General features: G+C 35.4%; 6 protein-coding genes across 8 annotated transcripts; all 6 read left to right on the top strand.

Moving 5' to 3' along the window:
- The first annotated feature begins 1,086 nt into the window (after nucleotides 1–1,086).
- On the top strand, nucleotides 1,087–64,444 carry LOC139973219 (uncharacterized). 3 transcript variants are annotated; one of them, XM_071979747.1, is made up of 8 exons: nucleotides 1,087–1,253; nucleotides 59,251–59,281; nucleotides 59,845–60,017; nucleotides 60,461–60,725; nucleotides 61,253–61,464; nucleotides 62,001–62,312; nucleotides 62,448–62,709; nucleotides 63,826–64,444. In XM_071979747.1, exons 1-8 carry the CDS (start codon nucleotides 1,173–1,175, stop codon nucleotides 64,173–64,175), a joined length of 1,686 nt encoding a protein of 561 aa, XP_071835848.1. In that variant the 5' UTR covers nucleotides 1,087–1,172; the 3' UTR covers nucleotides 64,176–64,444. The 3 variants fall into 3 exon arrangements, with proteins under 3 accessions (XP_071835848.1, XP_071835846.1, XP_071835847.1); XM_071979745.1 differs by lacking the exons at nucleotides 59,251–59,281; nucleotides 59,845–60,017; nucleotides 60,461–60,725; ... (2 more) ...; nucleotides 62,448–62,709; nucleotides 63,826–64,444 and adding exons at nucleotides 5,928–5,958; nucleotides 6,532–6,704; nucleotides 7,148–7,412; ... (2 more) ...; nucleotides 9,133–9,394; nucleotides 10,909–11,515 and having other exon boundaries at nucleotides 1,088–1,253; XM_071979746.1 differs by lacking the exon at nucleotides 1,087–1,253 and adding an exon at nucleotides 54,349–54,509 and having other exon boundaries at nucleotides 63,826–64,443.
- LOC139973220 (uncharacterized) lies at nucleotides 44,442–49,760 on the top strand. Its single transcript, XM_071979749.1, has 2 exons — nucleotides 44,442–45,304; nucleotides 46,364–49,760. Exons 1-2 carry the CDS (start codon nucleotides 44,674–44,676, stop codon nucleotides 46,657–46,659), a joined length of 927 nt encoding a protein of 308 aa, XP_071835850.1. The 5' UTR covers nucleotides 44,442–44,673; the 3' UTR covers nucleotides 46,660–49,760.
- Nucleotides 64,445–68,028: 3,584 nt separating the features above from the next.
- Nucleotides 68,029–78,923, top strand: LOC139973217 (uncharacterized). The gene is made up of 8 exons (XM_071979743.1): nucleotides 68,029–68,180; nucleotides 73,277–73,307; nucleotides 73,893–74,065; nucleotides 74,508–74,772; nucleotides 75,293–75,504; nucleotides 76,043–76,354; nucleotides 76,488–76,749; nucleotides 78,242–78,923. Exons 1-8 carry the CDS (start codon nucleotides 68,100–68,102, stop codon nucleotides 78,589–78,591), a joined length of 1,686 nt encoding a protein of 561 aa, XP_071835844.1. The 5' UTR covers nucleotides 68,029–68,099; the 3' UTR covers nucleotides 78,592–78,923.
- An 11,836-nt stretch (nucleotides 78,924–90,759) lies between these two features.
- Nucleotides 90,760–101,336, top strand: LOC139973218 (uncharacterized). The gene is made up of 8 exons (XM_071979744.1): nucleotides 90,760–90,917; nucleotides 95,645–95,675; nucleotides 96,290–96,462; nucleotides 96,906–97,170; nucleotides 97,699–97,910; nucleotides 98,449–98,760; nucleotides 98,895–99,156; nucleotides 100,651–101,336. Exons 1-8 carry the CDS (start codon nucleotides 90,837–90,839, stop codon nucleotides 100,992–100,994), a joined length of 1,680 nt encoding a protein of 559 aa, XP_071835845.1. The 5' UTR covers nucleotides 90,760–90,836; the 3' UTR covers nucleotides 100,995–101,336.
- A 5,678-nt stretch (nucleotides 101,337–107,014) lies between these two features.
- Nucleotides 107,015–112,642, top strand: LOC139973470 (uncharacterized). Its single transcript, XM_071980166.1, has 2 exons — nucleotides 107,015–107,742; nucleotides 108,803–112,642. The coding sequence occupies exons 1-2, from the start codon at nucleotides 107,109–107,111 to the stop codon at nucleotides 109,096–109,098; spliced, it is 930 nt and encodes a 309-aa protein (XP_071836267.1). The 5' UTR covers nucleotides 107,015–107,108; the 3' UTR covers nucleotides 109,099–112,642.
- Nucleotides 112,643–116,724: 4,082 nt separating this feature from the next.
- Nucleotides 116,725–120,720, top strand: LOC139973513 (uncharacterized). Its single transcript, XM_071980246.1, has 2 exons — nucleotides 116,725–117,472; nucleotides 119,176–120,720. Exons 1-2 carry the CDS (start codon nucleotides 116,737–116,739, stop codon nucleotides 119,454–119,456), a joined length of 1,017 nt encoding a protein of 338 aa, XP_071836347.1. The 5' UTR covers nucleotides 116,725–116,736; the 3' UTR covers nucleotides 119,457–120,720.
- Nucleotides 120,721–121,896: the final 1,176 nt, after the last annotated feature.

The following is a 121,896-nucleotide window of genomic DNA, read 5'->3' as shown; positions in this document are numbered from 1 at the left end:
TACCTTTCACTTTACCATTGAACTAAATCAGGAATCCTGCTTTAACTTAATTTGCCAATATCACATTTGGTTCCAAATACCACTTTATGAAATAAAACAACGTACTATGGCAAAAGGGAAACAGACAAAGGGAAAAGACAAAGGGAAAAAGACAAAGGGAAAAGACAAAGGGAAAAGACACGACTTGACTCGAAGACTCCGAACGGGTGAGAATAAAATCAGAGGACATCGCTAACGTTAACTTTGTCACCAAATATTTTACTTAAATCTGTTCTTATAAGACCAGGAATACAATGTAAACTGAGCAAACTACCCTATTAGATAACGCAACTCCCTGAAGTAACTATTGAAAGCTGAGAATCAACTTTAGAATCCTTGAAGGGACAGACTTCCCCCATCATAATTAAAAAAAAGCACTATCACAATTATACATCATCGAGCCCAACAGCAAAGACGTTTAAGGCAAAAACGGTTGATGCTTTTCCATGAGATGTTATTGCTACTTACCTCTCTTCTGGTACATGCTGATAAGTGTACATAAACAGCAACACCCTAAGTATGTTCAATTGTACGAAGGTAAGGTAATATTTCTCAAGTTGACCCTTATTTTGTTTCTCTTTAGATAATGATTAACACGAAAACAACTTTTCCACACCTATTGGTAAGTGGGCGTTAAACCTGCAGGCATTGACCTGATTTAGATAGATTAGAGTAAAGTAAACGTAAAATAAAGGAAACTGGAAGAAGAAGGCATGACATTTAGTCTATTGGCTGTACTGCTAAAGTGTTAAATATATTTTGCAAACAATTCAGCAATGAGAAAGATACCACCCGATTCTATAATTGGATTGAACCAACACACTTAACGCCCTTTACAGGAATTTCCCATCACTTGTTCAACAGCAACTTGAACGTTATACTTCTTTTCAATTGACTTTTGACACGCCTCGTTAACGGACGCCTTCAATGGTCTTAACGATTTGTTCCGATTAGATCATGCGCAGTAACAAAGTTGCTATTTGTCCTTTAATCGTATGGATGAGCATCCGTACCATGTCTGTCATTTCAGTCGTTAGATGGTCACACTCAAGTGTATGTGTCATAACCATATCACGCTTCAGAGACGAACATTCTCCTAAACTTTTCTTCTTTAGAATTTATTCGTTGCAATCATGGCAGAATTTCGAGGGAGACAAGTTTGCCAAAGTTTCTTGACATTGTTGACGTTATGGAATTCACTTGGATCAGAAATAGTAAGTCTAGAAAACTTTACTTTTCATATCGTTCATTGCATTTATTTGTATTTGTTTCCAAATTTCGACGTGTACAGCTATCAATATGTTTTCGTCTTAGCGTCTTAAACTTAAAAAATTTATATTCAAAAGTAATTTTGAAAGCATTTTACTTTCCTGCTGTTAAAATCTATCATTCTTTTTTAAGAGTCTCTCGTAACACTAAAATTTCATATGGATTCTAAGCTCCTCGGCAAGAAATAATGTATATTAACAGTTTCTTATCAAAATGTGCACGTCTTACAGAAATATTCACCATTCACTTTTTTTCTCACAAATGAAAATAATTTCAGAAATAAACGTGAATTCTTTGAAAGCGTAATGCTCTCTAATACCAAATATTAAAAATAATCTAAAAAAATTAAGTCGATACTATTAAACCAAAACAATTTAGAAAAAGTCCTCGGTCTTTATTCATTCACCATGTTTTTGAAAACTTAATAAGCATGAAGGTGGAATATTGAGTTTGTTCTTATATTTGAAAAGAGTGAACAAATTTGAAACAAGTCTAAGAACGTCACTGATTGGAAAAGTGTATGGTCTTGAATAGCTTTCTTTTATCAATGATTATCTAACCTACATCATATTTCGTAAAATGCAATGACTTCACAGCTTACATCCTAGTTAATATAACAGTTTATTCTCGTTGTAATAACAAATTCAATAAACTTATTCATTTGAATCACTGCTCTTTTGATACTTTAAATAATTGAATCACTTTATTACACAAACGGGTCCTTTAAGAAAGTTTTGATATGCATAAATGCACATATACTGATATATTCAAGCTTTCAATCACTATACATACCTCAGTTACTATTAATTTTTTATCACAAATATGTACTAAATAAGATTTTATTTAACAAAGTACGTCTCTTCATTTTACATTAATATATTTTGAATACAACATCTTACAACTCACATTTTTAAAACTCGTAAGACAAATATTTGACTTGTCTATGACAATTCCTAGCCATTTTAAAGTTTAATTTTAGCAAGTTAATTGTGTATAGCTACAACTTGTAGAGAACTTGACATCTGTCCATTGTAACTGGTTGAACTTATTATTCAGGAGGAACACACCTGTATATTTAGTTTCTGTGACTAGAATAGACTTAACATTTATTTTACTTCGTGATTACACATTACACTTTTAACTGCCTTGTGCTTAATTGATTAACACAGTCTTTCCATAACTACTCCCTGGTCTTTCTAAGATGAATTAAATGTCATTATGGACAGTACTATATTTTTATTGCATTTCTGTATCATTATAATAGTTGTTGTTACAACGTAATATGACTCTTATCTGTAAAAAAGTAATTTCCCTCTCTGGTGTTTCTTGCAACACAATTTCCAACCTCTAACACAAATATAAAAGACTTGCCAAGTTATCAATATACAGAACGCACAGTATGTGTCAGATTTTGAATGAATATTGCCTTTCGGTGAAAACCTCTGTAATTGACATAAATCTGCTAGAACTCTAGAGTTTATTAATTACAAAATATCCAAACAAATTACCAAGGTGCTTAAGGAAGTAGTATTTACTCGATATGATATTAAGACGTTTAGAAAGGCTTTGTCGTTTACATGTAGCTACTTTTTTTTGGAAGAAGTCTGGGAAAATCACTTATGTAAGAGAAAAGTCTTGCAAAAGTCACCTGTCGAAAATATTTCAAAGTTTTTTTTTACAGTTTTCATATTTGGCCTTATTTTTTTTCGTCTCACTCATATATAGAATATTGCTTATGAAATTGACACAAGGGGAATCTATTGTATATAATGTTTAGTATTTTGAATAAGAGTAATTTTTCATATTTTGTAGACTTTTTCTATATCTCAGCCTAGTAAAATGGTATTCCGCTTACACCGTTAGGTTAGATCGATTCAATCCAACAGAAAAGCGATCGTACTATGAGATACTCAATTTCCAATTCAAACTCAAATCGTATATATATGATAGATAGATGGGATGTAAAGGCTTCAGCGAAATTGACATCATTTGAAGGACATGCTTAAAATATAACTTAGCCGAGCGTAAATTATATATTATTCTAGATTACAAACGTTTCATTTGATCGATCATGATTTGGGTGAATATAAACTGAAATGTTCACTTTCCAAATTTTCAAATTCACTCTATACAATCTATAACGATGACAAGAATTCACTGTTTCTCTCTGACTTCTGTGATACACTTTGCTCACTGTATTGAGTTAGTATACGAAATGACGTGTTCCTTTTTCAGACCCTTAACATTTATTTTTTAATAGTACACCTAAGAAAGCCAATTTTAAAACGTATTTCTATATCAATTCTTAAAGTGTTGCGAACCCATGCAAACGTCATTTTACCATTTCCTTCTCTGCAGGCTTTCCCGATTACATACAAATATATATAAATATTTTGGCCAAGTTTTTGTGTATACAATTTCATATAGCACAGGTTACAAATAACAAAAATAATATGATATGTTAAGAAACGTTGTCTTTTTTGTTTGTTTTTTAGCCGTCATATTATTGTTCATCTTTTGCAACAAAGGAAACGATTGTCGGTGTTTCATTTCCCATTGGATGAGAAGGGAAAACCAAACCTGTTATTCCTTACTAGATATGCTGTTCACTCGTAAAGTCTATTTTACCTGTTTTCATAACCTCATCTCTTTATATATTTTTTATGTATATACCTTATAACAAATACGTATAAGATTCAAATACATAAACTGAAACATACTTATATGTTAAATTATCCAGTCAGTTTTTTTCTATAAATCATTTAATATCATTTTGATATCTACTTGTTTAAATACTCTTCTAGTAAAAGTTACCTTATGCAAAAGCATTGTTAAAGTATACCAAACATAAGCATTCTGCTATGATACTAAGCTAAAGAGTAAATAATATACCATATTTCAATTTATAAAACTGACACGCCATACTATGCCATTAGAAATAAATTTGAAATCCACTCCCATCCCATTTGAAATATTTTGCAAAATATTTTATTTTCAAAACAACATTAATATGCCACAACATTAAGATCACGCCTGTCCAATTTGAGAAAAAAGTAATCAAACAGATATTTCTTTCATCTTCTTAAATAAAGTTACATTATTACATCTTTTAATAATACAACGTTATTTCCTTAGTCTGGTCATCATACAATGACTGCCAAAAAACATTTTTTTTTTAAATCTGTCTCAAGTTACCAGCAAATTTACACCATATAGACCAAGATTTTTAGAAAAAAATGAGCTTTCGAATTCTCCGTAATAGCATTTTAATTTCTTCCATCGCAAATAATAGCACATTTTTAAGATACAATGTTTTGCTAAGGAATTAGTTTTGTTCATTAAACCATCCTGTCCAATCGCACCTTAGGAGCAGAGTCTCCAGTTATATTTTTTTCCAAAAACAATATTAAATACACAGTGTGGAATATGTTTCCTACCATGTGCACGGTATCTCCGTATTAATGTAATATTCGGTACTTGTTTAACTCATATAGATATTGTACGTTGAAATGTATTTAATGTTTTAAGAGATTTTTAAAGAATTGCTTCAGATGGCAGCTTCGTAGATTCGCTGTTATATATATTGTCTAGGAGGTTGACCCGCTCTCAGTATAATATTAACTCAATTAAATAACTCGGTTCTTTGTTGGGACCATAATTCATTGCCGTCTGCGTTAGATTATTCTTAGGGTAAGAGCAGTTTTAGTTATCAAAATAATTACCAAGCAACTTTTCTAATCATAATCTTTTAGACAATCCGTTTAAATCACAAACATGAGCACAAAGTACAATTCCAGTATTCGAAAACTTTGCTTATTGAAAAAAACAAACATTGTACACCAGAGAAAATATGGTCTTTGCTGCAAGCTATAGTCGGAGTTCCGTATGTTATTGATCTTTCTTAAATTTTAGTAAACACTTTGAATGTAATATCTTACCTTAAGTGTAAAATGGTAACAGCTGAGGGTTTCCTTCCATGTTCTTTGAAAAATGTGATGTACTGCACTATAAGTCCAAAGAAAATCATTTATAGCTGTATATACATCTGTAATATTTCAAAGTTCCTCCCTATAGCCAAAGTAAAATACACATCGTATACTGTGAGGAGAGATATCCAACATGTATGACACGAACAAAGAAAAGAAAGTTGTTTACGTTTTGTCTGGTCTTTGTTCTGGTAGTTAGTTGCCAATCATTCATCAAAGTGATTCAGTCTTCCTGTAAAGGTTTGCAGGTCAAAGTTTGTTTCCTGAAATCTCAACATGGAATCAAATTATTGTTTCTGATTGCATGATAAACTATGATATTAGCTGATTGGAAGTAACCCCTGTTTCATGTATATTAATACATGTAAAATGAAACGAAAGAGCTGAACTGCAGTAAAGGTTAAGTATATGTTATTAGACGGTATTTCGTGACTTGTGGAAGTAAGCTTAAATTTAACTTCTAATATAAACAAAGGAAAGGAACGGAAAGAATGTTGTCCTATCAAACCAAGTTTCTATCATTTTGTAACTCAGTTTGTATAAAAACCAATATAATTCATGTTTAATGTCAATCGATGTAGGTAAATAATTGTCATATTAATTCGAGTAACATTCATTTCATTTCAAATACAGGTGGTCGCAAACGTTGGGGAACAATCATCAAGTAAGTCGTTATACTTTATAATACTTAAGTCTTAACATTTTAAAAACGGTTACCCTAAACTAATAGTACTGACAAATGACTAAAAATGGTTCCAAAAATGAAGACTTTATTTCCAGTCTTTGTTAGTATTCATGAACCATGTTATAATATCCTAAACCACTGGTTCTCACTGCAATCAAGTATGTCTAAACGTTTTATGTAGTTATGTCGCTTACTTTAGTCAATACATTTTGTGTGATGTCAAGTGTTCATTGTGGTCGCTTGGAAGTTAACTTTGTTCTTTACTTTTGCTTTCCTTTAAACTTTATTCTTTTTTACTTTTCGCATCATACATGATTGCCTAAGTTTCTTTCATTGATCGACTGCTTTATTATCATAATTGAGACGTATTAAAAAACACAGCAGGATAAACAAATTTATCTTATTCGACATCGATATTGCAGACTGAAATATTCACATTCTTCGAACAACGTGGAATGCAATTTATTACAATTTAAAGAAAAATCATTCGAAGCATTTTTGTGTGTAATTGTATAACATCAAAAATGACCTCTGCTATTAATTTTTATACAGGTTCCTCATACTTTGTCTTTCAACAACCTGAATATCCAAGAGATTGCAAGGAAGTATTGAATGCCTGCACCTCTACCCATAATACATCTGGCGTGTACCTCATCAAACCAGACGGATACCCAGAACCGTTTGAAGTTTACTGTGATAATGAATTCAATAATGGTGGATGGACGGTAAGCCTTGCTGTTTTTAATGTTGCACTTTACATGGAATGTCATCGAATCATCTGTTTTGTAGTTTATTATCAATAACTTTTGTTCTAAACACGTTAAATAATGTTTACTTCAGGTTAGCCTGACAGAAACATGTATTAAACAGCAATGGTTTATTTGGCATTTATCAAGACATTCATGTATTACACGGATCAGAAACTTACTCGTGCACATTTGTTGGATTCTTAGTTACAAAAATAAAGTGTATGACGCTACAATCAATTTAAAGAGATGAAAACTGAACACTGAATTTGTCAACAAAATAAAATAAAGTAATAACTTCAAAAACATTGCAATTTGTCTTAAAAAGCGGTCATTTTCATGAGACATTTTTGTGGTTGATTATAACCGACGAGACAATTTTGAAATATTAACTTTCCATTCCTGTACGATATCTACTGCAGGTGTTACAGCGGCGACGACTGGATTCTGTTAATTTTAATAGGAATTGGCAAGACTTCAAAAACGGCTTTGGTTTTCTTGGCAGTGAGTTTTGGATTGGAAATGAGAAATTAGCTTTTCTTACAAACCAAAAAAATTACCAACTGAGATTTGAGTTTGAGAATGCTGCAGGACAGTCTTATTACGTTACATATGACCAATTTCGTATCTCAGATGAATGGGGGCAATATCAACTCTCAAGTGTAGGAACTTATGGAGGAACAGCAGGTAAGTCAATTTAAACTTAGCAATGGTGTGACTTAAGATAGGAGATTGGTAACATTAATAGTAACAATCAACTTACACATATGCAAATATAATTCCCTATAATGAAATATTAGTTACTCACCGTTTTTCCATTCTGTTTATTTTGGTGGGGTGGTGGGGGTGCTAACTTACGCTTTGTGTATCGGGAGTCATTATGATTGACGACATCAGAAATTGGTTGTTTTTTATACAAAGGCGACTAAGTCCACCCGGACTTTCCTCTTCACATTTTGTGGTTGTAAAAATGATCCCAAACTACATTTGTACTCTATGGCATCCATATTGTTAAAAAATGAATTAGTCTACCAAGTCATCTCAGAACATTACAAATCAGTGTTTTTTGAATTCTTTACGATGTTCCTCTCTGTAGTATCCGGTGAGGGCAATAGCTTCAAGATTGACTTTAATTTAACACATTAGTTTAGTAGAATGCATCACTTCACTAGTGGATCTTCTACTTACATGATTTACAATCTTCCTTCCTAGAATCTCAATTGGAATGGTGTCCAACGAATAAGACATTCTCCAACGAGACATGTGAGAGGAGGTGCGATGACCCTGACGCATGCATCTCTTCAACCTCTCGCACAGAACTAGAGAAATGTGTTTGTGTTGGTGATTACATGATTCAGGATGAGAATTGCATTCCTCAGAACCAATGCAGCTGTTTCGTTGCTGACAAAGGGACTGTATTAATAGTCAGTATTTTCAGTAGTTTTTTCCACTTTCTTTCTTTATTCATATCTGTATTGAATAAAGTCATTGAGTTAAAAAAAATGGAAGTTTTGTGATTAATTTTCGACAATACAGAATTGATACCCACTTTCATAATGAATAGCAGAAATTACAACTGCCGAATTTTTTGATTGACATTTTTAATAAAAAAAAATGTATGTTAACATTAAATTTCATTGCAAGTTCCTTTATTTTCAAATCATTTTACGATAGCCAATTTAACGTAATGCACAAGTGAAAGTTACTTAATCACATTACTGGCACAAGATATCTGAATGAATTAGCATAATTTATGTCATTTGTGTTTTTAACGTTTCTTCAAACAATTTCTTTTACCGGAAACAGAATTAAAATTCACGTGTCCCTTTTATTCATACTTTAATCATAAATATTTTTATGGTGAATATGTCCGGTAGTCTGGTGAGTCTCAATGGTGAATTAAGAATAACTTAATACATTTTGCATGACATTTAAAAAAATATATTTCCCATTAAATTTAGAACGGCGAGTCTTACGTCAATTCAGCCTGTACAAGAAGATCAAATTGTAGCAATAACCAACTCATGGTAGAAGATAGTTACCAATGTAGTGATCACGCGACTTGTGATGTCAGAGATGGTGTTCGTAGATGTTACTGCATAGATGGCTACGAAGGAGACGGTGTTACGTGTACCCGCGAGGTTGTCCCAAGGGATTGCCAAGAGCTTTACGTTGATGGTAGTACAGATGGAGTTTACACCATTTACCCTGATGGTTCGCCTAACGGCATTCAGGTTTTCTGTCGGATGGAAAGTAACGGAGGAGGATGGACGGTGAGTTGTAGAAGTATATTGAATACAGTTCAGTGTCTTGTATCTGAATTCATTTGTTCTGCAAAAGTGTGGAAGACACATTACATATTTCTCATTTACTATTGTTACATGTAAATTTCTCTTTATACTTATAGGTCATTCAGCGACGATCAAGCGCCGCTGTTGATTTCTATCGTACCTGGGCTGAATACAAGAACGGATTTGAAAATCCTATCGGTGATCATTGGCTTGGTAATGATTACATACACGCAATTACCAACCAAAAAGAATACAGTCTCAGGATAGACCTCACTGATTCAAGAAGTTCATCATATTACGCCCTCTATTCCTCCTTTAGCATAAGTGATGATGCGGACAAATATCGACTCTCAATTGGATCATATAGTGGTGATACAGGTTAGTATTTCAGTAGTTATTATAAGATTAATGCAAATCACTCACGAAACATGGTAATTGAAAGTAATAGCTAGGAAGCTAAATACACCCATGTGTGCAAAAATCCTTCACTTGTCTCCTTAGCATCTATAGTCACTTTCAATGGAATTTAATATTGAACCTGAAATATATTTAATATCCTTATATTCATATTTACACATTTTATCCTCTTTCCGTTTGTTTTGCGATAACTACAAATCATGAAAGGCTATTGAATACGCTAAACTGGGCATTTATTTCTTACCTTCTTCACAAAGTATATATATATATATATATATATATATATATATATATATATATATATATATATATATATATATATATATATATATGTATATATGTATATATATATATATATATATATATATATATATATATATATATATATATATGTTAAGAATTTCTTAGAAAACATTTTTTGTATACATTTTTGACAAAGAAAGTGCCTTAATGTAGCCACGTAGTGGCATATTTAAATCATTAAACAGTCTTTTGTATTCAGTCAACTAACAATGCCAACAAATTGAAGGCTGTTGACTCTCTAATTTTCAACTGCATGGTTTGTGTGGAAAAAAAGACACAATTTGATGATGACGTACTGATGACACCATTACCAAACATGCATAATACAAGTATGTTATTTGTTAACACATTAGTAAGCATAATATAAACCAAACATAAACATAAATAGCCGATAACGTAACAAGAAGGTTATAAACTACAACTCAGACTGCCGTGTTTGGCAAAATGATCAACAGGAAAACAGCGACGTAGACAAGAATAAGTTTCATAGCTTGCTGCACACATATTGATGGAATGAAGCTTTGAAACGTTCTAGGTAGATTCATCGCTTCTGTATGAATAACTTGTTTTAAAAATTGACACCGAATTTATATAATCATTTTTCCGTTAGATAGTTAAGGAAAAATATAAATAACTATTATTGTAAAAAATTCATCTGGCAGTAAACGCTGAAAGATGAAAAAACTACAAAAATAATGAACAGATGAAAACAACAAGCAAAACAGCTAAATTCCCAATATGCCGTTTCCATTTCTGAATAAAGTTTTGGAAATTTAGAACAATACAGTGATTGCTAATGAGTGTCAAATACAATGATATTTGTTTCTAGTTATCGGTAATATTTGTAATAAAAAAATGTTTGCGGGGGACAAAATTGAGGAATTTACTAAATACACATAGACAAACCTGTATGCTGAAGGTCTTACAAGACTTTGACAACACACATTAAAGGTGTTTTTTTTTCTTCTCTGTTACATCGTATTATAATAAACTGATGTGGTATCACCCTTCAGAAAAAATAGGCTGAAATGACAACATTTTGTATCGTTTTAAGAAATAACAGGTTACCAGGAAAGCACTAATATTAACAATTAGTGATATAAATTACGCACAAGATGGCGTGACTTAACCTTAGAAGTTTCTTTTCTAACTTTTCTTACTCGAATCCGTAGGTCATAATTCTATGTGGTTTAGCAACAAAAAACAATTCAGCACACGTGGCGAAGACAATGACGCATGGAGTGATTTTGACTGCGCTGAGAAACATCGAGGAGCCTGGTGGTTCGGTTATTATTATCACTGTCTTTCGACTTATTCTTATTGCCGGTCTAATTGCCCAAGTAGTGAATATTATTGTGATTATTTCCCTGTCGGAAGCGGCTGTGCATATTGCGCTCATTCTCACCTCAACGGAGACTACGACGGCTCAACTCGAGGAACGAACATATTCTGGACTAACCTTAGTGGATACGACTGCGGCCTACAATATACGGAGATGAAAATACGACCAGTGCAGACATAAACAATTCTCGTTGCGGAGTGATCTATGTAACGGAGTGTATTAAACAGACATTGAGGCCCTACAAAACAACTGAACTCCTCTCTACCGAATGTTACACGGGTCCTAATGTAATACATTTCTTTAATCGAGTAAAAGATAACTCATTTCTGTCCAAAATCGACAGAGCGAAGAGAAATGAATCGACTTAGATAAACGGCAACATTAAGATATCTCTATATGACAACGACATTTAAATATGTCATGTCCTGAACAATAATGATGGAATTGCAATAATGTGAAACTAATTTCCGAATAAAATTAACAAAGTTTACAATAAAGTGTCGGTAACGTTGACTTCTTCTTTTCATTTGTCATTTCGTCCATTGCTTAAGAATTAAAATAACCCCATAATTATGTCTCCCCACTTTAAAACTCTTTTGCTCTAACAATTCTGTTATGAACTAACTTCACTTTTGATACGTATTTGCCAATATTTGACTTACACTCCTGACCGTATAGGCAATTTGTAGTCCCATAACATTGGCGTTTGCAATGGGGCATCCCCTCTCAACTGTATCGCTCAGTCGGGGGAGGAGGAGGGGGGGGGGGGATATGTGGCTCAGTTGGATGTTTTCTTTTAAATGGATTATGGATACATTCATTGGTGAATGAATAAGATTAGTAGACTCATCTAGGTGTGCACGTACCTTTTCAACGGCACACAAAAGAGTATTAATTAGCAAGACCACCAGAAGCCCCGACGTGGTATAGTCGCCTTTAACCAAACAAGGGTCTTATACTGCCTCGTTTACAATACGCTACATTCACCTCCATGACCATAAAGTTCCATACCCTTATCTAACTCAGTCTAAGAAATGTAAATTTCCCGTAACCCGCAGCTTTGAAATCTGTGCAGGCCACTGATCCATTACTTGATTTACATTTACGTCTTATATATCCAACTTTAGGGAACCTAAAGGAAATTGTCATTAATCTGTTTCGAAAACAAAGAAAAACTGTTCATTGCAAGTTAAATATTTATTTTCCGTCTGATTGTAAGTGGTCCTTTTATCAGTAAGTCTTTCCTCCTCCAAACTTGCATCCACCCCTTGCACCGCTCCCCCCCCCCCCCCCCATCCACACCATTTAAACGATTACCTTCCAATCAAATGATTATATAACATATCAGCAGTAAGTATCAGGTTTATCCTGACTGAGCAAATCAGACCCTATTTCAAAAAAGGGTTTGCTTATTTTTTAGCAATATATGTTTTTGGATTACCATTGAATAAATAAATGCTTATATTGTCGTAAACGACACTCGAATACTGATAAAGCCAAATATCCACACAGTAACATGTTAATGAAATTTAACGAACAAGAAAATCCTTGAACATTAGAACTCACGTGTGGTTGAAGCGAATGTAAACTTTTTTTGTTTTTGAAACATAGACTACCATGGGCGGATTCACGGTGGGGGGGGGGGCTTCACTCCGAAAACACCTTATTCTGCCCCTATGCTTTCAACGATTATTTGACCGTGGCCAACCAATTGGCCGGCAATGGGACTGTTTTGGTAACCGAAAGTTTACAGTTCACCAACGTGCAGCGTCTATGGCAAGCCATACAGTGGCGTCACCAGACTTTTCAGTCGGGGGGGGGGGCACTGGGGGAACCAGCATTTGATGGGGGGCACTTAGGTGGATACGAATCGCCGTCCTGGGGGAGGGGTCTACGGAGGATGGGCTAGATGCAAAATGGTGCCACATTTGATGCTAAATTCGATCTGAAGATACCTCCAGAAATTGCTATTTTTGAGGTAATGATTTTAACAACGCGCAGAAGTTAGGGTTCAGAGCAACGACATTACTCATCGGTCCAGAAAAAATAAATCGCGTTCTTTCATATTCTGATGTCAAAATCATGAGAAAGGTCCAGAAATAGTGTTCTCTGGAGAGTAGGGGTGGCCTACTTTTCAGGAATTTGATTGGACAGCACCTAGTGATTTTCTGAATATTCGTCCTACTTCATAGGAAATAAAAACACGGCTGCAGCACAGCCAGAACAGGGAAATTCATTGTTTTGAACGATGAGTCATATAGCTCGCGAAGCGGACGTGTATAGCCGCTGGTATGGCGTGAGCACTGACACATTCAATGTAAATATCGACACCTGTTGTGATGGCGCGGGTTACGACTTCGATACCCGACGGTCAAGGATAAACTTTTTCATTTTTTCGCAGCTCATTTGAAGAAAATATGAATTACTGTGCTTCTTTGTCCTTATGAAAAACCAACTCAGATGATGGGAGTGAATATAACAAAATATATATATATTTTTTTACCAACCCAAATCTCAGATGGGGGGGGGCACTCGGGGGGCACTAGGTTTTCCAGGGGGGCACGTGCCCCCTGTCCCCCCCTTGGCGACGCCATTGAAGCCATATAAGCAATAATTCGATAAACAGAGTTTATCGCCATTAAACTCTGTTTTTCGATCGATATACTCAGTTAGCGAATGGATAACCGTGTTTTTCGCGATAAACTCAGTTTATCGAGCGAAAAGCATGGGTACCTCGATAAACTAAGAATATCGGCGATAAACGGAGTTTATCAAAAAGGAAATACGTTTTTGCTCGATTAACTAAGTTTATCGAATGGATAACCGTGTTTTTTGCGATAAACTGCGTTTATCGAGCGAAAAGCATGGTTACCTCGATAAACTAAGATCATCGGCGATAAACGGATCAACTGAGTTTATCACGAAAACACGGTTATCTAGTCGATAAACTCATTTTATCGATCGAAAACAGAGTTTATCGGCGATGAACTCGGTTAATCGAATTATTGCACATATGGCTTGCCATAGGCTTCTCGATGAACTATGCCTTTCAATCGAAAAGCATAGTTCCTCAAGAAAATCTGTAAACTGAGTTTATCGAATCGAAAAACTTAGACCAATGGTGCTACTTTACGTAGTTGCCACTAAGAAATGAATCGTACAGATGTGATAGAAGTGCTGGCAATCGTTAGGTGACATATCATGTTAATAAGATGTTCTCTCAACGTGAAGTACACGGGCTCCATTCGGCGTCCACATCCTTACGAATATGTGCTTAACATTTGAAAATAATTGTCAAGGAGATATATACAATGGTAAAAAATATGATACAAGGAAGTACTTTATAATACATTTACATTACATAATACATTATAATACACATACAAATTTACAATTAGTTATTAACTTGGCGTGAAGAACACGACCTCCATTTAACTTTCCCATCGCTTAAAGACGTGCTTAGCACTTGGAAAGAAATGTCGTGGAGATATATGCAATGGTTAAAATTGGAACAAGGGAGAACTACATAGCACCTTCAATATTTCGTCCACGATCTATAACATTGAAAGAGCCTCAAATAAGCTACTGTAAGGCTTCCTGGTCCTTGGGTCTCTAATCTATATAATTAAATAATATGAGGGATATAGCCGGGCAGGGTGCTCGTCTTTCGGTATTAAAACTATACGGATATATCCACACCATGTCCTTTGTTAGCTATCGTTTGTGTTATGTAAATGAGGAAACCACTATACTTATACACCCAACTTATCAGTATAATCTTAATTGAAAACTTTAAAGAAGCAATATTCTAGCATGGTCTTATTACTGTAGTAATGATATAGATTTAGAGACCTCACTTTTTAAACAAACCTGCTTATCGATCCAAAAAACAGAGTTTAACGGCGATAAACTCGGTTTATCAAATTATTGCATATATTATTGCATATAATTTTATTTATTTCGTTCAGTCATTTCACTTTTTTGCAGCTGTAATAAAATGACCAAACGAGGAATATCCAGGCCTATTCGTTTAAATGACCTCATTAACCCAGCGATCCCTCTTGAATTTAGATAGTTTACAATAATCTGTCGGTGATTTATAATGAAGAAAATCCCTAAACAAGTATTTCAACTCAAATAGTTATACATCAAGTATTCCACACACATATTCGATAATGTATAAAGTCACTGCAGTAGCCTACTACAAGATGCAAACAGATTAAAAATATAGGCACCCTCAATTAGGCTGCACTAGAAGAGGATATCAAATTGTTCAAACGACCGGATTATAGTTATATATTTATGTATTCAGAATATTACAGGAAACATCAAATGATGCTCCACCGCATGCAGTTAGTTGGTATGATGGTATAAATGCCATTAGTAGTGTTTCCAGAATCGTACCAATCCTTACAGTCGGTCATGTGTTTTGTACAATTCACTCCATTACCATGGTAACCACTCATACAGTAACATCTGCGCACATCTTTACGGACTTCACAAACAGCATTAGCGCTACACTGGTATAGATCATTGCTGGCGTTCTCAGCATTGGCAAAACTTGTAATCCATTGTGCAGTCTTCATTCACGAGAAATGAATTGACTGATCACTGATTAGCAAACACTGAAATACAAAACAAATCATTGGTTACGGCTTTACTTATCATCCCTACATGCAAGAAAATGGCGTCGGGTTAGCACCCGTGCAGAAATACCCTTGGAACGCCAGTAAGGACGGGATGCAGTATCTGTCAACTCGCAGGGGTGGTCAGTATCTGATAACGCAGGGGTCAATAGTTGAAGTAGGGCACATCAAGTTGTTAGCATTAACGCAATGTAGTGACATGCATGTGGAGATATAATTATACACGATGTATATCACGCCATTCCAACATAAGCTGCAAACCCACCCAATACACACAGAGAAACTGTAATCCCAATACTGCATGAACGAAAGCAAAAATGTAAGTAACGACTAGGCGCATTAGTTTGATATATTGATACAATACAGAAACATATAATAATGAGAGGGCGGACTGCCTAAAATCGCTGTGCCAGTGTGACAGGGAATAGTGTCCGGGCGTCTCACGGACACTATTCCCCGAGAATTGTGTCCGTAGGACATCTTTCTCGGGGGGAATTGTGTCCGGCGGGCAGTATTATCTGTCCGGACGGACAGTATCAACTAGGAAAAAACGTCCGTGTGTGGTGATTTTGTGTCCGCGCGGACAGGATGAAAGAAAAGCACGGAACAAATAGGAAAATAGTGTCCTACTAGCTCTTCTGCATGAAAACGTAGTGCAAAAACATCAGGACAGCAAGGCTTGTTTGGAGTATGCCTTTTTATCTTGCATTTCTTAATAGCAGGATTTATGGAGGAATTTCAGACCAGTTTCACTACATGATAAACTGCTGAATTATATGGTCATTTATGGTTTCTTGCATGATACTATTTGGACGGACAAACAAGACAAATGAAGAGAAATATACATTGAATTTTAAAAAAATATTGCAATTTTAATGCTCCTTCATGATCTCTGCTGCATAAGATAAATACATTACTATAAAATAATAAAATTACAAAAGTTGTGCAAAACTCATGCAACATCCCACATCTATTGTGACATAGAACAACTGTATCTGTTTCTTCACTTTTATTACAAGCTGTTTCAAGTACCTTTTGTTTTATACAAATAATCAAATTTCCTTTCTACTTTAATGCAAATGCTTGAACACCGTTGACAATAACAGATAGCCTCACATCTAGTAACTTTTGAAATCTCGGGGATCTCAAGACAAAATGACATTCACATGGAAAAAGGTTACATAAATCAAAGTAAACCATGCTTTGGCGTCCACATTTTTAGCAGTATTTTTTGGTTAGGCAATCATATATAAGGTAGACTACTGTTTATTCAATTTTCGACAGGCTGTGGATGTGAACTATGGTGAAATACTTGGGAATTCCTTTTCGAGGATATCTTTTAAGATTGGTCAATGCCTAGCTGGTTTGAAAGGGTACTTGGGAAGCAATATAAAAACATATGGTATAGGAGCAGAGGGTTAGTGTAAGGTGTTTTCGTGTGTTCATAACGTGTCAACGAACGAATCACATTAGAAGGTATTTCCCAACGAATCTCTCACCATGCACAACTTGTGTTGATCAACTTCACAAACGTATGTTGCTACAGTGTATTTTTAATGGGCATAAAGGCCTCTAAGCTATATCATTCATTTTCAACAAAAATCAGCCTAATGGCATGTTGAATTTGCTCCAAATATGCCAGATATTCAAATATGGTAACCTTTGGTGAAAATTCTTAAACTGTTTTTGTACCACCCTGTAGGAAATTTACCACACTGGGACATTCTGTCCTTTTTTATGTTCTTTTACAATGTCTGAGAAAAATTTGGAGATTATAAATACCTCAAGAAAAGCCTTTTTGAAAACTTTCAGAAATCATATCACAATACAACTTTGGGGCCTACACAGACTACCTTTAAAATGACATGCTGCTGGTCACACTTAGTATAAGGTTTAACCTAAATACCGCAAAAGCAGGCTGTGTGAGATCCAGTTCTACCACAATTACATTGTCTAGTGTTAGTCAAAGTATCTTAATGACTATTGTGCAAATGTTGGACAAGAAAAAAAATGAATTAGGGCTAATTGGGAAATGCAAGCTGAAACCAGTAAAATCATACTTAGAACACAATTCAGACAACATGGTCTCAGTTAACATTTCTCTTGCTTTTGTCTACATTTTTGGCCCACCTTTTCCTTTGACATTAAATAAATACTCTTTGCACTAACAGTTTGGTCTTGACACAGTCAACAGTATAACACCTGTATGCTTCACTGGGGAGTATCCAAGGCCAAGAAAATAAAACTATTATGATCTAATATTTGCTGATCACAATGACCAAGCTGGATTGATAATTAACTTGAATCCAATGGTTTCAAGTTGACCTCTAAAGACTTTGAAGCAGAGCAGACCTGTTTTTTTTTCCATTCAACCCCTCGATAAATGCTAACCTCACCAAGTTTGACAAGAAATCTTCAGAGGCCGTACAGTTCAACCAGGGCTGATGGACAGTCAAATGCTTTCCATGACAATTAGAACTCAATCAACTAGTCGAGCTACAAAAATTTTATTCAGTTGCAACAACTGCATAATGCATCACAGATAAAGAAACTATATCCCAGTCGTTACTTCTCTTGATATACTTGTATGGCATATGAGGACAGCTGTCAAGTAGCATGCATGCATACACCAGACTGTGGTTCTATGATCCAACATGAGTATCATTTCATATGAATGGGACATACTGACACACTTGATCTTAGTAATACAGCAAGAAGTGACAAACAGTCTATTCACAATGACAGGTGCTGACACAAATAACCACTGATAGCCTGCTTGTACTCAATGTGATACAAGGACAAACTACAGTAAATAAGCTGTCTCTTCCAGAGATATCAAGTATTAGAGGTTTACAAAATTTGACGGTGTTGGTCTCCACAATAACAAATGCCTCTTGTAGTCATGTGGTACACTTACAGATTAAATATGATATCTGTTCAGCTTCCTTTCTTGAACTTGTAATTTTTACAAGGTTTTCACAACTTGAACACTGTTTACCCAAAATGACCTTTGACATCCACCAAAAAATATAGGATATAATCAATATGATTCACATACATACCAAATCTAACATTTTCCAAGCTTCCCTTCTTGAGATGTGTTTGAAGCCAGGTGTCATACCACACACAAGTATTAACGCATAGGTTTTTTAAATTAGAAAATCAAATTAAGCACTGATATTGAGATGATGCAATATGTCAAATCATTTCTTTCTAACCCATACCGTCACGACTCTAAGTTTATGCTTAGAACTAACAATGAATGTATGCTATATTAATGAGCTGGCTTCCCTCATCTTGGAAAGTTAATTGTTTTGCTTGTTTTAGCCATTTTTCTATTATTTAGTACCTATTCGTGTGACAAAAGCATAGCATAGCAAAACAAAATTTAAAACAATTATTAGAGAGAGTTGGTGAATGTAAAAATTCCATTAACCTGAAGAAAGACATACAAACTGCCATTTAATGTCCTGGACGTGACACATAAGTTTATTGATTACAACTACCAATAGAACAACTTAATTCTACGTGTGGTAAAATATATGATTGTTATGTGAGACTTTTGTTAGAATTTTGTCACCATGCAGAGAGTACTTTGAAATTCACAATCGACAAACACAATCCCAGGATTTACTTATAAATCATCATTCTGACTTGAATTCTCTGGGAGCATTGCTCTTGATTCAACCTTACAATGACATTACTAATGCATTATAAGATAATAGAAACGCTATTTCTATTCAGTATACTAATTGTTTGCACCTTTCTCCTTGCCAGGGGAGAAAAACAGACCCTTTGATATATATGGAGGGGAGGAAGTGTGTGTGAGAGGGAGGGGGGCATGAATTGAATTGAAACCAATCCAGTGTGGTTTGATAAGAGGGTATGTGTGAAATAAATATTGCTTAATATAAAGGACACTAATTATAATTGCCGGTTCCAAAAATTGCAATGGGATGGCATTTATGATTTGTTTTTTTAATCTATCGTGCACATATAATCGTACATACAAATTAAGCACGACTTTTTTTCTGAAATTGTCTATCAGTGGGGGTGGGGAACAAACAATAACGATATTCATGAAATGAAATCTTTTTTTCAAAAATTATCAAGTTCTTGTCTTAACCAATGGATGTTATAATCATCTCTAACCTCATCATATTCAGCTTGGATAGCCTCCCTTCTTTATACTGGAAAAATGCTCTGACCCTTTGCCCCAACCTATACCTAAAAGGTTTACAATTATTGAATAGAGAAGTTAATATGACACCACATTCAGCCGGTGCTGTGGCAGAGTGGATGAAGGATTTGAAGCAATGATTCTTAGCAATCGGGAGGTTCAGGGTTCAATTCCCAGCCTGGTCATAGTAAGGTGTGTTTTTCATCCAAGATAAATCTACGGTTTTCCCATCTGAAATGACTTTCTAAATTGAAAAGATTCCAAATTTGAGTTAAAATGTTGAACTGGAAGCCAACTGATGTGTAAGTTGTAATCCATAAGCCCTTGCAGGTTTCTCCCACAGTTGTGGTTGCTTAAACGTCGTAAAAATAACTGCTGATTATTATTATTATTATTATTATTAAGGTAAAAAATGTATGTTTACAACACATATCTTTTTGGACAGATAATTGTCATTACTTTTGTAAGCTATTGCGCAGTTGACTACAGGCTGCTGCAGCTTCAGTTTCCGTGCAACCTGTGGCAAGGTGGTAGAGATGTTCCACAGCATGAGGGACCAGAACGTCATTGAGGTAACTTAGCCTGCAGAAAAGGACACATGAATAGTGAGCATTGCTTCAAAGTTACAGAAATTAAATATTACTGTGAAAACATGATTCCAGCAATCATTACGAATGGGTACTTAATTAATGTATCTTACAGCCATAGGCGTACGAGGCGGGGGGGGGGGCAGACTGCCCCCCAAATTTCCAGAGGACAAGAAATTCGGGCAAAAGTCCTGAAAAATTCGGGCAGCCTTAGAGGAGAAAAAAAATATATATATATATATATATTTTTGTCTCCTCTTAGGCTGCCCGAATTTTTTAGGACTTTTGCCCGAATTTCTTGTCCTCTGGAAATATATATATATATATATGTATAAATATGCAGTAGCTTGCCCGAATCTTTTTCAAATTTTTGCCCGACAATTCCATGATTTTCTTTATTTAGCATCATGATGCCCGAATATTTCCGTGTAACACCACCGTAAGCGCAGTTCATCTGGGCTACCACGCTTTTTGACGATCAATTTTTTTCTAACTAGTCAATTGTATACCTGGACCAAGGGCAGCGGAACCGGGGGGGCACAGGGGGCACGTGCCCCCCACTTTTCCTCAGGTTAAAAATGTGCCTTTTTTCTACATGAGGTGCCTCAAGTTAGCAAGAGGCCAGGGAACCAAAATGAACACTCGGGAAGGGCCGTTTCCGGCCTTCTGAGGGGTTTGTAAAACCAAAAATTTTCTAGTACGCTCCGCGCCAACCGATGGTGGCGCTCCGCTCAGATAGTCGTGCATACAATTTGCAAATCCTGGCTAAGCCTGTGACTTTTAATGAATTTCTGTGGATCAAACTCAAAGCTATTTCGTTGTGTTTTTGTTTTAGATATTAACAAGAAAAAAACTCTAATTCGGTAGATTCCTACATTAGCAACTAGCATGATTTCACCTCATTTTGTCCAAAAGAAAACTTGTTCCTTGTTTCCCAATTTGCGCATTGGATATTGCAGTGCTAGTATGCATATTTTCCTTTGGGGGGGGGGGGGGGGCGTTGATGGAGTGATGTGTATACAAAAATAAGATAATACAATAAAGGTTATAAAGGGTACTAAATATCAGGCTGCGTCAGTCCAATCAAATTTCTGCAAAGTGCCCTTTGATGTCGGTGCCCCTAAGATTAAAAGTGCTTCCACCGCCCGCGGCCTGGACATCTCCGACATGAGTGTATATAAGAAACATTTTCTATTTCATGGATGGTGGGGGGGGGGGAGTGCCTACAAGTCTAGAGGTACAGGTTTATCATATTCTTTGTTATATTTTATACTTTTTGTGAGACAAATTGCAGTCTCACCCGACACAGCGACATTATCCCGCCTACGTGTCGTTGAACAATGTATGTTTTTTTTTTCTGCAGGTAGCTGAGTACTGTGCTCAAATAATAAATAAGGTAACTAAATAGGAGCTTAAAAAATATACTGTCCCATTTTTCCCCTTCAAAGTGATGTTACCATTTTTTCTTCTTCTAATTTACCAAATTTTTGGGGAAGTGTAAATTTCTAAAACGTGAGATTATAAAATAAAGAATGTTTAGATGCAACTTGCAAGGCCTCAGAAGTGCCGTTTCCGGCAATCTGAGAGGCATTGTGTGCCAAAAATTTTCTTGTACGCTACGCGCCAACCGATGGTGGCGCTCCGCTTAGATAGTGTCATGGGAACTTTCGGGCACAAAAAGTTCTGCCCCCCCAAACTGAAATGGTCCCGTACGCCTATGCTTACAGCACTCGGTAATAAACAAGGTGAAGGATACCCACATAAAGATACAAGAAAAGTGAAGGAGGGCTAAAGAAATTACTTAATATACTTTAATCAATAATCATGGGCATGTCAGCATTCAGACTAACAAGTTGAACCCCTTGGGGTCTGATCCTCATTGAGATGATATTAAAAATAGCAAGTTGGTCACCTCATATGTGAGGTCTGATAATCTTTGAGCATGTGAAATTTAGACGAGCAAGTTGATAGAAATAATTGTGCTGTAAGTCAGTGGATGGGCCAACAGTTCAAGCACTCTATCACAGAAACTAAAATTCGTGACAAAGCAAGGCTTAGGGGGATAAAATTATAAACAATGATATGACCAGGACTGGATCCCATTTTGCACTAAAAAGTTCCTTTAAAAGCAGTGCTTAACCATTGAAAGTATACATACTATTACTATATAGCAAAGTTTGCAACAGGAAGTGAAACATCTAAAAAGCTTTTGGCCGGGCGATGATCATAGGTAATAGGTAGTCCACCTTTATCATTAATATTAATCAATATTTGTTTCTGCTTGAATTTTGAGAGTTGCTTAAGCAATACAAAATTGTGCTTGTATCTGACATTGTATACCACTGAGATTGGTATCAGTTACTGCATGATTATGGAGTACACATAACCCAACTTTAATGAAATATGTAACACTTACTGTACTTCAAATTTTCTGAGTTTCTTCAATCGGTCATGCAGCTGCTCCGGGAACTTAAAGAAAAACTGTTGCCTTAGAGTAAACAGATCTCTGTTGAATTAAAGCAAAGAACACAATCATAGCAAACTGGAAATTACTTAACCATGAATTGTAAATAATAGGCTTTACGAAAATATTTTGGAAACTTGCCACTTGGCCAGTGTAAGGGATTCCCTTTCTCCTTCAGTAGTCATAGCACAGCCTTCTTTGGGGAACATTATTATAATATTACTCATATTACTAGCAATATTTTTAGCAATGCCATGTACTTCTTTCATATATCATTAATTCAACCAGAATGCCAACATGCATTGTGGTGTTGGACGATCGATGTACATGAGCAGTTTTGTTCATGAATCTGACATAATTTATAGTGAGGGTGTACAACATACTAGATCTTAGTAAAACAGTGTGATGTGACAAACAATAAATTCGCAGTATCAGGCTGTCCTGAAATGACCATGACCTCAAAGGTTTCTTTTACTAAATGTGATAAAACAACATACTAAATATGACATCTGTCCTGTTGAAATATTGTGTAGAACATGTTTTTCACAATTTGACCCCTGGTGAACTAAAACGACCATTGACCTCCGCCCACTACATTAGGCTTCTTGTACTCAATGTGGTACAATAACATACCAAATATGGCGATAGGTCCAAGCTTCTGAGATATTATGTTTAGTATGTTGCGTTAGTGTAGGGACAGGTAAGAGGGGAGTGAAATACCTGTTTGGCATGGGGTATTGACAAATGTGCAGTTTGAGGAAAACCACATTAAGTTCTATATTATTTGGAGAACATCATTCTGAGAGACCCATGCAATCATGGTCCAATATAAACAACAAACGGAGTCTACCCTCTGCAATAACGCAATTCTCCACTACATCATTTAGCATGTGTAAACAGCATGTAGTTAACACAAAAATGGAACAACTTGCCCTAACTGGCATTGTTCACCCCCTCAAAAAAACTGTTTGTTTCCATTTTCACTAGCTAAAAGTTAATTTCATACATACTTTATTTATCGTCAACATCAACTTTTCTAACAATGTACATGGTTGTAGCTGGTACACATCTGAATACACTAAAAGATATGGTTTGATTGTTTCTTTTTATGTGTCAACAATTTGTCCTCAAGAAATATAAGTAAGATTATTCTGTGATTTCGAGACTAAGTAAGAGAAATATATCAAGTCAGGCTAGCAATGAACTATGCATGCTGGTGCACAAGCCCATAAAGCATACATGGACCTGTAAACCAGTAAGTTAATTGGGGAGCATTTTTGGCTGAGACATGGCAATGCAAGTTCAAGAATCACCCAACCCCCCCCCCCTCCCAAAAAAAAAATATTTATATATGCTATCTGTGAGGAGCTCGACTTGATAGTGATTTACATGATTACGTATTATGTATATAGCACGTAGTCACCAACACATGATCTTACTTTGGCAATATGGGTCCTCTTGTCTTATCTGGTGTTGTGTTGTAGTGGGATCTAAGTTCTGTGGTTAGTGCTTCTCTAAGCTGTAAAACAAAAGAAGAAAAATCAACTCTTCAGACCAGTTGCACAGATTTACATGATCATGTTTTGTCAAGAATGCATATTATTTAATAAGGTATAAGCCATTAATATGATATTTAAGTGACAAGATGAACATGTATTATGAATAATTTCAATTTGCCAAAAAATTTCTGCTATGTGAAAACTATGTTGATGCATGTTCTCAGAGACAGCTTTTTTAAGCTTGTTGGAATTTAATGAATCCATCTGCAGGGCAACATCATCACAGCAATGAATTAAGAATGTCCTTCTTTTCCTTTGATGTACAAACCTGCAGTGCTCACATGGTAAATGACATTCTTACAAAAACATCACAATTCAAGAAAAAACTATGAAAGGCTCGTAAAAGCATTTGAAGAACATATTAAACAAGATGACACCACAGATCATCCACTGTGGTATCTTTCCTGGAGTAGCTATATGTTGGACCCACATCAAATTTCCTGCAGGCACCAAAGAAAGTTTTGTTATGGGGGTTTCAGCTGGTAATATTGAACCAATTCTTCTTTTCTATTAGACTCGCATAGTCTTCTACCTGAATTTACTTTCAAACATTCAGCAAGCTCACTTACAGAATATATTTCTATGGAATGTTCTCAACCAAGGATGTTGCTTCACGTCAAGCTCACCCTTAGAGGTATAGTCTGTATAGCTCCCAAATTTTTGCATGATATAATTGCTAGAAGTGTTCAAAAGTACTTTCCTGGAGGTCTATGCACTCCAAATTGTTCTCAGACATTCTAAATAAACAGACACAATCACAAAATAATATCCCAGTGAGGTAAATTCCCTCTGAAGTGGTAAAAAAAAAGTTTAAGAATTTTGACCTAGTTGACCATATTGAAAAATGTGGCATATTTGGAACCAATACAGCATAGCTTTAAGAGCAAATATACATGCACTCAACATGCCCAACACAGTATAGTCCCAAATTGGCCAAATACTACATATGTAGGTTTTCACAGTTTGCATGCAGTACGTTTACCAAACAACTGAGAACTATAATATAAGTTTATCAAGATTTAAAACGTCAACGTTTACAACAAACCTTTGCAGACACTGCCCCTGCACCAATAAGGTAGGTATGCTTCAGCTTATTTCCAGTCAGAAACACATCATGCCGCTGTGACCTGTCAAAGTCAAAACATAATATCTTATTAGAAAAATTTGACTTGGCACATATATATACTTCATGACAACAATCTCTTGTTCACTCGATCATATAACTAAATGTAGGATGTTCTTACATGAGAGAATTGAAAGAATTAGGTCACTTATAATAAGTTTGATGGAGAAAGCATAGAATATACAGCAAAGTTGGAACTTGGAATATAGTCCACTTACCCTAGTTTGCCAGACATTATCTCATTCAGGTGTTGTACAATATCAGCCATCTAAGTTAAGAAAAGATGAAGCTGATTACGCCACGGCAAAAAAAGTAACAACGTTTTGACACCCATACTTATCTGTTAGAAAGGATGGTGGATGATTTCTTTGAGGATCAATGTAATACATCAATAACAGACATATGTGTCTCCAGTGTACTTTATATGACAAGAAGGTTCCCATCATAAGGTTGTGTGAAGTGTTATACTTACATAGTGAACCAGCTTAACATTTCTAGTATGGAGTTGTACACCCTCCTCTTCATCTTCCATGCACTCATTATCTGGTACTTTGGAGGCAACACATAAACAATAAGAAAGTTAATTAATTCTGTGTCATTATGAGCAACTCTTTAATACAAGATATTTCACCATTATTGCTATGGCTAGACGTGTAAGGGTCTTAGCATTGATTTATATGTACATAACACATATAAGGCTAAAGATGATATGTTTACAAAGTTTTCAGATTTTAACCTCAATAGTAAATGTAGCAATCATCAACTCACAAAGGGCTATCTAATAAGTTTGAAGATCAGGCGAAGGTACATCTTGAGATTTTGTGTTTTTGAAGTTTTCAGACTTTTGCCCTTTGTTGAACTCAAATGACCTTTGTCCTCTATAAAAACAAGTCACAGGGATCATCTTCTCACAAAAGTCTACCTACGTTGAGGTTAAAGTTCAAGCACCTTTAACTTATTGTCTGCAAGCCAAAGTCACTCACACACATACAGTCAAATGCACACACAAACATACATACCCACATGCACATGTCAAGGTCATATCTGATTGGACACAACTACCGGTCCATTGCCAAATAGTGAAGGCATACATATATAGTCAATATTGTCAACACTTACAGGAGGAAATAACAAACTACAGTTATTTTTATGCTCATTTTACCCCAAATATTCCAGATTTGCAAAATATGGTCACCTATTTGGTAAAAATTCTTAACCCATTAGTACCACCCTAAAGGAACTTTAACTCGCTGTGGCATCCTGTCCTCTTGTGTGTTCATTTGGAATGTCTGAGAAAAAGTTGGAGAGTAAATATCTCCAGGAAAATATTATAGCATGCTTTAATTTAGGGCTACATATACAGACTGCATTTTATTTTTTAGCATTTTAATTAGTCTAAGCTCATTTTTACCAATGGTTGCAATTTGCCACAATTTCCAAGGGTGGAATAATAGTACAAATCAAAAGAGGTTCAGAATAAAAGCAGCATTTGAAACACCTGATAAGGAACACACTGGATTCTCAGTACTTGTCACTTTGTTAACTTTTTAATGAATTTTGACTCTCTGTGTCCAATGTATTTGTATCATAATTTAACCATTTAAATTATTTTGTCGGGAGAAGAATAGCAACAGAACTTACCCTTTTTATAAAACGCACCACATACATTGCTACTGTCTATTGCTGATTTGGCAATTACTGTGTATGTGCCATCATTCATGTGGAGCCAGCTGTTGTCTTTCACTCTTTTAGCGCAAGAGTAGTGTCCACTGGTTGACGATGTCCCTTCGTGAATCTATACGAAAAAGAGTAATGCTTTTTAAATATATGTTTTTTCTGGTGCATCCTTCAATTGTCAAACAAATTCCTAAACAAGCGTGGTAAGCTTTTGTTTGGTGTTAGCCTAAATAGAAAACGTTGAGAATCTTCTCAGTGTTTACAAAAGCCTAGGCCATATAAGCTTGTTTAAGAAATCACCACTGTTGGGGGCCGGAGTATGATGGGGGGAGGGGTGGATTATACAAACAAAATTATGTAGACAAGTATGATTCATAAACAGGGGGAGTTCCATGGGTAGTCAGAGGTTCATCCCCCCCCCCCCCACACACACACACACAGACTTCACCATATCTCTCCCTTTGTGATGCATCAATTTAACATATTAACATATTTTCATGAGAACATATGTTTGCTCCATATTTAAGCTTTGTTGTGGTTGGAATTCTCCTCTATACATGTTAAGCATATTTGGAAAAACCTGTATCCACATCTGCCATACTATATAGTATGTGCATTATTTGATTAAGTGCATTGAATTTGCCTATATGTTAGTCATCTCAAGGGAAGAAGGGGGAATCCCAGTAACTATGGCTTGTGGTTCTCCAGGAAGATATATGGTGCTTACTAAAGTATACATTTCTTGATTATCATTAAATTTTCTATTTCTTTATTAGAAAAGTATTTAACTTTATACAATGCATTTTCAAAGTGGCAATTTCATTAGGTTTTCTAAGTTCGGAATCCCTGGTGAGGGGTGTGGTGTTTCTAAAGCAAACACTGCATCACACAGAGCTGGAAATTATATATGTCCTTCCTTATAACTTATTGCAGTGACTTTCATTATTAGTTTGGAGTGGAGCGCCACAGACTGGTGGGGGCATGGGGGACTGTTCCCAATATTCTTTTTTGAAATTAAATTGCAATTTTATTGCAATTCTCTATATACCCTTTTCAAAAGCAGAATCTTGCATTACCCAATTGTAAATTTTGATTGCCCTTTGGTGTTTATACTTTTACTGCTGTTAAAATTTTAGCTGAACAGTGGATCCTCAGCATAGGGGAACACATGGTTAATATAGCTTCACTTTGTGACAATTATACTTTAGTTACTAACCAAAACACCATAAAGCTCATACAAGACCCCAGACAGTCTAACCTCCGCTTCAATATCAATGGTTTGGAAGTTTTTCTTCAACTTATCCCCACCCCAGCGAGATATGCCAATGCTGATCACTTCCGGAGTAGATGTTATGGATGGAGACACAAGAAGGCCATCTGAACTGCCACTGGAAAGAATAAAATAAAATACTTGTTTTCAAATTTGGACTGGAGTAGAGTTAAGAGCACAACTTCTAAAACAAACAATGCATAAAAATTTTCAGCATGGAACTACACCTATTTTGCAACTTAAGGAATTTTATTATGAAAGTTGAAAATTTGTTGTTAGTCTGACAAAAATGAAATGGAAATTGAAATAAAATATTCATCATGAGAAAATATCCTTTATTTATGCCAACCACTGACAGCCTAGGGGACGATTTTAGTGATTTGTGTCTCATGACATCCTATTCAACTGCATAGCCAAGGGGGGGGGGGGCGAAGGGGTAGCCACCACCCCCTTGAGCATATTTTTAAAAAACTTTTTAAAGGTTTTTATGATATCGCTAGTATTTTCAAAAGAGAAAATGCTAAGATACAACTAATTAGGCATGGGAAGTGACATTTCCGGCAATCTGGGAGGCATTTCAGCCAAAATTTTCCTGTACACTTCGCGCCAATCATGGTGGCGCTACGCTTAGATAGTTTGCAATGCCGAATCTACAATTTCACCCCTCCCTTGGCAAATTCCTGGCTACGCGCCTGATCCTATCAGCTAGATACTTGTTTGGTATGTCTCAACGTGTCATGCAGTGGGTGTAAGTAAAATTACTTCAGACATTTGAAGTCTACTAAAAGTCAATTACCTTTATAAATTAGACTATTCAGCAGTAGAAATATAAATTCTCACTGGTTCTGATATTTGTTTTATTAGATTTAGTTTTCAAAATGAATACAGTTTGTAACGATCTTGTCAGACTTTGATAGACCTTATATACAAGCTGGGTCAACCGCAATATATGACTTATATTCATGCATAGCAGGAATTTACAATAAATTTGGAAAGACATAACACCTAATATCTACAATCAATATGAGAAGATCCCTGTATACAGTAGTTAGAACTGCCCAATGGGATCATTACAACTCAAGCTGGATTCTAAATCTGAAAATTACCAACATATGATTTTCGGCCAATAGTTTCAGAATTTGACTCCTGTTCATTTGTCAGTTTATTGAGTTATCTTAATGACAGGCTATTAGCATAACACACAAAAACACACATATTGTTACTTCACAAACATGCATTGTGTTACAAATTGAACAATTTTACATTACACAAAACAAAATGGAATAAAAACAATATGACAAGAACAGGGAGTTTTTGCAGGAACTCACCAGGAATCACAAAGACCTTCAAGATCTTGGCAATCTAGAAACATCTCAAGGTGCCCCTGCATACTCAAACGAGACATATAGCTCTTGTTACTAGGATAAATTGGAATTACTGGATAGGAGTTTGCCCCACTGTGCCAAGTCTCATTGCAGGAAGTACACTTCATCTCATTTGTTGTATGTAAGAAGAAGTACCTGGAAAGGAAAAAAAAATAAGTTACTAATTACAACAATGTAGCATTTCTATTGCAATTTCCATTTGCTTCTTTACCCTCTGGATTTTCAGCTATAAATGAACAACTTTCATTTAGCTCTTACTTCAAATTATCAGAACTACTATTAAGAGCAACAAACTTATAAATCAGATACAGACTATCATCTAAACCCAGTCTTACGAAAAGTTCATCCTCATTGTATTGATGCAAGTTTATCAGTCAGATCTAACTCAGGTGCCATAATACCACTTTCAAATCTGACTAATTCTCTTTAAACTAAGCAAATTCCAAATCAGTTTCAATGTTAAAGGTAATCTGTATAGGCCCCAAATTATAGTATGCTATAATTGCTAAAAGTTTACAACAAGTTACTTTCATGGGGCCTTTAGTCGAAATAGTTCTTAACGAACATTCAAAGATGACTGAATGTCACAGTGAGGTAAATTTCCTCAAAGATTGTAATAAAAACAGTACATATAAATTTGACTAAAGGTGACCATATTTTAAAATGTGCATATTTGGGGCCAACATAGCAGAACTTTAAATAAAACATTGAAAAGTTCAATTATTTGTGTTTTAATTGTGTGGCTTTGACTTCACCTAGATATGTTTTTTACAGAACGATCCATATCTCTTACTCATCTAAAAGTTTGCACTGGCTTTGGTTACAGGAAGTGCATGATGATGTGTAAAGTGCACCAAGGAATTCTAATGCATCCTCCTGGGCAGTTGAATCAAACTCTGGAAGAATCTGCTTCAACCTTGCAAGACAGGGGTCCCATGAAGTTGAGGTTGAAGTTGCGTGGAAGAGAGCTTTGATTACTTCCATTAATTCAGAGCTATGTCCATCGTAGTGTTGAATGATGCCGCTTCCTTCAAAGAGCTGAAGTGCAGCGGCCATGTAACATGTATTACCCAGGTTTGGAAGAAGCTAAAAAAAGAAGGAAAATTTAGATTTGTAGGAAATCTACATTTGACATGGGGTGGCTCATCAATATATGTGGAAAAGATTTGGGTTGCAGCCTTCATTTGTATCTATTTTTTTTCTTAATGACTGCTTGATGCTTCAAAGCACTGTCTTGGAAGTCTGTCACTATAGCTTCTGTAGCTGAAAAGTTACTCTCATCAAGTAAAATGATAAACACATCATATCTTCATAACCATTTGTTGGAATATGCTACTGGGAGAAAGAAGTAGAGGTATCATGAACTTGACAAAGAGAGTGCCCATGCTGGAAATCTAGTTTATTTGGGGGATAATAAAACTTAAAACCTTCATTGTTCAAGTGAAAATTATGATATACTGCCATGGGTGCCAACCTTTGGGATGGGGTTGGAACACCACAAAATGCCCCTTGCAATTGTGTCTAAAACAGGTTGGAATTTTCCCTTTATTTCGCGAGGCGCAGGATTTTGTCAAGGATATGGTCCTGGCACTGTAAACGCCTTCCATTTGTCAACATATCCAGGTGGGGAGCGGTGGATCAAGTCACATGAAGTCTTGCAAGTTCGTAGCTTGCAATCCCTGCCTTAATGAATTTATTTCTAAAGCCGCATGGGTTGTCTTAGGTTACTTACCTTTACAGTAACAAGATTGCTTTGTTCCTGAAATAAAAAACATTTAACAATATTTAATGTGACTTGTCAAGCATGGCCAGTGATTTTCCACGATCAAGGAAATCACAATAACATGGATCAATATCCATAAAATAATGAAACAGAAAACTCAATTTGAAATAGAAAAAATCTGTATTCCTTGCAAGAAACTTGCCTCAAGTTGGATATATATGCAATAATTGTGGGGCTGTACTGACCTTGATCATGTTTCTCCCTGTAAGAAGGTAACATATATTGTGAAAGAGAAATCTAGAACATAGGTTGGGGTGGAGAAATGTGCAGGGGGGCAGAGGTTTGTTTGGCCCCAAATATGCCAAAAGTTCAAATACGGTCACATTTTTTAAGATTTGTCAACTGTTGTCATTACCACCCTGGAGGCATTTACCTCACTGAAATATTCAGTTATCTTGTGTGTTCATTTAGAATGTCAGAAACCAGTCTGGACACAAGGATGTCCAAGAAAATACTTTTTGAAATCTTCAGAAAAGCATGCTATAATTTGTTGCCTATACAGACTACCTTTAAGTCAAATTTCTTCTATTGCATAATTTTATCATATTCAAACTTGGGCTGCTTACCTCATTTGGTGTGTTTGTACTGATGATACTGGCTTCAGGTTTCTGAAATAGAATAATTAAAATTATCAAGGATGACATTCAACAACCTTTCACAGCACAGGTCATACTGTATATACATATATATATATATATATACATATATATATATATATATATATATATATATGTATATATATATATATATATATATATATATATCTATATCTATATATATATATATATATATATATATATATATAGATATAAATAATGCACACTCGTACAAAGTTTGCGCTATTACTTGAGTTTCATGCTTCTTCGCAATCGTCTGACAATTGCGAAGAATTATGCGTACATTATTTATATCTATATCCAGCTCTATACCCAGGTATATTGAGCACTCTTCACCTGGAATTAATGCCGTCTATCATATATATATATATATATATATATATATATATATATATATATATATATATATATATATATATATATATATATATATATATATATATATATATATATATTGCTTTCATTACTGAATTCTTTCTTGCAATAAAAAAAATGGGAATGATCTCAATAAGCCCAGAGATATTTATTTGATATTTAATACAAATTTGGGTTTTTTTTTTTGTTGAGGAACATGTTACTACTTTTGTTAATTAAGGAACATGTTACTACATAGAGGTCATACCAAATTCAAGATAATGTTGATCAGATGAGATCATGAGATATTTTGAGGTTGTCCATCACTCGATATCGACATACCTTGCAAGAAGCAATTGAGGTAAGTCTTTTCCATGCTGGATCAAAGCAAGATAAGTTATGAGGTTGAAATCATAAATGCAATCATAATGTTACAATTTTTCAGTGAATTTGCAAACTTCATGACAAAACTGTCATTTGTGTATTTAACATCTATAGTAACTGATAATGTGGACTACCATACATGAATGTTATCCTACGGGTGTAAGTCATGTTACTCATTAGTAGATGTAACTGAAATGAGAAAGTAAAGGTTCATGTGGTGGAACAGTACTGTACTAAATTATACTTCTTTAAATGCTGGAGTGTAATTATGGATTGATTGAGTGATCAGTCAATTAATTGAATTATTAATTGGGTTAACGATTAATTAAAATTATTTAAGGGAATCGATATGATTAGCTATACAGTATTAAATTGGTTTTCATATATTGGATGGTTATTTGCAAAGAACAATAAATGCACTGAGATGTATACCAATAGCATGGGTACAGTATTACAAGTATAGCTGGTACTGTAATAATTTTCAGAGCCATGTACCAACTTATCCAACCACTGCAAATATACCATCTGGGTGATATATATTGAAAATATTCCATGCATAGAAGTTATTGATTCTATATAATTGCAAGCAAATTTGAAAACTCAAGTATACTTACACTTCCCTTAATTAGGACGTTTTTATCTGTAAAACATGGCACCATATAGCAAAGTTAATGAAGTGTGATGATTTTGTCCTAAGAAACTGGCCATCGTCACAATATCCCTGTATCTGTTACGTCCTGAGATCTGCAGGCCATGTAACACAACTATTAATTCCATACTTGTATAATGCTGAGCTGACGACACTGGCCTTTGTGGCAAGACCTTTAACACATATGTTCTGTACCTATTTTGTCTATCCAATATACTGTATGTATAATATTTATCCACATTTTTTTCAAAACTCAAGGAAATCTAAGACGGTCAATATCAGTCCCTATTCTGGAACTGCCTCTATGAGGATTTCTGTGATGATAGAATCAATGTTGATGAAAGAATAAATGTGACTTCATGCAGTGTTTTACAACATGTATAAAATAAATACTCCAACCACACATGCAAAGTGCAATGTGGTTCCCAGCTACACCACTCTTTGGGGAAATGGTAATTTGATGGCTGTTCTTCCTGTAAACTCAGTCTAGACAGTGTGTTTGATTATCAACTCAACCAACTTTGGCCAAGTTCCTGATGTTGTCAGCTGCAAGCCAGGAATCTCATTGGGTTACTGACACCACCATGAAGATTTAAGCAGTATATCATCTCTGCCATAACAACAACTTTGAAATGGTCCAGCAACATTTCCAGAATGATATTATATCACAATTCCCTTTTGAATTTAGTAATATGTTAAGGGACATTTTCTTAATTTATTGTTTTCAAAATACGGAAAATCAATCAAGTTAATCTATGCATTATGTCGAAATTGATTTATTGTGTAAAGACAGCTACAGACTGTTACCCTCACATAAGCCAGCAAATTACTAAGTCATTAAGTTGCTGATTATTTTTAAGGAAATTCTGGAGGAATCATGCCAATCCCCTCTCCCCACCCTCAAAAAAAAAAGACTGCAAAGAAATCTTACTTGTGTGAAATTCTTTCAGTAAAATGGAATTAAATTTCTTCTTCAAAGGAAGGCCTGTGGAACTGTTTATTAGTGTAAACAGCCCTTTCTCGTTCACAGCCTTCACCATGTACGGCCCAAGCCAAGAGTTTTCTAGTTTTCCTCCTCTACGGACATCCTTCCTAGCATTCCGGACAAGAACACTAGAACCAACTTTAAAGTTCTGAATAAAACAAAATCCAGCATATATACGTTAACATCATAATACAATGCATATGTTGCCATTCATTTAACTACAGTGCAGATTTTAATGCACAACATAGTACTATGTAATTACCTTTTCTGATTGGTGCCTCTTATCAAAATTCTTTTTTTGTCGTTCTTGGGCTTTGCTGATATTTCCTTTCACAACACCTTTGATTTTTTCCCGCGACTGTGCCATGGATTGATAAACCTTCTCCTGCTGTGCATCGCTGCAGTCGGTAGGAGATTCTGGGTGGACCATTGATTCTTCAATGTCGACTGGTAACAATGGCTCTCTGGATATATTGAGATAAATTAGCAATCGATTATATTCACAACACTTAGTTGACTGAATAATATATAAAGTTTCAAATATTTTATTTTCACTATTATAGACCAAGGAACCATAAATTTGAGTCACATCACATACTTGAACCAGCACAAATATAAAACAGAAGTATATTTTGTGCTGCTATAGGTCCAAATTGCATACCATCCAATCATGATATATATACTAAGTATATGAAAAACAAAACCATGTCAGTGGCATTCATTGCATGTATCTTTTAAATTAATGGGCATGCATTAACAGTTTAATGAATGTTCTTTTTTACCTGCTGAAGAGTGTACCATATACAGGGTTAATATTATTTGTTTAGGTATTGTAACTTAAAAAAGGGTTATTGATGGTCCTCTATTTAGCGGTTTTTCCCAGGACCTGGGATGTGTCAAATTAGATTTTATCTTATAGAGGATTGGTGTAGCTATGCAGGATTTGTCCAAACTCTCTTGTCCCTTATTGCCTTTTCTGTGTATATGGCCTTAGCAAATGTAAACCTCTATTCTGCAATGGTAGGTTTGAATTATTACAAACCTTCCAAACATCACAACAAATGGTGAAAGACCCGTTGAAGCATGTTTGGCTGTTCTGTACCCCATAAGTATTGAGGACAGCATTTCATCCCAGTCATCTTGGTTATTGTTGACAACTTTGATGAGTGCCCTTTGCAAAGTTTGATTGAACCTTTCATCCAGCCCATTGGTCTGTGGGTGGTAGCTGGAGGAAACCCTGTGGTCCACCCCTGTCATGTCAAACAGGGACTTGTTCAACGCATTCACAAATTCTCCTCCCTGGTCTGATATAACAATTTTCATGCATCCAAATCTAAATAAATGGAAACATTTAAATCTATTGTTAAAGTACTGATTACGAGCAATGTAGTGAACTACTGGCATCTTCAAAGTGGCTGCGTGGTTTATTCAGGAGATTATTTTAGCACCGATTTAAATAAAAGTAAGTTAAACACTGTCATAACATGTTGTTTTAGATGCACTGACTGTCATCCCACTAACATTTTCTTGACATTAACTTAAAAAACAACTCAAGAAATTCCTGTAACCATTTGGCCGCTTTCTGGGTCACAGGCGCAACAGAGTGCAAATGCAGGTCTACATAACTAATTTCATAAGTATGCTATGTAAAGTAGAAACAAAAGTAGATGGATATTTACCTGGCCATGGTTTCAAACAGAAAGTTTGCGACGGTTTTGGCTGTTTTGTTCCTTACGGCAACGGCCTCTGGCCATTTTGAGAAATAATCACACAGTGTTATTACGTACTTATTTCCACTAATGCTCTCTGGAAGGGGTCCAATCATATCCACACCGACCTTAAAAAGAAGTGAAATAGCATTCAGAACCATACACAATCATACCAATTGATGTTCAAGTGATTTATGTCTGAGTTTTGTAGACAAAATACTGCTATTAAGGATTTCCAATCATGCTGATATATACTCATTGAAATTTAACGAAAGACTACTCGATGACTGAATGTGCTTAAGCGGGTATTCTTACACTGCTAATAATGTACACACCATTAACAATTCTCGTACAGAACAGAAAGCTGTATCAAATTTTGCAAACACTTGGATACTGGACAGTGAAACTTTTTAAATTGTAATTTAAATTGCATGATTTAGGCTTTTCTTGATTTAAAAGTATTACTACTCACTCACACTTTTCAGCACAAAGCTTGGTGGCTGTTTATTAGCAACATGATACCTACTCGCTTATCATGTTAGCACCACAACAGCCATGTAACCAATTCAAGAAACAACAAGTTCTTCAGAATTCAACATATAGTTATAGTTGTTTGAATTCATCACCATGAAGTGTATATTGGTCATTAAAGTGTCAAATGTGTCATTTGATGTAAGCCATTGGCAACAATTAAGGTAGGCCTCATGACCCTGTCATTGCGGTACTTATGTTGCACTATATTGACAAAGTAAAAAGTAAACTGTCCAGGTGGGACGTTGAGGCCATTCCTTGACCTTTTTTAATTTTGTCTGCCATCCACCCAACTATCATGGAGTGCTGAAACAATTTATACTCCCAAAACACACACAGGAGACTGTGTTATCTTGATAAATGACAACAAAAGCAGTCTAAGTAGTGACTCAGAAGGCAAAAAAAAAAGGAGGGGGTTACATTCTTGAACTTTTAACCACAAAGACCTTGGTAATATACAGTATCTTCTTGGACTGAAATAACTGGCAACCATCAAGGAAGCCCTATGTTATTAATGATATGTGCTGGATTCCAGTGGGTCACCAGGGGTGTCCTTGGGGGGAGGGGGGGGGCACGAGCCCTCCCAAAAATATTGTGACCCCCATATGGGATTTTTAGTGTGAAAGAATATACTCAAAGTAAAACTTTATCTGCTTCAATTAAGAAATAAATATCGGACAGACTAAGCCTGAAAATTCTTGAATTCAATTCCAGACAGTGCATCCATATGGAAAGCCATTTTAACATTTAATCGGGAATTTTAGATATCTGAAATTGTTTCTTTTTTCAGATATCTGAAATTGAATTCGAGATATCTTAAATAGATTTCGAGATATCTGAAATTCTAATTCAGATATCTGAAATTGAATTCGAGATATCTGAAATTGAATTCGAGATATCTAAAATAGATTTCGAGATATCTGAAATTCTAATTCAGATATCTGAAATTCAATTCGAGATATCTGAAATTGAATTCGAGATATCCGAAATTGAATATTCGAGATATCTGAAATTCTATTTCAGATATCTTAAATTTAATTCGAGATATCTGAAATTGAATTCGAGATATCTGAAATTGAATTCAAGATATCTGCAATTCTAATTCGAGATATCTGAAATTGAATTCGAGATATCTGCAATTGAATTCGAGATATCTGAAACGCATATGAATAAATTTCCGATTAAATGTTAAAATGGCACGTATGGAAAGCCATTTTAACATTTAATCAGGAAATTTCAGATATCTGTAATTGAATTCGAGATATCTGAAATTGAATTCGAGATATCTGAAATTGAATTCGAGATATCTAAAATTCTATTTCAGATATCTGAAATTGAATTCGAGATATCTGAAATTGAATTCGAGATATCTGAAAATGAATTCGAGATATCTGAAATTTTATTTCAGATATCTGAAATTGAATTCGAGATATCTGAAATTGAATTCGAGATATCCAAAATTCTATTTCAGATATCTGAAATTGAATTCGAGATATCCGAAATTGAATTCGAGATATCTGAAATTGAATTCGAGATATCTCGAATTCAATTTCAGATATCTGAAATTCCCTGGTATTTCGAGATATCTGAAATTGATTTTAAGATATCTGCAATTATTTGTAGATATCTTAAATAAATTGGAGATATCTGTAATTTAATTTGAGATATCTGAAATTATTTCGAGATATCTGAAATTCCTTATTAAATGTTAAAACGGCTTTCCATACATCCATACAAGTCACCAGCTTAGTGAAATATGGAAGAAAGAAGCCCGAATAAAGAGATGCAACAGCAAAGTCAATTGGCATTGGACTTACTTGGTGCCATACACTGGTCACTGGTATTGGATGAAGTTTGGCCACCTTTTTGTCGAAGGTGTTATTACTCATTTGGCATGCCTCACATTGCTTCACATATTCTAATACATCATTCGCAATCCCACGCCAGTAGTATCTGCTTGTCACCTTTTCTAGTGTTTTTTCACGTCCATAGTGACCACCTATGAATAAATTATCGTGAACTGAACATGAATTGACAGTCCAATTAAAAATAACAAAATACATTTACATGATTACAATGATAAAACTTGGAGATGATTAAGGTACACTAGCATATATAGGTAACAAGCTTTTTCTTGATTCAACTACCAACTTACTCTTAAAAGGAAACATTGTTACAGAGCAGTGGTGAAGCAAAAGAGCTTTTTCCATATAGTTAATGCTAGGTTAGGTGTGGGGGGGTGGTCAAAAATGCAAAATTGGGTGACATAAGAGTATTAAAACTGTGCATTTCATAACATAACTGTTCAGAAAATTGCTAAACATTCAATTGTTTTTATTGTAACTAACACTGTGAGACTCTGATACCAATTTGTTTGTTCATTTCCAAACCTATTACTGACTTCTTCAAACCCAACTGTTACGGAAGTCCAATGGGAAATCTCTGAAGTGAGATGCAAGTCACATGCAGTGATCTAGCTGATAGTAGTTGTCAGGAGACTATAAATGGCCTGGTAACCATTTTCATCACCTTTGAATGTGGGATGGGGAACAGATCTATAAGTACCTGGATGAGTGATTGATAGTTAGTCAGAAAATTGCCTTGGAATCTGTCATTGAGATGACAGGGTTACACCTAACTGGTATAGGAAGCACACAATTGGCACACAGTATTTATTATAAGCATTTGAAATGTTACAAATTAATCTTTGAATGGATCTTCAAAGTATTTTTTTTTATATTGATGACAGAAACTAACACTGTAGACTTACAGCATAGAAGCAACAGTATAGAAAGGGAAGTCTTCTTGTTTATTAAAAAAGTAACATATTTTACTCAAATGGATGTTGTTTAAATAAGCAGATGGGTTCATTGGGGATGACTTTTGGACAAAAGGCAATGGCTTTGTTCGTACTTCACTTATGCATATGAATGTACTTACTGCCTAGGAAATTTTATCGGATACTTCGTTTATAACAACAATTCACCTACTGAACTCTTGCTTCATATCACAATTCAGGTTTCTTTTTATTTTGAAATTCATAACAGATAATGATGAAGTCCTCTGTACATGTTTCCCTGTTGATTTAATTATACGCAGCTACAAAAATTTCCAAAACATGTTCTTTGCAACAACAAAAAATTATGGCAAAATTCCCGATAACTCCAGTCATTAAAGTCTACTGAATGTGCCACCATCATGATCATCTTTAATTTATGCTCAGTAAATTATAACATTGAAGTCAAATGAATGAGGTACATCTTTCATTCTGCTACTGGCAATCTCCACACATACTCCCTATACAGTTGATATGTATATGGTACGTGAATGAAATGATGGGTGAAATCACCACTCGTTTCCTACAAGCTTTCTTACAGAAATTGAAATGAAACCTGATATTGCTATTGATTTAGCCACCTCCTCGGATCCCTTCCTTTCAAATTTGGGTCTAATATTACACCTAAATACTCCTATCAATTGGTCTAATAAGTTCATGACAACATTTGGGATCAAACTAAAGCAAATTGTTGTGCATTTTTATTTGCTCTTTTTTCAATAGTTTCTCTCAACACCCAGCTATCCTACTGAATACAAATGTATTCACCCACCCTCAAATTTGTCAAAGAGATTACAGTATAGGCCTATTTTAGTTTCTAGGTCACTATTCTAGCAATACTACCATATATCACCAAGCAGTGTCTACAATTATGTGATAATGCATTGCAATTTTAACATAAATGATATAAACTTTAATTGTTTAACCTGCACTAACTTAATTGCAACATTGTTTTGCATATCGCCACCCACCTTAATTACTGTGCAAGAATGTTTAGTGAATTTTCATACCATGTACATGTTTGCATATAATGAAAATATTACCAGCACAAGGCCCATCGAACCGTACATTCGTAGCCAACACAGCTAACCTAATGACAATGAAGTGATGGGCAGGTGGCCAACTGATTACCTATAGCATATATATGCGACCTGCTGCAGTGTGTGAGCGCATCCCGGCCCCAACATATTAAAAAATATGTGAAAATCTCTCAAAAGAAAGACAAATTAAAGTATCACTCCTTAATTTATTGATCCCCAAAATAGACAAGGCAGGGACCCCCCTTTCCCCCTTGTTTTTTAACTAGTAAGGGGACTAATCCCATGTCATCTTTTCTAGTATAATAATAATTTCAAACACATACTCATTATTGAAATTAAAAGCTTGTATTCTCATATGGTGGCATGGGTACATACTACACAGCTGATATATGTAACTGACAGTTGATCTGGAAGATTTGGAAGTTACCACAGTAACCTAAATTATATCAAGTAGGCTTTATTTCAGAGATTGTCAAATGCCAATCGGTGTGGCTTAAATTTGAATAAAGCCTATTTGCCCGTCGGAAATAGCTGGGTTTACTCTCGAAGTCCTAGGCTATGGTTCTATAGTGTCTTGCCTCCTAATTATGCATCACGTTTTTCTCTAACACTAACCTAACTTTAGACTTTTCAGTTCTACTTCTAGGTGATTACAAATAATGAAATATAACTATAATCTGCAAGGTCCCAGGGGGCCTAAGCACTTTATATGCATATCTATTGAGTTAATTTTCAGTGGAAATAATTCCTATAAGTTTTACACAAATAAACAAATAATACACTTACCGCCAAATCGTTCGTGTAAGCTTTGAATTTTGTGGGTTTTGGCCACTTCACCCGTAATCACGGCCCTAGGAACTTCGTTGCCATGTGGGCCGACGTAAACTAGGTCTTCATCTCCAGTTAGTTTAAAGCTCTTCGACCTTCTCCGTATCGACCTTTTTAGATTTAGAGTAGATTGTTCAGGGTACAGTCCTGACGAAAGATATTTAGCAATGATAATGTACTCTTCATCGGTATCCAGCCCAGGAGAAGTCATCTTGTAAGTACGTTAACGGTCTCAATTCTTGGTGCTCAACCGAATGGTACAACTGTGCGTGCAAATATGCAACTTCTAATAAATGTTGGGCCTGCGCGTTACATGCAACGTTAAAGACGTACATTCGACTTATAGATACTTTTTACAGTAGAATGCAAATACGCATGCGTGAAATCAAAACTTTTTCACACCTAGAATGTAGAGCGCGGGACATTGCCACATTTCCCGCGTACTGAATAAAATATATTGACTCTGACCCCCATATTTGACCTCCATGCTCCGAATAGCGGGGAACTATCGCCGCCGCGTATCGGTTAAAATACATTTACCTTCGACCTACATGGTTGATCTTTCTCCAACGTTTAGAAATTCCGACCTTCCAAACAACTACCCTAATGGTAGTAACGATTGATAAGCAGCAGAGTCAGACCATGGAGCTATAAACGTTTATAGCTCCATGGTCAGACAGACATGACTAATTAGTTCGGAAGATGGGTTTAACATTCATCATGCAGCCTTATGACAGTCGACGATCGAAATAGAGCGGACAGCGTCTCTCTGGAGTGTAGTCTCCATGATAATAATAACATTTTGCCGCCTCTTCCCACAACAGTCGACACTCGAAGTATTAGTTATTCTTTAACCGAGTTTTGAGGGTGCATGCTGACCGATATATAACATCGTCAACCTGGTCTTCGCTAGTAAATTACCTCCATTTAAGTATTAAGGGAACGTAGATAGGGCCAGAAATGTTTGTCACTCAACAGAACCACGTTAAAGCTCTTTAAAGAGAACCCGGACACTTTCCACGGTGGCGTAGAAAGCAAGGGAAAGTGTCCCTGAGACACTATTCACGCAAATGAGACACTATTTCCTAGTAATAAGTGTCCTACGGACGCCCGGACACTCATTACTGCCACACTAGCATGGGGATTCCGTCGCCAAACCGGGCACGTTGTGCAAGATGTGAAGGTCGTCTGCTCACTGTTTGCCTCCTAGACAAGTGAATCATAGGCTTAATTTAGTTTAGTAAGAAAAGGATCAGGAAGGACAGTGGCCCCCTAAAAAGGACGCCGATAAACCAAGAACCCAAACTTTAAAAGCTCAAAAGAAAGCAGTCTCCCACACTGCAGTTAATACCTCTGTCAAACGCATTTACACTTTTTGACACCGTAAACAAATCAGGCAGTCTAGCTATCCCACTCATCCACAACTCTCTGCAGGAAGAATTTTTTCTGACATCCAACTTACTCTGCAGGGGACAAGGGGCAACGTGCCGCCCCACCCACAGAATATTAGGGGACTGAATAGTGACGGCTGAAGAAAATTGAAACTGTGTGACCATAAGGGTAAATAATGAGCGTTTTCTTCCACCAAAAATAAGTTAAAATACTGTTTTTTAGTTTTTAGTCCTAATAGGTGTCAATTCATGTCTAAAAGGGCATATATTTTTCTCGATCGGCGGTGGCTCTTAGTTGAAGCTGTAAAAATGTTGCTGTGCCTCCACCCCCAAATCGGGGGACGAAAGTGTGACTTTGCTCCTCACCCTCCGCCCCCCCCCCAGACCAAAAGGCTGGCTAAGCCCCTGAAATTATTGCAGAATGTGCCCAAAAACCTAACACTTTGAAAAATGTGTATCTTCCCAATCCTTCTAGCTATAGACTTAGTTTGAGTGTTAGGATAAAGCTGTAATGTTCTAGAACAAGCCCATCACTTTCAAACTTAATATATATTATCTTCTTTTACAGGCTTCCTTAATGAATATCGACATAGCGCCACCAATTTGTTGTCAGAGCTTTATGCAAAATAGGAACGGTGCACGTGCGTGTATGTATATACGTGTATTGTTTATAAATTGTATAGCCTGGAGGAGGGGCTTTCCCCCAGTTCTCTCCTCATGCCAGTCCTTATATCTCGGTCATTTTTCAAACAATTTCCACAATTCTAGTCTCAAATGATAGGAAATATATAAGATAATAATATTTTAACATAAATACACCAAGAACAAAAAGTGTTTTACTATTGGTAGTATGTATTCCAAAATAAGCTATTTGGGGACCTAATTTGCATAATTATTCTTTTAACAATCCTTATATCTCGGTCATTTTTAAACCAATTTCCACAATTTCAGTCTCAAATGATAGGAAATATTTTAGATAATACTATTTTAACATAAAATATACCTAGAAAAAAATTTGATTTCTATTGGTAGTATGTATTCCAAAATAAGCTATGTTGGGACCGAATTTGCATACTTGCATACATAATTAGCCCGAAATAAGTGAAACTGATCAGATATGAAATTTACAATAGTTACCTTTTCCATTGATGTAAATGTTCTTGTACAAAATATTCCTCTGAAATGATGTAAATCGAGTCCAAGAAAAATCACTTTCTGCTGAAATAAACTAGGTCACACTGCAAGGCTGAAGAGTAATAGCCTAATATAACTGGTTTTGCGGATCAAGGAAATTTTAACGTACGTGTCACCATTTCCATACCGGATTTAATTCTTTAGGAAAATTCGCAAATGGTGATTACAGGATTCGTAACTCACTTAGCAGCGTATCATACCTATAACCATCAAGTCTATCTGCAGATTCGTGTTACTTCATGTTTTCTATTTTTAGCATTTGGGAAATTCCACTTTTACTTTGGATATTAAAAGTACTATGTGTGATCCAGCGCTATGTATGTCATTTTGGTCCTGACATAGCTGTGTAAGGAGGCAAACTATTCGTAACTATCACATACCCAATACGACTACGGGACTCGAAATGATGGCGGAACATGATGGCTACCGTTGGCAGAACGATATAAAAGTCTTATTTGATACGATCGTTGCAATGTTTAGCAAGTTTTCAAATGGAGACGAAAACGCAATTGCGAAAAGCCGCAAAATGAAAAGGGACATGAGGAATGCGTACGGGGGAGATATTTTATATCTTTCAGCTAAACCGGATTACTCTGACCAACTAAGGCGATGGACATACATCTACACGTACCTCCCACGACATGTTCACTTAGTGTATGCTGCTCTGTGTACAGCTGACACTCCAGAACTTAAGGAATCCCTCAAGAAGCTGAAAGAACAACCAATCGTCTGTTGTGTCGGTGGAGGTCCAAATTGTGATGCTCTTGGGCTGTGCATATTTCTGAAGAAAGTGGGATGTAAGGGAACCTTGACGAAAGAGGTTTGCGTCCTTGATGAATATGATGACTGGCGTCACACTTGGGCAGATATGAAACAGCAGTCGCCAGAGGGAGACCAGTCTTGGATGCCAGAAACAGAATGGGTCAAGTGTGACCTGGTCAAGCCATTTACCGATGACAGTGCGGAAAAACTCAAGAAGGCGGATATCATCACCGTGATCAAGTCCCTTTCATCCGTAGCAGCATCATCAGAAGGTAAGTTTCAACAACCTAATTCCTTTCTTGAAATTGAGTTTGCTATATCCCATATAGAAAGGCAACTCCCCGAAAAAAAAAAGAACGTTGAATTTCGATAACTAATTTTAGATAACTGTAGTCCTAAGTTCCACTGTAACTCTTAGACGAAAATATTGAGAGAGAGCTGCCTTTGCGTGATGTCCCATTCATAGTTGCTCAATTTAGTTGGTAAATAGTCATAGGCCTACATCAAACATAATTTATGCTTCGTCGGTTCATTTTGAAGATATGTTTCAAATCATGAGATTTAATGCATCAATGATTAGAGTTTGACACGATTTGTAACAAAATTTGTAACAAAACGAAACAGCTTCTATAAGACAAAAGATAGCTTCCAATTGTTGTGGGTTATGCGCTGAGAGCGTTACATGGTCCTGCTAAATAGGTTTCCTATCAAGAGCATGTAATGATATCTATACAAACAGCAAATTGTTTTGGAATGAACAAATACAATAAATTGGAGCGACCATTCCAGCCAATTCAATTCTTATGATATATTACAGCTCTGGGGCTCAACCACGTATATTAGCACCCCCACCCACCCACCCACCCACACACCCCAACCCTCACCCACCTCCACCTGACAGAGAGCATATAATATATTTCTCTGGTTAATACAAATATAAAATTATTATACGGTACAATCCTAAACTTAAAAGTAAATATGGCATCATTTTGCACTTAAGCGCCTTCTATTTAACAACATTTCTTTTTGGACACCCGTAAGATGTAAGATATTAGTCCCCCTTCCCAGTATAAAAGAGGGGATGCGCCCCTGTCAATTATTGAAGTTGGATGCAAATGGTGCTATATTATGCAACTTTTGAAACAATGTTAAGGAATTGGTTTGGACAAGGTATCGACTTTCTTTATTTTGTTAAGAAATTAACGGTTCATTATACTGAATCTGATGTACTACTTATAACCAATGTTAACCTGACAAGAATGATTACTTAACTGGAAACAAACTGTTACACATTTTAACTTAGAAGATATCGGTCATTTCTTTCGTTACAGAAACTGTTAAAGAGATATGTGATCGAATAATGAAGATGATGAAGCCAAATGCACTCCTACTGTTTATAGATAATGCGAAAAGCAATGCTGGCGAATTACTCCTTGAGGCCAGACGTGAATTAAACGGAAGTAGCCACAAATTAGTTCTTCATGAAGAAGTTATGACAGCTAACTTGACATCATCTAGACGAGACATATACTCATATGAAGCGGAAGCCTTGATTGAATACATGGAAGATCAGCCAGTATTGAAAGCAGGTGACAATGAAATGATATTAATACATAGGTTTGAATAGCAAGTGAAAGTTGGTGACTGTAACCAAATAATGTCCCAAATCTAAGCATGAAACCATACAAACAGACTTGTTCAAGTATACTATATGACTATGTTGGAATTATTGTTCTTTCTGCATGTTTGAGATGTTCAGTTTAATAATCTTTTTTTTTTTTTTTAAATGGACTGTTACCGTTGGATGTACTTTTTAGATTTGTCCTTCATGTTGGTGGAAATATAGTCATGTCTGACGGTGGGAGGGAACTTTTTACAAGGAATGGATTGTCTTTTGCTAGGAACGAGTTATGTTTGCCTATAATACCGGAACTTTCCTACTCGGTAGTTATTTACTCTAGTGATTGACTAAACGGCGCACTGTTGAATTGTAAACTATAGTACGGTCTGGGCGACTGGGAAATTCACAGGTCATGTATCTGTATTTACCAATCTAATAGAACAGAGAGAATATTAAAACAGTGTATGGCCGCATATTGACCGGGCGAATCAGACAAAAAAAAAAGTGGGGGCGATTTGTACGCCAAAAGAAGTATATATGTTTTTTGTGTCCGTATAACACTGTGAATGTTGTAAAAAAATCAGAACGTGGGCCTCGATATTACATTATTTTTCTTAAAAAATAGCCCTAGAGTTTACTTAAAAAAGGCTTTAACGTGGCTCTCTCGTGATTCGAAATTTCTCTACTAATCGGGGACAGAAAGGTGAACAATCGAAGTGGTTCTCTGTGCTGGGGCTAACACTTACTGTATATCCGTAATACTACTACAATGTATTCTACATAGCCTATTTAATAATCAGTTCCAGTACTGTGATATACATAATAATTGTTACATGATACCTATTTCCTTCCTTGCTGTACAAGTTCAAATTCAACGGAAATCAGCAATTCAAACAGCTTTAAAAGGTAGTACCGGTTCCTCATGTCCGGGGACTTAGGGAGAAAACAAGAACATAGAGGGTGAAATTAATTCATGCATGCTTGTTATTACTACAGGCTGTCATATATTATTAAACCAAGGCACATTACAGTAACCCTAGAAAAGAAATTGATTATTGGGCCACGTGAAGAGATAATAACCGAAGGGAATGGTATCACATATGCAATATGGGGTTATAGCACCCCTACTTTGATCGGTAAATTAGAAATTCTGATAATTTAGATACCCCTCCCCCCCCCCATGTGATAGGTTCCCCCTACAAATTCTTGGTGCTCATGGGGTTCAATTGCCCCTTTTACTTCCTCGCAGGAAGTTGTTATGACTATGTCTTTATTCTTGGAATGACTTTGCTTTGTCCTCCATGTGAACTGAGTAAGCCAGTATCTAACCCATCAGCCAACATATTCTAATGTGAGGTTTATCCCATGAGATGGAAATCTTGCTCAAACAGGTGACCCTTGTGTTCACCTCTTTTTGTATGAGCTCATTTCCTAGGGCTACGTCACTAACTTGTTTACACCTGGTGTCCTATAGTAGTTAAGTAATAATGTTGGTGTTTCTCAATGATGAGTAAGCCGATCATCTGGTTCCTTTATCGCCTTATTTGAGCTATGCAGGACGTTGCATATATGGCCACATTTTCCTGGCTTTATAAGAGGGCCAGTTTACTAGTGATCTACGTCACTGACTTGACAACCCGCAACAGTCCAGGATATCGGAGACATCATCAATAGAAATTTTTCACTAATTTCTTTAAAGTTATGAATCACTATGTATTTTAAAAAGGAAGCTCTAAAGTTAAATAATGTTCTAGTTACTCTGTTATATGGCTCAAAGCATACATATATGTTTTGTGTTTAATTTAAGTCATGCCATAGGTTAATATACTTTTATATTCCATTGTTTAATTTAGTAACTATGCGTTCCCTTCGATAGGAACATATAACCAATGTTGCTTGTCCCATTGTACTAATTATTTTATGTATTGTGTATACTATAGGTTACACTAAGCCTATATGCTATCTGTATAGTAGGATCTATCTTTTGTGGAATCCATTAGCTAGACCATAGCTGATGTTTGTTCTTTAATCCCATTTAAGACAGTTCGTGTCAAAAGTTGACCCCATTGTTTTTGATTATATTGGATATTTAAATTAGACCAATCACTTGACAATCCTCAGCCGTCTGTGATGTCGGAGACATCATCATTAGAAATTATTCACACATTTCTATAATAGGTTCGTTTGGTTTGGGTGGGCTACGCTAAGGCCCTAGTTATAGGCACTTCCCCATCAAGCTATGATGAGCCCCGGACCAGACGTACGGCCGAGCGGGTCTGGAGCGAGGAGTGAGCCCCCCCCCTCTCCCAAACAGTTGTATATCCGAACATGGTTGGGAAAATATGGTCTTGATAGTTATCTTTTCTGGAAATGATTACTTTAAGTTTATTGTTTTATTCTCTACCCTTTGCTTTCCTTCTTAGCTTCTTTAATTATAAATACACAAAGTTTGTAGCCATGTATATATGCCTTTGTGTAATCCTATTTGTTACTGAAACCTGACGTACTTTGTTCGGCCACATTATCTCCCTGCTACAGGGCATCTTTGGTTACTTTGTTCAACGCAATGATTGATACATAAGTGGAAATCGGGAACGACAGTATATGAGTGTGGTTCATGCAATTTTTCTGAAGATATGATCACTTTACTGCTCACTTTGTAAATCTCTTGAATATGCGAGAAACATAGAAATATAAGTTCATTTTTATGCAGGTATAGGACTGATGCCTATTGCAATTGATATGATACATTGTGCTTGGAACATATTCAATTTGAAAGTTTAAATGGTGATAATTAGGCTAGAATCTTTTTGAATGTTCACATTTTTTTTAATTATTAAAGCTTAATTTCAAAAAGAAAACTTTATTGCCTGTATATTATATCGCATTCGAGTTTGTCATTACGCCATGATTGCTACGTGATATCAAGAATCATCGACGTACGTATTTGCATACAGATTACTATTAAATTCTGGATATAGTTTGAAGTCATCAACCTGATATACATTTTAATGTAATGGTCTGTTTGTTGTATACATTTATAAATGTTTACTTATTCATTTTTATTTTCTGGTCATAATATATGGGGCAAAAATAAACAAATGCATAAGTAATTTCGTTACGTGTGTTTTGTTTCTGTCATTGTTAACAATGCGACCCGTACGTGACCAACGCCTTCTTGTGGCATATCGCATAGCAAACTTCACGCTTGTATGTCGTTTAAATTGTCCCTTTACTTGGAAATACAGAGAAGAAGGTTGAAATAAGTACCAGATTATTTCAATTTCGTGTCCAGGCTCCAGTTTTAATTTGGTGTAGTGCTAGGCTATTTAGTGAGGGTGACAGTAGCCTGTTGATCACACGTTGTTAATATTAGAACCGTGTGTGTACTAGCCTCAGTGGCGTAGCCAAGGGGGGGGGGGCGTGGGGGGGGGCGACAGCCTCCCACGAAAGCTTGTCGACCCCTGTCGCCCCCACTGGGATTTTGGGTGTCGAAAAAAATTACATGTGCGAAAAATATATCATTGGTCTGAATGGTTCGAATCTCCATGATGACCACTCATGAACGACCCTTCGACCGCGGACCTGCAGTAGGCTATAGTTGCTGAAAAACCGGACGTGAAATAGCGCATAGACCGGGTTTTCACTTCTGGGACGTACCCTGATGCTCTTAAAACCGCTAAAAAACCAACTTGTCAAGAAAGGAGACAATACTATCGCTGAGAATCAGTCTATCACCCTAATACTGTTTCAGACGCAATCTTTGATCATGTCAGTTTGACATAAAGTTCGGTCATTCATTTTGTTACTTGGCTGAAAGCCCAGTCAATCTTTCCTTATTTTCCACGCGCAATTTGCAGATTTGTTAAAAAATGTCAATGCCGGTGTAGAACTCACAATTTTGTGGTATGACTCGCAGGACGGCAAGTCGAGAAACTCACATGCAGTCGCGGCGGATAGCTTCCTTCGCCTATAGTATGTCCGGGGACATTTTGGGGCGTCGTTCCTATAGGCCTATATCTGAGGCCCTGGGGTCATTCCTTGACCGACTTGGTGCAATATATTGTGCATTCACAGATTGTTAGTTGCCATGGGTTTTAACAGATCGTCCCCGTTTTCGCGTAGTGGCGATTGAGCACTTTTGGCGAAATTGAGTTAAATATTGTTCTTACCTATTTCGAGAGAAAAGAATCGGTCGTTTTTCTGACACATTTTTGACGAATGTCCACCTAAGACCCACTCTCCTTTTCACATACTGACGAATACTTAAGTCATCATTACAACCACTCAGTAACACTATTTGTCTAAGGTCCATGCATTTTTGCATATCGACGAATATTACCCTTAGGAACAAGCCGAACATAACAACCATGTCATACTGACTTGAGAACCAACAAACTGCCATTTGAAAACACCCAGGATTATGGGAAGGTTATATCTTTATTATTTCCACCTCGTCCTTTAATTGATTAATACAGCATTTTATACACGATAGCATAACTCGTGAAAACAGAATGAGGTGTGGGTCAACAATAATATACCTGAATAGTAGCCTAGTGTTAGGATTGCAGTACATTCTATGCTTGTATCTGTTGCGCGAGTAGCTATAGACAGTAGACTGGAGTAACGCTATTTATCTCTACTCAATCGGTGTATCAGTGTGACTGTTGGTACATTTAATTAGAGCTATGTGTAAACGAGGAAACAGGTGGTGTAAGTCACTGACGGATATTGATGACAATGGGTGTAACTCGTATAAAAATGATGAATAAATCACTCAATTGTGACCGCGCAGACTACATAACTTAGACCAAGGTTAACTAATTTAAGCCATTCTTAGAGTTAGCCTAACCATATACCTAAGGATTAAAGGGAAGGAATCCCAAACCATCATAATGAACTTATATCACCAAGATCCTTGTGATGAACTTATCCCTAAAATATCTTAGTCCATTATCTTGCACGGTACGGGAGTAAATTGATTTTTAAAAGTCGTGGCATGGAGCTATTCTTTGCCAATGTGCAATGTCATAGTGCCACTTGGGATGGTGGGGGGGGGGGCGATATAATGTAATATTTTGGTTTCCTGTCTCCTTTTCAATGTGAATGTAAACAGTTCAATAAACAAATACCAAATATAATATATTATGACAAATTAAAACATGCAAACGCCAGCTCATTTCCACTTAAGATTTCCTCCAGTCTTCAATTTCATAATAAACGTTAAAAATGTAAGAAAAGAAAGAAGTACGGTTTCTCTTAGCAGTTAGCGGCTTTGCTCATCACTAGCATTACTCTAGCCTAACTTAAAACTACCCTTTTCTGGCTAAATAATACCTAGTTACATAGTTGAAGGTCACTTACTTTTACATGAAACTTTGGAAGGTCTACAAATGAGATTTATAATTATTAATAAGAAGACACACAAACAATATACCGAAGCTAATTTCCCGAGACAACTACAAAAACTTTCACTTTACTATGTGTACAAATCATTTTATTCTTTATTTACTGATAAAGTGTGCATTTCTTCATTTTTTCGCGATATTTATTAGATGAAGTTACCACACTTGTTATCAAATGTGAACTTTAGGGAATCAGATGTGGCGTCATTATTTTCACTCTGACAGCAAATACTTTTGCTTTCACTGTTCTGAAAGTTTACAAAGCATTAGCAAATATGAACGTTTATTCAAGTCAGTATAGTATAACGGATGTATTTTTATTATTATTTTTACCAATTGAAAGGGCACCAATGGTATAACAGCTTTATTGTTTCAAGTTCAGTCTCCAACATATCAAATTCAATGTTATAATCTAGAAAACTGCATTTCGGAACAGAGATCAATTCTCTCAACGATAATATGATTACTTATAACTCCACATACTGGTTTGCCATGCTCTATACAGTGGCCGATTAAGCGTTAATTTATATAAATGAAGTCATTTAAATAGCTACGTCGATATATAAATTGTTTTCATCTAGTATACTCTGTTGTACAATAGTGTATAATTTTATAATCATCACCTATAGCAGGGATTCCCTAACTGGGGTGCATGAACCCCAGGGGTGCGTGAGTCCATCCCAGGGGGTTCGTGAGACGTTTGTGAAAGTCAAAACTATAGTACTTTTTGTTGAGCTAACAGCTGATATGTCGTATAATTTAGTAATGTACAAAAGTCGTACCTATCGTCAAACTCTTGTCGTGTTCCATACGCATATGTTGCCATAGTAGTACTGTACCTTGCATGTGATACTTGATCTTTTACGAAGCACTGTTATGGGTATTATAGTATATATAATAATGACTCAGATCGTGTCTCGAAAAGTTGGGGTTCGTGGACAACTCTGACATCCACAGGGGGTTCGTGGGGCGGGGATAAAGTTAGGGAAACCCTGCTATAGAGGTTCTATATGTTTGCTATTTATTGTGGTAATACATTTTGTGTGGCAACAGAAAATCAACAAGTGGATTTATTAACAAGGAAGGAAGGCACTGAAATGAAAATTAGAGATACCGATGTTATAAGTTACTTATTTATTTTTTGGCATTATTAAGACTAATGTAGACGAAACCTACCTTTCACTTTACCATGGAACTAAATCAGGAATCCTGCTTTAACTTAATTTGCCAATATCACATTTGGTTCAAAATACCACTTTATGAAATAAAACAACGTACTATGGCAAAAGGGAAACAGACAAAGGGAAAAGACAAAGGGAAAAAGACAAAGGGAAAAGACACCACTTGACTCGAAGACTCCGAACGGGTGAGAATAAAATCAGAGGACATCGCTAACGTTAACTTTGTCACCAAATATTTTAGTTAAATCTGTTCTTATAAGACCAGGAATACAATGTAAACTGAGCAAACTACCCTATTAAATAACGCAACTCCCTGAAGTAACTGTTGAAAGCTGAGAATCAACTTTAGAATCCTTGAATGGACAGACTTCCCCCATCATAATTAAAAAAATAACACATGAAAAGCACTATCACAATTATACACCATCGAGCCCAACAGCAAAGACGTTTAAGGCAAAAACGGTTGATGCTTTTCCATGAGATGTTATTGCTACTTACCTCTCTTCTGGTACATGCTGATAAGTGTACATAAACAGCAACACCCTAAGTATGTTCAATTGTACGAAGGTAAGGTAATATTTCTCAAGTTGACCCTTCTTATTTTGTTTCTCTTTAGATAATGATTAACACGAAAACAACTTTTCCACACCTATTGGTAAGTGGGCGTTAAACCTGCAGGCATTGACCTGATTTAGATAGATTAGAGTAAAGTAAACGTAAAATAAAGGAAACTGGAAGAAGAAGGCATGACATTTAGTCTATTGGTTGTACTGCTAAAGTGTTAAATATATTTTGCAGACAATTCAGCAATGAGAATATAACACGAATAAAACGGCGAAAGATACCACCCGATTCTATAATTGGATTGAACCAACACACTTAACGCCCTTTACAGGAATTTCCCATCACTTGTTCAACAGCAACTTGAACGTTATACTTCTTTTCAATTGTCTTTTGACACGCCTCGTTAACGGACGCCTTCAATGGTCTTAACGACTTGCTCCGATTAGATCATGCGCAGTAACAAAGTTGCTATTTTTCCTACAATGGTATGGATGAGCATCCGTACCATGCCGGTCATTTCAGTCGTTGGATGGTCACACCCAAGCTTCTATGTCATAACCATCTCACGCTTCAGATACGATCGTCCTCCTAAACTTTTCTACTTTAGAGTTGATTCGTTGCAATCATGGCAAAATTTCAAGGGAGACAAGTTTGTCAAAGTTTCTTGACAGTGTTGACGTTATGGAATTCACTTGGATCAGAAATAGTAAGTCTTTAAAACTTTACTTTTCATATCGTATATTGCATTTTTTTTCCTTCAAATTTCGACGTGTACAGCTATCAATATGTTTTCGTCTTAGCGTCTTAAACTTAAACAATTCATTTTCAAAAGCAGCTTTGGAGGATTTTACTTTCCTGTTATTACAATCTATGATTCTTTCTTAAGAATCTCTCGTAACACTAGCATTTCACATGTATTCTTAGCCCCTTGGCAAGAAAGAATGTATATTAACAGTTTTTTATCCAAATGTGCACGTCTTACAGAAACATTCGCTTTTACCTTCTTCTTTTTTATCACAAATGAAAACAATTTCAGAAATAAACGTCAATTCATTGAAAACGTAATGCTCTCTCATACCAATTATCAGAAATCTAAAATATTGAGTCGATACTATTAAACCAAAACAAAAATTTAAAAGATCCTCAGTCTATATTTCACCATATTTTTCAAAGCTTAATAAGCCTAAAGTTGTAATATTTTATTTGTTCTTATATTTGAAAAGAGTGAACAAATTGAAAATAAGTCTCGAACATCACTGCTTGGAAAAGTGTATGGTCTTGAATATCTTTCTTTTATCAATGATTATTTTACCTACATCATATTTCGTAAATGCAATGACTTCACAGCTTATATCCTAGTTAATATAACTGCTAATTCTCGTTGTTATAACAAATTTAATAAACTTATTCATTTGAATCACTGATCTTTTGATAAATTTGAAATAATTGAATCACTTTATTACACAATCGGGTCCTTTAAGAAATTTAAATATCAGGATTTCCAACAGTACGTTTAACTTTTGATATGCATAAATGCGCATTTCCTAACTTATTAAAGCTTCCAATCACTATACATACCCCAGTTACTATTAATGTTTTATCACAAATATGTACTAATAAGATCTTATTTAACAAAGTACGTCTCACCATATTACATTAATATATTTTGAATTCAGCATCTTACAACTCACATCTTTTAAAACTGGTAAGACGCATAGTTGTTAGACTAGTTTGACAAATATTTGACTTGTCTATGACAATTCCTAGCAATTATAAAGTTTAATTTTTAGCAAGGATAATTGTGTAACTACAACTTGTAGAGAACTTGACATTTTTCAATGTGACTGGTTGAACTTATTTATTTAGGAGTAACTGTAGAATTATTTTCTGTGGCTAGAAAAGACCAGCAATTTATTTAACTTCGCGATTACAAATTACACTTGTAACTGCCTTGTGAATAATTGATTTTTTTGTTTTTTTGTTAACACAGTCTTTCTAAGATAAATTAAATGTCATAATGGACAGTTTTATATTTTTATTGCATTTCTGTATAAATATTTAGTTGATGTTACAATGTAATTTGACTCTTATCTGTAGAAAAGAAATTTCCCTTTCTGGTTTTTCTCGCAACAAATTTCCAAACTCTAACACAAATATAAAACACTTGCCAAGTTATCAATATACAGAACACGCAGTGTGTTTTAGATTTTGAAATAATATTGCCTTTCCGTGAAAACATCTGTATTTGACATAAATCTACTAGAGCTCTAGAGTTTATTTATAACAAAATATCCAAATAAATTACAAAGGTGCTCAAGGAAGTAGTATTCACTCGATATGATATTAAGACGTTTAGCAAGGCTTTTTCGTTTACATGTAGCTACTTTAATTGAAGAAGTCTGTGAAAATCACTTATGTAAGAGAAAAGTCTTGCAAAAGTCACTTTTCAAAGTTTTATTACATTTTTCATATTTGGCCTTATTTTTATCTATTTCGTCTCATATATAGAACATTGCTTATGACATAACACAAAGGGAATGTATTTGTATATAATGTTAAGTATTTTGAATAAGAGTATTTTTAAAATATTTTGTAGACTATTACTATATCTTAGCCTTGTTAATGGTATTCCACTTACACCGTTAGGTTAGATAGATTCAATCCAACAGATCGTACTATGAGATACTCAATTTCCAATTCAAACTCAAATCGTATATATATGATATAAAGATGGGATGTAAAGGCTTCAGCGAAATTGACATCATTTGAAGGACATGCTTAGAATATAACTTAGCCGAGCGTAAATTATGCATTTCTAGATTACAAACGTTTCATTTGATTGATCATGATTTGGGTAAATATAAACTGAAATGCTCACTTTCCAAATTTTCAAATTCACTCTATACAATCTATAACGATGACAAGAATTCACTGTTTCTCTCTGACTTGTGTGATACACTTTGCTTACTGTATTGATTTAGTATACAAAATGACGTGTTCCTTAATCAGACCCTTAACATTTATTTTTAATAGAACACCTAAGAAAGCCAATTTTAAAACGTATTTTTATATCAATTCTTAAAGTGTTGCGAACCCATGCAAACGTCATTTCACCATTTCCTTCTCTGCAGGCTTTCCCGATTACATACAAATATATATACATAATTTTGCCAAGTTTTTGTGTATACAATTTCATATAGCACAGGTTACAAATAACAAAAATAATATGATATGTTAAGAAACGTTGTCTTTTTTGTTTGTTTTTTAGCCGTCATATTATTGTTCATCTTTTGCAACAAAGGAAACAATTGTCGGTGTTTTATTTCCCATTGGATGAGAAGGAAAAACTAAACCTGTTATTCCTTGCTAGATATGCTGTTCACTCGTAAAGTCTATTTTACCTGTTTTCATAACCTCATCTCTTTATATATTTTTTATGTATATACCTTATAACAAATACGTATAAGATTCAAATACATAAACTGAAACATACTTATATGTTAAATTATCCAGTCATTTTTTTTTCTATAAATCATTTAATTTCATTTTGATATCTACTTGCTTAAATACTCTTCTAGTAAAAGTTACCTTATGCAAAAGCATTGTTAAAGTATACCAAACATAAGCATTCTGCTATGATACTAAGCTAAAGAGTAAATAATATACCATATTTCAATTAATAATAATAAACACGCCATACTATGCCATTAGAAATAATTTTGAAATCCACTCTTTGAAAAATCTCGCAAAGTTTCTATTTTTAAAACAACACAACGTCAACAATATGTTGTTCTGGTAAACCTTAATATGCTTCAACATTAAGATCACGTCTGTCAAATTTGAAAAAAATAATCAAGCAGATATTTCTCTCATCTTCTTTGAGAAAGTTACAATTTATTACATTTTCTTAAAAGATATTACAACGTTATGTCCTTAATCTAGTCATCATACAATTACTGCCAAAAAACAAAATATTTTTAAATTCTGTCTCAAGTTACCAGCAAATTTGGCTTGTGTTAGACAACTGTCAAAGTTATAAGTAGACCAAGATTTTTAAAACAAATGAGCTTTCGAATTCTCCATAAAAATATTTTATTTTCTTCCGTCGTAAATAAGAGCACATTTTTAAGGTACAATGTTTAGCCAAGGAATTAGTTTTGTTCATAAACCATCCTGACCCATCGCACCTTAGGAGGCAGAGTCTCCAGTTATATTTTTTCCAAAAACAATATTACACACACAGTGTGGAATATGTTTCCTACCATGTGCCCGGTAGTTCCGTATTAATGTAATATCTAGTGCTTGTTTAACTCATATAGATATTGTACGTTGAAATGTATTTAGTGTTTTAAGAGAATTTTAAAGAATTGTTTCAGATGGCAGCTTCGTAGATTCGCTGTTATATTTCTTGTCTAGGAGGTTGACCCGCTCTCAGTATAATATTAACTCAATTAAATAACTCGGTTCTTTGCTGGGACCATAATTCATTGCCATCTGCGTTAGATTATTCTTAGGGTAAGAGCAGTTTTAGTTATCAAAATAATTACCAAGCAACTTTTCTAATCATAATCTTTTAGACAATCCGTTTAAATCACAAACATGAGCACAAAGTACAATTCCAAATTTGCTGATTGAAAAAAAAACATTGTACACCAGAGAAAATATGGTCTTTGCTGCGAGCTATACTCCGAGTTCCGTATGTTATTGATCTTTCTTAGATTGTAGTAAACACTTTAGTGTAATATCTTACCTTAAGTGTAAAATGGTAACAGCTGAGGGTTTCCTTCCATGTTCTTTAAAAAATGTGATGTAGTGCACTATAAGTCCAAAGAAAAATCATTTATAGCTGTATATACATCTGTAATATTTCAAAGTTCCTCCCTAGAGCCAAAGTAAAATACACATCGTATACTGTGAGGAGAGGGGTGAGAGGAGAGATATCCAACATGTATGACACGAACAAAGAAAAGAAAGTTGTTTATGTTTTGTCTGGTCTTTGTTCTGGTAGTTAGTTGCCAATCATGCATCAAAGTGATTCAGTCTTCCTGTAAAGGTTTGCAGGTCAAAGTTTGTTTCCTGAAATCTCAACATGGAATCAAATTATTGTTTCTGATTGCATGACAAACTATGATATTAGCTGATTGGAAGTAACCCCTGTTTCATATATATTAATAAATGTAAAATGAAACGAAAGAGCTGAACTGCAGTTAGGGTTAAGTACATGTTATTAGACGGTATTTCGTGACTTATGGAAGTAAGCTTGAATTTAACTTCTAATATAAGCAAAGGAAAGGAACGGAAAGAATGTTGTCCTATCAAACCAAGTTTCTATCATTTTGTAACTCAGTTTATATAAACACCAATATAGTTCATGTTTTAATGTCAATCGATGTAGGTAAATTATTGTCATATTAATTCGAGAAACATTCATTTCATTTCAAATACAGGTGGTCGCAAACGTCGGGGAACAATCATCAAGTAAGTCGTTATACTTTATAATACTTAAATCTTAACTTTTGAAAAACGGTTACCCTAAACTAATAGTACTGATAAATGACTCAAAATGGTTCCAAAAAATCAAGACTTTATTTCCAGTCTTTGTTATTATTCATGAACCACTGGTTCTCACTGCAATCAAGCATGTCTAAACGTTTTATGTAGTTATGTCGCTTACTTTAGTCAATACATTTTGTGTGATGTCAAGTGTTCATTGTGGTCGCTTGGAAGTTAACTCTGTTCTTTACTTTTGCTTTCTTTTAAACTTTAAACTTTATTCTTTTTACTTTTCGCATCGCTCGTGATTGCCTAAGTTTCTTTACATTGTTCGACTTCTTTATTATCATAATTGAGACGTATTTAACAACATAGCAGGATAAACAAGTTTTTCTTATTCGACATCGATATTGTAGACTGAAATATTCACATTCTTCGAACAACGTGGAATGCAATTTATTAAAATTTAAAGAAAAATCATTCGAAGTATTTTTTTGTATAACATTGTATAACATCAAAAATGACCTTCGTTATTAATTTTCACACAGGTTCCTCATACTTTGTCTTTCAACAACCTGAATATCCAAGAGATTGCAAGGAAGTATTGAATGCCTGCACCTCTACCCATAATACATCTGGCGTGTACCTCATTAAACCAGAAGGATACCCAGAACCGTTTGAAGTTTACTGTGATAATGAATTCAATAATGGTGGATGGACGGTAAGCCTTGCTGTTTTTCATTTTTCACTATACATGGAATGTCATCGAATCATCTGTTTCGTAGTTTACTATCAATCACTATTGTTCTAAACACGTTAAATAATGTTTACTTCAGGTAAGCGTGACAGAAACATGTATTAAACAGCAATGGCTTATTTGGCATTTATCAAGACATTCATGTATTACACGGATCAGAAACTTACGCGTGCACATTTGTTGGATTCTTATGTTACATAACTAAGGTGTATGACGCTACAATCAATTTAAAGAGATGAAAACTGAACACTGAAGTTGTCAACAAAATAAAATAAAATTATAACTTCAGAAACATTGCACTTGTCTTAAAAAGCGGTCATTTTCATAGGACATTTTTGCTGTTGATTATAACCGACGAGACAATTTTGATTTATTAACTTTCCATTCCTGTACGATATCTACTGCAGGTGTTACAGCGGCGACGACTGGATTCTGTTAATTTTAATAGGAATTGGCAAGACTTCAAAAACGGCTTTGGTTTTCTTGGCAGTGAGTTTTGGATTGGAAATGAGAAATTAGCTTTTCTTACAAACCAAAAAAATTACCAACTGAGATTTGAGTTTGAGAATGCTGCAGGACAGTCTTATTACGTTACATATGACCAATTTCGGATCTCAGATGAATGGGGGCAATATCAACTCTCAAGTGTAGGAACTTATGGAGGAACAGCAGGTATAAATCAATTTAAAACTTAGCAATGGTGTGACTTCAGATAGGAGATTGGTAACATTAATAGTAACAATCAACTTACACATATGCAAATATAATTCCCTATAATGAAATATTAGTTACTCACCGTTTTTCCATTCTGTTTATTTTGGTGGGGTGGTGGGGGTGCTAACTTACGCTTTGTGTATCGGGAGTCATTATGATTGACGACATCAGAAATTGGTTGTTTTTTATACAAAAGCCATCCCCCCTGACTTTCCTCTTCACATTTTGTTGTTGTAAAAATGATCCCAAACTATATGTCTACTCTATGGCATCAATATTTTTAAATACTGAATTGGTCTACCAAGTCATCTCAGAACATTACAAATCAGTGTTGTTTTAATTCTTTATATAATGTTCCTCTCTGTAGTATCGGGTAAAGGGCAATAGCTTCAAGATTGACTTTAATTTAACACATTAGTTTAGTAGAATGCATCACTTCACTAGTGGATCTTCTACTTACATGATTTTGCAATCTTCCTTCCTAGAATCTCAATTGGAATGGTGTGCAACGAATAAGATATTCTCCAACGAGACATGTGAGAGGAGGTGTGATGACCCTGACGCATGCATCTCTTCAACCTCTCGCACAGAACTAGAGAAATGTGTTTGTGTTGGTGATTACATGATTCAGGATGAGAATTGCATTCCTCAGAACCAATGCAGCTGTTTCGTTGCTGACAAAGGGACTGTATTAATAGTCAGTATTTTCATTAGTTTTTTCCACTTTCTTTCTTTACTCATATCTGTATTGAATAAAGTCATTGAGTTAAAAAAATGGAAGTTTTGTGATTAATTTTCGACAATACAGAAATGATACCCACTTTCATAATAAATAGCAGAAATTACAACTGCCGAATTTTTTGATTGACATTTTTAATAAAAAATAAATGTATGTTAACATTAAATTTCATTGCAAGTTCCTTTATTTTCAAATCATTTTACGATAGCCAATTTAATGAAATGCACAAGTGAAAGTTACTTAATCACATTACTGGCACAAGATATCTGAAAGAATTAGCATAATTTATGTCAGTTGTGTTTTTAACGTTTCTTCAAACAATTTCTTTTACCGGAAACAGAATTAAAATTCACGTGTCCCTTTTATTCATACTTTAATCATAAATATTTTTATGGTGAATATGTTCGGTAGTCTGGTGAGTCTCAATGGTGAATTAAGAATAACTTAATACATTTTGCATGACATTTAAAAAATATATTTCCCATTAAATTTAGAACGGCGAGTCTTACATCAATTCAGACTGTACAAGAAGATCAAATTGTAGCAATAACCAACTCATGGTAGAAGATAGTTACCACTGTAGTGATGACGCGACTTGTGATGTCAGAGATGGTGTTCGTAGATGTTACTGTATAGATGGCTACGAAGGAGACGGTGTTACCTGCACCCGCAAGGCAGTCCCAAAGGATTGTCATGAGCTTTACGTTGATGGTAGTAAAGATGGAGTTTACACCATTTACCCTGATGGTTCGCCTAACGGCATTCAGGTTTTCTGTGAGATGGAAAGTAACGGAGGAGGATGGACGGTGAGTTGTACAAGAACATTTAATACAATGTAGTGTAATGTATCTGAATTCATTTGTTCTCAAAAAGTGTGGAAGACACATTACACATTTCTCATTTACTATTGTTGCATATGATTTTTTTTTAAATACTCATAGGTAATTCAGCGACGATCAAGCGCCGCTGTTGATTTCTATCGTACCTGGGCTGAATACAAGACCGGATTTGAAGATCCTGTCGGTGATCGTTGGCTCGGTAATGATTACATACACGCAATTACCAACCAAAAAGAATACAGTCTCAGGATAGACCTCAAAGATTCAAGCAGTTCATCGTATTACGCCCTATATTCCTCCTTTAGCATAAGTGATGATGCAGACAAATATCGACTCTCAATTGGATCATATAGTGGAGATACAGGTTAGTATTTCAGTATAACTCACGAAACATGGTAATTGAAAGTTATAGCTAGGTAGCTACATACACCAATTTGTGCAAAAATCCTTCACTTGTCTTTTTAGCATCTATAGTCACTTTTCATTAAACAGTCCTCTGTATTCAGTCAACTAACAATGCCAACAAATTGATGGCTGTTGACTCTCTAATTGTCAACTGTATGGTTTGTGTGGAAAAAAGACACAATTTGATGATGACGTACTGATGACACCATTACCAAACATGCATAATACAAGTATGTCATTTGTTAACACATTAGTAAGCATAATATAAACCAAACATAAACATAAATAGCCGATAACGTAACAAGAAGGTTATAAACTACAACTCAGACTGCTGTGTTTGGCAAAATGATCAACAGGAAAACAGCGACGTAGACAAGAATAAGTTCCATAGCTCGCTGCACACATATTGATGGAATGTAGCTTCGAAACGTTCTAGGTAGATTCCTCGCTTCTGTATGAATAACTTGTTTTAACAATTGATACCCGAATTTATATAATCATTTTTCCGTTTTTTAGTAAATGAAAAATATTAATAACTATTATTGTAAATAATTCCTCTGGCAGTAAACGCTGAAAGATGAAAAAACTACAAAAATAATGAACAGATGAAAACAACAAGCAAAACAGCTAAATTCCCAATATGCCGTTTTCCATTTTTGCATAAAGTTTTGGAAATTTAGAACGGTAAAGTGATTGTCAATGAGTGTCAAATACAATAATATTTATTGCTAGTTATCGGTAATATTCGTAATAAAAAAATGTTTGCAGGGGAAAAAATTGAGGAATTTACTAAATACACGTAGACAAACCTGTATGCTGAAGGTCTTACAAGACTTTGACAACATACATTAAAGGTGTTTTTTTTTCTTCTCTGTTACATCGTATTATAATAAACTGATGTGGTATCACCCTTCAGTTAATACAGCTGAAATGACAACATTTTGTATCGTTTTAAGAAATAACAGGTTACCAGGAAAGCACAAATATTAACAATTAGTGATATAAATTACGCACACGATGGAGTGCACGTAACATTTGAAGTTTGTTTTCTTACTTTTCTTACTCGTATCCGTAGGTTATGATGCTATGTCTTATCACAACAACAAACAATTCAGCACACGTGGCGAAGACAATGACGGATGGAGTGATTTTGACTGCGCTGAGAAGCATCGAGGAGCCTGGTGGTTCGGTTATTACTATCACTGTGCTTCGACTTATTCTTATTGCCGGTCTAATTGCCCAAGTCATGAATATTATTGTGATTACTTCCCTGTCGATAGCGGCTGTGCTAATTGCGCTGATTCTCACCTCAACGGAGACTACGACGGCTCAACTCGAGGAACGAACATATTCTGGAATTTTCTTAGTGGATACGACTGCGGCCTACAATATGCAGAGATGAAAATACGACCAGTGCAGACATAAACAATTCTCTTTGCACGTAACATTGAGGCATTTCAAAACAACTGAGCTCCTCTCCACCGAATGTTACACGGGTCCTAATGTAATACATTTCTTTAATTGAGGGAAAGATAACTCATCTCTGTCCAAAATCGGCAGAACGGAATGAAATGAATCGACCTAGATAAACGGCAACATTAATATATCTATATGTGACAACGCCATTTAAATATGTCATATAATTAACAATAATGATGGAATAGCAATAATGTGAACTAATTCCCGAATAAAATGAACAAAGTTTACAATAAAGTGTCGGTGTCGGTGACGTTGACTTCTTCTTTTCATTTGTCATTTTGTCCATGCTTAAAAATTAAAATAACCCCATATTAGTGTCTCACCACTATAAAACTCATTTGCTCTAAAAATTCTGTTATGAACTAAGTTCACTTTTGATACGTATTGGCCAATATTTGACTTACACTCCTGACGGTATAGGCAATTTGTAGTCTCATAAAATTGGCGTTCGCAATGGGGCATCCCCTCTTAACTGTATCGCTCAGTCGGGGGAGGAGGAGGGGGTGTGGCTCAGTTGGATGTTTTCTTTTAAATGGATTATGGATACATTCATTGGTGAACGAATAAGATTAGTAGACTCATATAGGTGTGCACGTACCTTTTCAACGGCACACAATTTAAGAGTATTAATTAGCAAGACCACCAGAAGCCCCGACGTGGTGTAGTCGCCTTTAACCAAACAAGGGTCTTATACGCCCTCGTTTACAATATGCTATATTCACCTCCATGAACATAAAGTTCCATACCCTTATCTAACTCAGTCTAAGTAATGTAAATTTCCCGTAACCCGCAACTTTGAAATTTGGGCAGGCCACTGATCCATTACTTGATTTACATTTACGTTATATATCCAACTTTAGGGAATCTAAAGGAATTTGTCATGAATCTGTTTCGAAAACAAAGAAAAACTGTTCAAGTTAAATATTTATTTTCCGTCTGATTGTAAGTGGTCCTAATATTTCTAAGTCTTTTCTAAGTCTCCTCCAAACTCGTATCCTGCACCCCTTGCACTCCTCCCCCCTATCCACATCATTTAAATGAAGGCCGCACTAGAAATGATATCAAATTGTTCAAACGGCCGGATTACCGGATTATAGTATATATATATATATATATATATATATATATATATACATATACATATATATATATATACATATATATATATATATATATATATATATATATATATATATATATATATATATATATATATATATATATATATATATGTCAGGCGCGTATCCGGGAGTTTGCGAGAGGAGGGGAAAAGAGGAGGAGGAGAGGAAGGAAGGGAAAAGACAAAGGAGAAAGAGAGAAAACGGAGAAAAGGAGGGAGTAAAAGAAAACTGCCAAGACACCGGGAAGAGAAAGAGGAACAGTGACATCATAACAGCGCTGATCCCTATTATATACACATGGCCGGGTAGCCAGTGACGGATCAAAGACTTCGGAAGGAGCGTGCGTCTCACCGTACCCCTTACACCGGCAACTCCATTTTTGACGTTTCCATTTTTTTCTCTCTCACTAATGTATCTATAAAAAAAGCTATATATGGTCTATCATAACGCGTGTGTGTGTATGGACGCCTCAAACATTTGTGCTATGAAACAAACTGTGGATGGTCTCGAACTCGACCGAGTCGTCGGGGAACATGACGCATTTCGGGAAGGGGCGACCGCCCCCCCCCCCCCGAGCATATTTCTTTTCTGATATCGCTAGTAATTTCAAAATAGAAAATCCTTAGATGCAACTTACAAGGCATGGGAAGTGTCATTTCCAGCGATCTGGGAGGCATTTTCGGGCAAAATTTTCTTGTACGCTTCGCGCCAACTCGTGGTGGCGCTACGCTTAGATAGTTTGCCTACAGGCTTCGCCCCTCCCTAGGCAAATTATTCGCTGCGCACATATTCGAATTTGTAAAGCATATAGCAGATATCACATCATATCAGTGAGCATGAAAATGGCGGTTCCAGGATGAACAGCCTCAAAACTGTCGATGTCTGTAGTCATAGGAACCAAATTTGATTTGGGGGGCTGTAACGACTTGCCCGATAAATATAACCTAAATTTTTCGCTCGTTATGTAAATATCATATAAGCAAGCATCGGTCCGTGGAAATTGCGCAGTATACCGCGGGATGCTAATGTAAACAACGAAATATCTTATGTAGATGGAGAAAAAGCATGGAGGTCCAATTCTGAAAAATTCTCTTTTACATTAGTAATGGCGAATTAGTCGACCAAGCCTAGAACTTTATTTAAAGTATCAAGGAGATATTTTCTCATTTCCTTTAGCTATACATCATTGCAATTTATTTTTCTTTCAGTAGGAACCCCCCCCCCCCGCCTCATACGCCTATGTGTGTAGTGTTCGGTTTCGGAAATATCTGGTATTATTTCATTTTCTTCAACCAAGTTTTATAATAGCCGTTATAAGAGGGTTTAATATTTGTGCACCAATAAATTAACTGTGTCTGAATTTTCGAAAATTTCCTGACCAACATTCTTCATCATACTTCCCTCTACTCGTGTGTAATTTTGACCGGTCTGTTAGGGTTTTAAAGAGCTTTTTCTATATTGGTTGTCCATAGATGACATTCTTTGCAACATTATGGGTATGTTTTGAAGTGAATTTTTAAATTCTGAACAAGTAATGGGCTGAAAACCTCGAAAAGTGGGGCTGTCGGGTATTGTGGGCCGCGACGTAGAATCACCTGCAAAAGCAATGATCCACAGGACTGCGATGAGGTCGAACATGATTTGTGACCGAAGAAAATTTTCAAAAAGTTTATGGATGGAAAAAAAACTGTTGGGAAATACTTGGTTCTCAGGCAAAAGTGTACATCTGGTTGGTCATTTTCAAGCCCGAGAAGTGCCATTTCCGGTGATCTGGGGGGTATAAAAACCAGAATTTTTCTTGTACGCTGCGCGCCAACCGATAGTGGCGCTCCGCGTAGATAGTAATTCGAGCCCCCCGGGTTAGGAAATCCTGGAAACGCCCCTGTATATATATACATTTATAACTATATATGTTTTCTGAGAGTGTGTAGTCTGGGAAGAGGTGGCGGGGGGGGGGTGGGGTAGTGTAAGGGTTGTGATAAATGGCGAGAGATCAAGGATGACGGACCGCAAGTGCATTTCTGAGGGAGCGGTAAAACTGTTTGCGCGCATGTGCGTGGGTTTTACTGGCAAAGAGCGACATGCTTAAAAGTGTACCGAAACAACAACACCCTGAGTATGTTCAATTGTACGAATTAAGGTAATATTTCTCAAGTTGACCCTTGTTATTTTGTTTCTCTTTTGATACTGATAAACACGGAAACAACTTTTTCACAACAACAGGTAAGTGAGCGTTAAACCTGGCATTAACTCGTTTTATATAGATTAAAGTCAACGTAAAATAAAGGAAACTGAAAGAAGAAGCCATGAGACTTAGTCTATTGGCTATACTGCTAAAGTGTTAAATATATTTTGCAAACAATTCAGCATTGAGAATATAACACGAATAAACGGCGAAATATACCACCCAATTCTATAATTGGATTGAACAAACACACTTAATGCCCTTTACAGGAATTTCCCATTACTTGTTGAGCAGCAACTTGAACATTATACTTCTTTTCAATTGTCTTTTGACACGCCTCGTTGACGGACGCCTTCAATGGTCTTATCGACTTGTTCCGATTAGATCATGCGCAGTAACAAAGTTGATATTTTTCCTATACATGGTATGGATGAGCATCCGTACCATGCCTGTCATTTCAGTCGTTGGATGGTCACCCTCAAGCTTCTATATCATTACCATCTCACGCTTCAGAGACGATAATTCTTCTAAACTTTTCAACTTTAGAATTGATTCGCTGCAATCATGGCAGAATTTCGAGGGAGACAAGTTTGTCAAAGTTTCTTGACAGTGTTGACGTTATGGAATTCACTTGGATCAGAAATAGTAAGTCTTGAAAACTTTTCTTTTCATATCGTATATTGCATTCCTTTTCTTTTTCTCAAATTTCGACGTGTACAGCTATCAATATGTTTTCGTCTTAAACTTAAACAATTTATTTTCAAAAGCAATTTTGAAGCATTTTACTTTCCTGTTATTACAATCTATCATTCTTTCTTAAGAGTCTCTCGTAACACTAAAATTTCACATGGATTCTTAGCTCCCCGGCAAGAAAGAATTTATATTAACATTTTCTTATCCAAATGTGCACGTCTTACAGAAATATTCGCTTTTACTTTGTTTTCTTACGAATGAAAATAATTTCAGAAATAAACGTGAATTCCATGAACATGTAATGCTCTTTTATACCAAATCTAAAAAATCTAAAAAATTAAGTCGGTACTATTAAACCAAAACAATTGAGAAAAAGTCCTCGGTCTTTATTCATTCTCCATATTTTTCAAAACTTAATAAGCATGAAGGTGGAATATTTGAATCTGCTCTTATATTTGAAAAGAGTAAACAAATTTGAAATAAGTCTAAGAACGTCACTGATTGGAAAAGTGTATGGTCTTGAATATCTTTCTTTTATCAATGATTACCTTACCTACATCATATTTCATAAATGCAATGACTTCACAGCTTACATCCTAGTTAATATAACAGTTTATTCTCGTTGTAATAACAAATTCTTTAAACTTATTCATTTGAATCACTGATCTTTTAATACTTGAAAAAATGAATCACTTTATTACACAAACGGCCGGGTCCTTTAAAAATTGAAATATCCACCCGATACTCATAGCTAGTACAGTAACTACTGTTTATGTTTCACAACCGTGCATCAGTAACTACTGCGCTGTGTTCGCAACACGGTTACATGTGTAACAGTTGACACAGTAATAACTGGAAAGCTGTTACACGTCGAACTACGAGTCTGATAGGTGAACATTTGCAGTAATATAAAAAAAAAAATAAAGTTTAAAATTTGCAGTAAGAAAAAACCTGGCAGTCATTACTTTGCCACCTGTAACACATGTTACCGTGTTACGAACACAGCGCAGTAGTTACTGATGCACGGTTGTGGAATATGAATAGTAGTTACTGTACTAGCTATGAGTATTAGCTGAAATATCAGGATTTCCAATAGTACGTTTAACTTTGATATAACTTTGCATATATGCGCATTTCCTGATCTATTTAAGCTTTCAATCACTATGAATACCTCAGTTACTGTGAATTGTGTATCACAAATATATACTAAATGAGATTTTATTTAGTAAAGTACGTCTCATCATTTTACATTAATATATTTTGAATTCAAGATCTTACAACTCACATCTTTTAAAACTCGTAAGATGCGTAGTTATTAGACTAGTTTGACAAATATTTGACTTGTCCATGACAATTCCTAGCAATTTTAAAGTTTAATTTTTAGCAAGTTAATTGTGTATAGCTACAACTTGTAGAGAATTGAGATCTTTCATTTTAACTGGTTGAACTTATTATTCAGGAGGAACAAAACTGTATAATTAGTTTCTGTGCCTAGAAAAGGCCAAACACATAACTTTTTTTTTTACTTCTGGATTACACAGAACACTTGTTACTGCCTAGTGAATAATTTATTAACGCAGTCTTTCAAAAAAATAACTTAATTTCATCATAAAAAGTATTGTATTTTTATTGCATTCTGTACATTATTTAGTTGATGTTACATCGTAATGCGACTCTTATCTGTACTTTGTAAATAGTTTCATTTGTTCCCTTTCTGCTGCTTCTCCATACACATTTCCAACAAATGTATAACAAATATAACGCTTGCCAAGCTTTATAATTTCATATTTCTATGGATAGATATGTTCAATAAAGAGAACGACAGTGTGTCTCAGATTTTGACTAATTTTGCCTTCCGTGAAAACATCTGTGCGGTTCATTTGACATAAATTTGTCAAAATCCAAACAATTTACCAAGGTAAATAAGGAAGTAGTATTCACTTGATATGGTATTAAGACGTTTAGAATAGCTTTGTCGACTCTGTTTACACTGTCGACGTTGTTTACATGTAGTTACTCCTTAAAAGTATCGGAAAAATTACTTACTTAAAGAAGTCTCGGTAAAATTACCTATCTAAAAAAGCCTTGCAAAAGTCAATGGGCCAAAATATTTCATAGTTGTTGACAGTTTTGATAATTATCCATATTTTTCTTTTTCGTTTCACTCAAATAGAATATTTCTTATTAAATTACACAAGGATTTATTTTAAATAATGTTAATTATTTTGAGACAATATTCAATATAACAAATACGTAAAAGATCCAAATACGTATGTTGAAACATACGTTATATGTTCAACTATCCCAGCCATTTAATTATTTCTATATCAATTCTTAACGCGTCGCAAACCCATGCAAACGTCATGTCACCATTTCCCTCACTGCAGGCTTTCCCGATAACATACAAATATAGATACATTTTTTTGCCAAGTTTTTGTGTATACAATTTCATATAGCACAGGTTACAGATAAAAAACAATAAAATATGACTTAGGGAATGATTGTCTGGGCTTCATTTCCCATTGGATGAGAAGGAAAAACTAACCTGTTATTCCTTGCTAGATATGCTGTTCACTCGTAAAGTCAATTTTCCCTTTTTTCATTACCACGCATCTTTATATTTTGTATGTATGTTTCTTATAACAAATACGTATAAGATTTAAATACATATATTGAAACATACTTATATGTTCAATTATCCCAGTCATTTTTTTTTTCTAAATCATGTCATTTCATTTTGATATCTACTTGTTCAAATACTCTTCTAGTATAAAGGTTACCTTATGCAAAAGCATTTGTTAAAATATACTAAACATAATGCATTTGTTAAAATATACTAAACATAATGCATTCTGTTATTACACTAAGCTCAAAAGTAAATAATATACCATATTTCAATTTATAATAACTGACACGCCATACTATGCCATTAGAAATAATTTTGAAATCCACTCTTTGAAAAATCTCGCAAAATTTATATTTTCAAAACAACACAACGTCAACAATATTTTGTTGTTGGTAAGCCTTAATATGCTTCAACATTAAGATCACGTCTGTCAAATTTGAAGAAAAAAATAATCAAGCAGATATTTCTCTCATCTTCTTCGAGAAAGTTACATTATTACATTTTTTAAAAATTATTACAACGTTATTTCCTTAGTCTGGTCATCATACAATTACTGCCAAAAAACAAAATCTTTTTAAATGCTGTCTCAAGTTACCAGCAAATTTGGCTTGTGTTAGACAACTGTCAAAGTTATAAGTAGACCAAGATTTTTAGAACAAATGAGCTTTCGAATTCTCCGTAATAATATTTTATTCTCTTCCATCGCAAATAACAGCACATTTTTAAGATACAATGTTTAGCCAAGGAATTAGTTTTGTTCATAAAACAGCCTGCCCCATCGCCCCTTGGGAGGCAGACTCTAGTTAAATTTTGCCAGTAACAGTATAATGACCAATCTATTTAATTCACTCTCAAATATCTACCAAGAAAAAAAGTTTTATAATTTTCCAAAAAATAACAGTGTGGAATATGTTTCCCACCATGTGCACGGTAGTTCCGTATTAATGTAATATCTAGTGCTTGTTTAACTCATATAGAAATTGTACGTCAAAATGTATTTTGTGTTTTAAGAGAATTTTAAAGAATTGTTTCAGATGGCAGCTTCGTAGATTTGCTGTTATGATTTCTTGTCTAGGAGGTTGGCCCGCTGTCAGTATAATATTAGCTCAATTAAATAACTCTGTTCTTTGCTGGACCATTATTCATCATTGTCTGCGTTAGATTAGTCTTAGGGTAAGAGCAGTTTTAGTTATCAAAATTGACTCTCTTTTTTTTAGCGTCAAGCAATATATAAAATCAATTGTCACTAAGTTATAACCAAGCAACTTTCCACATCATAATCTTTTAGACAATCTGTTTTAATCACAAACCTGAGCACAGAGTATACAATTCCATAAGCCGAATACTTACTTCTAAGAAAGGTTGATTTTTGTTTAAATGTTCTTTGGAAGCCACCCTACAGTAACGTTCATCGATAGAAGTATTGGACATTTCGCATGATTATCAATTTGTTTATCATTTCATTGCTACAGCAGACAATAGCTATTGAGTATCTGAGACCACTTGCGATACTCCTAATATCTTTAATATTTGATATTTTGATAAAAGTATGTATAAAGTTATCTAGTGCTGATTGGAGAAAAAAAAAACAGCAATGTAAACCAGAGAAGAAATAGTCTTTGCTGCGAGCTATTTTTCCGAGCTCTGTATGTTATTGATCTTTCTTAAATTTAAGTAAACACTATAAATGTATGTAATAGCTGAAGTGTATGTTATATCTTACCTTTAAAATGGTAACAGCTGAGCGTTTCCTTTCATGTTCTTTGAAAACTCATGTAGTCACTATAAATCCAAAGACGAATCATATATACCTATAATATGTCAAAGTTCCTCCCTTTAGCCAAATTGAAATACATAGCGTACTGTGAGGAGAGATATATCCAACATGTATGACACAAACAAAGAAAAGAAAATTGTTTATGTTTTGTCTGGTCTTTGTTCTGGTAGTTAGTTGCCAATCATGCATCAAAGTGATTCAGTCTTCCTGTAAAGGTTTGCAGGTCAAAGTTTGTTTCCTGAAATCTCAGCATGAATCAATTATTGTTTCTGATTGCATGATAAACTATGATATTAGCTGATTGGAAGTAACCCCTGTTTCATATATGTTAATAAATGTAAAATTAATCGAAAGAGCTGAACTGCAGTAAAGGTTAAGTACATGAGATTAGACGTTATTCCGTGTCTTATGGAAGTAAGCTTGAATTTAGTAAGCTTGAAGTAAGCTTGAAAGTAAGCTTGAATAAAAAGTTCTAATATAACAAAAGAAACGACCGGAAAGAATGTTGTCCCAGCAGACCAATTTTCCATCATTCTGTAACTCAGTTTATATAAACACCAATATAATTCATGTTTTAATGTCAATCGATGTAGGTAAATAATTGTCATATTAATTCGAGTAACATTCATTTCATTTCAAATACAGGTCGTCGCAAACGTCGGGGAACAATCATCAAGTAGGTCGTTATACTTAAAAATACTTTAGTCTTACTTTTGAAAAACGGTTACTCTTAACTAATAGTACTGACGAATGACTAAAAACATTCAAACAATCATGCCAAAATGCATAAAACTTTATTTCCAGTCTTTGTTATTATTCATGAATAATGTTTATAATACATTTAACCCTTTTTTCACTGCAATCAAGCATGTCTAAACGTTGTATGTAGTTATGTCGCTTACTTTAGTCAATACACTTTGTGTGATGTCAAGTGTTTATTGTGGTCGCTTGGAAGTTAACTATGTTCTTTACTTTTGCTTTCCTTTAAACTTTATTCTTTTTACTTTTCGCCATTGCTCATGATTGCCTAATTTTTTTTTTCATTTTTCGACTTCTTTATTATCATAATTGAGACGTATTTAACAACATAGCAGGATAAACACGTTTTTCTTATTCGACATCGATATTGTAGACTGAAATATTCACATTCTTCGAACAACGTGGAATGCAATTTATTGAAATTTAAAGACCAATCATTCGAAGCATTTTTGTGTGTAATTGTATAATATCAATATGACCTTCGTTAACATTTTGCACACAGGTTCCTCATACTTTGTTTTTCAACAACCTGAATATCCAAGAGATTGCAAGGAAGTTTTGAATGCCTGCACCTCTACCCATAATACATCTGGCGTGTACCTCATTAAACCAGAAGGATACCCAGAACCGTTTGAAGTTTACTGTGATAATGAATTCAATAATGGTGGATGGACGGTAAGCCTTGCTGTTTTTCATTTTCACTTTACATGGAATGTCATCGAATCATCTGTTTTGTAGTTTACTATCAATCACTATTGTTCTTAACATGTTAAATAATGTTTACTTCAGGTAAGCAAAATAGAAACATGTATTGAACAGCAATGGCTTATTTGGCATTTATCAAGACACTCATGTATTACACGGATCAGAAACTTACTCGTGCACATTTGTTGGATTCTTAGTTACAAAAATAAAGTGTATGATGCTACAATCAATTTAAAGAGATGAAAACTGAACACTGAATTTGTCAACAAAATAAAATAAAGTAATAACTTCAAAAACATTGCAATGTGTCTTAAAAAGCGGTCATTTTCATGAGACAATTTTGCGGTTGATTATAACCGACGAGACAATTTTGAAATATTAACTTTCCATTCCTGTACGATATCTACTGCAGGTGTTACAGCGGCGAAGACTGGATTCTGTTAATTTTAATAGGAATTGGCAAGACTTCAAAAACGGCTTTGGTTTTCTTGGCAGTGAGTTTTGGATTGGAAATGAGAAATTAGCTTTTCTTACAAACCAAAAAAATTACCAACTGAGATTGGAGTTTGAGAATGCTGCAGGACAGTCTTATTACGTTACATATGACCAATTTCGTATCTCAGATGAATGGGGGCAATATCAACTCTCAAGTGTAGGAACTTATGGAGGAACAGCAGGTAAGTCAATTTAAACTTAGCAATGGTGTGACTTAAGATAGGAGATTGGTAACATTAATAGTAACAATCAACTTACACATATGCAAATATAATTCCCTATAATGAAATATTAGTTACTCACCGTTTTTCCATTCTGTTTATTTTGGTGGGGTGGTTGGGGTGCTAACTTACGCTTTGTGTATCGGGAGTCATTATGATTGACGACATCAGAAATTGGTTGTTTTTTATACAAAGGCCATCCACCCGGACTTTCCTCTTCACATTTTGTTGTTGTAAAAATGATCCCAAACTATATTTGTACTCTATGGCATCCATATTGTTAAATACTGAATTAGTCTACCAAGTCATCTCAGAACATTACAAATCAGTGTTTTTTGAATTCTTTACGATGTTCCTCTCTGTAGTATCCGGTGAGGGCAATAGCTTCAAGATTGACTTTAATTTAACACATTAGTTTAGTAGAATGCATCACTTCACTAGTGGATCTTCTACTTACATGATTTACAATCTTCCTTCCTAGAAACTCAATTGGAATGGTGTCCAACGAATAAGACATTCTCCAACGAGACATGTGAGAGGACGTGCGTTGACCCTGACACATGCATCTCTTCAACCTCTCGCACAGAACTAGAGAAATGTGTTTGTGTTGGTGATTACATGATTCAGGATGAGAATTGCATTCCTCAGAACCAATGCAGCTGTTTCGTTGCTGACAAAGGGACTGTATTAATAGTCAGTATTTTCATTAGTTTTTTCCACTTTCTTTCTTTACTCATATCTGTATTGAATAAAGTCATTGAGTTAAAAAAAATGGAAGTTTTGTGATTAATTTTCGACAATACAGAATTGATACCCACTTTCATAATAAATAGCAGAAATTACAACTGCCGAATTTTTTGATTGACATTTTCAATAAAAAATAAATGTATGTTAACATTACATTTCATTGCAAGTTCCTTTATTTTCAAATCATTTTACGATAGCCAATTTAATGAAATGCACAAGTGAAAGTAACTTAATCCCATGACTGGCACAAGATATCTGAATGAATTAGCATAATTTATGTCATTTGTGTTTTTAACGTTTCTTCAAACAATTTCTTTTACCGGAAACAGAATTAAAATTCACGTGTCCCTTTTATTCATACTTTAATCATAAATATTTTTATGGTGAATAGGTCCGGTAGTCTGGTGAGTCTCAATGGTGAATTAAGAATAACTTAATACATTTTGCATGACATTTAAAAAAAAATATTTCCCATTAAATTTAGAACGGCGAGTCTTACATCAATTCAGACTGTACAAGAAGATCAAATTGTAGCAATAACCAACTCATGGTAGAAGACAGTTACCACTGTAGTGATGACGCGACTTGTGATGTCAGAGATGGTGTTCGTAGATGTTACTGTATAGATGGCTACGAAGGAGACGGTGTTACCTGTACCCGCAAGGCAGTCCCAAAGGATTGTCATGAGCTTTACGTTGATGGTAGTAAAGATGGAGTTTACACCATTTACCCTGATGGTTCGCCTAACGGCATTCAGGTTTTCTGTGAGATGGAAAGTAACGGAGGAGGATGGACGGTGAGTTGTACAAGAACATTTAATACAATGTAGTGTATTGTATCTGAATTCATTTTTTCTGCAAAAGTGTAGAAGACACATTACATATTTCTCATTTACAATGTTACATGTAAAGTTCTCTTCATACCCATAGGTCATTCAGCGACGATCAAGCGCCGCTGTTGATTTCTATCGTACCTGGGCTGAATACAAGAATGGATTTGAAGATCCTATCGGTGATCATTGGCTCGGTAATGATTACATACACGCAATTACCAACCAAAAAGAATACAGTCTCAGGATAGACCTCACCGATTCAAGAAGTTCATCATATTACGCCCTCTATTCCTCCTTCAGCATTAGTGATAATGCGGACAAATATCGACTCTCAATTGGATCATATAGTGGAGATACAGGTTAGTATTTCAGTAGGTATTATAAGATTAATGCAATCACTCACGAAACATGGTAATTGAAAGTAATAGCTAGGAAGCTAAATACACCCATGTGGGCAAAAATCCTTCCCTTGTCTCCTTAGCATCTATTTTCACTTTTCAATGGAATTTAATATTGAACCTGAAATATATTTAATATCCAAATATTCATATTTACACATCCTATCCTATTTCCGTTTGTTTTGCGATAACTACAAATCATGAAAGGCTATTGAATACGCTAAACGCTATATATATATATATATATATATATATATATATGTGTATATATATATATATATATATATATATATATATATGTATGTATATATATATGTATATATATATATATATATATATATACATGCATATATTGATATGATTACATATATGTTAAGAATTTCTTAGAAAACCTTTTTTGGTATACATTTTTGACAAAGAAAGTGCCTTAAAATAACCACGTAGTGACATATTTAAATCATTAAACAGTCCCCTGTATTCATTTAACTAACAATGCCAACAACATGAAGGCTGTTGACTCTCTAATTGTCAACTGCATGGTTTGTGTGGAAACAAAAGACACAATTTGATGATGACACCATTACCAAACATGCATAATACAAGTATGTTATTTGTTAACACATTAGTAAGCATAATATAAACCAAACATAAACATAAATAGCCGATAACGTAACAAGAAAGTTATAAACTACAACTCAGACTGCTGTGTTTGGCAAAATGATCAACAGGAAAACAGCGACGTAGACAACAATAAGTTTCATAGCTTGCTGCACACATATTGATGGAATGTAGCTTTGAAACGTTCTAGGTAGATTCATCGCTTCTGTATGAATAACTTGTTTTAACAATTGATACCCGAACTTATATAATCATTTTCCCTTTTTTTAGTAAATGAATAATATAAATAAATATTATTGTAGAAAATTTTACAACATCCGGCAGTAAAAGCTGAATGAAGAAAATACTATAAACTTAATTAACAGATGAAAACAACAGGCAAAACAGCTAAACTCCCAATATGCCGTTTCCATTTCTGAATAAAGTTTTGGAAATTTAGAACAAAACAGTGATTGCTAATGAGTGTCAAATACAATCATATTTGTTTCTAGTTATCGGTAATATTTGTAATAAAAAAATGTTTGCGGGGGACAAAATTGAGGAATTTACTAAATACACGTAGACAAACCTGTATGCTGAAGGTCTTACAAGACTTTGACAACACACATTAAAGGTATTTTTTTCTTCTTCTCTGTTACATCGTATTATAATAAACTGATGTGGTATCACCCTTCAGAAAAAATAGGCTGAAATGACAACATTTTGTATCGTTTTAAGAAATAACAGGTTACCAGGAAAGCACTAATATTAACAATTAGTAATATAAATTACGCACACGATGGCGTGACTTAACCTTAGAAGTTTGTTTTCTAACTTTTCTTACTCGAATCCGTAGGTCATGATTCTATGTCGTTTAGCAACAACAAACAATTCAGCACACGTGGCGAAGACAATGACGCATGGAGTGATTTTGACTGCGCTGAGAAACATCGAGGAGCCTGGTGGTTCGGTTATTATTATCACTGTCTTTCGACTTATTCTTATTGCCGGTCTAATTGCCCAAGTAGTGAATATTATTGTGATTATTTCCCTGTCGGAAGCGGCTGTGCATATTGCGCTCATTCTCACCTCAACGGAGACTACGACGGCTCAACTCGAGGAACGAACATATTCTGGAGTAGTCTTAGTGGATACGACTGCGGCCTACAATATGCAGAGATGAAAATACGACCAGTGCAGACATAAACAATTCTCGTTGCGGAGTGATCTATGTAACGGAGTGTAGTAAACAGACATTGAGGCCCTTCAAATCAACTGAACTCCTCTCTACCGAATGTTACACGGCGTCCTAATGTCATATATTTCTTTAATCGAGGAAGAGGGCTCTCATCTCTGTCCAAAATCGGCAGAACGGAGAGAAATGAGTCGACCTAGATAAACGGCAACATAAAGATATCTCTTTGTGACAACGCCATTTAAATATGTCATGTCATTAACAATAATGATGGAATTGCAATAATTTGAAACTAATTTCCGAATAAAAGGAACAAAGTTTACAATAAAGTGTCGGTAACGTTGACTTCTTCTTTTCATTTTTCGTTTCGTCCATTGCTTAAGAATGAAAATAACCCCATAATTATGTCTCCCCACTATAAAACTCCTTTGCGCTAACAATTCTGTTATGAACTAACTTCACTTTTGATACGTATTGGCCAATATTTGACTTACACTCCTGACGGTATAGGCAATTTGTAGTCCCATAACATTGGCGTTCGCAATGGGGCATCCCTTCTCAACTGTATCGCTCAGTCGGGGAAGGAGGAAGGGGGGGTGTGGCTCAGTTGGATGTTTTCTTTTAACTGGATTATGGATACATTCATTGGTGAATGAAGAAGATTAGTAGACTCATCTAGGTGTGCACGTACATTTCAACGGCACACAATTTAAGAGTATTAATTAGCAAGACCACCAGAAGCCCCGACATGGTATATTCGCCTTTAACCAAACAAAGGTCTTTTATTCCCTCGTTTACAATATGCTACATTCACCTCCATGAACGTTAAGTTCCATATCCTTATCTAACTCAGTCGAAGAAATGTAACCCGCACGTTTGAAAATCTGTGCAGGCCACTGTTCCATAACTTGATTTAAATTTACGTTACACAGGTATCCAACCTTAGGGAACCTAAAGGAATTTGTCATGAATCTGTTTCGAAAACAAAGAAAACTGTTCAAGTTAAATATTTATTTTCCGTCTGATTGTAAGTGGTCCTAATATTTCTAAGTCTCCTCCAAACTCGTATCCTGCACCCCTTGCACCCCTTCCCCTATCCACATCATTTAAATGAAGGCCGCACTAGAAAATGATATCAAATTGTTCAAACGACCGGATTATAGTATATATATATATATATATATATATATATATATATAAATATATATAGAGTTGGTTGGTTGGCGTCTATCTTGGCGCAGAGTTGTCTGACGATCGCTAAAACGCGTGAAACTCCGAGTTACAACTTCTAGTGTTCCACTAGTCTCAACTAGTATCAACATATATATATTAATATATATATATACATATACATATATATATATACACATATATATATATATATATATATATATATGTGTATATATATATATAAATCAATAAAGAATAACACACCAGAATTCTTCTGGTGTGTAATTCTTTATTGATTTACTATATATCTGTCATACCACTTGCTACACATTCAATTCTTATATATATTTTGTTACGTTGGAATGCGAGAGGTCTCGATAATTAATTTTAACGAGACACAAGCCTGGGTTCGTTTCCGTAAGGAACACAGACAAATTGACGAGTCTAGAGATTTTAAATGAAAACGTAAACTATATTGAACAATGGAGTTTGATCCAACAACAACAAGTGGTAATTACAAATATATAGAAAATTACTCACAAACTTAACAAGATAGGATACACTTTAAAACACGCTGGTCTCTTCCAACGGCGATATCCCTCAGCGGCCACGACCTTGATGACGACGATTCTCGGTCCGTTGCACCGCGAAATTCACTGGTCCTCGACGAAGTCTTTCGCGATCCCAGAAACAGCAGTCACCTTCTTTCCGGCGATGCTCCAAAATAGAAGACGGACTTTCAGCCACAATAGAGTGAAGCACAAGTCGAACTTCTCGCCGACTAAATATTACCAGAGTCAGTCCAAAATCAGCTTTATAGCCACTAACTCCTGGCGTAACGAACTTCCTCAACGGAGACAGAAATTCTTCACCTTCTCCGCAATAACGACTGAAAACTGTAGTATCACAGTAAAGTCCTCTTCAAACTTCTGAATGGAAGTGTAGAATCAATCTTGGTATCGATATCTCAATCCTTCAGAAACTACTGGCAGTTGAGCACTGACGATATATAGTAGAATGGTATAATATGTGTCGTCGCTTGTATTCGTTCAGAAACTGAGAAACCTTCCGATCTGGGCGGGCTTTTATATACGATTCGCCATGTCAAGAATCCTCCAGATCTTTCTCGATACACCTGACCCAGTTTCTCTATTCTTGGAAGTCCTTTGCATATCTAGCGAACGTTCCAGAGAATCCACGAAGATTGCACAGCTTACCCGCGATTTCACGTAATGCGACGTTAACCCGAGACCAGCGTGTCATCATAAGGAATATACCAGAACAATCGTGTATTATAACATTATGACACGGTAACCCGACCTAATTTCTCAAATACTGATTTATCACGTAGGCAATTTCAATTACTCTCCACATTATAACATTAGGTTTCTCACTAGCAGTGACTAGCGTTAGGCTACAATGGGCCCTCGTAACAATATATATTTATAACTATATATGTTTTCTGAGAGTGTGTAATCTGGGAAGAGGTGGGGGATGGGGTAGTGTAAGGGTTGTGATAAATGGCGGGAGATCAAGGATGACGGTCCGCAAGTGCATTTCTGAGGGAGCGGTAAAACTGTTTGCGCGCATGTGCGTGGGTTTTTACTGGCAAAAAGCGACATGCTTAAAAGTGTACCGAAACAGCAACACCCTAAGTATGTTCAATTGTACGAATTAAGGTAATATTTCTCAAGTTGACCCTTGTTATTTTGTTTCTCTTTTGACACTGATAAACACGGAAACAACTTTTTCACAACAACAGGTAAGTGAGGGTTAAACCTGGCATTAACTTGTTTTATATAAATTCAAGTCAACGTAAAATAAAAGACACTGAAAGAAGAAGCCATGAGACTTAGTCTGTTGGCTATACTGCTAAAGTGTTAAATATATTTTGCAAACAATTCAGCATTGAGAATATAACACGAATAAAACGGCGAAATATACCACCCAATTCTATAATTGGATTGAACAAACACACTTAATGCCCTTTACAGGAATTTCCCATTACTTGTTGAGCAGCAACTTGAACATTATACTTCTTTTGAATTGTGTTTTGACAAGCCTCGTTAACGGACGCCTTCAACGGTCTTATCGACTTGTTCCTCAAAAAAATCTGTAAACTGAGTTTATCGACTCGAAAAACTTAGATCAATGGTGCTACTTATACGTAGTTGCCACTACGAAATGAAAACAGTTATGATAGAAGTGCTGGCAATCGTTAGGTGGCATTTCATGTTCATTAGATGTTCACTCGACGTGAAGTACACGGGCTCCATTCGGCGTCCACATCCTTACGAATATGTGCTTAACATTTGAACATATTTGTCAAGGAGATATATACAATGGTAAAAAATGTAACAAGGAAGTACTTTATAATACTATTACATTTCATAATACATTATAATACACATACAAATTTACAATTAGTTATTCACTAGACGTGAAGAACACGACCTCCATTCAACTTTCCCATCTCTTAAAGACGTGCTTAGCACTAGAAATGAAATGTCGTGGAGATATATGCAATGGTTAAAATTGGAACAAGGAAGAACTACATAGCACATTCAATATTTCGTCCACGATCTAACATGGATAGGGTCTCAAGTAAGCTACTAATATAAAATTATTATACGGTACAATCCTAAACTTAAAAGTAAATATGGCATCATTTTGCACTTAAGCGCCTTCTATTTAACAACATTTCTTTTTGGACACCCGTACGATGTAAGATATTAGTCCCCCTTCCCAGTATAAAAGAGGGGATGCGCCCCTGTCAATTATTGAAGTTGGATGCAAATGGTGCTATATTATGCAACTTTTGAAACAATGTTAAGGAATTGGTTTGGACAAGGTATCGACTTTCTTTATTTTGTTAAGAAATTAACGGTTCATTATACTGAATCTGATGTACTACTTATAACCTATGTTAACCTGACAAGAATGATTACTTAACTGGAAACAAACTGTTACACATTTTAACTTACAAGATATCGGTCATTTCTTTCGTTACAGAAACTGTTAAAGAGATATGTGATCGAATAATGAAGATGATGAAGCCAAATGCACTCCTACTGTTTATAGATAATGCGAAAAGCAAAGCTGGCGAATTACTCCTTGAGGCCAGACGTGAATTAAACGGAAGTAGCCACAAATTAGTTCTTCATGAAGAAGTTATGACAGCTAACTTGACATCATCTAGACGAGACATATACTCAGATGAAGCGGAAGCCTTGATTGAATACATGGAAGATCAGCCAGTATTGAAAGCAGGTGACAATGAAATGATATTAATACATAGGTTTGAATAGCAAGTGAAAGTTGGTGACTGTAACCAAAGAATGTCCCAAATCTAAGCATGAAACCATACAAACAGACTTGTTCAAGTATACTATATGACTATGTTGGAATTATTGTTCTTTCTGCATGTTTGAGATGTTCAGTTTAATAATCTTTTTTTTTTTTTAAATGGACTGTTACCGTTGGATGTACTTTTTAGATTTGTCCTTCATGTTGGTGGAAATATAGTCATGTCTGACGGTGGGAGGGAACTTTTTACAAGGAATGGATTGTCTTTTGCTAGGAACGAGTTATGTTTGCCTATAATACCGGAACTTTCCTACTCGGTAGTTATTTACTCTAGTGATTGACTAAACGGCGCACTGTTGAATTGTAAACTATAGTACGGTCTGGGCGACTGGGAAATTCACAGGTCATGTATCTGTATTTACCAATCTAATAGAACAGAGAGAATATTAAAACAGTGTATGGCCGCATACTGACCGGGCGAATCAGACAAAAAAAAAAGTGGGGGCGATTTGTACGCCAAAAGAAGTATATATGTTTTTTGTGTCCGTATAACACTGTGAATGTTGTAAAAAAATCAGAACGTGGGCCTCGATATTACATTATTTTTCTTAAAAAATAGCCCTAGAGTTTACTTAAAAAAGGCTTTAACGTGGCTCTCTCGTGATTCGAAATTTCTCTACTAATCGGGGACAGAAAGGTGAACAATCGAAGTGGTTCTCTGTGCTGGGGCTAACACTTACTGTATATCCGTAATACTACTACAATGTATTCTACATAGCCTATTTAATAATCAGTTCCAGTACTGTGATATACATAATAATTGTTACATGATACCTATTTCCTTCCTTGCTGTACAAGTTCAAATTCAATGGAAATCAGCAATTCAAACAGCTTCAAAAGGTAGTACCGGTTCCTCATGTCCGGGGACTTAGGGAGAAAACAAGAACATAGAGGGTGAAATTAATTCATGCATGCTTGTTAATACTACAGGCTGTCATATATTATTAAACCAAGGCACATTACAGTAACCCTAGAAAAGAAATTGATTATTGGGCCACGTGAAGAGATAATAACCGAAGGGAATGGTATCACATATGCAATATGGGGTTATAGCACCCCTACTTTGATCGGTAAATTAGAAATTCTGATAATTTAGATACCCCTCCCCCCCCCTGTGATAGGTTCCCCCTACAAATTCTTGGTGCTCATGGGGTTCAATTGCCCCTTTTACTTCCTCGCAGGAAGTTGTTATGACTATGTCTTTATTCTTGGAATGACTTTGCTTTGTCCTCCATGTGAACTGAGTAAGCCAGTATCTAACCCATCAGCCAACATATTCTAATGTGAGGTTTATCCCATGAGATGGAAATCTTGCTCAAACAGGTGACCCTTGTGTTCACCTCTTTTTGTATGAGCTCATTTCCTAGGGCTACGTCACTAACTTGTTTACACCTGGTGTCCTATAGTAGTTAAGTAATAATGTTGGTGTTTCTCAATGATGAGTAAGCCGATCATCTGGTTCCTTTATCGCCTTATTTGAGCTATGCAGGACGTTGCATATATGGCCACATTTTCCTGGCTTTATAAGAGGGCCAGTTTACTAGTGATCTACGTCACTGACTTGACAACCCGCAACAGTCCAGGATATCGGAGACATCATCAATAGAAATTATTCACTAATTTCTTTAAAGTTATGAATCACTATGTATTTTAAAAAGGAAGCTCTAAAGTTAAATAATGTTCTAGTTACTCTGTTATATGGCTCAAAGCATACATATATGTTTTGTGTTTAATTTAAGTCATGCCATAGGTTAATATACTTTTATATTCCATTGTTTAATTTAGTAACTATGCGTTCCCTTCGATAGGAACATATAACCAATGTTGCTTGTCCCATTGTACTAATTATTTTATGTATTGTGTATACTATAGGTTACACTAAGCCTATATGCTATCTGTATAGTAGGATCTATCTTTTGTGGAATCCATTAGCTAGACCATAGCTGATGTTTGTTCTTTAATCCCATTTAAGACAGTTCGTGTCAAAAGTTGACCCCATTGTTTTTGATTATATTGGATATTTAAATTAGACCAATCACTTGACAATCCTCAGCCGTCTGTGATGTCGGAGACATCATCATTAGAAATTATTCACACATTTCTATAATAGGTTCGTTTGGTTTGGGTGGGCTACGCTAAGGCCCTAGTTATAGGCACTTCCCCATCAAGCTATGATGAGCCCCGGACCAGACGTACGGCCGAGCGGGTCTGGAGCGAGGAGTGAGCCCCCCCCCCCCCTCTCCCAAACAGTTGTATATCCGAACATGGTTGGGAAAATATGGTCTTGATAGTTATTTTTCTGGAAATGATTACTTTAAGTTTATTGTTTTATTCTCTACCCTTTGCTTTCCTTCTTAGCTTCTTTAATTATAAATACACAAAGTTTGTAGCCATGTATATATGCCTTTGTGTAATCCTATTTGTTACTGAAACCTGACGTACTTTGTTCGGCCACATTATCTCCCTGCTACAGGGCATCTTTGGTTACTTTGTTCAACGCAATGATTGATACATAAGTGGAAATCGGGAACGACAGTATATGAGTGTGGTTCATGCAATTTTTCTGAAGATATGATCACTTTACTGCTCACTTTGTAAATCTCTTGAATATGCGAGAAACATAGAAATATAAGTTCATTTTTATGTAGGTATAGGACTGATGCCTATTGCAATTGATATGATACATTGTGCTTGGAACATATTCAATTTGAAAGTTTAAATGGTGATAATTAGGCTAGAATCTTTTTGAATGTTCACATTTTTTTTAATTATTAAAGCTTAATTTCAAAAAGAAAACTTTATTGCCTGTATATTATATCGCATTCGAGTTTGTCATTACGCCATGATTGCTACGTGATATCAAGAATCATCGACGTACGTATTTGCATACAGATTACTATTAAATTCTGGATATAGTTTGAAGTCATCAACCTGATATACATTTTAATGTAATGGTCTGTTTGTTGTATACATTTATAAATGTTTACTTATTCATTTTTATTTTCTGGTCATAATATATGGGGCAAAAATAAACAAATGCATAAGTAATTTCGTTACGTGTGTTTTGTTTCTGTCATTGTTAACAATGCGACCCGTACGTGACCAACGCCTTCTTGTGGCATATCGCATAGCAAACTTCACGCTTGTATGTCGTTTAAATTGTCCCTTTACTTGGAAATACAGAGAAGAAGGTTGAAATAAGTACCAGATTATTTCAATTTCGTGTCCAGGCTCCAGTTTTAATTTGGTGTAGTGCTAGGCTATTTAGTGAGGGTGACAGTAGCCTGTTGATCACACGTTGTTAATATTAGAACCGTGTGTGTACTAGCCTCAGTGGCGTAGCCAAGGGGGGGCGTGGGGGGGGGGCGACAGCCTCCCACGAAAGCTTGTCGACCCCTGTCGCCCCCACTGGGATTTTGGGTGTCGAAAAAAATTACATGTGCGAAAAATATATCATTGGTCTGAATGGTTCGAATCTCCATGATGACCACTCATGAACGACCCTTCGACCGCGGACCTGCAGTAGGCTATAGTTGCTGAAAAACCGGACGTGAAATAGCGCATAGACCGGTTTTTCACTTCTGGGACGTACCCTGATGCTCTTAAAACCGCTAAAAAACCAACTTGTCAAGAAAGGAGACAATACTATCGCTGAGAATCAGTCTATCACCCTAATACTGTTTCAGACGCAATCTTTGATCATGTCAGTTTGACATAAAGTTCGGTCATTCATTTTGTTACTTGGCTGAAAGCCCAGTCAATCTTTCCTTATTTTCCACGCGCAATTTGCAGATTTGTTAAAAAATGTCAATGCCGGTGTAGAACTCACAATTTTGTGGTATGACTCGCAGGACGGCAAGTCGAGAAACTCACATGCAGTCGCGGCGGATAGCTTCCTTCGCCTATAGTATGTCCGGGGACATTTTGGGGCGTCGTTCCTATAGGCCTATATCTGAGGCCCTGGGGTCATTCCTTGACCGACTTGGTGCAATATATTGTGCATTCACAGATTGTTAGTTGCCATGGGTTTTAACAGATCGTCCCCGTTTTCGCGTAGTGGCGATTGAGCACTTTTGGCGAAATTGAGTTAAATATTGTTCTTACCTATTTCGAGAGAAAAGAATCGGTCGTTTTTCTGACACATTTTTGACGAATGTCCACCTAAGACCCACTCTCCTTTTCACATACTGACGAATACTTAAGTCATCATTACAACCACTCAGTAACACTATTTGTCTAAGGTCCATGCATTTTTGCATATCGACGAATATTACCCTTAGGAACAAGCCGAACATAACAACCATGTCATACTGACTTGAGAACCAACAAACTGCCATTTGAAAACACCCAGGATTATGGGAAGGTTATATCTTTATTATTTCCACCTCGTCCTTTAATTGATTAATACAGCATTTTATACACGATAGCATAACTCGTGAAAACAGAATGAGGTGTGGGTCAACAATAATATACCTGAATAGTAGCCTAGTGTTAGGATTGCAGTACATTCTATGCTTGTATCTGTTGCGCGAGTAGCTATAGACAGTAGACTGGAGTAACGCTATTTATCTCTACTCAATCGGTGTATCAGTGTGACTGTTGGTACATTTAATTAGAGCTATGTGTAAACGAGGAAACAGGTGGTGTAAGTCACTGACGGATATTGATGACAATGGGTGTAACTCGTATAAAAATGATGAATAAATCACTCAATTGTGACCGCGCAGACTACATAACTTAGACCAAGGTTAACTAATTTAAGCCATTCTTAGAGTTAGCCTAACCATATACCTAAGGATTAAAGGGAAGGAATCCCAAACCATCATAATGAACTTATATCACCAAGATCCTTGTGATGAACTTATCCCTAAAATATCTTAGTCCATTATCTTGCACGGTACGGGAGTAAATTGATTTTTAAAAGTCGTGGCATGGAGCTATTCTTTGCCAATGTGCAATGTCATAGTGCCACTTGGGATGGTGGGGGGGGGGCGATATAATGTAATATTTTGGTTTCCTGTCTCCTTTTCAATGTGAATGTAAACAGTTCAATAAACAAATACCAAATATAATATATTATGACAAATTAAAACATGCAAACGCCAGCTCATTTCCACTTAAGATTTCCTCCAGTCTTCAATTTCATAATAAACGTTAAAAATGTAAGAAAAGAAAGAAGTACGGTTTCTCTTAGCAGTTAGCGGCTTTGCTCATCACTAGCATTACTCTAGCCTAACTTAAAACTACCCTTTTCTGGCTAAATAATACCTAGTTACATAGTTGAAGGTCACTTACTTTTACATGAAACTTTGGAAGGTCTACAAATGAGATTTATAATTATTAATAAGAAGACACACAAACAATATACCGAAGCTAATTTCCCGAGACAACTACAAAAACTTTCACTTTACTATGTGTACAAATCATTTTATTCTTTATTTACTGATAAAGTGTGCATTTCTTCATTTTTTCGCGATATTTATTAGATGAAGTTACCACACTTGTTATCAAATGTGAACTTTAGGGAATCAGATGTGGCGTCATTATTTTCACTCTGACAGCAAATACTTTTGCTTTCACTGTTCTGAAAGTTTACAAAGCATTAGCAAATATGAACGTTTATTCAAGTCAGTATAGTATAACGGATGTATTTTTATTATTATTTTTACCAATTGAAAGGGCACCAATGGTATAACAGCTTTATTGCTTCAAGTTCAGTCTCCAACATATCAAATTCAATGTTATAATCTAGAAAACTGCATTTCGGAACAGAGATCAATTCTCTCAACGATAATATGATTACTTATAACTCCACATACTGGTTTGCCATGCTCTATACAGTGGCCGATTAAGCGTTAATTTATATAAATGAAGTCATTTAAATAGCTACGTCGATATATAAATTGTTTTCATCTAGTATACTCTGTTGTACAATAGTGTATAATTTTATAATCATCACCTATAGCAGGGATTCCCTAACTGGGGTGCATGAACCCCAGGGGTGCGTGAGTCCATCCCAGGGGGTTCGTGAGACGTTTGTGAAAGTCAAAACTATAGTACTTTTTGTTGAGCTAACAGCTGATATGTCGTATAATTTAGTAATGTACAAAAGTCGTACCTATCGTCAAACTCTTGTCGTGTTCCATACGCATATGTTGCCATAGTAGTACTGTACCTTGCATGTGATACTTGATCTTTTACGAAGCACTGTTATGGGTATTATAGTATATATAATAATGACTCAGATCGTGTCTCGAAAAGTTGGGGTTCGTGGACAACTCTGACATCCACAGGGGGTTCGTGGGGCGGGGATAAAGTTAGGGAAACCCTGCTATAGAGGTTCTATATGTTTGCTATTTATTGTGGTAATACATTTTGTGTGGCAACAGAAAATCAACAAGTGGATTTATTAACAAGGAAGGAAGGCACTGAAATGAAAATTAGAGATACCGATGTTATAAGTTACTTATTTATTTTTTGGCATTATTAAGACTAATGTAGACGAAACCTACCTTTCACTTTACCATTGAACTAAATCAGGAATCCTGCTTTAACTTAATTTGCCAATATCACATTTGGTTCAAAATACCACTTTATGAAATAAAACAACGTACTATGGCAAAAGGGAAACAGACAAAGGGAAAAGACAAAGGGAAAAAGACAAAGGGAAAAAGACAAAGGGAAAAGACACGACTTGACTCGAAGACTCCGAACGGGTGAGAATAAAATCAGAGGACATCGCTAACGTTAACTTTGTCACCAAATATTTTAGTTAAATCTGTTCTTATAAGACCAGGAATACAATGTAAACTGAGCAAACTACCCTATTAAATAACGCAACTCCCTGAAGTAACTGTTGAAAGCTGAGAATCAACTTTAGAATCCTTGAATGGACAGACTTCCCCCATCATAATTAAAAAAATAACACATGAAAAGCACTATCACAATTATACACCATCGAGCCCAACAGCAAAGACGTTTAAGGCAAAAACGGTTGATGCTTTTCCATGAGATGTTATTGCTACTTACCTCTCTTCTGGTACATGCTGATAAGTGTACATAAACAGCAACACCCTAAGTATGTTCAATTGTACGAAGGTAAGGTAATATTTCTCAAGTTGACCCTTCTTATTTTGTTTCTCTTTAGATAATGATTAACACGAAAACAACTTTTCCACACCTATTGGTAAGTGGGCGTTAAACCTGCAGGCATTGACCTGATTTAGATAGATTAGAGTAAAGTAAACGTAAAATAAAGGAAACTGGAAGAAGAAGGCATGACATTTAGTCTATTGGTTGTACTGCTAAAGTGTTAAATATATTTTGCAGACAATTCAGCAATGAGAATATAACACGAATAAAACGGCGAAAGATACCACCCGATTCTATAATTGGATTGAACCAACACACTTAACGCCCTTTACAGGAATTTCCCATCACTTGTTCAACAGCAACTTGAACGTTATACTTCTTTTCAATTGTCTTTTGACACGCCTCGTTAACGGACGCCTTCAATGGTCTTAACGACTTGCTCCGATTAGATCATGCGCAGTAACAAAGTTGCTATTTTTCCTACAATGGTATGGATGAGCATCCGTACCATGCCGGTCATTTCAGTCGTTGGATGGTCACACCCAAGCTTCTATGTCATAACCATCTCACGCTTCAGATACGATCGTCCTCCTAAACTTTTCTACTTTAGAGTTGATTCGTTGCAATCATGGCAAAATTTCAAGGGAGACAAGTTTGTCAAAGTTTCTTGACAGTGTTGACGTTATGGAATTCACTTGGATCAGAAATAGTAAGTCTTTAAAACTTTACTTTTCATATCGTATATTGCATTTTTTTTTCCTTCAAATTTCGACGTGTACAGCTATCAATATGTTTTCGTCTTAGCGTCTTAAACTTAAACTTAAACAATTCATTTTCAAAAGCAGCTTTGGAGGATTTTACTTTCCTGTTATTACAATCTATGATTCTTTCTTAAGAATCTCTCGTAACACTAGCATTTCACATGTATTCTTAGCCCCTTGGCAAGAAAGAATGTATATTAACAGTTTTTTATCCAAATGTGCACGTCTTACAGAAACATTCGCTTTTAACTTCTTCTTTTTTATCACAAATGAAAACAATTTCAGAAATAAGCGTCAATTCATTGAAAACGTAATGCTCTCTCATACCAACTATCAGAAATCTAAAATATTGAGTCGATACTATTAAACCAAAACAAAAATTTAAAAGATCCTCAGTCTATATTTCACCATATTTTTCAAAGCTTAATAAGCCTAAAGTTGTAATATTTTATTTGTTCTTATATTTGAAAAGAGTGAACAAATTGAAAATAAGTCTCGAACATCACTGCTTGGAAAAGTGTATGGTCTTGAATATCTTTCTTTTATCAATGATTATTTTACCTACATCATATTTCGTAAATGCAATGACTTCACAGCTTATATCCTAGTTAATATAACTGCTAATTCTCGTTGTTATAACAAATTTAATAAACTTATTCATTTGAATCACTGATCTTTTGACAAACTTGAAATAATTGAATCACTTTATTACACAAACGGGTCCTTTAAGAAATTTAAATATCAGGATTTCCAACAGTACGTTTAACTTTTGATATGCATAAATGCGCATTTCCTAACTTATTAAAGCTTCCAATCACTAAACATACCCCAGTTACTATTAATGTTTTATCACAAATATGTACTAATAAGATCTTAACAAAGTATGTCTCACCATATTACATTAATATATTTTGAATTCAGCATCTTACAACTCACATCTTTTAAAACTCGTAAGACGCATAGTTGTTAGACTAGTTTGACAAATATTTAACTTGTCTATGACAATTCCTAGCAATTATAAAGTTTAATTTTTAGCAAGGATAATTGTGTAACTACAACTTGTAGAGAACTTGACATTTTACAATGTGACTGGTTGAACTTATTTATTTAGGAGTAACTGTAGAATTATTTTCTGTGGCTAGAAAAGACCAGCAATTTATTTAACTTCGCGATTACAAATTACACTTGTAACTGCCTTGTGAATAATTGATTTTTTTGTTTTGTTAACACAGTCTTTCTAAGATAAATTAAATGTCATAATGGACAGTTTTATATTTTTATTGCATTTCTGTATAAATATTTAGTTGATGTTACAATGTAATTTGACTCTTATCTGTAGAAAAGTAATTTTCCTTTCTAGTTTTTCTCGCAACAAAATTTCCAAACTCTAACACAAATATAAAACACTTGCCAAGTTATCAATATACAGAACGCGCAGTGTGTTTTAGATTTTGAAATAATATTGCCTTTCCGTGAAAACATCTGTATTTGACATAAATCTACTAGAGCTCTAGAGTTTATTTATAACAAAATATCCAAATAAATTACAAAGGTGCTCAAGGAAGTAGTATTCACTCGATATGATATTAAGACGTTTAGCAAGGCTTTTTCGTTTACATGTAGCTACTTTAATTGAAGAAGTCTGGGAAAATCACTTATGTAAGAGAAAAGTCTAGCAAAAGTCACTTTTCAAAGTTTTATTACATTTTTCATATTTGGCCTTATTTTTATCTATTTCGTCTCATATATAGAACATTGCTTATGACATAACACAAAGGGAATGTATTTGTACATAATGTTAAGTATTTTGAATAAGAGTATTTTAAAAATATTTTGTAGACTATTACTATATCTTAGGCTAGTAAAATGGTATTCCTCTTACACCGTTAGGTTAGATCGATTCAATCCAACAGAAAAGCGATCGTACTATGAGATACTCAATTTCCAATTCAAACTCACATCGTATATATATGATATATAGATGGGATGTAAAGGCTTCAGCAAAATTTACATCATTTGAAGGACATGCTTAAAATATAACTTAGCCGAGCGTAAATTATATATTATTCTAGATTACAAACGTTTCATTTGATCGATCATGATTTGGGTAAATATAAACTGAAATGTTCACTTTCCAAATTTTCAAATTCACTCTATACAATCTGTAACGATGACAAGAATTCACTGTTTCTCTCTGACTTGTGTGATACACTTTACTCACTGTATTGATTTAGTATACGATATGACGTGTTCCTTATTCAGACCCTAAACATTTATTTTTTAATAGAACACCTAAGAAAGCCAATTTTAAACGTATTTCTTATATCAATTCTTAAAGTGTTGCGAACCCATGCAAACGTCATTTCACCATTTCCTTCTCTGCAGGCTTTCCCGATTACATACAAATATATATAATTTTGCCAAGTTTTTGTGTATACAATTTCATATAGCACAGGTTAAAAATAACAAAAATAATATGATAAAGTAGGAAACGTTGTCTTTTTTTTTATTTGTTTTTTGCCATCATATTATTGTTCATCTTTTGCAACAAAGGAAACGATTGTCGGTGTTTCATTTCCCATTGGATGAGAAGGAAAAACTAAACCTGTTATTCCTTGCTAGATATGCTGTTCACTCGTAAAGTCTATTTTACCTGTTTCTATAAATCATTTAATTTCATTTTGATATCTACTTGTTTAAATACTCTTCTAGTAAAAGTTACCTTATGCAAAAGCATTGTTAAAATATACTAAACATAATGCATTCTGCTATGACACTAAGCTAAAGAGTAAATAATTTACCATATTTCAATTTATCATAACTGACACGCCATACTATGCCATTAGAAATAAATTTGAAATCCACTCTTTGAAATATTTTGCAAAATATTATATTTTCAAAACAACATTAATATGCCACAACATTAAGATCACGCCTGTCCAATTTGAAAAAGTAATCAAACAGATATTTCTCTCATATTATTCAACAAACTTACATTATTACATTTTTAAATAATACAACGTTATTTCCTTAGTCTGGTCATCATACAATTACTGCCAAAAAACATTTTTTTTTAAATTCTTCCCAAGTTACCAGCAAATTTAGACCAAGTAGACAAAGATTTTTAGAACAAATGAGATTTCGAATTCTCCGTAACAACATTTTATTATCTTCCATCGCAAATAACAGCACATTTTCAAGATACAATGTTTAGCCAAGGAATTAGTTTTGTTCATTAAACCATCCTGTCCAATCGCACCTTAGGAGGCAGAGTCTCCAGTTATATTTTTTTTTCCAAAAACAATATTAAATACACAGTGTGGAATATGTTTCCTACCATGTGCACGGTAGTTCCGTATTAATGTAATATTTGGTACTTGTTTAACTCATATAGATATTGTACGTTGAAATGTATTTAGTGTTTTAAGAGAATTTTAAAGAATTGCTTCAGATGGCAGCTTCGTAGATTCGCTGTTATATTTCTTGTCTAGGAGGTTGACCCGCTCTCAGTATAATATTAACTCAATTAAATAGCTCGGTTCTTTGCTGGGACCATAATTCATTGCCGTCTGCGTTAGATTATTTTTAGGGTAAGAGCAGTTTTAGTTATCAAAATAATTACCACGCAACTTTTCTAATCATAATCTTTTAGACAATCCGTTTAAATCACAAACATGAGCACAAAGTACAATTCCATTATTCGAAAAATTTGCTGATTGAAAAAAAAAACCCACAAAAACAATGTACACCAGATAAAATGGTCTTTGCTGCGAGCTATACTCCGAGCTCCGTATGTTATTGATCTTTCTTAAATTTTAGTAAACACTTTAAATGTATGTAATATCTTACCTTAAGCTGAGGTGTATGTAATATCTTAACTTAAGTGTAAAATGGTAACAGCTGATCGTTTCATTGTTCTTTGAAAACTCTCATGTAGTCACTTTAAATCCAAAGAAGAATCATTTATACCTGTAATATTTCAAAGTTCCTCCCTATAACCAAAGTAAAATAAACGGCGTATACTGTGAGTAAAGAGGAGAGATATCCAACATGTATGACACGAACAAAGAAAAGAAAGCTGTTTACGTTTTGTCTGGTCTTTTTTCTGGTAGTTAGTTGCCAATCATGCATCAACGTGATTCAGTCTTCCTGTAAAGGTTTGCAGGTCAAAGTTTGTTGCCTGAAATCTCAACATGGAATCGATTATTGTTTCTGATTGCATGATAAACTATGATATTAGCTGATTGGAAGTAACCCCTGTTTTATATATATTAATAAATGTAAAATGAATCGAAAGGACTAAACTGCAGTAACGGTTAAGTTCATGAGATAAGACTTTATTCCGTGACTTATGGAAGTAAGCTTGAATTGAAGTTCTAATATTAACATAAGAAACGAACAGAAAGAATGTTGTATTATTTTTAAGCTGTAATACTTTTTAAGTTGTATTTTTTATGCGTTTCTGTGAAGCTGCTTTGAGATCATTCTTTTGATGTAAAGCGCTATATAAGAATAAATTATTATTATTATTATTAATGTTGTCCAAGCAGACCAGGTTTCCATCATTCTGTAACTCAGTTTATAAAGACCAATATAATTCATTCTTAAAGTCAATCGATATAGGTAATTAAGTGTCATACTAATTCGAGTAACATTCATTTCATTTCAAATACAGGTCGTCGCAAACGTTGGGGAACAATCATCAAGTAAATCGTTATACTTTCTAATACTTAAGTCTTAACTTTTGAAAAACGGTTACCCTTAACTAATTGTTCTGACAAATGACTAAAAATGGTTCCAAAAATCATGCCAAAATGCATGAGACTTTATTTCCAGTCTTTTTTTCCCAGTATTTCTTGTCTTTGTTGTTATTCATGAATAATGTTTATGATAACCTAAGCCACTGGTTCTCACTGAATGTCTAAACATGTCTAAACGTTGTATGCAGTTATGTCGCTGACTTTAGTCAATACATTTTGTTTGATGTCCATTGTTCATTGTGGTTGCTTGGAAGTTAACTATGTTCTTTACTTTTGCTTTCCTTTAAACTTTATTCTTTTTACTTTTCGCATTGCTCATGATTGCCTAAGGTTTTTTTTTTATGTTCGACTTATTTATTATCATAGTTGAGACGTAATAAACAACACAGCAGGATAAACAAGTTTATCTTATTCGACATCAATATTGTAGACTGAAATATTCACATTCTTCGAACAACGTGGAATGCAATTTATTACAATTTAAAGAAAAATCATTCGAAGCATTTTTGTGTGTAATTGTATAACATCAAAAATGACCTCTGCTGTTAATTTTAATACAGGTTCCTCATACTTTGTCTTTCAACAACCTGAATATCCAAGAGATTGCAAGGAAGTATTGAATGCCTGCACCTCTACCCATAATACATCTGGCGTGTACCTTATTAAACCAGACGGATACCCAGAACCGTTTGAAGTTTACTGTGATAATGAATTTAATACTGGTGGATGGACGGTAAGCCTTGCTGTTTTTCATTTTTCACTTTACATGGAATGTCATCGTATCATCTGTTTCGTAGTTTACTATCAATCACTATTGTTCTAAACACGTTAAATAATGTTTACTTCAGGTAAGCGTAACAGAAACATGTATTGAACAGCAATGTGTTATTTGGCATTTATCAAGACATTTATGTCTTACACGGATCAGAAACTTACGCGTGCACATTTGTTGGATTCTTAGGTTACAGAACTAAAGTGTATAACGCTTCAATCAATTTAAAGAGATGAAAACTGAACACTGAATTTGTCAACAAAATAAAATAAAGTTATAACTTCAAAAACATTGCACTTGTCTTAAAAAGCGGTCATTTTCATGAGACATTTTTGCTGTTGATTATAACCGACGAAACAATTTTGAAATAATAACTTTCCATTCCTGTACGATATCTACTGCAGGTGTTACAGCGGCGACGACTGGATTCTGTTAATTTTAATAGGAATTGGCAAGACTTCAAAAACGGCTTTGGTTTTCTTGGCAGTGAGTTTTGGATTGGAAATGAGAAATTAGCTTTTCTTACAAACCAAAAAAATTACCAACTGAGATTTGAGTTTGAGAATGCTGCAGGACAGTCTTATTACGTTACATATGACCAATTTCGTATCTCAGATGAATGGGGGCAATATCAACTCTCAAGTGTAGGAACTTATGGAGGAACAGCAGGTAAGTCAATTTAAACTTAGCAATGATGTGACATAAGATAGGAGATTGGTAACATTAATAGTAACAGTCAACTTACACATATGCAAATATTATTCCCTATAATGAAATATTAGTTACTCACCGTTTTTCCATTCTGTTTATTTTGGTGGGGTGGTGGGGGTGCTAACTTACGCTTTGTGTATCGGGAGTCATTATGATTGACGACATCAGAAATTGGTTGTTTTTTATACAAAAGCCATCCACCCGGACTTTCCTCTTCACATTTTGGTGTTGTAAAAATGATCCCAAACTACATGTTTACTCTATGGCATCCATATTGTTAAATACTGAATTGCTTGGTCTACATAGTCATCTCAGAACATTACAAATCAGTGTTGTTTTAATTCTTTATATAATGTTCCTCTCTGTAGTATCGGGTAAAGGGCAATAGCTTCAAGATTGACTTTAATTTAACACATTAGCTTAGTAGAATGCATCACTTCACTAGTGGATCTTCTACTTACATGATTTTGCAATCTTCCTTCCTAGAATCTCAATTGGAATGGTGTGCAACGAATAAGATATTCTCCAACGAGACATGTGAGAGGAGGTGTGATGACCCTGACACATGCATCTCCTCAACCTCTCGCACAGAACTAGAGAAATGTGTTTGTGTTGGTGATTACATGATTCAGGATGAGAATTGCATTCCTCAGAACCAATGCAGCTGTTTCGTTGCTGACAAAGGGACTGTATTAATAGTCAGTATTTTCATTAGTTTTTCCACTTTCTTTCTTTACTCATATCTTTATTGAATAAAGTCATTGAGTTAAAAAGAATGGAAGTTTTGTGATTAATTTTCGACAATACAGAAATGATACCCACTTTCATAATAAATAGCAGAAATTACAACTGCCGAATTTTTTGATTGACATTTTTAATAAAAAATAAATGTATGTTAACATTAAATTTCATTGCAAGTTCCTTTATTTTCAAATCATTTTACGATAGCCAATTTAATGTACTGCACAAGTGAAAGTATCTTAATCACATTACTGGCACAAGATATCTGAATGAATTAGCATAATTTATGTCATTTGTGTTTTTAACGTTTCTTCAAACAATTTCTTTTACCGGAAACAGAATTAAACTTCACGTGTCCCTTTTATTCATACTTTAATCATATATATTTTTATGGTGAATATGTCCGGTAGTCTGGTGAGTCCCAATGGTGAATTAAGAATAACTTAATACATTTTTCATGACATTCTTTTTAAAAATATTTCCCATTAAATTTAGAACGGCGAGTCTTACGTCAATTCAGCCTGTACAAGAAGATCAAATTGTAGCAATAACCAACTCATGGTAGAAGATAGTTACCAATGTAGTGATCACGCGACTTGTGATGTCAGAGATGGTGTTCGTAGATGTTACTGCATAGATGGCTACGAAGGAGACGGTGTTACGTGTACCCGCGAGGTTGTCCCAAGGGATTGCCAAGAGCTTTACGTTGATGGTAGTACAGATGGAGTTTACACCATTTACCCTGATGGTTCGCCTAACGGCATTCAGGTTTTCTGTCGGATGGAAAGTAACGGAGGAGGATGGACGGTGAGTTGTAGAAGTATATTGAATACAGTTCAGTGTCTTGTATCTGAATTCATTTGTTCTGCAAAAGTGTGGAAGACACATTACATATTTCTCATTTACTATTGTTACATGTAAATTTCTCTTTATACTCATAGGTCATTCAGCGACGATCAAGCGCCGCTGTTGATTTCTATCGTACCTGGGCTGAATACAAGAACGGATTTGAAAATCCTATCGGTGATCATTGGCTTGGTAATGATTACATACACGCAATTACCAACCAAAAAGAATACAGTCTCCGGATAGACCTAACCGATTCAAGCAGTTCATCGTATTACGCCCTCTATTCACCCTTCAGCATAAGTGATGATGCGGACAAATATCGACTCTCAATTGGATCATATAGTGGAGATACAGGTTAGTATTTCAGTATTTATTATAAGATTAATGCAAATCACTCACGAAACATGGTAATTGAAAGTAATAGCTAGGTAGCTACATACACCAATTTGTGCAAATATCCTTCACTTGTCTCTTTAGCATCTATAGTCACTTTTCCATGGAACTTCATATTGAACCTGAAATATATTTAATATCCTTATATTCATATTTACACATCCTATCCTATTTCCGTTTGCTTTGCGAAAACTACAAATCATGAAAGGCTATTGAATACGCTTAACTGGGTATTTATTTCTTACCTTCTTCACAAAGTATATATATATATATATATATATATATATATATATATATATATATATATATATATATATATATATATATATATATATACATATACATATATATATATATATATAGATATATATGCTAAGAATTTCTTAGAAAACATTTTTTGTATACATTTTTGACAAAAAAAAGTGCCTTAATGTAGCCACGTAGTGACATATTTATATCATTAAACAGTCCCTTGTATTCAGTCAACTAACAATGCCAAGAAATTGATGGCTGTTGACTCTCTAATTTTCAACTGCATGGTTTGTGTGCAAAAAAAGACACAATTTGATGATGACGTACTGATGACACCATTACCAAACATGCATAATACAAGTATGTTATTTGTTAACACATTAGTAAGCATAATATAAACCAAACATAAACATAAATAGCCGATAACGTAACAAGAAGGTTATAAACTACAACTCAGACTGCTGTGTTTAGCCAAATGATCAACAGGAAAACAGCGACGTATACAAGAATAAGTTTCAGAGCTTGCTGCACACATATTGATGGAATGTAGCTTCGAAATGTTCTAGGTAGATTCATCGCTTTTGTATAAATAACTTGTTTTAACAATTGATACCCGAATTGATATAATCATTTTTCCGTTTTATAGTTAATGAAAAATATAAATAACTATTATTGTAAGAAATTTTACAACATCTGGCAGTAAAACGCTGAAAGATGAAAATACTACAAAAAAAAATGAACAGATGAAAACAATAAGCAAAACAACTAAATTCCCAATATGCCGTTTCCATTTCTGAATAAAGATTTAGAAATTTAGAACAATAAAATGATTGCTAATAAGTATCAAATACAATCATATTTATTGCTAGTTATCGGTAATATTCGTAATAAAAAAATGTTTACAGGGGACAAAATTGTGGAATTTACTTAATACACTTAGACAAATCTCTATACTGAACCCTTGCGGAGACTTTGACAACGCACATTTAAGGTGTTTTTTTTTCTCTGTTACATCGAATATAATAAATTGATGTGGTATCACCCTTCAGTTAATACAGCTGAAATGACAACATATTTTATTGCTTTAAGTAATAACAGGTTACCAGAAAACACAAATATTAACAATTAGTAATATAAATTACGCACACGATGGAGTGACGTATTACTAGTTTGTTTTCTTACTTTTCTTACTCGAATCCGTAGGTTTTGATGCTATGTCTTGGCACAACAACAGACAATTCAGCACACGTGACGAAGACAATGATGTATGGAGTGATTTTGACTGCGCTGAGAAGCATCGAGGAGCCTGGTGGTTCCGTTATTATTATCACTGTCCTTCGACTTATTCTTATTGCCGGTCTTATTGCCCAAGTAGTGAATATTATTGTGATAATTTCCCTGTCGGAAGCGGCTGTGCATATTGCGCTCATTCTCACCTCAACGGAGACTACGACGGCTCAACTCGAGGAACGAACATATTCTGGACTAACCTTAGTGGATACGACTGCGGCCTACAATATGCAGAGATGAAAATACGGCCGGTGTAGAGATAAACAATTTTCGTTGCGGAGTGGTCTATGTAACAGAGACTAGAAATCCGACATTGAGGCATTTCGAAACAACTGAACTCCTCTCTACTGAATGTTACACCGGTCCCAAAGGAATATATTTCTTTAATCGAAGAAAAGGCTCTCACCCTTGTCCAAAATCGGCAGAACGGAGAGAAATGAATCGACCTAGATAAACGGCAACATTAAGATATCTCTTTGTGACAACGCCATTTAAATATGTCATGTATGTCATTAACGATAATGATGGAATAGCAATTATGTGAAACTAATTTCCGAATGAAATGAACAAAGTTTACAATAAAGTGTCGGTGACGTTGACTTCTTCTTTTCAGTTGTCATTTAATTCATTGCTTATAAGAATTAAAATAACCCCATATTAATGTCTTCCAACTATAAAACTCTTTTGCTTTAACAATTCTGTTATGAACTAACTTCACTTTTGATACGTATTGGCCAATATTTGACTTACGCTCCTGACGGTATAGGCAATTTGTAGTCCCATAACATTGGCGTTCGCAATGGGGCATCCCTTCTCAACTGTATCGCTCAGTCGGGGAAGGAGGAAGGGGGGGGGTGTGGCTCAGTTGGATGTTTTCTTTTAACTGGATTATGGATACATTCATTGGTGAATGAAGAAGATTAGTAGACTCATCTAGGTGTGCACGTACATTTCAACGGCACACAATTTAAGAGTATTAATTAGCAAGACCACCAGAAGCCCCGACATGGTATATTCGCCTTTAACCAAACAAAGGTCTTATATTCCCTCGTTTACAATATGCTACATTCACCTCCATGAACGTTAAGTTCCATACCCTTATCTAACTCAGTCGAAGAAATGTAACCCGCACGTTTGAAAATCTGTGCAGGCCACTGTTCCATAACTTGATTTAAATTTACGTTACACAGGTATCCAACCTTAGGGAACCTAAAGGAATTTGTCATGAATCCGTTTCGAAAACAAAGAAAAACTGTTCAAGTTAAATATTTATTTTCCGTCTGATTGTAAGTGGTCCTAATATTTCTAAGTCTTTTCTAAGTCTCCTCCAAACTCGTATCCTGCACCCCTTGCACCCTCCCCCTATCCACATCATTTAAATGAAGGCCGCACTAGAAAATGATATCAAATTGTTCAAACGACCGGATTATAGTATATATATATATATATATATATATATATATATATATATATATATATATATATATAAATAAATATATATAGAGTTGGTTGGTTGGCGTCTATCTTGGCGCAGAGTTGTCTGACGATCGCTAAAACGCGTGAAACTCCGAGTTACAACTTCTAGTGTTCCACTAGTCTCAACTAGTATCAACATATATATATTAATATATATATATACATATACATATATATATATATATATATATATATATATATATATATATATATATATATATATATATATATATATATAAATCAATAAAGAATAACACACCAGAATTCTTCTGGTGTGTTATTCTTTATTGATTTACTATATATCTGTCATACCACTTGCTACACATTCAATTCTTATATATATATATATATATATATATAAATATATATATATATTTATAACTATATATGTTTTCTGAGAGTGTGTAATCTGGGAAGAGGTGGGGGATGGGGTAGTGTAAGGGTTGTGATAAATGGCGGGATATCAAGGATGACGGTCCGCAAGTGCATTTCTGAGGGAGCGGTAAAACTGTTTGCGCGCATGTGCGTGGGTTTTTACTGGCAAAAAGCGACATGCTTAAAAGTGTACCGAAACAGCAACACCCTAAGTATGTTCAATTGTACGAATTAAGGTAATATTTCTCAAGTTGACCCTTGTTATTTTGTTTCTCTTTTGACACTGATAAACACGGAAACAACTTTTTCACAACAACAGGTAAGTGAGCGTTAAACCTGGCATTAACTTGTTTTATATAAATTCAAGTCAACGTAAAATAAAAGACACTGAAAGAAGAAGCCATGAGACTTAGTCTATTGGCTATACTGCTAAAGTGTTAAATATATTTTGCAAACAATTCAGCATTGAGAATATAACACGAATAAAACGGCGAAAGATACCACCCAATTCTATAATTGGATTGAACAAACACACTTCACGCCCTTTACAGGAATTTCCCATTACTTGTTGAGCAGCAACTTGAACATTATACTTCTTTTCAATTGTGTTTTGACAAGCCTCGTTAACGGACGCCTTCAACGGTCTTATCGACTTGTTCCTCAAAAAAATCTGTAAACTGAGTTTATCGACTCGAAAAACTTAGATCAATGGTGCTACTTATACGTAGTTGCCACTACGAAATGAAAACAGTTATGATAGAAGTGCTGGCAATCGTTAGGTGGCATTTCATGTTCATTAGATGTTCACTCGACGTGAAGTACACGGGCTCCATTCGGCGTCCACATCCTTACGAATATGTGCTTAACATTTGAACATATTTGTCAAGGAGATATATACAATGGTAAAAAATGTAACAAGGAAGTACTTTATAATACTATTACATTTCATAATACATTATAATACACATACAAATTTACAATTAGTTATTCACTAGACGTGAAGAACACGACCTCCATTCAACTTTCCCATCTCTTAAAGACGTGCTTAGCACTAGAAATGAAATGTCGTGGAGATATATGCAATGGTTAAAAATGAAACAAGGAAGAACTACATAGCACATTCAATATTTCGTCCACGATCTAACATGGATAGGGTCTCAAGTAAGCTACTGTAAGGCACCCTGATCCTTGGGTCTCTAATCTATATAATTAAATAATATGAGGGATATAGCCGGGCAGGGTGCTCCTCTTTCGGTATTAAAACTATACGGATATATCCACACAGTGTCCTTTGTTAGCTATCGTTTGTGTTATGTAAATGAGGAAACCACTATACTTATACACCCAACTTCTCAGTAGAATCTTAATTGAAACTTTAAAGAAGCAATATTCTAGCATGGTCTTATTACCGTAGTAATGATATAGATTTAGAGGCCTCACTTTTTAAACAAATCTGCTTATCGATCAAAAACAGAGTTTAACGGCGATAAACTCGGTTTATCAAATTATTGCATATATTATTGCATATAATCTTATTTATTTCGTTCAGTCATTTCATTTTTTTCAGCTATTATAAAATGACCAAACGAAGATTATCCAGGCGTATTAGATTAAATGACTGCATCAACCCAGCGATCCCTCTTGAATTTAGATAGTTTACAATAATCTGTCGGTGATTTATAATGAAGAAAATCCCTTTTCGAGTATTTAAACTCATATAGTTTTTCATCAAGTATTCCACACACATGTTCGATAATGTATAAAGTCACTGCAGTAGCCTACTACAAGATGCAAACAGATTAAAAAATTTAGGCACCCTCAATTAGGCTGCACTAGAAGATGATATCAATTTGTTCAAACGACCGGATTATAGTTATATATTTATATATTCAGAATATTACAGGAAACATGAAATGATGCTCCACCCCATGCAGTTAGTTGGTTTGATGGTATAAATACCATTATTAGTGTTTCCAGCATCGTACCAATCCTTACAGTCTGGCATGTGTTTTGTACAATTCACTCCATTACCATGGTAACGACTCATGCAGTAACATTTGAGTACATCTTTACTGACTTCACAAACAACATTAGCGCTACACTGGTATAGATCATTGCTGGCTTTCTCACCATTGGCAAAAAATGTAATCATTTGTGCAGTCTTTATTCACGAGAAATGAATATTTTGAACACAAGTAGAATTTAAAGAAAGAATATTGACTGAAAAATTATTAGCAAACACTGAAATACAAAACAAATCATTGGTTACGGCTTTACTTATCATCCCTACATGCAAGAAAATGGCGTCGGGCTCGCACCCGTGCAGAAATACCCTTGCAACGCCAGTAAGGACGGGATGCAGTATCTATCAACTCGCAGAGGTGGTCAGTATCTGACAACGCAGGGGTCAATAGTAGAAGTCGCTCACATCAAGTTGTTAGCAATCAAGCAGTGTAGTGACATGCATATGGAGATATAATTATACACGATGGATATCACACCATTCCAACGTAAGCTGTAAACCCACCCAATACACACAGAGAAACTGTAATCCCAATACTGCATGAACGAAAGTTAAAATGTTAGTAACGACTGGGCGAATTAGTCTGAGATATTGATACAATACAGAAACATATAATAATTAGAGGGCGGACTGCCTAAAATCGCTGTGCCAGCATGGGGATTCCGTCGCCAAACCGGGCACGTTGCGCAAGATGTGAACGTCGTCTGCTCACTGTTTGCCTCCTAGAAAAGTGAATCATAAGCTTAATTTAGTTTAGTAAGAAAAGGATCAGGAAGGACAATGTCCTCATAAAAAAAGACGCCGATAAACCAATAACCCAAACCTTAAAAACTCAAAACAAAGCAGTCTCCCACACTGCAGTTAATAGCTGTCAAACGTATTTACACTTTTTGACACCGTAAACAAATCAGGCAGTTTAGCTATCCCACTCATCCACAACTCTCTGCAGGAAGATTTTTTTTCTGACATCCAACCTACTCTGCAGGGGACAAGGGGCAACGTGCCGCCCCACCCACAGAATATTAGGGGACTGAATAGTGACGGCTGAAGAAAATTGAAACTGTGTGACCATAAGGGTAAATAATGAGCGTTTTCTTCCACCAAAAATAAGTTTAAAATACTGTTTTTTAGTTTTTAGTCCTAATAGGTGTCAATTCATGTCTAAAAGGGCATATATTTTTCTCGATCGGCGGTGGCTCTTAGTTGAAGCCGTAAAAATGTTGCTGTGCCTCCACCCCCAAATCGGGGGACGAAAGTGTGACTTTGCTCCCCACCCTCCCCCCTCCAGACCAAAAGGCTGGCTAAGCCCCTGACATGATTGCAGAATGTGCCCAAAACCCTAACACTTTGAAAATGTGTATCTTCCCAATCCTTCTAGCTATAGACTTAGTTTGAGTGTTAGGATAAAGCTGTAATGTTCTAGAACAAGCCCATCACTTTCAAACTTAATATATATCTTCTTTTACAGGCTTCCTTAATGAATATCGACATAGCGCCACCAATTTGTTGTCAGGACTTTATGCAAAATAGGTACGGTGCACGTGTGTGTGTATATACGTGTACTGTTTATGTATTGTATAGCCTGGAGGAGGGGCGTTCCCCAGTTCCCTCCTCATGCTAGTCCCTATATCTCGGTCATTTTTCAACCAATTTCCACAATTTTGACCTCAAATGATAGGAAATATTTTAGATAATATTATTTTACATAAAATACACCAAGAACAAAAAGTTTATTACTATTGGTAGTATGTATTCCAAAATAAGCTATTTGGGGACCTAATTTGCATAATTATTCTTTTGACAATCCTTATATCTCGGTCATTTTTAAACCAATTTCCACAATTTTAGTCTCAAATGACAGGAAATATTTTAGATAATATTATTTTAACATAAAATACACCTAGAACAAAAAGTTTATTTCTATTGGTAGTATATATTCCAAATTAAGCTATGTTGGGACCTAATTTGCATACTTGCATACATAATTAGCCCGAAATAAGTGAAACTGATCAGATATGAAATTAACAATAGTTACCTTTTCCATTGATGTAAATTTTCTTAGTACAAAATATTCCTCTGAATTGATGTAAATTGAGTCCAAGTAAAATCACTTTCTGCTGAAATAAACTAGGTCAAACTGCAAGGCTGAAGAGTAATAGCCTAATATAATTGGTTTTGCGGATCAAGGAAATGTTAACGTACGTGTCACCATTTCCATACCGGATTTAATTCTTTAGGAAAATTCGCAAATGGTGATTACAGGATTCGTAACTCACTTAGCAGCGTATCAGACATATAACCATCAAGTCTACGTGCAGATTCGTGACACTTCATGTTGTTCTATTTTTAGCATTTGGGAAATTCCACTTTTACTTTGGATATTAAAAGTACTATGTGTGACCCAGCGCTATGTATGTCATTTGGGTTCTGACATAGCTGTGTAAGGAGGCAAACTATTCGTAACTATCACATACCCAATACTACTACGGGACTCGAAATGATGGCTGAACATGATGGCTACCGTTGGCAGAGCGATATACAAGTCTTATTTGATACGATCGTTGCAATGTTTAGCAAGTATTCAAATGGAGACAAAAACGCAACAATTGAGAAAAGCCGCAAAATGAAAAGGGACATGAGGAATGCGTACGGGGGAGATATTTTATATCTTTCAGCCAAACCGGATTTTTCTGACCAACTAAGGCGATGGACATATATCTACACGTACCTCCCACGACATGTTCACTTAGTGTATGCTGCTCTGTGTACAGCTGACACTCCAGAACTTAAGGAATCCCTCAAGAAGCTGAAAGAACAACCAATCGTCTGTTGTGTCGGTGGAGGTCCAAATTGTGATGCTCTTGGGCTGTGCATATTTCTGAAGAAAGTGGGATGTAAGGGAACCTTGACGAAAGAGGTTTGCGTCCTTGATGAATATGATGACTGGCGTCACACTTGGGCAGATATGAAACAGCAGTCGCCAGAGGGAGACCAGTCTTGGATGCCAGAAACAGAATGGGTCAAGTGTGACCTGGTCAAGCCATTTACCGATGACAGTGCGGAAAAACTCAAGAAGGCGGATATCATCACCGTGATCAAGTCCCTTTCATCCGTAGCAGCATCATCAGAAGGTAAGTTTCAACAACCTAATTCCTTTCTTGAAATTGAGTTTGCTATATCCCATATAGAAAGGCAACTTCCCGAAAAAAAGAACGTTGAATTTCGATAACTAATTTTAGATAACTGTAGTACTAAGTGCCACTGTAACTCTTAGACGAAAATATTGAGGGAGAGCTGCCTTTGCGTGATGTCCCATTCGTAGTTGCCCAATTTAGTTGGTAAATAGTCATAGGACTACATCAAACAGAATTTATGCTTCGTCGGTTCATTTTGAAGATATGTTTCAAATCATGAGATTTAATGCATCAATGATTAGAGTTTGACACGATTTGTAACAAAATTTGTAACGAAACGAAACAGCTTCTAGAAGACAAAATATAGCTTTCAATTGTTGTGGGTTATGCGTTGAGAGCGTTACATGGTCCTGCTAAAAAGGTTTCCTATCAAGAGCATGTAATGATATCTATACAAACAGCAAATTGTTTTGGAATGAACAAATACAATAAATTGGAGCGACCATTGCAGCCAATTCAATTCTTATGATATATTACAGCTCTGGGGCGCAACCACGTATATTAGCACCCCCAACCCCCCCCCCCCCCACCCACACACCCCAACCCTCACCCACCTCCACCTGACAGAGAGCATATAATATATTTCTCTGGTTAATACAAATATAAAATTATTATACGGTACAATCCTAAACTTAAAAGTAAATATGGCATCATTTTGCACTTAAGCGCCTTCTATTTAACAACATTTCTTTTTGGACACCCGTACGATGTAAGATATTAGTCTCCCTTCCCAGTATAAAAGAGGGGATGCGCCCCTGTCAATTATTGAAGTTGGATGCAAATGGTGCTATATTATGCAACTTTTGAAACAATGTTAAGGAATTGGTTTGGACAAGGTATCGACTTTCTTTATTTTGTTAAGAAATTAACGGTTCATTATACTGAATCTGATGTACTACTTATAACCAATGTTAACCTGACAAGAATGATTACTTAACTGGAAACAAACTGTCACACATTTTAACTTAGAAGATATCGGTCATTTCTTTCGTTACAGAAACTGTTAAAGAGATATGTGATCGAATAATGAAGATGATGAAGTCAAATGCACTCCTACTGTTTATAGATAATGCGAAAAGCAATGCTGGCGAATTACTCCTTGAGGCCAGACGTGAATTAAACGGAAGTAGCCACAAATTAGTTCTTCATGAAGAAGTTATGACAGCTAACTTGACATCATCTAGACGAGACATATACTCAGATGAAGCGGAAGCCTTGATTGAATACATGGAAGATCAGCCAGTATTGAAAGCAGGTGACAATGAAATGATATTAATACATAGGTTTGAATAGCAAGTGAAAGTTGGTGACTGTAACCAAAGAATGTCCCAAATCTAAGCATGAAACCATACAAACAGACTTGTTCAAGTATACTATATGACTATGTTGGAATTATTGTTCGTTCTGCATGTTTGAGATGTTCAGTTTAATAATCTTTTTTTTTTTTTTTAAATGGACTGTTACCGTTGGATGTACTTTTTAGATTTGTCCTTCATGTTGGTGGAAATATAGTCATGTCTGACGGTGGGAGGGAACTTTTTACAAGGAATGAATTGTCTTTTGCTAGGAACGAGTTATGTTTGCCTATAATACCGGAACTTTCCTACTCGGTAGTTATTTACTCTAGTGATTGAGTAAACGGCGCACTGTTGAATTGTAAACGATAGTACGGTCTGGGCGACTGGGAAATTCACAGATCATGTATCTGTATTTACCATCCAATCTAATAGAACAGAGAGAATACTGAAACAGTGTATGGCCGCATACTGACCGGGCGAATCAGACAAAAAAAGTGGGGCGATTTGTACGCCAAAAGAAGTATATATGTTTTCGTTGCCGTATAATACTGTGAATGTTGTAAAATACTCAGAACGTGGGTCTGGATATTACATTATTTTTCTTAAAAAGTAGCCTTAGATTTTACTTAAAAAGGGCTTTAACGGGGCTCTCTCGATTCGACATTCCTCTACTAATCGGGGACTGAAAGGTGAACAATCGAAGTGGTTCTCAGTACAGGGGCTAACATGTACTGTATAACCGTAATACTACTACAATGTATTCTACGTAGCTTATTTAATAATCAGTTTCAGTACTGTGATATACATAATAATTGTTACATGATACCCATTTCCTTCCTTGCTGTACAAGTTCAATTTCAACGGAAAACAGCAATTCAAACAGCTTTAAAAGGTAGTACCGGTTCTTCATGTCCGGGGACTTAGGGGGAAAACAAGAACATAGAGGGTGAAATTAATTCATGCATGCTTGTTATTACTACAGGCTGTCATATATTATTAAACCAAGGCACATTACAGTAACCCTAGAAAAGAAATTGATTATTGGGCCACGTGAAGAGATAATAACCGAAGGGAATGGTATCACATATGCAATATGGGGTTATAGCACCCCTACTTTGATCGGTAAATTAGAAATTATGATTATTTAGATACCCCCCCCCCCCCTGTGATAGGCTTCCCTACAAATTCTTGGTGCTCATGGAGTTCAATGGCCTTGTCACTTCCTCGCAGGAAGTTGTTATGACTATGTCTTTATTCGTGGAATGACTTACCTTTGTCCTCCATGTGAACTGAGTAAGCCAGTATCTAACCCATCAGCCAACAGATTCTAATGCGAGGTTTTCCCATGAGATGGAAATCTTGCACAAACAGGTGACCCTTGTGTTCACCTCTTTTTGTATGAGCTCATTTCCTAGGGCTACGTCACTAACTTGTTTACACCTGGTGTCCTATATAGTTAAGTAATAATGTTGGTGTTTCTCAATTCTGAGTAAGCCGATCATGTGGTTCCTTTATCGTCTTATTTGAGCTATGCAGGACGTTGCATGTATGGCCACATTTTCCTGGCTCTATAAGAGGGCCAGTTTACTAGTGATCTACGTCACTGACTTGACTACCCGCAACAGTCCAGGATGTCGGAGACATCATCGATAGAAATTATTCACTAATTTCTTTAAAGCTATGAATCACTATGTATTTTAAAAAGGAAGCTCTAAAGTTAAATAATGTTCTAGTTACTCTGTTATATGGCTCAAAGCATACATAGATGTTTTGTGTTTAATTTAAGTCATGCCATAGGTTAATATGCTTTATATTCCATTGTTTTGTTTAGTAACTATGCGTTCCCTTCGATAGGAACATATAACCAATGTTGCTTGTCCCATTGTACTAATTATTTTATGTATTGTGTATACTATAGGTTACACTAAGCCTATATGCAATCTGTATATTAGGATCTATCTTTTGTGGAATCCATTAGCTAGACCATAGCTGATGTTTGTTCTTTAGTCCCATTTAAGACAGTTCGTGTCAAAAGTTGACCCTATTAATTTGTATTATATTGGATATTTAAATTAGACCAATCACTTGACAATCTTCAGCCGTCAGTGATGTCGGAGACATCATCATTAGAAATTATTCACACATTTCTATAAAAGGTTCGTTGGGTTTGGGTGGGCTATACGTTAAGGCCCTAGTTATAGGCACTGCCCCATCAAGCTATGATGAGCCCGGACCAGACGGACGGCCGAGCGGGTCTGGAGCGAGGAGTGAGCCCCCCCCCCCTCCCAAACAGTTGTATATCCGAACATGGTTGGGAAAATATGGTCTTGATAGTTATCTTTTCTGGAAATGATTACTTTAAGTTCATTGTTTCATTCTCTACCCTTTGGTTTCCTTCTTAGCTTCCTTAATTATACATACATAAAGTTTGTAGCCATGTATATATGCCTTTGTGTAATTCTGTTCGTTACTGAAACGTGACGTACTTTGTTCGGCCACATTATCTCCCTGCTACAGGGCATCTTTGAATTTGTTCGGCCACATTATCTCCCTGCTACAAGGCATCTTTGAATTTGTTCGGCCACATTATCTCCCTGCTACAGGGCATCTTTGAATTTGTTCGGCCACATTATCTCCCTGCTACAAGGCATCTTTGAATTTGTTCGGCCACGTTATCTCCCTGCTACAGGGCATCTTTGAATTTGTTCGGCCACATTATCTCCCTGCAACAAGGCATCTTTGAATTTGTTCGGCCACATTATCTCCCTGCAACAAGGCATCTTTGAATTTGTTCGGCCACATTATCTCCCTGCTACAAGGCATCTTTGAATTTGTTCGGCCACATTATCTCCCCGCTACAAGGCATCTTTGAATTTGTTCGGCCACATTATCTCCCTGCTACAAGGCATCTTTGAATTTGTTCGGCCACATTATCTCCCTGCTACAAGGCATCTTTGAATTTGTTCGGCCACATTATCTCCCTGCTACAAGGCATCTTTGAATTTGTTCGGCCACATTATCTCCCTGCTACAAGGCATCTTTGAATTTGTTCGGCCACATTAGCTCCCTGCTACAGGGCATCTTTGGTGACTTTGTTCAACGCAATGATTGATACATAAGTGGAAATCCGGAACGACAGTATATATATGAGAGTGTGGTTCATGCAATTTTTCTGAAGAAATGATCACTTTACTGCTCACTTTGTAAATCTCTTGAATATGCGAGAAACAGAGAAATATAAGTTCATTTTTATGTAGGTACAGGACTGATGCCTATTGCAATTGTTATGATACCTTTTGCTTGGAACATGTTCAATTTGATGTAAAGTTTAAATGGTGCTAATTAGGCTAGAATCTTTTTGAATGTATTTTTTAATTATTAAAGGTTAATTTTAAAAAGAAAACTTTGTTGCCTGTATATTATATCGCATTCGAGTTTGTCATTACGCCATGATTGCTACGTGGTATCATGAATCATCGATGTACGTATTTGCATACAGATTACTATTAAATTCTGGATACAGTCTGAACTCATCAACCTGATATACATTTTAATGTAATGGTCTGTTTGCTTTTTTATTTTTATTAACTTTATTCGTAACCAGGGGTCCTGTCACTGGTAAACCAGTGTTCTCCCCAGGATCCCTGCACATATAAAACATACAAAATATAACAAACAGAACACATAAATAAATACAGAATATAGATATAAAAAAATAAATATAAAAATAAAAATCTAATTCGATTTCAAAGATTCCAGAAAGCCAGGCCATTTCTATGTTGTTCATTATTCTCTTTTCTTCTTACGCATTTCAAAATGTTTACTTTTTTTTGGTCATAATATATGGGGCAAATATAAACAAATGCATAAGCAATTTCGTTACATGTGTATTGTTTCTGTCATTGTTAACAATGCGACCCGTACGTGACCAACGCCTTCTTGTGGCATATCGCATAGCAAACTTCACGCTTGTATGTCGTTTAAATTGTCCCTTTACTTGGAAATACAGAGAAGAAGGTTGAAGTCAGTACCAGATTATTTCAATTTCGTGTCCAGGCTCCAGTTTTGGTGTAGTGCTAGGCTATTTACTAAGAGTGACAGTATAGCCTGCTGATCACACTGTGGTTTGAGTGTGAGAGTGTATTATGTGCAACGAGGCTATACAAGTATACCAACTGGGCATGGTAGGATAAACGTTTGCGATATCTACGTTATATAAAATAGGTTATCACCTGTGCGTGTACACATGAGATTGTATTTGCTGCGGAAACGGGAGTGCTAACTTCAAGTCGCCTGCTTTGCCTATTTACCTGCACTACGTCAATCACCACTTTGATGCGTTCGAACAAAAGGTACTTTTGGTGAGAAACTGGTGAAATTGAAAACCAGATTTCTAAAAGAAGAAAACGTTGAATGGGGACATTTTTTACATGGTTAGAAAGAGAAAAATAAGAACTACAAGGTCAATGTATCAAAATCTTCCACTAGACAATTCCTTTAATATTAGAACCGTACGTGTGTGTAGTAGGGCTTGGAGTGAAGCGACGTTGTACGGTAGCAATTATTGACTCATTGACATAGTGCCCGTAGCGCCCGCCTCCATATTCTATACTGTTGGCTTGTGGGCGGAGCTTATCGTCTGAAAATTTCGAACAATGTTTTGCAAAGTCCAATACATGCAGAATTGTCTTCCGCTAGAAACCTGTAAAATGAGGAAGGAACACAACAGCGAAAGTGTAGCGGAGTCTACAATGTTTGACTGTGGCAAGGTTTAATGTATTACGCTCAAATTTGGATAATCTGGTTAGAATTCTTCTTCCAAAAATAGTTCGTATTGATATCGCTGATTCGTTGGAATAAATTTAACTCCTCGGTATGTCGATTCGATTCTTGTCACATTAAGGTATTAATATTGACAAAACTGTACATAGTGAGGAAGTAAAAGTATAGTAGGCCTATTTCTAGTAGCACTATACTATTGTGTGCGTTTAGCCCGTACTGTTAATGAGAAGATTGTGACCTTTGATAATCGTAACCTTTGTAGTCATGCAGGCGGATGAGTGAGCGCTTGCGTTAGTTTTGTATTTTGACCGAGGACTTAAACAAAAGAGTTCCAGGTCCTCGGTTGTGATTTCTTCACCACGTCCCCGGAAGAACTCTATTGTATGGGATATTGTTAAGGTTAGGGTACGTGGATTTGAACAATGGAAAATACAATTGGGTCCTCGGTCTGAATGTAATACAAACATGTATGTGCGTGTGTGTGAGGCCTTGCTTGTGACACCAAAACTCAAGGAGGGAAGCTTGGACCATTCTCATATTTGGTGAGTTGGTGTACCACATTGAGTTTGTTTTTAGAGGAGGTCTAAGGTCATTTGGGGTCAACAGGGGTAAAATCGTGAAAACCTTGAAAACACGATATCTCAAGAAAGGAAGCTTGGACCAATCTCATATTTCGTGCGTAGGAGAACCACATTTAGGAGCAAAAAGCCTATTGTTTCTTGTGGAGGTCAAAGTTCATTCGGGGTTACTAGGGGTCAAATTGTGAAAACCTTGTAATCACGATATCTCAAGAATGGAAGCTTGAACCAATATCATATTTCGTTTGTAGTTGTTACACGTTAAGTACAAGAAGCCTTTGTGAAAGTCAAATGTCATTTGAAGTCACCAGAAGTCAAATTTTGGAAACCTTGTTTCATAATCTATCGTATCTCCAACCGACCAGCCTATTAGATAACATATTGCGTTAAGCCCTATAAGAATAAGAGAGGTTGTTGTACGAAGTACGTAAGGTGTATTAAAGGCATTCATAAGTGTGTTGTGTTGATATATTACTTTCTCAACCAATTAAAAATTATTAAAAGTCGATATCACGACGGCTTGGTTGTGCCCCTGCACGGTAGAGTATATGCTACTGACAATAAGCATTGTTAAAATGTTTCGTGTCAGAATACCCATATTTAAGCTGGCCAAACATCTCCTAAATAATTTCTTGAGACATTTTCTGCATGCCACCAGTCTTAATTCGCAAAATATACAACAATTTAAAGGAGTTTTGAGACAAGTTTGTTGTTAATGCTGCTAGGATTTTTTTGCAAAGATTTTCACTCAACACCAGTTGCGAATAGAAGGTAGATGCTCTATCAACCATAGATTTTCATTGCGTAAAAGATCGCTTTGAGTTAGGCAGTGTAATGGAGTAATAGCAATATTTTTCGCCCAACAATCTGCAGCTAAAAGACAAGGTAAATAATTGGGAAAATGTACGAAGTCGCGTTAAAGTCTCAATACCTGTTTGCTGATAAATTTCGGAAAACAAACTTCCGAAGTAGATTCGATGTTTCTTATTCTAAATGCTCTTTGACCAGGTGGGTTTATTGGAGAAAAGCTGTCGCAATCGAAAGAAATTTATGTTCTGTTGCCGAACGGCGCGAACGATTTACCGTAAAAGCACTGCGACCGTCCATGTCAGCATGTTCATTACACTAATGTAAACGAAAACGTCTACACATGTGGCCCGATCAAGATTTTACCGCAGTCCTATACTCGTATCGTCCACTTTTTTTTTAAATTCCACCGAGGAAACGTATATGAAACACCTGTTTATTCATTGCAATGGAAGGAAATTACAACAATTCACTAGTTACATCGTTAAGACAGTTAGAAAAGTACTATTCAAGAGAAGGGACCCAAGACAGGCGAGCCACGAAAATGAAAGTAGTCCTAGGCCTAACGGTCGTCAACAAAACACAGAGATTTGATAGGCGCATGATCTGTTGCAAACTTTGATAGTTTGTAGAATCTACGGATTCGTTAACAAATCTGGCGAATTTTATTCAACAATTTTTAACGACATATAACTCAATAAACATAATGAATATTGATATGAAACTTGCAATAAACGGTGTCGTTTTTCACTGAGCTTTTAGTGCAGTAAGCTGGAAAGATCGAAGTTAAATTTTGGCAAACAAGTACTGAGACTTTAATCGACCGAGTAGTTGTTCAAAGTAGCAGTGAGGTACAGTAACTGTATAGGGCTAGGACTCGCGCACACCTAGCTACTGTATAGTACATGTCTGGTAATAGGGGAGCCCTAATGTAACAAATGCCAAGCTATCTTCATATATAGGTATTTTTGCAGATGATTTATTTTTAATTGTTTGAGACACTACGATAGGCCTAGCTGCTTATTTATGACAGATGCTTCTATGACGCACGTAATGGGCACTCATGTTAGTCAATTGTCTTGGCTTTTTAGTGTATCGGTCTAGTACGAATGTACAGGTTGGTTTTGCTATGCTTAAGAAACTCGTTCAATTTCTTACAAATGGTATTAATGTACGAGTATTTTGATAGTTATATATATATATATATATATATATATATATATATATATATATATATATATATATAAACGAGTTTCTTAAGCATAGCAAACCCAACCTGCACATCCGTACTAGACCGATACTCTTAAAAGCCAAGACGTATGTTGACGTATGTTTATCAGTCAAAAGCTACCAGTTATAAATTAAGTCACTACCAAACATAGTAACTTACTAAATATAACATATTGCGTCATGTCTGTTTATTGCGCCTGGTTGTAGGCCTATATAGCTTACAGTTGTAGCGGCATATGTCATTCCATCGCTCCAGTATGTATCACAAAAGGGTGAACCAGATTGCATATCGGTACAATAAAAGTAAACTGAGAATTATGGCTGGAAACAACGATGACCATTGGCAGTTTAATGAAGATATTTGTATCTTGTTTGATGCGATCGTTGCAACGTTTGACAAGTATTCAAATCAAGATGAAGCAGCAACATTTTCGAATAGCCGCAACATGAGAGAGGTCATGAGGGAGACGTACACGAATGACATGTCAAATCGGTTTTCGGATAGGCCGGATTACTCTGACAAACTAATGCGATGGACGTATACGTACACGTACCTCCCACGACATGTTCACTTAGTGTATGCTGCTCTGATGAAAGCTTACACTCCTGAACATATGGAATCCCTCGAGAAGCTGAAAGAACAACCAATCGTCTGTTGTGTGGGTGGAGGTCCAAATATTGACGCTCTTGGGCTGTGCATATTTCTGAGGACAGTGGGATGTTATGGAACCCTGACGACAAAGGTTTGCGTCCTTGATAAATATGATGACTGGCGTCACACTTGGGAAGATATGAAACAGCAGTTGTCTTGTGAATACCAGTCTTGGATGCCAGAAACAGAATGGGCAAAATTTGACATGTGCTCCAGCCTTTATCCACGGGCATTTTTCAAAGTTAAGAGTTTCGGAATTATTAATGAGGCGGATATCATTACCATGATAAAGTCCCTATCAACGGTAGCCTCGTCGGCAGGTAAGTAGTATGCAGTCTTTAAGATTCATATACTATCACTAGAATTCTTTCAAATGGTGCATTTGTGGGTTGAATGAGAAAATAGGAGGGAGATGTGAAAGATGTTATGGTACTTCTTGAGGTATGAGGGCCGCTAAGTAGCCCAAAAAATATAATGCAACGGGTTCGAGGGGACAGCCCCGAAAACACAACATTTTGAAATATTGTTATTTACTTCTTCTTCTGTCTTGGAAATTATGTTGTAGCAAATTCTCAAAAAGTGCACCTTTATCATATGCCTGGTCTCTACAACCCCGGAAACATGTATTACCCGTAAAAATTAGCTTAAAACTGTGCGTTAATTACATCATCGTATAATTTCAACTTCAAATTCCACTTGTAAAGTAAGTGGGCCATCATATATATCTAACATTTAACATCCAAACCATGTTGTAAAATAACTGTCATACCTCCAGAGCTGAATTAATACATAGAATGTCATAGGGATCGTGCTGTCCCAAAATATGCACCGAAGCAAAGCGAAGACGGACGATGATTTTCAGTTGCTTTGTACTACGTTAACTAAGAGCACCATGTGTTTCTGCATGGGAACAGAATATAGAATACTGCCATAAAAATTAAAATACAATCTTAGGAGTTATTGTCTACAACGAGGATTTATCAATACAATGTGACATCAAAGCAACAAGTGATTTAGCTGATTCATCGAAAGTCGAACCAAGCGATAACATCACAGTATCTAGTTTTATCGGGACTTATAAATAGCCGATTGCCATGACTTTATCAGTTAAATCTGGTTACGGTGGGTACCCGTTTATCAGTTAAAACTGATGTGTTGTATAATTTCTTAACATGTGTGTTTCATTTATAACCAGTTGCTACTGAGAAGGACTTACAAACAGCAAATACTAAACACACAATCCTATGCACAATGATCGACTGGACTAACCAGACTATACTCTAAAGGTTTCGCCAATAATTTCGTCCACATTTTAACATAAAGTGGATGACAGTTTATTGCAAAACGATTAACATCTGAAAATGTGAACCATCTTTACAAACATACAGAGGGAGAGTTGTTGATAATCATAACCACCAGTCATTACTTGAAAAAGCCTCGAGTATAGTGAATTCGTCTGTTATTAATTTGTCCAACGTGTAACATCTACTGACAGGTCTAACATGTTACGGCGTTATAACACACTTTTAGTTAACACTGATTAACGGTTGTCTCTCATTCACAGTACAAACTGGCCAAGCAGTGTACATTGGGTGCTATATTAACCATGTTGGTTGATGTGGACTTCTGTAATACTGTGTACTTTTGTAATATTTCACTGGGTTTTAGCCAGTGTTCTATGAGAACGCTAACAATTCTAACCTTGCAAGAAATAGTCAACGAAGAGGGAATAAAATCAAAATCAACTTAACCAAACTTTCAACCTCTGCCTAAAATTTCGACGCCTTATATGGATAAATTTCAAGAGAGGAAATTAAAACAAGTAAATCAAGGCAACTCTGGACGTCCTTAGAATCTGCGAAATTAAACTGGTTTGGAAACTATCACCAAAGTCAGGTTGTATGCCACTTTTCCCCCATTCTTTGTTATTGCCTTTTACGTCTTCGATGTTTCTGTATTTCTGACAATGAAAGCTATATAAAATGGTTTTAAATGGTTTATTGTGTGCTCTCTCCATATACAGAAAAGATGAAATTGACAGTTGATCAACTGATGAAGAAAATGAAGCGTGGCGCACTGTTACTGTTCATAGATTACGCGAAAAGCAATGCGGTGAAAATAGTGCAGCAGGCGCTTTCATCCAATAGAAGTAGCCACAGAGTTCTTCATGACGAACTTATCACAGATGCTTTAACGAGAGAAATATACTCAGAAAGCGCAGAAACCTTTACTGACAGAATGGAAGATCAGCCGGTGCTGGGGGCAGGTCAAAACATAATGCTCTTAATACACAGGTTTGCATAACACGGCTGATTTCTATCCCCAATACTTAAAACCGACTAAATTGTATATTCCTTTACTAAAGTAAAATTTAATAATGGTTTATACATTGGACAATCAAAATCATTATATATAATGACTACATATATTTCAACTCTGCTGTAAAATAGGTGCAATTAATTCAACTTATTTCAGTGATGTGAACTTTTCTTGCGCTAGATACTGTTCTTTGCTTCCCGGAAATGTTGCATGTAATCTAAAATCCAGCAACCCTGATTTAATGTAGGTTAGCCTATGTATGTTCCCCTCTTCGCAATTGCCCATAAACAAGAGGAAGACGACGTCTTCCTTTTTCGATACATTTTAAGAACACGGGAAACTAAATTGACAGCAAAATGGGTACGAAAATGCCACAATAAAACGAGGAGGGAATCTTAGCCAAACTTATGGTTTCTTAGTTAAAGGTTTATATGAAAATATATATAACACAGAATTATAGAGTTCATGAACTACTCGTGCGGTTACGTAGGCTTTTTTTTGTAAATGTTTTATAAACTTTTTTTTAATTTTCAATCAGTGTTTCTTTCGTAAAGTATAGTATGCAACATTAGCTTCTTAGAGGAATGAAGCGTGATGGGAAGTTTAATAAACAGCTGAATAACCAGTGTCTACTTTTTTTCATTTGAAGGCAATGTCTATTGTCTTGTATATGAGTTTTATTGATTCTATTCTTCTGGATAGCCAATTAATGGTTTTCAGTTAACAGTTTTTTGTAAAAAATTGGTGTACGATTCTATAGTAAACTTTTGTTTTCTTTAATTTACTTGTTCATTCTTCTCATTATAACGTCTGGTTATTAAAAACCAAACTGGTGTCATACATTTTGTGAGGGCGAGCTCAATCTTCCATTTGATAATGGATATTTTGGGAAGAGCTGAAATTTAATATTTTGATCTAACATGTCAAAACAACTTTAAATAAAACGGAGGTTTTTGACAAATTACGGTACGGTAGGGTGAACAAATGTTTCTTTTAATTTCCGACCAGACGTACACTTTGCCTCTACTTCGTTTTAGGAAATATATGAACTATAATTCATTTGAAAATATTAATGTAGAAATATCAGACTCATTGTGAAGAACTGCAGAAATATATTGGATGAACAGATCGTTTGAAAGCGAAGCTTTTAGACTCGTTTAAGTGATCTTGACGTTGATTCTACGTTAATTTTGAATTTTGTGTCGTATATAAGTTTCGTTTTTTGTTCCTTGTTACCATTGTGATAAAAATGCAACAACAGTAATAAAGAAATTGATGTTATTTGCAATTAACAATGGTATATACTTGGTGTCATTTGATGTAAAGTATCGTTGTCATTGATTTTCTCCAGCCCCCCTCCACGTTTTGTTATATATTACGAGTTACGTAGACCTCAACTTTTAATTTTGAATACAAATATAGATCAATAAACATAATACAATATTGATTATTAGGACAATAGATGACTAAACACAGATCAAGCCGATATGATCATTTATCAAAATAACAAATACACGGTTTTGATCAGAACAATAACTTTATAATATCCGAATAATACCGTGAAGGAATAATAAACAATATAGTGATTGATCAAGTAATAGTCCCAGTGATAAAATTAACACACATTAAACTGGTCAAAGCGATACATGGTTATTAATCGATAAAATATAGACAGATGCATGCTATTACGAAAATTGCTATTAAAATATTTGAAATGCTAAAGACCCTTTTAAGTTCTTATGACGACAGATTCAATGAGTATTGCAGTTTAACACAAGGAGCCGCAGCTGAGGATGCTTGTTGTAAGTTTGAGGCCCAAGAAGCCAACTACAAGGAGTTTTGTGCGAGAGTCGCAGAATGGATGGATGTATTGGCAGAGAAGGCATCGTGTGCGTCGAAATATGGTGACAATATTTCCGAAGAAAAGTCTAGTCGAAGTAGCGCATCATCTTCATTGAAACTGAGGGAAGCGAAGGTGAAAGTTAAATCGTCTAGGGAGGGGGAGGGGGGGGGAAGACGTAGCGCTAGAAATACGCAAGCTAAAAAGGCAGCAAGTCGAGATGGGTCAGAATCTGGAAGAAATGCAGATAGAAAACAATATCTCCAACGCGGAAGAACAAGTTAAAATCTGGGAGGGAGAGTCCATCAGTGTGGACAGGACCGTCCCAGAGAATTAATTAGTCAGAACTATTAAAGGAGGTAACGTAAGCTGTAATGATGTTAATAATACAGTTTAAGTCATTCCTGAAGCCAAACAGTGGACATGAGGTAACCCACCAGAGGGTTTCAAGTACAGTCATAATTATAAATTTAACGAGCACCCAGAGTAACATCTGGCTATCGCTGACACCGTATGTCGAAATTAGAAATGGTTGCCTTTAGTGGGGACCCAATAGTAGGTTTGGGTTTCCATCAAGTGCGATGT

Source organism: Apostichopus japonicus, chromosome 9, assembly GCF_037975245.1.
Source record: "Apostichopus japonicus isolate 1M-3 chromosome 9, ASM3797524v1, whole genome shotgun sequence".
NCBI lineage: Eukaryota > Metazoa > Echinodermata > Holothuroidea > Aspidochirotida > Stichopodidae > Apostichopus > Apostichopus japonicus.
This window is presented reverse-complemented; position numbering and strand designations above follow the sequence as displayed.

Coding starts and splice junctions, on each gene's coding strand:
- LOC139973219 (XM_071979747.1), top strand. CDS start 1,173: ATGGCAGAATTTCGAGGGAGACAAGTTTGCCAAAGTTTCTTGACATTG. Junction 1,254..59,250: donor ATTCACTTGGATCAGAAATA/GTAAGTCTAGAA, acceptor TTTCAAATACAG/GTGGTCGCAAACGTCGGGGA. Junction 61,465..62,000: donor ACAAAGGGACTGTATTAATA/GTCAGTATTTTC, acceptor CATTAAATTTAG/AACGGCGAGTCTTACATCAA.
- LOC139973220 (XM_071979749.1), top strand. CDS start 44,674: ATGATGGCGGAACATGATGGCTACCGTTGGCAGAACGATATAAAAGTC. Junction 45,305..46,363: donor CGTAGCAGCATCATCAGAAG/GTAAGTTTCAAC, acceptor CTTTCGTTACAG/AAACTGTTAAAGAGATATGT.
- LOC139973217 (XM_071979743.1), top strand. CDS start 68,100: ATGGCAGAATTTCGAGGGAGACAAGTTTGTCAAAGTTTCTTGACAGTG. Junction 74,773..75,292: donor AACTTATGGAGGAACAGCAG/GTAAGTCAATTT, acceptor CTTCCTTCCTAG/AAACTCAATTGGAATGGTGT. Junction 76,750..78,241: donor ATCATATAGTGGAGATACAG/GTTAGTATTTCA, acceptor TCGAATCCGTAG/GTCATGATTCTATGTCGTTT.
- LOC139973218 (XM_071979744.1), top strand. CDS start 90,837: ATGGCAAAATTTCAAGGGAGACAAGTTTGTCAAAGTTTCTTGACAGTG. Junction 97,171..97,698: donor AACTTATGGAGGAACAGCAG/GTAAGTCAATTT, acceptor CTTCCTTCCTAG/AATCTCAATTGGAATGGTGT. Junction 98,761..98,894: donor GTAACGGAGGAGGATGGACG/GTGAGTTGTAGA, acceptor TTATACTCATAG/GTCATTCAGCGACGATCAAG.
- LOC139973470 (XM_071980166.1), top strand. CDS start 107,109: ATGATGGCTGAACATGATGGCTACCGTTGGCAGAGCGATATACAAGTC. Junction 107,743..108,802: donor CGTAGCAGCATCATCAGAAG/GTAAGTTTCAAC, acceptor CTTTCGTTACAG/AAACTGTTAAAGAGATATGT.
- LOC139973513 (XM_071980246.1), top strand. CDS start 116,737: ATGTCATTCCATCGCTCCAGTATGTATCACAAAAGGGTGAACCAGATT. Junction 117,473..119,175: donor AACGGTAGCCTCGTCGGCAG/GTAAGTAGTATG, acceptor CTCCATATACAG/AAAAGATGAAATTGACAGTT.